A 114,289-nucleotide genomic window follows, 5' to 3' on the forward strand; every position below is an offset into this window, starting at 1 on the left:
ATATATATATATATTGAGGCATTAAGCAGAAGAAAGCAGCTTCCCTCTTAAGTTTCATGTATTTACTTTTCCATCATTGGACCTCATGTCCAATCTAAGTCATTGCGTTTATGTTTGCTAGCTATTGCATGTTTGGTAATATAGTAGTTTTTAAAAATATCTTATAATTAAAAATACATATAAATAATATTTTTTTAGGTTTTTTTATTTTTGATATCAATAAATTAAAATTATCTAAAAACACTTAAAAAACCATAAATTTAATATGCATTTAAGTAAAAAAAAGATTGAAGAACTGCTTCAACCATAAAAACAAATATATCCTCCAGGTTTTTTTAATGAAACGAAATAAATCTCTAATAAATAAAAAAGAAAATTATCTCCTATTTTTTTTTCTTTTATTATGAATGTACTTCAATTTTATTAAAATGTTGATAAAACATAGATTATAATTAAACTACAAACTCAATGATGTTAATCTCATGTCACAGAGTTTGGTTCAAAGCATTAAGATTAGTAAAAAAGATTAGGAAAGAAGATGATAACACAAACCTCTTTCCTAAAAGACAATTAACTTATCGGATGTCATAAAGTGCTCTTGATTCCTTCCCTTTTCTTCTTCTTTCACTGTTTTTTTTTAATTATTATTATTATTATTTCTTCTTTTTCAAGTGGTACATCCAAACGAATAGTAATTAGATGCCCATTAACAAACTACTTCTTTCTCTTCTTCTTTTTTTATTTTTTCTTATTTTTTTTTGTGTGAAAAAAAAACTATCAATCTGAGCCCTTTCTAGAAAAGTCAATTTTTTTTTGTTCGGTGTTGCACTAAACAAGATTTTTTTTTTTAAAAAAAAAAAAAAGGAACCCTTCAACTTGAATCTTATCAACGGAGCCACTTGCTTGCTTTTCTTTTCATGAAAATATAAATAAATGACCAATTAAATAGCACTTACTAGTAAAACCAATTTTGTTAGGTAACAAACAAGGATAAATCTTAGGATGATCAAGTTGAATACTTCAGAAAGGTTTTTTGGGTAGTTGAAGAGTAATTAATGATATTTTATTAGTTATTTTTAAAATTATTTAAAATAATTAAATAAATATAAATAAGAGAAATAAATCATACATTGATATATTCTTATTATTTTTAGGGAGTTATGTATTTTATTTTCTCTTCTTACATCCTTCTCTTATTTTCAAAGTGAATTTAAGAAATAATTAATAGAAAATCATTAGTTACTTCTTGATAACCACAAAATTTTTTATACTTGAGATATAGAAAATTGAACTTAGAAAAAAAAATTAAAAATATATTTTTTAATTAAAAAAAGAATCCTTATCACTTTTGATTAGGGATGTGGATGATATTCATAGGTCATGTTTTGTATTATTCATATTCAAACCCGAACATAAATTAATACTAAGCATATATCATATTTGTAATTGATATCAAAACAAGTTCCAACATACTAATAATGTAATATATATATATATATATATAGCATATATATAACAAATTTAAAAAATTTTATTTATTTGTCCATTGTTATCAATGATTTGATTGATTCTTTATCTTTAAAGATTTATTATTTTTTTAAAAAAATTTAATAAGTCTCCCAAGATTCCAATATTTTTTTCTTATTTAGATATATTCTTAAATAAGATCCAACAACTAAGAAAATAATATTTAATCATTCATCTACAATGATTGAACTTAAACTCTAAATTAAAATAGATTTTGAGAGGAAACAAGGGTATAAATCAAGAAAACTAATGCTGAAAAACAAGATGACACAAAAATGCCAACAAATAGAAAATATTTAATAACTAAAAAAAGGTTTACCGACTCATCCATAAATTAAGTCAATAATGACACAGCTTGTGTATATAATTAGCGAATGGACCTATGGCCTATATAACAATGTATGACCAAATTCATAGATTATATGTATTTATATTGACATAATGTGTAGATTAGTTGAATGAACACTCAACGTATGTAATCACACATGCTTTTTTTTTGGACTTTCTATCAGCAATGGTACGGCAGCATTGAATGTGGAAAAAAAAAGTACCAATAGTCTAATAATGATTGTCTAAATTAATGATTTTTGTTAATTGTTTATTACACCCTTTTACCCATCTACTTTGGATTATTTATATTGTAGATGTGTTTTTGTTATTAATATTATTACACACTTGGATTATTTATATTCTACATGTGTTTTTGTTATTAATATGGTATATGATGCATTTCAATTAAAAATATATTAAAAATATATTTTTATTCTTTATATTAGTGCATTAAAATTATAAAAAATACACTAAAAAAACTAATTTGATATTTAAAAAATTATATTTGAAAAACAGATTATAACTGAAAACAAACACACCCTTTTTAACTCCACATGATACAACTAAAATAGAGATGTAGTGAATGCTTTTTTTTTCCTTTTTTTTAATAATCTTCGAATCTTAAATGTAGAAGTTGCTTGCACCTTGCCATTTTTTTTTGCCCCTTGAAGGACGCCCTTTTTAAGAAATGTGTGGATGCTGAGATATGAACAAATTTTAATTTTTTTTTTTGGGTTGTATGTGCTTTTTATATAGTTAAAATATTTTTATGTCCTAGAATCAACTAAATTTATAAATGTTAACCAATAGTTTTTTTTATTTACTTTTCACACATTTTTTATTAGTAAAAATATTTATTTTCCTCTTAAATAAAAAATTTATTCAGCTACTAAATAAAGATGTTTATGGTTTTTTCATGATCCAGGTATAGTGAAAAACATGTTTTTAACGTTAATAAAGATTTTTTCAAAATTTTTTTGGGGTATTTTAATATTTTTATATAAGTATTTTGTGTAATTAGCATGTTGATAAAGATATATTTAGTATTTTCATGTTTTCTTTTTAATTTTTTATTCAAAAAATTATTGGCACGTATTTCAAAAACATCAATAAATAAATGGTGTTTATATCATTTAGGTGGTGCATGTGATACCATCCATTGACTAAATATGGCTATTAGCTATCTCATTCGATATGCAATCATCTCATTGAATCCTTGTAGATGTGTTGTAGTTGGATTATTACTTGTTGTTATTTGTTTTTGTTTTATTTTTTTGATAATTAAAGTATATTATTGTCTTCTTTGTTGTTTGATTTTTTTAATTTTTAATTTTAATTTTATTCCTTTATAAAAAAAATTTCAATTTAATTTTTCAATTACAATTTCTCAATAATATTAATAGTAGTGGTTTAGTTTTTAATTTTATACTTCAAATTAAATTTATAATTTTTTAATAATAATAATATTTATTTCAATTTGGTCCATTTTATTTTAATTTTTATTTATTTATTTATTTTTTATTTTATTTTAATTTTTTTTTTTCAGAGTTGTTATAATTTTTAATTTTGTCTATCAAAATAAATTTAAGGTTTTTGTTATAATAATCTTTAAAAAGATGTTTAAGACAAAATGAACTAGTCTGACGTAGTTCAAAGCAATACAGCAACCAAAACACAGGAGACAGGATAGACCATGTTCTTGTCTTTGGCTCTGTGAATTATAGTCTACGCGGATTCCAAGGGTAGACGAGACTTAGATTGTCCATGCCGACTTTGTTGACTGCCAGCTAGCCATAAATGATTCAACCCTACCAGGCACAGACAACTGAAGAAAAGTTGTTAACAAATTTGTATAAAAGTCACTACTCTATAAGCCACTTCTCAATTTGATCCCTAACGATTTCCTTTTCTCTCAATTAGGTTTCATCCTATCATAAATCATCAAGGAACTCCCTCCTATCCTCATAGTGAATTTTCATGAACACACAAACTTTCTATCTATCAAAGTTATAAAATTCATCCCAAACTGGTAAAAAAAAAAAAAAAGTTATAAAATTCATCCCAAACTCGTAACTTGCTTTGGGATCCTTATTATGGATTAACCTTGGTTAATAAATAACTATATTATTTAAGATTTTTTTAAAATAAAAATGATGTATTTTTAATTTTTTTAAATAAAAATTAAATAAATTACGAGTTAACTTGTCAAGTCAATCAAATTTGACATGATCATTCTCTAACCCAATTTAAAATGAAACTTAGTCTAAATCAGATGCTAGAACAATAGATAACAGGTTGATCTGCTAGACTTAGCCAGGTTTTATAACAATGCTCTATATGGAAGACATAGCTAACCTGCTATGATAGGGGACCTAGTTGGAAAATAATTCTTAAGAGACCTTAATGAAAATTAGTGTAAAGGTTGGAGGACTTGGTGATCTTGTACCGATAGATTTTCTTTAAGACCAGATGTTGGGTGGCTAAATCACTTGGTTCAAAATAGATGGAGGTGTGTTCATGGTACACACTAGGAAACCTGTCCAAATCAATGGGTGGTGAAATTAAAGCAGCAATTCGAGAGGAAATGAAAAATCAAAAGCCAAAAAATAAGTTAAAGAGGAGAATTTTAAGGAGCTTTCCTTTCACTTTCTTCCGTCATTAATGTCACAAAAGGACAAAAATGTTGGGTCATACTCGTGTGTGGTGCCATGTGAAGCCATAGAGATAGATACCTTCAGAGCTTCATTTTCTAGGTGGGATATGGACTTTTACTCGTAAACCCTCCTTTCTTGACCTCTAAAGTCCTGTTCTTTAATACTACTTGAAACAATACGGTACCTTAAAAACATTAGTTCAAGTGTTAATAATCCTCCAAATCAAGTGTTAGGATTTATTTTGCGAAGTGATAAACAATACGGCTATTTGCCAGTGATTGTCTCACCTTGGTTATTTGCTAGTGCTTTTCTTCTTGTCCTGATAATTTTGTCAGGAGAGGAAGAAAGAAAGAATGGGGACTGTTTCACAGGATGCAATCAATCAGTTCAAGGCATTGATGGATCAAGGTTCAATTCTGATCTCCTTTTACTTGTTCACTTTTTTAAAAACAATGCTTAACTTTACTGTTTTCAATTGTGCTTATTCATTTCAAAATGTGATCGCAGTTGAGGAGCCATTGAAGAGAACTTATCAGGTTTGCAATTGTTTCTGCTCTTTATCTTTGTTTCTTCTTTGTGCGAGATCCGTCTCTTCAACTTGGAGTCAAGATTTTTCAAGTCTTTTCGATGTTGAAATTAGGTGAATTATGTAAATAACAGTGAATCATGTAATTCTGTTGTTATCAGCTGCAGAATGTGATGCTGATCCACTATCCCCCTATCCAGCCTTGATTTACTCTTCTTTCATAGATGTTCATCTTTCATTTTTTTTTTAATGCCACTGTGATGTTTGATCTTGGATGTTGTTATTAAGGTGACAGCTTCAAAAGAAATTAAGGAAAAAAATGTGGTGAGCAGTCCTAGTAAGGTTTGATCTAGGTAAAAAGGATGCTTATTGGGGTTCTGGGTGTGTTGAATTTGGCATTTCATTGCTTGATGTGATCTTGGATTGATGAGAAGCTCTGATTCGAGCCATTATCTGGGGGTGGTAGAAACAATCTTTCTTGACTGACAACTAATTGGTTTAAACTCATTTACTGGGTTTGTTTATAATTCCTTTCTTTTACCTAACTAGGTCTATAAATAGCATATGAATGTGAAAATTCTCTGTTGCCATTATGTTGTGTCAGCATAGATTTGTTTATGTTTTGGTTTCTTTGGATTGTCATGCACTTTCATTATCAAATCTCTGTAAATTACAGTTTCTTATTATCTAAATTATTGTTTCTTGATCTGGCAGACTGTCCATCAAGGATATCAAGCTGAAACGCTGGTGCGTTTTCTAAAAGCTAGAGAATGGAATGTTACCAAAGCCCATAAAATGGTTAGCAGCAACTCTGGTTGAAGTGACCTGTGGATCTCAATGTTAAGCTCTTTATATGTGATAAAAAATAGTTTAATCTCACTCACCTGAGATGATATGTGTATGATGCTGCAGTTACTGGATTGTTTGAACTGGAGGGTACACAATGAGATCGACAATATATTAACGGTAAGCTTTTGTTAAGATCAAGTCCCAAATTTATGTTTATGTCTTCCTACCTTTCTCAAGATGGAATAGAAGTTTGATGTTGGTGTACTAGTTAGAGGCTACTTCGTAATGTGTCTAAGACTTTTACGCATTACACTTCTAATCTGGATGCCGCTCCCAAATGCAGAAACCCATAGTTCCAACTGATTTGTACAGAGCAGTGCGTGATTCCCATCTCATAGGAATGTCGGGTTACTCCCGAGAGGTGCTCATTCTATGCTTATATTTGTCTTGTTTATGGTTTCTTAATCCTAGTTTATAACCTTTTAAAACCCTGCTGCATCTTGCGCAATGGAGAAAACAATATTGTTTGTATCACACAAGAATTTATCTCAAATGTTCTTGCAACCTTGGTCATCTTATTCAGGGGCTTCCTGTATTTGCTCATGGTGTTGGGCTCAGCACATATGACAAAGCATCTGTAAGTATTGCTATAAAATCCTTTAGCTATGCTTCACTGTATAAATCTTAATGTTTGGATTAGTAACCTTTTGACATTAAATCTTAATTCTGCGATTGTTCAAGAGTTCAGTATTTTACTCGTCTTGTTTCATTACAGGTCCACTACTATGTGCAGTCTCATATTCAAATCAACGAATATCGGGATCGCATTGTTTTGGTGAGTATTTGAGTCTGGCAACTTCCTACTTCCAAGTTCTTAAGGTGATTTTTCTCACTTGCATATTTTTTTCGTAGCCTACCGCATCAAAAAAGTATGGGCGACCAATAACAACCGGCGTGAAGGTTTTGGATATGTCTGGCCTAAAGCTTTCAGCACTGAACCAAATAAAGGTATAACTTTCTGGGCTAGATTATTTTGTTCATAGGGCCCGTTTATTCAGTCCAGTCTATATTATTTTATGTAGTTTTCTTATTCAGAGGATGATTCAACTTCAGCTATTATGTTAGGTGGGTTGCTTGAACCAGGACTTTCAGCCAACTCACTGATACTTTTTCTTACTTTAAACCTCTAACCAGTATATTGTGGTGAATCTTTATCACTATCACATTTCTGAAACGGTGGATAGAGTGCAAAAATACTTACGCTGACTGAGTCTGTTTTTAATGTTACTGCAGATGGTGACCCTCATTTCAACAATTGATGACTTGAACTACCCAGAGAAAACACATACATATTACATTGTAAATGCCCCATATGTATTTTCAGCTTGTTGGAAGGTAAGCCTCCTTTTTCTCTCATTGCAGTTGAATATCCTTGCCTTTTAACCTTTTCCATTAAGTATTCATGTGCTGCTGCAAATTAACATCTCAGATAAGATTTGAGTAGAAGAATGTTTTATCTGTGAAAATATTGAAAGGACCTTGTTATAAGCACCATTTCAACATTTGAATTTTTGCTAGGTTGTCAAGCCTCTGCTGCAGGAGAGGACAAGAAAAAAAATTCAGGTGTTGTCTGGAAACGGGCGAGATGAGCTGTTGAAGGTAACGATGGCTTCTCTGTGAACTGTGATTCTTGAAATATTGGAAACTTGACTGCTGGTTGTTCTTAATTCACTACAGTTGATTTAGTAAATTTCAACAACTTTATGGCCACGCTTTTTGATGATCATTACACAACAAATCTTATGGACTAAGCTGGATGAGCATGTTTAATGTAGATAATGGATTATGCATCTCTTCCACATTTCTGTAAAAGAGAAGGGTCTGGATCATCTCGACATTCAGGGTATGCAAATGACAACTGCTTTTCCTTGGATCATCCCTTTCATCAAAAGCTATACAACTACGTCAAGCAGAAATCTTTAGAGAGTGAACCTTCTCAACCAAGCAAACAAGGGTCTTTCCACGTGGATCTGCCTGAACCAGCTGTCGAAGGAATGGAGATAGCTAAAACAATTGAATCCCAAGCGCATAATTTTGAGAAAGGGAATGGGGTTTCTGGGTCCCTGAATGGCCTCAAAATCGATGACGATTCTGACCACAGAACTACACATTGCCCGTGATTTAAGCAGAGGATCTTAACGCTTGATGCCTGAGGACTTTGTTACAAGTATACAATAGAAATGCATGTAATAGTAGTCGACCATGTTACCTTTACATGGCAGGGGAAAGCTTAAAGCTATGCACGTAATCTGATATTCTGGCTGGGTGATGGGTATAAAGCTCGGCCCCAGCCTGACATGGTGTAGGAATGCAGTGGAGAATTGTAATTTTTAGCTTGTAAGTCTTACATTGATAATATTCATAGAGAGAAACACGTTGAATCTAAATATCTTTTTCCCCCCAGAAATGCTCGAATTGCATATGATGACAGGTACAAGGTTGCCCAAGAATGAATTTTTAGTTATTTATTTCCCTCCCAGAATTGGTTTCATATGATAGAGAATGCATCATGACAACAACTCATGTTGACAAGGTTTTCTGGTTGGTAAACACAACAGCTTGGGGAAATTATACCGAGGATTTACCAAACATGTACTCTTGAATCCCAATGACTAATCTGAATATTCTGCTAGATGATTCAGTTGCAGAATTAATGGCCCCGATGACTCATTTGAATGTTCTACCATCTTGAAGGCACTTTAAGCTACCACCATCGTTTGCGCTTCCTCACGCCACCGCTGGAGTTGAGTCTCGAGGGTCTTTTCTGCAGCCTCTGACATTTCTGCTGACCTCAAAGCCATGTCAGTTGCTTCTTTAATTTCTTCAATTGCTTTTAAATTTGCCTTCAATTTCTTTTCTGCCTCTTTATTTCTTGCCTTCACTAATTCTATCTGAGCCATGGCAGCAGCCACTTTCGTATCTGCTATATTTTCTGATTCCTCCTCTTTCTTTCTCAAACTCCCGAACTCTTCCGGTCCAAGTTTGATCTTGTTGTCGAAATCTTGATCTTGAATGCTCTCTCTTTCAGATAATGTCTTCATCTCTTCGTGAGCTTTCTTTTCTGCTGCCTTGGCTTCTTCGGCCTCTTTAAGAGCAAGTTCTAGCTTTCCCTCCCCATCTTGAGCCAGTAATCTGGCATTTTTTGTTTCTTCCTTCAGCTCTTCAGCATTCTTCTTCATCTCCACGGCTTTCTTCTTCAACTCTTCGGCTTCTCTTCTAGCACTTTCAGTTTCTTTTTCCATTGCAGCATATTCTTTCTCTATTTCTTTCTCCAACAATTCAATTTTCTCTGTCTTCACGTTCTCCAATTCTGCTGTAAGGGATGTCAACTTATGTCGAAGAGAAATCTCTTCGGTGGCAATTTCTTTCAGTGCCTTCGTTGCTTCATTGAACTCGATGGTTAAAACCTTCACCTTTTCCATTTCGAAGGCATGGGCCTTTTTCATCTCTTCTTGTAAAAGTTCAATCTCTGCAGATGTTTCAGCGAGCTTCGCCTCAAGATTCTTTGTGAGCTCAGGATCATATTCTTTCTTCAAAAGCTCCAAGTTCTTTTCTGCTTCTGCCGTGGCAGCCTTACAAAAATGTATGCGAGCATCTTTTTCTTCCGCTAAATTTTCCTGCTGTTCTTGGATTTGTGCAGAAGCAATCTTCAGTTGTTGAGCTGATTCCCGCATAGCTCCAATTTCCTTCAAAAGCTCACTAACCTTTTCTTTGTTCATATTTGCCGAACGCTGAGTTTCTGCTGCATGCTGGAACGAAGACGATTTTGACTCCAATGCTGCATCAAAATCCTGTCGGATCTTGTTGATTTGTTGCTTTGCAGCATTAAGTTCACGAGCAGCCATCTTGTACTGTTGTCTTGCCTCATCCAATTCCCGTTTTCGAGCTGCATTCCCCACGAGTTGTTGGGATTTTGCTTCTTCAAGTCGCCTAGCCTTTTCTTTTACCGCTTCTGCAGTTTCTATTGCTGATTTCCTGGACTCATCTACACCTTTGAGCTTGGTGGTTAAATCATTCAATGTTCTCTTCGCCTTCTGAAGTTCAGAATTCGCTCGAGCTTTTGTAGTTTCGGCACTCTGCAGCACCCTCTTGAACCTGCTTACTTCTCTTTGAGCCAGTAGAAGTTGTGTCTCCTTGTCAATCACATTCTAGAAAACCAAAGGTTTAGTTTTACATTCAATCACAAATTTGAACCTTTTCTTCACCACCTTTACCAAGCTCATACACACGCGCGCGTGCACGCGCGCCCTAAAGCTTAGAGATTTTCAAAAACATCCCAATATTATACCATGACATTATATGTTCTCCGTTGATCAAAACATACCCTAAACTAGTACAAAGAAAATACGAAAATTTTATCCATCAAGCTATCAATAAGGAATCATCATCAATTGCATTGCAAAACCTGGCATTGGATTTTACCTCTGAAGAAAGCCTTGATCTCCTGACAGCGGGTTTCCCTTTGAGAGCTACTTCTCCAAATAAACTAACCGCAGCTTTGACAGATTGAAATGGCTTCTTGGTGTCAATCTCTCCCACCTCTGCCCTTGGTGATGCTGAACCTTTTTGTTGATCTGCTCCCCTGATGTTTACCATCTTTTTGCTTCAAAATTTGTCCTTCAAAACTTATCTGCATGATCAACCAAAGCTCATCATACCATTTGCAAATCAAGACTTTAATGACATAATTAACACCCTTTAGGAAACTAATCCAACCCCAGCATGTCAATCGAAGGACATAGAACAATGTTCAATATTCCAAGCTAAAAACAATAATGCTAAATGAGAAGGACTAAAATGAGCACCAAAAAAAAAACAAGAGGTACCTTGAAATTGTTGTATCTTGAAGAAGAAAACACCCCCCTACCCAGTGCATTTTCAGGCTTCTCTTTCTTTCTTTTGAAAGGAATAATAATAAAAACAAAAACATAAAGGCTAAAAACAGGTATTTTGCATTGCAGACTCATCTACTATTTTGGTGGGAAAGACAACAAATTCTGCGCGGGATTTAACGGTCAAAGTTGATAGCCTAACAGAAATAGGATTTTATTTCAGATAGACAATTTTGGCCCAACTTTCACCTGTGTAAACCTTTCCTGATCCCCTGAGAAGAGGGCATCTTTAGAAAAATAAGAAATTGGAATAAAAAAGGAAATTGAAGGGTTGGGACATATTTTTAGTAGGTCAAGTATGCTGTTTGGAGGCTGTTAATTACATTTATTTGTTAATTAAGCATGAACAATAAAGATCAAGCTTCCATTTTAAATATTTTGACCATATGTTGAAACATTTTCCAGGTTGTTTATATGGATGTGGTTGTCTAACTAGAATTAATCTTTCCAACTACGATAAAAAAAATTTGCATTTAATTTTAATGTTTTAATGAGGTGAAATTACGATGTAGGTGGGAAGCTAAGCAATTAAGAAAATAATAATGCAAAAATCATAAAAAAAAAACATAAAAAATTTAATAAGCAAGAGAGTTTCAATATAAACACTGAATTCATAATTTTATTTTAATAAAAATAAAGTATATAATCACTGCTTTCTTTTCTTAAAAGGTTTATAAAATCTTTAAATAAGTTTAAAAACCCTGTATCTTCTAGACTAACAATTTAAAAAACATAAAAGAAATGTACAAATAAAAAAAAATCTGAATTAAAATATAGAATCCAAAAAAACACAAGAAAAATAATAAAATCAACCCAAACTAAAGCATCAATGCTCAAAATGAATTTTGAAATATTCAACAATATTTTTAGTGATGCAATAACTAATTTAAGAAAAATTGTTTTTAGAATCATTAATAAAAAAAATTAAGTTTGATCTAAATTTTTTATCATCGTAGTTTTAAGAAGCTAATTAGATGTAATTATTACGGATATTTTCTTTAACCTAAGCCTATTCTATTAGTTAATAAAAACATCTACGAACTAAACCATTCACATAATCTATTTATATTAGATAACTATTTATAAATGTCACATCCTTACCCAAATACTATTGTATATGTCTACAAGCCCGGTACATCAATTTGTCATCCTTCCCTCTAAAGGTGACTTTAATTTGCTTGTTTTACTGTGAGAGATGGGAAACAATCTTCCTCTCTTTGAAATTATTGTTCAAGATTACTTTATCTTCATGATTTCCAATTCCAGAATGAGTTTACTTTCTGAAAACAGTTTGTTCACAGAATTGACTGGTTTTGTATATACTAATCGATGGGAGAGACCCACGGGCCATGGATAATGGAGGACAAGGTTTGCCAACCTCGGTAATACATGTCACGAGGAAAGGGACCTCAATACCATCACAGCTTCAAAGCAGGAGCCATGAATGCACTGGTAAATTGATGATGTTTTCCATGAAGCGTGTGATTTAGTTGTGCTTGTTTCTGTTAATTTGCAGTCCTTGGTCAGAACAGTCTTTCACAATATCTGGTTGACTTGGTAAGGGTGTCTTCGAGGATAAGCAATGGTCATGTTATCATGAATGTCGACTGTGACATGTACTTGAGCAATTCAAATTCCTTAAGATATGCTCTGTGTTTTTTCATGGATGAGGAGAAGGGAGATGAGATCGGTTATATCCAGCATCTGCAGGCAATGGATAGCATTACATAAAATGACCTTCATGGACATTACTTGAACGTAATTACTATTAATTTGAGGTGTATGCACTATCCCATCGCTCCTGAATCCTGACAAGTTTAATTAGCACTTGAGTAAGAAATATATAGCTACTATCAGGAAGAGATTATAATGGACTCTGTGCTGATATCTGCTATGGCTATATATAGATGATCAAGATGGAGTTTCCAGGATTAATACATGCAAACGGAGGGCCTCTGTGTATATATATAGCAGGTACCGGGTGTTTCTGAGAGTGAACCTTTGTGAGAGGAAGAACAGCAATGAACAAAAGGTGGACCGGAAGAGATTGTCTTACATATGTGAAGATCGTAGGCAAAAGAGCTCTAAAAGAAGAAGGCAAAGTCCTTGCAAGATGCACATATGATCAAGGGAGCACTCAACAGGGAAAGGAGCTCTCTCTCTCTCTCATGCACACGCACGTACACGGACAAATTACACCATTAAACACAAGGGTTTCAAATTCACAGCAATTGATTGATGGGTGGTGCTTTTTGTTGTAGAACCTTGCATTATTATTGATGAAGAAGTTTATGCTTATTAGTGATATATTAACTAGAAATAATCATTGATTAAAAAAGAAAATGCTTGATTGTATAGAATCGTAAAAGCTTGTTTTTGCAAATAATCTGTCAATAAAAACACACAAAAAAAAAAAAAACACTTATTTGCAAGGATAGTGCGTTGTGACTACTTGTAACCTGGGAAATGTTCAAGCTTGTGCATATTAGAAAGTGTGAAGAGGAAAGAACCTAGTTGGGTCAGACTTGGTGTAGCCTTGTGGGCCATGGCCCAAACAGTATTGGCATCATCGCGTGGGCTTTGGACCCAATAACATGACGCCACTATGTGGGTTTTAGCCCAAATGATGTGGTGGACCATTAGCAAAAAAGCTTAAAGAATTAAAGAACCAGATGATTCATGGAACGTGTCCCAATAAGCCCAGATATCTCTGTGCTTTGTAAATAATCACTGACGGTTGGAGGACAATCGGTAAGCAGCAGAGAAGATGCCTTAGGCCACGAGTTTCTTTACATGTCATGGCCTTCCTCTTAGTTTTGCATCCTCATGTTTGTCTTTTTTCTCAAATCTTATATAAAATAATTAGCATTATTAAATGCATATACGTTGTCTTGGAGTATTTCTGAAAATCTATTTGTATTTAATCACATAAAGATTAAAATAGATATTCGTAAAAAATTATAATAATTAAAATTCCAGAGAGAAAATATAAGTTTGGATAAATATAAGTATAATAAATCTGAGAAAATTATAAAATAATTTGTAATAAAAAATAATAAAATATATGTTATATTCTTATTGAATATTAATAAAAAAAATATTTTAAAAAAGTTATTCGTATTAGGTTAACGTATAATTAATCATAAAATTATAATTATTAATATTATCATAAAAAGCTCTACTCTTTTTGAAAACTATGGTATAATTAGGTATTTTTAAAATATTATTTTAATAAATTTATTTAATGAAGATTTTATTCTAAGATTAAAAAAAAAAGAGCGTGTTAAGGATTATTTAACAAAAATACCACGTAATACGAACATGCATGCGTGACATTTTGTTCTACTTTTTTTTTTAAAAAAATAGAGAATAAATAATGTGTTATTTGTCTAAGTCAACACGCATTTTTAATTGTCAAAGCCTGAATTTTGGACTCCAATATCTCAAATCTCAACTTGTTTTAGTATAAAAACATTTTAGAAACCTCTTTAAATCTATATGAAAGCTTAAAACACCATTTAAATAATTTAAAAATTATAAATCAAACCAAATTAAAGCAAATTTAATGTGTTGTAATCTATTTTGTTTGACATGTTTTAAGTACAAAACTATTTTTATTAAATTTTTCTTAAATGAACCCACGGATACTTTTATGATAGAATGATCAATGATATCCTAATATATTCTTTTTTTATAGTTTTTTCGATAACATTCTCTCTCCTCTTTCAATATTAAAGGATTAAAACATGAAAAAAAATCAAAATTAGGATTAAAATGTATAAAGCTAAAATAAAAGAGACCAAATAAATACATAAATGCAAACTTTAGGGACTATATTGAAGTTTTTCATGATTTGTAAATATAAAAAATGGGTTCTTTTTATTATTAAATTTGATCTATGTTGTTTTAATTTTTGAACTACATCATAGATTCTATCTAATAACATTGATTTTTAATTTAACATCAAGAAGTGTTTTCTAACCATGACTAATCCTACGGGCACTAAAGTTAACGACCATGTAAGCCTCCAGTGGTCATCATATGAGCAACCAAAGATTTGAACGTGAGACCACAGAGGGAGTAATCCCCTTAGTTCCAAGTGCTTACCACTTGACCACCGCCTAAATGGTTGTGTTTTCTTGATAGCATGCAAAGTGGAAAAAAAAAATCTTAAAACATAAAATCATACTAATTAATATAACTATTATAACTTATTAGAATACTATGAAATTATAAAGAGATAAAGCTCGATAATCCAAATCAGTACACTAAAGAACAAACATTGCAGTAGCGAACCTAACTTTGAGTATTTGAGTCAGGGAAATAGCGTTTTTCATTATTCAAAAACCCGAATTCTTTAGCCCTTAAACTCACCAATCTTTTCCTCTTGATCTAGACATGCTTTCTCTTTCATAATCTGTGTGTGTGTGAGAGAGGGGGGAGGGGCGATGGGAAAAAAAAATTACCTTCCACTCTTTGAAATAAAGTCATCAAGAAGAATGTTTCTTTATACACTATATGTGCTTACAATATTTGTTGTTATCTGCATGATATTGGTGTACAGGGTGAGTTACTTGGCAAGAGAAGGAGCAGTTGAAAAATGGAGTTGGATTGGAATGTTCCTTGCAGAGCTATGGTTCAGTTTTTATTGGTTTATCACTAAACTTGTTCGATGGAATCCTATTTATTGTTACACTTTCAAGGACAGGCTCTCTCAGAGGTAATTATCTTTCCATTTTCACTATATGCTTAATTCAATTAAGTTAAAATAATTATAAGAAACATCTCTCGAAGAGAAAGGTGATATCTAAAATTTGCAAGCTTAATTCCTGGCTAGGTCCTCAACTCCTAGCCGGCGGTATATATATATTGATTTTATATTAGAAATTATTCTGAATTTAAACACCTTATTCTTGACAGGTATAAGAATATCAGGATTCTAGTCACAATTTCTTAAAATATTTGGGGCTATAATTTTATCTTTGGACAGCTCAAAACACATGTCAAGCAATACCTTAACAAAATTAAACATGAGGCAAGAAGGCTATGTAAAGGGTACTTTTAGAGCCAAATCACATAACAACAATAGTGGCAAAAACAAGAAAACAAAACAAAACATCACCAAGCCTAGAGGTTCTACAATTAACATTAAAAATAGTAAAAACAAAAACACTCAAGTCTTCCACCTTACCTTGCTGTAAAATAAAATAAAAATTCACATTGTCATAACTCATTTTTAAGTTTTTCTTTTAAAAATTTCTCTTTTTTTTATTTTAATAATAAAAAAATCAAAAAATAAAATCAAAAAACAAAAAAAAACAAAAACTTATAACTTTGCAAAAGTAGGCTGAGAAAAGTTTCAAATATATAGAAAAATCAAAATGAAGTTTTGGAAAAAATTTTGAGCATAATCGTACCTCATTATACTTAAAACTGAAAAAACAAAGTTGATTCAAAGTCAATTTAAATGATTATTGGATGAATCTGATTAAAAATTAAATTAAGGAACTTAATTGGATTTTTAATAGGTCAATTTAATTTAATCATAGGTCAAATTAAATATTTAATAATTTTTAAATATTAATTTGGATCAAATTAAAATATTTAATTTGGTGCAAGGACTTGATTATATTTTTAATTGGTCAAATTAATTTTATTAGGACTTAATATGTGAAAATTAAGTTTGAAAGCCCCATTCAGGCTTGATTAAAAAAAAAAAGATTAAAAAAAAAGATTAGAATTATAGAGGACCAAACTTAGTTTTTACAATGTCAGTTGATTGAAATCATGGATAAAATTATAAAAAAAATCAATGTTTATAATCAATTAAGGGTCATATTAAAGAAATTCACAACCAATAACCTTTTAAAAAAAAAAGCGTTAAACTTTAAGGGCTCAATTTGATTAAAAACATGGGTGAAATTGAAGCGAATTAAAAGTTAAATAGTCAATTGAGGATCAATTTACATAAATTTAAAATTAATAATTAAAATAAAAAGATATTTGAGTCTGAAAAAGATAAAATTAAATAAAATTAAAAGTTATATCATTTTCCTCGTGACTTGAACTTAGCTGGATTTGATGACTGTTACAATGTCAGGAGAGGCCTAACCAAAACATGTGAGAGCAACTATAACAAGCAAGTGGATCAAGTGCCTTCCTTAATGCCCCTTCCATAGGTTTGAGCAATGAGACAACAGAACAGTGTTGCTTGGTATAGGGATTTGAAGTATTTTAATAGTTTTCTTTCATCACTGCTCTGATTTTATTGTTTGTTAAAGAGTTGGTCTCCATTTATTGTTTGTTAAATATTTGAATGCAAAAGAAACACACTTAAACCCCTTAATTAGTCCAAAATTGGTCATTGTTCATCATTCTGTAATTCTTCGGAAGGATACACTGATTATACATGATTTAGGTCTACAGTGCATCATAGATTAGCAATGGCAGAGCTCTCCCCAGGATCCTGAGCTCAAGGAATCAAACGGGGAGTGCACATCACCTCAAGGCTAAATTACTAGAAAAATCCACTTCAGTCACAAACAGATGCCTTTCTGAACTGCTTTCATCACACTTGAAAACTACTTCAAAACACGCGGTCAAAACAACTAGTTTTTGCCTTCAGATGCACTTCCCCTATCCCCCGCGTCATTAAAGCCTACTCCTACAACAATCTTAGTTCTGCACTACTTCGACGAAGCAACAGAAGGATCAATTAACTTAATCTTTAGTTCTATCTCCCCCGACTTGACTGCACAGAGCCTCAACCAAACACTCTGCAACACTTCACCATTTATGCAACTAATTGAGCTTTCACGAGCAAGACAATTGTCGGTATCAGGAACAATCTTCCTTAAAATTGTCTCGGCTGAAGAAACCTTGGTAACAAACTGCTTCAATCTAGCAGAAGATGCAATTGGTTGAAGGTTGAGGTGAGCATGTCCCATCTTGTCATCTGCCTTAAAACGGTCTTTATCAAATACTTCCTGCAACACGAGCAAGGAAGTAACTAATCATATGCTATAGAAATCGAGATGTTTATTCACAATGTTACCAATTAGCATCTTAAGCTACTTCACCGGTTATAGATCAGCGATGAAATCCCAGAGAAAATGTTGCCCTCAGAATGAGTCCATCACTTTCACCGACTTCTAATAGTTCCATCTATTGGTTTGGCTTGACAAGAAGAAAACTCATCTATTATCGTTTGCCCTACTCCCCGTTTCCCCCACTCAATGACAAGAGTAAATGAAAATCAAGGAAGCCTATTTACAACACCAAATGATTATAATGACTTATGTTTGTTGCCGCTTGAAGTTAATGCTTAGTGATCAATATTCCTTCATCAAATTAAACCATTCCGAAGTTTGACAAAGACAAGGAAGAAACAGCCGAATTGTATTATAGCTTGAAACAACCTATTCGATTGAGATAACTCTTGCAAGTTGAACACAATGAAGGTATTAGCAGCATAAATATCTAAGAATTCAAGAAACTCACCAAACTTAGAACTCCAACGGGTTCTTCGAGTGAGAAACTTAGCTCTTCGTTCCATACTGGATTTAGACAACTATTGATAAACTTGGTCTTTGCTGTCTGATGCAGGAAGGAAATAGTCAGTAAGGTAGCATAGTTGAGTCTACAAATTGATAAAACGAAAAACAAAAACTGAAGAGGAGAAATAAGTTCAGTAAAGAAAAATCGGGCTGATAAAACTCCATTCAAAGACCAGAGAGGAGAGACAAAATGGGACTAGATCAACAGCATTTTAATGACAGGGGATACTATGACTACATCCATCTACTTGATAGGATATTAAATTCAGTTGACCCAAAAGGCAAAGCCATAAACTTTCTGTCTTTGAGGTTTCAGAAGTTTATCACATCAGCAAATTAGTGTCCCATAAAGCAACCAATATCAGTGCATTTATGATCATCAAACATAGAACAACCACTTACTGCATAGAAACAAGAATTATAGAGCCTAGAATCACCTGATTGCCCAGCTTGACGACTACATAAGGATCACTAGTCTTGAAATCCCTGATAACCAATTTTTTCCTTTGCACAACAGTAACTTTTAGCAATCCTAACTGCTCCCTCATTGCTTAGATGTAAGAAGATACAAAAATTTCAAAAAGATACTACACTGCAAAGCACAAAACAAAAGGAATCCAAATTAATTCAATGAGAAGACAATCTCTAAACCCTCAAAGTTATAAATGAAGGATTAAAATCCAAACAAACTCTTGCATTTACAAGAGTCAAAAGGAGAGGAAAAAACTGAAAAAAGAACCCATGCAACAACAATAAATTAGGAAAGACTAGAACTTTTCACCCAGTTTCTGGAAAAACGCATCTTTCTTATCTATATTCCAGAAAGAAAGCATACCCTCTCATAGAAAGAAAACCCAAATAGAAATCAAATAACGATTTTAAGACCGCTTCCAATGGCAGAAAAGTTCCCAAAAAAAAAAGATAATTGCATAAGCCCTGAACATGAGAACAAAGTCCAGAGAGAAAAGGGAGCTCTTGCCTCTGTTGAAGAAGGGTAAAGAGAAGCAGAAACAGCTTAGCCTGAGATCTCAAAGGAGATACAAAAGGTAAATAAGATAAAAGCAGCAGCAGCGTTTAGTTTGGTTTGGTGGGTTATTAAACTGGTTTAAACTCTAAACGGACTAACAAAATCCTACAAAGCAACAACTTATAAAGTAAAGCAAAGATAATCCTATTCCTCCATGCAATAACTGAAAGTGAAGTGCTACAACTCTATTTATGGAAACTACAGTGAATGCAAGCAAACTGAAAGCTCATGCTTCTTCATGTGTGCTGGGTTTCTGTTTCATTTTCAAGTGCATCAAAACAAACTTAAGAACAGAATTTAGGTCAAACACATGTTTTCCCCCTTTTTTTTATATTACTTGTTGCTTCAATTTATGGTCAAGTTTGAGGAACCATCATGTCTTGTCTTCTATGTACCTTTTTTGTGAGCATGCAGCGTGAGCCTTTTGACCAGTCTTCTCTTGCTCTTTCCTCTATTTTTCCTCCTTTATTTATTTGACCATCATTGGCGCCTACATGCATTTTCATTTTTGTTATTTACAGTAGCAAGTTCCTTTGTTTTCCTTTGTGGTTATATTTCTTGTTCATAGAGCTCGGAGAGATTGATGATTGATAATGTTAGAGTAGGGTCTGGCCTGATAGCTAAAAAGTTATGAATCTCTTCTTTGATTTTCTAAATTTGAACATTGGAGTCAACATATTTTTTTTATTACATCATACTAATTTTTTTCTGGCATGAAAAAAAGCGTATCCCGATAAATGACCCATATGAGATACAGAATGCAACATTACATTCTTAAAATCGAAATCTGGAGATAATATCTTAATTGAAGCTTTCATAAAGAATTGGTACAGAGATGGTAATACATATATTACAAGGCCGGTGCAAATTATTATGTAAAACGAGTTTCACATGGCTGTTGTAATTAAAGCTTGTAATGATTGAATCATAATGGGCTCACTGATAAAGGACCAATAATGAAATTGGAAAGGGAGACTAGCAGATATCGAAGCTTCAAAGCAGAAAACAAAGCTAAAGTTGGCCGCTAACATGCTTTGAATGACCCAGATAGAAGCATAAGCCAGATCACACAAATATTTCAGGCCTGTATGTCACAGACCAATGTCCATACAACTAATGCCCCACAAATGAGGAAATCCAAGAAGCGGATGCCAATGGGGTGATAAAACCACCTCCTTATGTGGATGAAATTCAAGACACAAGCTAAGCTTAATGTCCAACTACGGTGCCCACAAATAGTCCTTGACATTTCAACATTTCTATTTTTAGTAAAACTGCAACTCGCATCAGCTGTGCTCCTGCCTAACATTAGTCATCACAACACAAACTTCTGCTTGGCATAAGCAAAGTTTACTAGGAAAGCTAATGCAACGCAGCTGAGTGTTGTCACCACAAGAACTAGCATATCACCGAAGGAGAGGGGGAAGGAGAGAAGTATAGATTGATACAAAACCAAGCAACAAGATATGCAGTCAATTTATAATTCCATGGGTGCCCAGAATCAAAATAAATATCCTTCTGACATACAACAGTATCCCCAACTGTAACTATACAAGTGACCTATCAATTTACCAATCCAGGTGGTTAGAAAACATGCACTAGGACTACAACCCATGAACAAAAGACACCAACCTATCATCTACCACCGTCCTGGAAACTAACACTAACATTCCTACCTTAGCATTGGGAAGGCCTTAGGTTACTTTACAATCATCTGTGCAAAGGCAACCGCTTGAGATTTTATTAGTGTGTGTTTACATCGATGAATGGCTTTCAACTTCTTTGATTCTGCACCAGCTACACCAACTAAACAGAGGGCATGAAAACTAAAGCTTTGCAAATTTCCTGGAGATTGATCTACAGCCTAAATAGCTCACCTTGCTCGTCTTGATGCTGATTTCCCTACTTTATGCTTCCAGTTGCTCTGCATTTGACAAGAGTGAACTTAGAATCTTGATAACACACAATTTTGTAATGCATAAATAATCAGGGGTTTAGAGGCTAGTACAAGAGTTTCATCGTCAGAGATTTTAGCATCCTCTTCATTGACAGGATTTGATGATTTCTTACGGAGCTTCTTTGATTTTCTACTAGGTTTCCTGACATCGACATCTCGATTCCCTTCAGAATCTGATTTGTCTTCATTGACTTCCACTCCCAAGGCTTCACTTGATTCATCTACATCTTTCTCTTCTGAATGGGATTCCTCTCTGGGATCACCTTTTTTATCATCTTCTGGTATGCTTTCCATATCTTCAGAAACTTCTGCTTCATAATTGGATTTCACTTCTCCATCAGATTCCTCAGAATGATTTGATCTTTCCTCTATGTCGTCCAAGTGTTTACCTTTGGAAATTGACACTTCTTCCTTGTCAGATTCATCGACGTCCATCATGCCCTGGGACAACCTTTCAGCATGATCCCCTTCAGAGTCATCTGAAAGAGGATGAAATGAATATGGAGAATCAGTATGAAAACAAATGAACTCCCTATATACTGCCCATGCAAGATTGTACATCAACAGCATATATAACAAACAAAATCAAGTTGAAAAGTGTGAAAAAAGCTTCACCTGATTTCAGCTTATCTCCTCCAGATGCCATGGTATGTTCAGGGCTTGATATATCAGAATCAACTTTGTTCGTTGGCTCTTTATGCACAAGCTTTAAGTTTTTTGATGGAGTTCTTTTCTTTTTAATGCTAGAAAACAAAGATCAATCCATTTTACAGTGCTTGAATGAAAATGAAACATAAGTAAGCGACTACATCAATGATTAAAAATTTCCAACTCACATTGTCACCGACTTCTTATTCAGACTTAAACTACTGGATGTTCTATTTTTCTGAGCAGGTGAACTGCAAGACAGTTAAAATAAACATATTAGGCAAATGAGGGGCATGGATATTCCAAAGGGACAAGTTTTTTTGTAATTCAAACATGTAAGAAACATACAGGCATTGCATAATGCCATAATTGCAGCAAACTTATGAAGCACCACTAGTTTTTTTTTTTTTTTTTTCATGAGACCTTTAAATATGAGAAGAATATTCTAATTTTTCAATGGAAGATGAGACATTGATACTTACACGTCCTTTGAAGGGGTGCGCTTAAATGAATTTGACTTCTGAAATGGTGCAGAGGAAAAGGTAAGTCACTGCTGGTAGATTTTCTTGAAATAGAAGTACAGTGGTTTAGCTTAAAAAACAATGTTGGAGATTGAATAGAGTAAGACCTTTGTGCGCTTGGGCCCATTGTCAACAAGCTCCCACCGCTCTTTTTCTAAACGGAGTACTTCTATATCTCCATCATCATATAATATCTATAATCACCAAAATGATGCACAAAATGAGAAAAAAATTAATTCAGTCAAGCAGTCCTAAAATATGTGAAAGGAGAAGTGATACAACATACCACATGTTTCCTTTTCAAAGGATCATAAGATTTGATGGTGCCTTCATAAAACCTGTCAATTTAGCAAGTATAATGCATAAAAAATGTATATTCAAGTTTTCTACATTTAATTTGAAGAGAAGAAAAGCTGTAGTATTACATCATGAAAAGTTTTGAGCTTTAATATCTAGGCAAACCCTAATCCTCCCCTTACTATATGTAAAACAACAACCTCATCTTAAAGCTTAAGTTGTTACGTGAGACCCCCAAATATGATTTTATATTACTCTCTAACATACCATCTCAAGTTAAAACTCTTTGGGCTTGGAACCTGCACGGCCACACATTATCTTGTACTATTAATTCTATTTTAATTAGAAGAGAGAATGAGAGTGGAGAGATTCGAACTCATGACCATTTGATCATCAAGACTCTGATATCATATTAAAATTAAAGATCTAGCTCTGATATTATAGCAGATTCTTGGCAGAAACAGTGCTTGAAAATAGGGAAGTATGTACCCCATTTTTAGCTATAATAGAGAGGTTTAGAGAGAGCACAAGGTAGAGAAAGCACGGTCAACAAGTATTAGATGGAGCTGCCTTAAGTGGTAGCAGAGAAAGTGTTATGATGCAACAGCCTCTTGCTATTGTAAAATTCCTTCAACATCTTGTGTATTCTAACACTAGATACATAATGGTGCATCTGCACAATGAACAATGCCACCAAGAAAAAACATAGCAGAATGGAGTATCTTGAAATGAAGCAACAATAAGAGAATATAGAATACTCACTTCTTATCCATGGGCCACCAAACTTTTATTCTGTAACCCATAATCTCCTCGATATTAATGCCACTTTTCTTTGTTGTGCACTGAAAGGTAATAAAAGTTGAGGGAGGGCATACAATAATTTTCTAGCAGAGAAATTGTCCAGTTTAATAATGAGTGAAAAAGAACCGGAGAAAAATAAATTATAAGGTAACCGTATTAAGGAAAAAAAAAAGGCTCCACCTCTTGCAAATACACAAGAAAACTTTCAGCACATTCGTAGGTAAATTTTTAAGGAAGCTAGACGAATGTTTGATAAAAAGTGACAGGTCAAAACTACATGATTGGGAAAGGGTGGGTATAGTAAAAAAAAAAAGTTGAGAGAAAAGAGGTGATTACATTCGGTAATGAATGGCTTTTAGAGGATGCTAGTAAATTTAGGATTACATCCAATATCCCATTCAAAGTCTAGAATCTAGCATCACCATGTTATCCAGAAGCTGTAAAACATAAATCAGTTTCATGATAACACGATCATGTTTAATGATAAATCAAGATGGTATAAATTTGAAGGAGGTAAAGACCCTAACCTTGGCCAACCCTGCTACACTTCTTCTCCGCTTCTTCATAGAACCAGTCAAAGACTGGGGGCTATTAGTTGTATTGACCTTATCAGTCTCCATTAGCACACCAGGCTTACATGTCAGAAGTATATTCACAGAATTAATGACTACAAGAAAGTAATTATTGTGTGCCTTTAAAAGTTTGCTGACAAGGAGAAAAGCTTACCATCGGGCTATCTTCATCAGATTCTCCAACTTCATTTTCCTTGCCATTGTCACCCAACTCAGAGCTTTTGCCTTTAAGTTTGGATGAGACATTTTTCTTCTTTTGAATGCTTGATACCAACAATTCAGATCCAGCGCTCTTGGACTTGGACTTTTTTCCTTTCAAATCAGGGCTTGAATCATCCTCTGAAGCTCTCGAAGGATCCTTTAAAAGACTTCGGGGAAATCTAGAAGCATTATGAGCAGATGATGATCTTCGACGTTTAGGTACCGGCACAGGCGTCATATCACTAACATTTCCTTTTTTCACTTTTTGATGCTCTGATTCTGACTTTATCTTCCCACTTAGATCTTTGTGCCCATTGCTTGACTCAAACATATTAGATAGCCCCACATTATCCAAATTTATCTCACGGACCATCTTCAAGATATCAACATCGTTTTCAGCATCTTTCACTTTAGCTGCTGAAGACTTGTTCTTTTTTGTTTTTCCACCTTTATTTCCCTGAGATTTTAATTGCTTTATCATTTTCCCAAGAGTCACTTCATTACCTTCTCTTTCACTGTCATTTAGAACCTCATCCCCAGCAATATCTGAACTAGCCTGATGTGACAAAAAGGACTGTCATAAGATGCTAAAAGTCGCATATGCCACAAAAGACTATCACTAAATATTTACTGCATCTCTGAAGATGCTTGTAAGCAATAGAACTTACAGTTCCATTAGTTTCAAACTTAAGTGAGTCAAAGTGGGTCAAGACACTTTCTTCAGCCAACCATGTTTTCCCTTCATTTGCCTATGAAAAGGCACACAGCGTCATTAATAGAGCTGATAATTGACTATTGAGACAGATGATACTAAAATAAATAATATCCAAGTGAAGCGGATAAGGTTATACTAAGATGAGGCACCACCAATGTTTACCAATATTTACTACAACAAGGTAAATGATATTTTGGAAGAGCATACCACAGCATCTTCGCATTCTTTATATTCATATATTTTGTACAGCAGTGGAGGCAAAGAAACTGGTGAAGGCAAGGTTTGTAATTCATCCTCCTTAGGAACTAAGCGCTTGATGATTGACAGCCCAAGTTCAGAGATAGCATGTGAATTCTGTAAATGTTAAAATCAGCATGCATAAGATTAGCATTTTGCTTTCATTGAACTTCAAGTTGATTTTTATGAGTTCTTGATGGATAGTGTTTTTTTGTTTAACCTTCCCATGATTATAAAAGGTAACAATAAATACAAACTCAGACAATTTTCCCCAACCTTTGACTTCTCTCGATCAACTACATCTTCTGAGCACTTTATACTCTGAAAGATGGAAGCTATGAGAGAGTTGGTCTCTTTGTCTTTGTCATTGTCCTTCTCCTTCTCATTTTCTTTCTCCTTCTCCTTCTCCTTGTTAATAGCAGCTTCCAGCTTGACACCTTCATCTTTATGCACCAGCATGGAAAGGATCAAGTACAGTTGCCTGGAAAGAACGATAGAAATAAAGTTATTCCCTCTCAGTTTTCTGGCTTTCTCAATAAAATCTAGGCAGCCTTTATTTATAAAATAACATTGTATGAGATAACCTACAAAAAGCACATCTAATACAACAAAATGTGCAATTAGATGTACCGGTAAATTGGTTCAAATGCTTTAATATCCTTGCACTCATCTACATTAGGACATGATTGATGAGCAAGAGCATGGACCAAATATGGGAGAATATATTCAGGATAAACTGCCAAGGGATTTGCATCACTTTGCAAAGGGACATGTCGAGTTTTAGCTTGTTGGAGCATCTGAATAATATCAGCAAGGTTCTGCTTCTCCTGCCATTCCAAGTAAAATGCAAAAACAGACAACAAAACTTCAGAAATTTTACCATGGCAGCAAGCATGGTATCTGTTAATTTGACCATAGGTAGGTAACAATTGTTTGAAAAAATCAAGTGCAGTAGAAATACCTCCTCAAAATCAAGGGGTTTGGATCCTGTCATATTAAATAAGAAGGCACAAGCATACTTTGGATCCAGAACCCGGTCCTTGATGTATTGGTGAACTTTACTCAGAAATAATTTCCTAGCTTGCGGGAAAGCAATCTGCATGACCCAAAAGAAAGAAGAGAGGGAAAGGAAGGGGATTACTAACAGCAAAAATCATTTCATTACATAAAACCTGGAAATGAAATTGTATTGTTATGTTTTAAGAGAACACTTCAAAAGACTCCACCTCTGGTGTCCTCAAGGTTAAATGCAAGAGATCAACAGATATCTTATGATCCCAATGCTTTGACAAGCGAAGAACAGCCTTTGCAGAAGCAAGCCTCAAGTGGGCCTTATCAACTGAACTGTATGATAAAAAGAAAATACATATGAAATTGCAAACCTAACAAGCCCAAGGGAGAACAGCCAACAGTTTATACATAAACTAATAAAAAAGCAATAAACATAATACCTTGATTCAATATCTTTCGATATTTCTCCAAAAAGAAGTATGTTTCTAAGGATTTCCAGATGGCTGTCAATACCATGACGAAGTTGAACATCTTTAACCGGCAAGTAGCTGTTGACCAATGTCTTAATTCCATATATCTGCAAGCAATTTTTTAACAGAATCCAATTTGTAAAGTGGTCAGGGAATAATATATATTCTTAAAATTACATGAGAAAGAAGGCAATATGATCCGTGTCCAGACCAGATTATTAAGTAAAATACTGATATGAAGGCTATTGTTTTTAATCTTCAAAAGGATGGCAAAAAAAGGACAATTCCAACTACCTTCAGCAAACAAAGTTCACTCCTGTCGTCCCAGCAAGCTTTTGTATTATCTTCTGATTTCTGCAAAATAGAAGCAACTCTAATAATAAGACTAGTTATTATCAAGTCATCCCAAATCATTGCACAAGTTAGGGTTTTGCAAATGCATACACTACTGCATTCTAGAATTTTGTTCTTAATGAAGTTTTCAATTTCATTTTCTCTAGTTTCAAAAACCGGCATTGCAGCCTGTGCTATGCATCCCAGAGACTGTAGTACAGCAGGCAAATGTCTCTTCTCCTCCAGCATGTCAACGAGTCTCTGCAAATTGAGAAAGAAATAGCATGAATGCTGGTATTAACATACATATGGAGCATTCCAAAACTCTAATAATAATGGATGAAGACACCAACAAAGACAAAAATGGAACCTTGTATAAAACAGAGAGGGACTTGAGCCCATCATCCTTTGTGATTGTTGCTAGGGCATGCACAGCATACTTGGCCTGTCTTCGACTACCTTCTAAGCAAAGCCTCTCCAATATAAGGTCAATTGCACTGCAGGTGAGTAATAAGAAGAGTATAAACATTTATATGCAATTATCTGGCTCTAAATGTCAATAATTTCATGCAACACACCTTGATGACTCTGCAAGTTGTTCTCGGATTGTACCACCAGCCTTTGCCAAAACATGCAAAGCACCTTCTTTTATTATTTCATTGTCATCTTTCAGAAAATTTATTAGCTCTTCCCCTGAGCCACCAAGCAGCAATGGACTGAAGCGAGCAAGAATCTGAAAATTCATAAAAAAAATAAATCTATAGATGGCACTTGTTTGTTCACAGCAAAATAGTAAAATGTGCAAGTCAAAATGTGAACAAACAACAAATAAAAGAAGATTCAGATAAGATTGTCAAACAAATTGAAGGCTGAAGTGCTGCAGCTTCCTACTACAGCTCCAACAGTACAAGCAAACACATAGAAAAAGACCCTGTGTTTGATATAATTGTAAAAACAAAAAGGTTTGTGGGTGAAGGGAAGCAATTGCATCAAATAGCATTAAAGACCATAGAGTGAAAAAAATGTACGAGTGTGCAAACATAGATCACATGGTTGATAAAAAACTCATCATCAATAAGATGTATAATTTACATGTTCTTACCACCAGTAAATCCATACAAGATCGAGTAAAATGCATATTTCCAGCAGAGTTATGTGTGTTGACGTCTGAAAGAATTTCTTTCACATGCTCCTTGTTGAAAAGTAAATAAGAACACTTCATCGAAAGACTGCTCAAAAAATCATAGAGTCGGTGTTTCTCGCCAAGTATTTTAAGTAAATCATCCTGCAAGAAAGGGAAATTATTTATGGAGTAAATTCTCCAAAAAAAAAATGGGAAAAGAAAAATGCAAATGCAGCTTCATCAACTATTAATTAAAAATTGGCTTGACATATAAAAACTCCTAATTAAGAAAAGCAAGGCCACTCTCACTTTAGTCAACTCAATAGGTCACCCACAGATTGGACTACAGTTCATAACATTCACAGCTAACACCGAATTGTTTGATTACTTATCAGATATTGACCATGCTCATAAACTTTTCGCAACCATTTAATATAATATCACTTACCCGACCAGTGCAAGCTTGATGGAAGCTAGTGCTTGGATCGAGTAGATTTGTTAAAATCTTCCAGATATTGGCATCTTTCAATTGATCAACTATATGAAAATTTTCCTCAGCCTTGGCAGGCTCTGCAAAGGAGCGAGACATGATCCGAAAACAGAACAGAACCTTTTTTTGGACCTCCGGAGTATCTCTGTCCTGTATTTGAATGAGAACCAATTGTTGGATTTTCATTTTCTTAATTGAATCTCTTTGCTGAATATAAATAATCTAATCTCCAAAATTTACAAACCTGATGCGACTGCCTCAGTAATAGATACCTCTGCATCTCCTGCTGTAACCTGCAAATCAAGAGGAAATCCCCTGAAAATCAGAGCACAATTCATCAAATAAACACAGATTTAGCAATTTCAGCTTGAGTTGCCATGTCAAATCTAGCATTTTCAACATACCTTTGCTTCTGCTCCAGTATTTTTTCAAGAGCTTTGACCTCAACTTTGTCTATGACAGAGAAGATTCTTACCCAATACTTACATCTATCTTTTACTGCAAATTCAGTCTGAAACAGAGAGCCACAAAGAACAGATTCAATTGTATCTGATCTGCAGAACAGATTACTGTGTTAGAAACATGTTTAACAGATATTATGTTGAGAAGGAGGTACTAAGAAAGCGTCATGGCATCAGATAAGGAGCACATTTTTCTGTAAAAAGCAACTAAGTTATTTACATTAGTGTAGACAAGCAGTCCAAGATAATTGCAGCTCATGAAGACAGCAAAGGAGGGACCTGGCCTTCAATAGAGCAGATGAATGGGAAAAAAGATGATTCTGTGTGTGTGGGTGCATATATATTATATATTTTAATATATCCAGGTTAGCACACAAGCCAAGAAATCTTGCCTGAAATCTTTGTCATACAAACATCTCAAAATCCTTCCAGGAATCCAATCATATTCACCAGGATTGATTGAACCATCAGAAGACTTTACACAATAAACCCTGAATATCTCGGCCATTCTCTCCATAGTATATCTTTTAACAAGTTGCTGGGAATTCCAAACAAAAAGAAATGCACACGTCAGAACACTATACATACCAACTAGTATATAGTTAAGAAGTTATTTGGGAACAGGGAAAAGGAGGAAAGGTGTGACATACAGATTTGTCTCGAAGACGTTCTGCAACTAGCTTTATGGTTTCGACAGGGACAGAATTCAAGGCATGGCATGCTACATCACAGATTACATCAACAACCTGCTTTCGAACATTCTCATCATAGTCCAACAGTCGGTCACAAAGGGCAGCTGCAAACATTGAACCGGGTCAAAATCAACCGGGAATCGTATATATAAACTTGCAAAGCCTCTCCATCCAAGGACTTACAGATGATTTGAGCTGCCTCTGCTCGAAAAGGATTTGACAAAAGACAGCCTTTGACACATTCAAGGACACACATCCGGATGGTAACTACTCTATCACTCAATCTTTTCAAAAACTCTGAAAAGATTGGCTGAAATGCTTCTGTGATGGCAGAGCCAGGTAAAGAAAATAGATCCCCAACCAACCCCACTGCTTTTAAACGAGTGTCTAGCTGATCGGTCTGCAAATGTTGAACTTCATGTATTAAGAAACTACTCAGCAAATCTTGATAAGTTGTAAGCTTATACTGGATTAGTAATTACCAGCAGCTCTCCTGTGAGGTATGGAACGACTCCAGATAGGATCTGAGGAGCACAACGATAAACATCATATATAACTTCATGGTAGTCGATTTTACTATTTGCCAACCTGCTATCTCCTGACATTGATGATACAAGGAACTGCTTTATGCCAGCTTCAAGTTTTCCTGCACAAAGCTCTATAACTTTCATGGCAAGTTTCCTTGCTGACATAGAGATATCCTGGAAAAACAAGTTTTACAGACTGAGCTCCATCAAAAGCATGATAAGAAATACTAAGCAAGAGTAGATGTTGACAATAACTATAGAGCACACACCATACACCAGCAAAGAGTAGAGGTACTTACACTTCTGTTACGACCTAATACAGATAAGATAACAAGTAGAAGATCCTCTCTGAAATCCTCGCTTTCTTCTATGAGAACAACCATTATTGTTTGCATTGATGATAATACACTTTCTTGATGATCATCACTGCATTTGTCAAAGTTCTCTAATCAATATCCATTAAATCTGGTATAAGGAATCCTTTAATTCATGAAAACAATAATGAAGAAAAAAGGTTGGGCAAAGCCAAGAGAGGTGTAGGATAAACAGCCAATATTCATCCCCTCTCGTGTATTAGGACATAAGTACAGCTGTATCATTTGCAATGCAATGATCCAGGTGGTGATCATTTTATGCTATCAATAAACAGCCATGTGAAGGACTGGCAAAAAAAAAAAAATTAGAGAAACTATATAGTCATATAATGTGTCCCAACTATAAGAAAGACGAGACACAGAGATAATAGTGTATGGGCTTTCAACAAGAACCTTGTGTCACAAATACACACATGAAATCTAGTTAATATTTAAGTTCAATGGCACACTTCACTGAGTGATGAAACAACCACCACCCACCCAAGAATTTCAATAATAATGAAAAGGAATTATAAACTGGTTGTCTGTGATTTATACTGTTGCAATGAACAGTGATCTAAAGTTAATAACCCGGTGGTGTAACTTGTTATAAGTGCACGGAAGAGGTGAAAGTGCAAAATAAATGAACATGGCTTCAAAACTTCAGCGGCAAATATGAACCATCTTTGCAAGTCAACCAGAGAAGAATTTTCAAGATTAAGAAAAATCAGATGGAACCACTATAAATGTAAGCCCTTTATTCTGTCTCTGAAAATAAAATGAACAAAACACACCTGGCAACAGTAAAAAATGTACTGAACATCTTATTCACCAGATCATTACATTCAAGATCCAGCATCACAACACAAGACCTATATTTGGCAAGAGTCTCCAAAATAACAACTCTCCTTCCAAATGATGGACCGCCAGTATCACTTAACCCGCTAAATGTGCCTACGATCAAGTGGAATATATCCTGCACACCATTGAGATTGGATTAAAATTGCAAACTTTTATGATCAGTAATGAGGTATATTAACTAATTCTATTAATTAATTGTGCTAGTAAAGTAAATAAACCTTTAAAACATCATCACTGTAAGGAGCTTCGGGTGCAGTGATCCGGGTTATCTCACAAATACAGGTTGCAACTAGAAGCTTAACATCCCTATCTTGATGCTTCAACAATTCTGGCTTTACAATTGCATCAAGAAAAGGCTGCATTGACTCTGAAACTGAAGCCGGTGGTGACTGATCCATCTCAGAAAGACAAGTAGCAGCTTGCTGCAGGTAAATCCATAAAGGAAATATTTTCAGCACATTAAAATCCAAACAAGAACCCTAGGGTTGTACATCTGTTGCATTAGGGAATAGAAAAACCCAACACTATTGCCTAAAACTCAAAATCATTAATAGATCCCAAACACATCCCAAGGTCATCTCATTAATAGATTTCAAATACAAACCGAGGTTCAATACAGTAGAAAAAAACCCTTATAAACAGTAGCTTACAGGTCAAAACATTATGAAACAACACAAATTCAGCTCCTGATTCAGTTTCTCTTTCCTTTCTTTATTTGATGGTAAAAGAAAAGCAATATTAAGGCTCCCTAACTCTATCAGAATATTCAAAATCTTGCATCAAAGCCATAAATTTTAATCTCAAAAGATTCAACACACAAACAATTTGAAAGTTAGAACAACAATTCTTTGATATTTGACATGTTAATCTGAGTAGCCCGTAAGTTTCCACCCGTCTAAGCTTCATAAATCCAGTCAGATTCAGATTTTTCCTTGTCATCCTTTTCTGTTTCACTAAGCATCTACTTTCCTCAGCTGAGGACAGTAATTCAGTCCTAGAAACCAAAATTCTGAAGAGCTCAACAACAGGATACACTTTAGGACCAAAAGAGGCAAATTTAACAAGCGACCAAGCGAAATTTTTCACGAGTGGTGAACCCTTTTAAATGGTTGCGCTAAAAACCCTAATTCAACCAAGCTCCCTCGAATATAACCCTAGACAAACAAAAAAAAAGTTCACCTAAACAATCTGCTTTACTCAAAAAATTCAAACTTGACTAGCTTAACCTAAAAAAGCTCCAAACTTTAAGCCCTTCTTACAAGCAATTTTCCCATGCAACAAATCCCAACGAAACAATTCAGCTCCAACAAACCGACTTTCACTTCTTTTCATTCCCTTTCTAGGTTTTTCTCAGCAAACAAAGAGACAGTAAATTTTTACTCAAATTTAAAAATTGGGCTTACCTTTAAAAGTTTAACAACACCATCTTTAGTAGAAGGAAGTGTTTCCAGCTTGGATCCCACCTCCTTTAACTTCTCTTCGAGCTTCTTCCCCTCTCCCATTTTAAAAAGAAACGCTTGCTGGTTTTTTAATTTCCAAGATTCAACTTTTCAGACAAAACTAAACTGCTGCTCTCTCTCTCTCTCTCTCACTTACATGTCGATGGGGCTAGAGGGTTCGTCTTTTTTAAGTGTGTGTATAAAGCTTTCTTCTATTTTGGGGGGGTTTTGATTTTGTGTGTGATTTGCGGACAAGAAGGCGAAATGAACTCGAAATTTAAGTGAAATCACATAAATTTCTGCTTCGTTATTAACAAATCTAAGTATTTCGCAGATGCTCACGTGTGGATTTTCATTTTCTTCTATACTTTATCTTATTAGACTTATTTAACTATTTCTTTCCTTTTGCTAGTTGTGTTTTTCACCTTAAGCGCGGGGTGAAAATCTCGTATGGTCCTTCCACTTCAAGGCCAGACCGCCAGACCAAACCCTAATTCATGAATCAATTTTTTTAGACTATTATAAACCAAGACCCCGTGCTGCACGAGGCCTTGGGTTGAAGACTTTACAAATCTCCCCTTGTCATCATCACGACGTTAAAGATTTGTTTTTTTAGCATGTATATTTGGTAATTCGGTGTGAATTATTTTAAAATTAATCAATTAAAAATATATTTTTTATATATTTATATTTGCATACAAAATTGTTAAAAAAGTATTTAAAAAAAAATTGTTAATTTTTCAATTGAAAAATTCGAACATAAGAACAAAATCTCAAAGATCTTGTGGGATTCTGTACTTCAAAATTTGTGGTTTTCGGACATCTGTGTTAAAATGGACGAAATCTAACCAAGTTCACTGGTTATGAAAGAGTACGAGGGTTATTTCATCAAATATTAATGATGGCTAAAATAGCTTAAGGAATAAATGGACAAAAAACAATTATTTTAGAGAGTTGGCTTGATTCATGCATGCGAAAGAGATCACATACGATGATTAATTGGCTATATAATAATAATAATAATAATAATAAATGAAAATATTTTTTATGCCAATTTGAGAAAAAACAAATGTCCATAGTAAATTAAATTAAAAATACATATTTAAGTTTCTTGTCCTTTTAATATGTGCATTGATTAAAGTATGCAAGTAGTAACTCATCATAAACTTCTGTTCTTACCTCTTTAAAGAAGTGAGAGATTTTTACAAATAAAGTATTATATTCAAAACTATATCATAAAAACATATAGGATCGATTATTGAGTGATTTGATTTATTCAAGAATATAAATAGTAATTTTGAGGTATGTTGGGATGGAAAATAAAAGGATGATTTTGAGCGCATCTTTAATGAATAATGGAACATCATTAAGCAAATAATTATCTTAGTTTTACTCTTTTTTCTTTATTATGCATTTTAATTTATATATATATAGATAATCATACAATTATAGTAAAATTACATCCATGTTCTCTCTTACTCTTTGTCAAAAGATTTGAATTTAATTCCACCCATAAATCAAAAGATTTTAATATATGTAGATAAATCTTTTTTAATTTTGTTATCTATTTTAATTTTGTGAGTTAATGGCCAATATGTCCATAAATTACAATGGTTTCAATGACATTAATTTATAAACGTTTATATGTGTGTGTGTGTAACAATTGATTAATATGAACAAATAAAAGCTGGTTAATTAGTAATTATGATTAACCATGAAAATAAGAATTCTTGTGTTTTTAATGATTTGTACAAGCGACAAATGTATTTTCTATATGTAATAAATTAACTTTTTCTAAGCTAAAACATTTATGACAGATTTTGTTATCAAATTTTATCACTTGAAACAACATTCCATGAATAGGGTTAGTAAATATTTTTGCACTAATTTAGGGAATTAACAAACAACATCCTTGAGTGCTTGGATAACAATGAAGATTGCAATTGTATTTAAAATTAGGGTTTTCATATAGCTATGCTTTGCATCCATTACAAAATTCTACGAACAACCTATACATCTACATGTATTTTTCTTTTTACAATGTGAGTTGCTTTGCAATTTGTAAATGTTTTTATAGGATTGAGACATGCATGCTTTAGGTTTTTGAATAGCACAAAATAAAATAAAATAACATAAAAATTGAAAAAAATAATAGAATAACAAAAATCCCTCCATTAATTAGCAATGACAAACAAACCCTGAAACACAATTTAAAAAACAAAATATTGTGGGTAGTTTTCTTATTAATTAAACATGAAGCTCAGTGATCTTGTGTTATACAAGAGGAGATAACTCTCTTTTGACCGGTAGAGGTTTCTCTTGATCGTCACATACACATTCGTTATCTCTACAATATATTATTTTTGGCATGTCACAAGGGACTTTGCCAAAACAATCAATAAAATTCCTACATGGCAGCGCAGCCCTCACCACCACCGCTGAGACACCTGCAAAAACTCCACCGTAAAAATAAAAAAATAAATTCACATGTTAAATACCTGCATAAAAATATTAATTTTTAAAAACATAAATAAAAAAGAATTAAGAGACGGGGAAAAGAGAAATCAACTAACACGATGCGATGAGCAGGGAAGCGACAAGAACTTTGATCATTATCAAGTAATTAGAGATCCTAGCCATGCCTTTCAAATTTGATATAGAGTAATTAAATTGTTGGAGTGCATGTATCTGTGTATGATATTTGAACTTCAAGAGCTTGTATTTATAGGAGTTGCGTAGATATTAGGTTTCGGTAAAAATAAATCATTTGCATGTATGAATATTATATTTCTATGGAATTTAATTTAGTTTTCTTATTTTACAAACCAAGAGTAATTGTGATCATTACCTAATAAATGCAAAATATTAGACATTTATTGCAATCAAGAATATATTTTTTTGTTGTTTTAATTTGGATTCGATGATTTCTTGTGATCATATGGAGGATTTCTTGTTCTTTTTTTTTTTTTTTATCATTCTAATAGAGAAGGAATTAATTATTTATAAATTAAGATTATTGTTATGTGAAACTTTATTATTACTTGTCTATTTTTAAAAATTAAAAAAGAAAGAGAAAATTAAAAAAGAAAATATATCTCAAACAAATTATTTCCTTCCTTTTTTTTTTTTTACCTGATCCAATGGTGTCTTTTAGACAAATTGATTTTATTCCTTTTATGTGCTTTATCTCGTCACACCTAACATAAATGAAACATTTAAAATTAAATGTAACATTGGGAAATGAAATAGCCATCTACTTCTTCCAAGAGAACGAGGATACTAAAATATACATTAGTCATGAAGATTTGACTTGGAAGAGGTTACTTATGTTTTAAGAAAATATATTATTTATTTTTATTGCATGATTTATAATGAAAGGTTTGCTTAATTGTATGTTTTTTTTAAGTTTATTTTATACATGCCATTAATTATTCAAATTATTTTATAAATTTATTTATACGCTATTTTATTGTTAATGGATTAATACTCGTTTAATATCTGAATGTGAATTAAAAATCTTACAGCTCTATAATTTTTTAATTTTAGTTTTTTTATTTATTTTTCTTAATTTTTATTATTATTGTTATTTGTTTCTACTATACAAAGCTGAATAGAATGCTAAGCTTGACCCATGCGGGTCCTTATTTAAAAAAACTCTTATTATTGATCTTATTCCTACTTAAAAATATTAGGATAGGTATACGATCAATTTCTAAAACTATAAACTATATTAACTTGAATATTAAAATATAAATTTAATTAAGACATAACACTAACTTGACAAAACCTCATTAACTTATTTTTAAACTTATTTCAAGATTAAAAATATCATATTAGATTTATATTGATCTCTAAAAATAAAAAAAATACTATAACTAACTTTGGTGTATGATATTTTTTAACAAATTTTTTAATCAAACAACTTTTTTTTATTACTGGAATGAGTGTTTGGTGTATGGTGTATAGTGTTTTTTAACAAATTTTTATTATTTCAAGATTAAAAATATTATATTGAATTTACATTGATCTCTAAAAATAAAAAAAACACTATAACTAATTTTGGTGTATGGTGTTTTTTAACAAATTTTTTAATCAAACAACTTTTTTTTTATTATGGAATGAATGTTTGGTGTACTATATAAAAGTATTTTTTATTTATATTAAAATAATATTTTTTTATTTTTAATATTAATATATTAAAATCATAAAAAACACTAAAAATAATTATTAATTTGATATCTTTTTAAATAAAAAACATTTATAAAATGCATTAAAAAAACCATTACACTCCCAAATATATTATTACAAATAAAATATTTTATATAAATTTTTAAGTTGAAAACAACAATATCATACAAGAAGTTCAAATAAAATAGAAAGATTATAATTTTATTTTAATCTAAACTTCTAGTGTAAATATACTTCTAATATAAATATAATTTTTAAATATTGTATTACTTAATTTTAGCAGCAACAAAATTTTTTATAATTTAATTTTTAGTTAGTAACTCTTTTGAATTATGATATTTACCATGAAAATATTGCTTATAAATAAAAATATTTTGTGTATTGGATCTCATTTGACTGTTTATAGCTCTATTACATATACTTAGAGCAGAAGTTTTGTATAAATATATCCCCTTACTATTAAATATTTTGATTTAAGTTTTTTTTTCGAATAATATTTTTAATTAAATGAATTAATAGTAGCAAAATATTTTATATTTTTATGTTTTATTCTATAAAACATTTTACAAAAAAACAAATAAATAGAACTCTAAAAAATATTTTTTATAAAGTATTCTAGAAAAATAAACTTAAAAAATAGATATAAAAAATATTTCTCCATTAAAATTTTTAAAATGTATAAAAAAATAAATAATTTTATGCAAGATTTTATTTAAAATTAAACATCCAATTAATTAACTAATTTTTAATAATTAGATTATTTTTGCCATACATTAGCCATAAAACATCCTCTAGGCCTTGGGCCTTTGCCCACAACAAGCCAATAAGTCATCATGATCAATATATAATCCTCGTGGTGCCAAATACGACATCGTTCTACCATTTCCCCTTCAAAGCAACCTTAATTGAGAATTGAACCAAACCCTCAACCCTGTCCTTCTGCTTCAATGGAAGAAGAGAAAGAAACAAAGCAAGATGACCAAAACACCCTAGAGAACCAACCCAATTCACAGCCCACCATACTTTCCAAAAACGCAAAGAAGAAACTCCTGAAGCAGCAAAAATGGGAAGCAAAGAAAGCAGAGAAGAAGGCACAAATGAAGGAGCAAAAAAAGAAAGAAGGAGAGAGGAAGAGAAAAGAATGGGAAGAGAAACTATCAAGCTGTGCAAGTGAAGAAGAAAGGTTGAAGCTTATAGAGTCAAGGAGGGAGTTAAGGAAAGAGAGAATGGGGAAGAGGGCAGAGGAGAAAGAAGAGAAGACGCAGAGGCTTAGGAAAGCTAAAGAATCTGGTCAGAATATTGTGATTGATCTTGAGTTTGCTGATCTTATGACTACCAGTGAGATTCATAGTCTTGTTCAACAGGTGAGCTTTAATTTTATAGTGTTAAAGTTTAAAACTTTCTCGTTTTTAATAATGGTTTTATCTTTATAATGTTTGTGTTGGATTGGTTTTTGAGTAGGGATTGGTTTTGATAGTTGCTGGATTGAGTTTTTGGTTCAAATTATGATGACCCATTTGGAGAAATTATTGATTTCATATGTTGGTTCAATACGGGTTTGTATGGGAATAGAGCTGTGGTACATTGTTAAGAACTTTACTGTAATGCATAGAAATGGCGCTGGCGAATTTTTTCCCAAGGATGTGTTAGATTCATTTGAAGTGAGAATTGTTGCTAACAGTTCAGTTAAATTTAGTTGGCTGAATCATGAGGGTGGAGAAATGAGTGAATTTCTGTATTTTTGAGTTTCAACACAGCTCAGCTCGAAAGAGGTTGGTGATAACGTTGTTAAGACTTAAGAGGAATGAATTAACCCTGTAATATGGTCAGACTATTCGCACAATAGATAAGTCAGATTTATGGCATTTCAACAAAGTTTTTAATTTGCATATTTATACTAGAATTTTGGCTACAAGTTACTTGTGCCATTTGCAAGAAACTTTGTATTGAAGAGATTATTTGGTTAATTAATTGATTTTGTATTAATAGGCAAGAGTGTTGGCGGTTCAATTGGCATTGTTGGAGAACAATTGTGTAGTTGGTGGAAGGTATAGGGTTGTTTAACAAATGCAAGCTTATGCTTTTCAATGGCTGACTATTATACCATCACTATTTAAATTGGCAGATCATTTACTGTTATGCTGTGAATGGGAGATGTGCATCCCCTGGTCACCTCTGGTTGACTGGGTGCAGGGGGGAAATGGAGAACCAATTGCAAAGGCTCCCAGGATTTGATAAATGGATTATTGAGAAGGAAAGTCAATCATATATTGAAGCATTGCAAGATCAAAAGGAAAATTTGGTGTATCTTACAGCAGATTCTGAAACAGTGCTAGATGAACTTGATCTGAAGAAAATATATATTGTTGGTGGGTTAGTGGATCGGAATCGGTGGAAAGGCTTAACCATGAAGAAAGCAAATGACCAAGGAATCCAAACAGCAAAACTTCCTATAAGCAGTTACTTGAAGATGTCAAGTTCTCAGGTATGACTGATCTTTGTCTTGGCATGTGCTTGTTTTTCTTTCAAGACCTGAAATGTTGACTATGTAGATTTAATTCTGCTGTGCTCATTTTGTTTTCCTTTCCTTTTAGTTTTGTATCACTTGTGCATCAGAATCACCTTGATTGTAGAACATGTATTAGAGCAAACCGGGACTGGGAATGTGGCACTGCCATTACACAAAACTGCATGCAAAGAGGGCTAGTTTTAAATTTTCAAGGGGCGAGCTGTACTCTTTGCCATCCAATGTCTGGCAATGGTGCCCATAGAGTTTTGGACAGTGTCTCAATCCCTGAGAACAATGGGCTAGACTTAAATGATTATGGTTGATTGGTTTATCAAAGAGTGTTGGACAGGGTCTCGATTCCTGAGGACAATGGGCCAGACTTAAATGATCATGGGGTGACTGCTTTATCAAAGAGTGTAGGACAGGGTCTCAATATGTGAAGTTGTGCACAAAACACTTCTCTTTCCAGCCCATTGCTCCCAGGCATAGAGTTAAGATGATTTATTAGGAGAATTTTTCATTACAAAGGGCATTTTTCAATAAAAAAAGGAAAGTTCTTCACATCCGCAGAAATGCATTTGTTTCAAAAATTGATGTTTTCGTGGCTGAAGTAACCAAGACAACTCATTGATTCATTATCTGGCATCAAGGTGGGATAGGAGATTTTCCCCATGTTGCATTTCTTGTTGATTTGTACCCCAAGCCCACAAAATTCATGATCTTTCTCTGCTAACTCTTTGCTTCTTTGTTCATTCAAATGCAGGTACTCACTGTGAACCAGGTGGTAGAGATCCTGCTCAAGTTTGTGGAAACAAAAGATTGGAAAACTTCGTTCTTTCAAGTAATTCCTCAAAGGAAAAGAGGCGAAACTGATCCAGAAGAACTCGAAAGAGTAGATAGAGAAGAGTTGGAGGATGAAAATGAGCCATCCGAGAAGAAAAGGCAATGCGTTGAAGTTTCTTCTACATAGCAGAACTAACTTGAATAGTTGGGTTTTGATCTTTATAGACATCAACATTGTCAAAAGACAGCTCCCCGCCCCCCAAAAAAAAGGTTGCAGAAGACTAGTTATGTTTTTGTAAAACTCAAAATACCAGTTGATCTCTTCAATGAGAAAGCTTTTCCTTTAACTACATATGCTGCCATTAAAGTGTCAACTGGAATAGCCTTTTCCATCTTTTATTGGCCGCTAGCTTTCTGATGGACCAGCCTTCGCCAACCCTTACCTACGTCATCCTGTGGATGGGAAAAACAGTCAAAAGGTATCAAATGTTGATATAATAGTGTAAAAACATTTTTGGCATCTCGCTTCCATAGCATAGTGGTAGTGCGTTCGCTTCGTAAGCGAAAGGTCGCGAGTTCGATCCTCGCTGGGAGCTTTGCTTTTAAATTCATTTCCTCCCTTTGTTAATTAATGTCCAATCAGATGTTATTTTTTGTTCCTTTCAAAATTACCATTGTCTTTAATTTAAGATTTATGAATACTTACCATTTTCATTTTGTCATTAAGCTCTAATTAAGTCACAAATGAATATCATTGAAAATTGTGTTTATTATTGATTGCCCCTTCATTTCTTTGTATATTTCCAAGTAAAGTTGTTAAACCCAATTTATCCATGCCTAATTTATTTTATGATCAGGTCCAAAGTCCGAACTATGTGTTGTGTAAATTAAATGCTTTGTTTTATTTTTTTTAAAAATAATTAAAATAATGATATTTTACAAACTGAATTTTAACATTACGAAGTTAATTATGTAGTAGTTTAAGCAGTCAATTTCAACTTGAAATTTTTTCAAAACTCTATAAATGTTTTTGGTATTAATTAACCTCTCAGGCCGAGCTTGAAAGATAATATTTCATCTTTTTAGAATCGCTAAATCATAGCAATTAATATAATTGAAAATTAATATCATGAAGTTGCTCCAGAATTTGTACATGTACGAGGTCTGACCTCATGAGATCCAACTAATTAACTTAGGATTGATGAGATTAACTAAGCTTTGGCATTTCCCTTTGAAAGGGCTTATAATATAACGGAATTTAACAAAATCAAACACAACAACACATCAAATGTAAGAACAGAAATCAAGCACCTAATTAAGAATTGAAATATGCAAATAAGATGGTCCTAGCTAGCTAGAACTGTTCTATCAAAGCATCAAAGACACCCCATCGGCCTCAACAGAATTCAACTACCAATACATTAAACAACTTCTTCCAAACACTAACCTCTCTAGCAGCCTTCCCAGTTTTCTAGATCCATCTAAACAAGTAACAGCCTTACAATATTGTGGCATTGATCTCTTATTGATGCTGAGCAAATGCTTCAACGTTAGCCAATGCAGCAGAATGGGAGGAGCTAGCATTGGAATTAGCATCTCTCATAGTCATGTATCCAGCTCCTATAGCAGCCCCACCAAAGAATCCATGATGATGATGAAATGCTGGTGCATAAGCAGCACCAACCCCAGCCATTGTTCCATACTGATCATTATTATTATTATTACTATTCCTGGTCTTCATCAGTGGCTCACCTCTCATCGAGCCGCGCTCGCCCTCGAGCTCGCGGTATCGATGAAGATAGATGGTCAAGGGTTCGATGTAGTCATCAAAACCTAGTTTGCTCATTGCATAAAGCACATCCTCAGCTGTTATCGTCTTGCGTTGCTCGCGTTGGCAGCGTTCATTGGCTTCACTAGTGATGAAGCTAATGAACTCAGACACACATTCTTGGATTGTTTCTTTGGCATCATCAGAGATTTTCCCATGTGGGGGCAGCATCTTGCGCATGATCCTGATAACATTGGCTATTGGCATGAACCTGTCTTGCTCCCTTACAGTACATTCACTGATGTCATCAGTGGTTGTATGAAACTTGTTGGTGGTGCTGTGGTTGATCTCAGCTAGCCTCATGTTGATCTCTGATGATGATACCAGATCCAATTGTATTAATGATAGTTATTTCAAAGGGATATGAATGAATATAAATATTTCTTGGAAATCAATCAATCAATCAATGGCTAACCACAAACAATTCCATAATTAATGATTTGTGATTCCCAATTCGTTTTGCAACAAAACAAGAGAGAGACACGAAAGAAAATAAATATTTCTTGGAAATCAATCAATCAATGGCTAGCTAATGAATTTTATTACGTTTATAGGCACAGCTTCCCATAATCCCATTTGATCAGGTTTTAACCACTTTTTTTTTGGTGTGGCTATTTAATCTGCTATTTTTTTTGACAAATTAAATAAACCTTTTTTTTCTATAAATAATATATATTTTTAATACGTTATCACTTGATTGGTGGATTTCCTAACTCAAACAAGCCAAGAGACAAGAGAGTTAATTTATTGTCGAGATAAAAGTGGACAGAGACAAAGGCAGCAAGCGTTTTGAATCCTGAGACCGGATGCATGGAAGCCACTTGTTTCATATGTTGCATGACTAATGCGTGCCACTTGTGCATAAAGCTATGCGTTTACCATTGTTGCTATCATCACGAGCCTCATCAGATACCTTGACCATGACACTATCTAGCCATCTCACTTCAGAAGATATCGAAGATAATCAACATAGATGATTGAGAAAACATGATATCTATATGCACATGGATATACACACCTCAAATTAAGCCATTGAGAGATCGAGTTTGCATGCCATTTGATAAACCAATAATTTATGGAAAAGAAGAAGAAGCAGCAATCACATGAAAAACAAATTTTTGAAAAGAGAAGATACATAAACTAATCAAAGTTAACATGCGAAAATGAACGCGCGCAGTGCATGCATGTACATATTTATCTTCTTGCTTAGAGTGAAAGCAGAAACTGAAAAACACTTTCTTTGCATGCAAGATCGAAGATGATCGATGCGGACGAACAATATATATATATAGGTGTTACAACTTGTCTTCTTGAATGATAAGAACTTACCTGAGCTTGTGTTGGGGAGCTTGCGGTAGCCATGAAAGCCTCCACGGTCCATTTCTCTGTGGGAATTAAAATCTCTTGTTTTTTTTTTTAAGCTCTAACAGAATTTAGAAATTAGTGAAATTTGGATGAGATTGAAAAGAAAAACAAGGGCAAGTGTCAATATTTATAGAGCCAAAGAGTGGAACGACTTGGGAAAGGGGCGATGCACACGAAGGATCCTAGAGCTACAATTGCTATAAAAGCCTTGAATTTACTTGGACCAGACAGAGAGGAACAGGCTTTTAGCCTGTCAACAGCACAACGTTGGTATCCCACGATGACAGACCAGAAAAACAGGCACGCAAGCTTGCTTGCTTGGATATTAGTGTTGTTAATTAATTCACTCCCTCAACGCTTGCATTTCAGCCATTGGCCCTGTTCATTGATAATGCGCGCAAAGCATGGCTATAAACAGATCCGGTCCGCGCAGGGCTTCATGTCCATACAAGTTAAAAATCAACTCGATTATTGATAAGATTATAACAAGGTAGAATTTAAGTTGGAAAACCCATTTTAGAATCACCTGGATTCATCTCAATTTTGAATCGAGCCCAAGTGGGTTCATATGCTTGGATCTCAACCTGGGGGACTTGGCATTGGGTTTTATTAGTGTTAAAATTAGAAGCGAAAAAAAAAAAAAACTGAAAAATCAATTAAATAAAAAAAATAAAAAAATAAACCGTTTGATTTGATTTTATAAGTCTAAAATTACCATTAAAAAATAAGTTTGATTTGATTTTATAAGTCTAAAATTAAAAAACCTCAACTAAACCAAACCTAACCGATTTAGTTAAAAAATCAGATCAAATCAAAACCATGACCATTAGAAAGTAATATATATATATATATATATATTTAATATAAAATATCCGAATTGAAACCGAACTGAATAGAACCAAAACTAATTGGTTGAGTTTTTGTTTTTAATATAAAATAATAAAATTGTATCAAACCAAAATTGGTTGGTTGGAACTGTTTTGGTTCGATTTCAATTTTATTTTTTATATTTTATAAAATTTTAATTTGATTATTTTTATAAATAAAAACTGAATTTTCTCAGGTAAAACTAATAAATTGTTGCTTTAATTGGTTATGGAAAACAACCTTAATTATTTAAGCAATGACTTACATAAATGGCAACAAAAGAAATGAATAAGAAAATCCATCACGCTTGAATAAAATAATATCTAGTATATTAACAAGAAATCATCATTAATTACACAAACAATATTTTTCTATTTTTTAATGCATAAAATTAAAAAAGAAAAAACATAAAAATTGGTCCCCATACACTTACATGTACAAAAAAAAAATGGAGAAAAAAGAAGAAGCAAAAGGTGATTGAAATCTCTTGATCTTCACTTAATCAGAGGCTTCATGGAGGAAGTAAAGAACGGCCACCAGGATCACTGGAATAAGAAGTATCATCAAAGCAGAAGGAGGTCCCAAAGAATCCATTACCAATGGAGCAAACAAGAGAATAGCAGCAACCATCAAGAGAACCATTGTTGAACACGTTCCCCATCCATAATCTTCTTCCATCATGTTGTTGAACATGCATCAAGATTCACTAAACTTGTATCAGAATAACAAAACCAAGACTGTGTAGAGTGCAGAGTACTTTGTAGGAACAAGGAGCAGCAGCAGAAGTTTTGTGGGTGTAAATCCAATATATCATCGAATGATGAAAAGGGAGAGGAATATATAGAGTTGCATGGTGGCTCTTGGTGGAAGGAGGCAACGGTTGGCTTAAATGGTAGGGCACGTTGCCATGCATTTTGTATTTACAGTTAATTACAATTCTCTTTGTTTAAGGGATTAGATGAGCCTATAACTTTTCTGTGTATGGAACCACTTTTGAGCCCCTTGTAAATATAAGATTTTTTCGGTTCAATTTTGTGTTTTTTATTAATTAATTAATCAACATTTTTTTTACTATTTTTTCACCTTTTGATTTCAATATATTAACTGTTATTAACTTTTTTTATGGAATGTTCCTTGCGACACATTTTTGTTTTGTTTTTTATATTCTATGGTTAATGAATGATATCTTTTAACCAAACTTCTATTTTATAAGCTAAATTTATTCTTATAATCTTGCCAATGCAAGTTAAATCCACTAGTAAAAGAAGTAATGATATTTAAGTGTATGTATGATCTTATGATCTTTGTTAATTGGGTAAATTTAAAAGAAAAAAAATATCAAGTTCACTAATCTAATTATCCCACCAAATATATATGACTGGAGCTATAAACTTCATTGGATCGAATTATTTTTTTTTTTATTTTGTTATATAATAAAAAATACAAAAATTGATTCATTATTCACCCAATACTAAATAATAGAATTAAATAAAAATATTACATTTAAAGATGTATTGAAAAATAATCAAAAGATAAAAAAAAACTACGTGACTAAGAGAAAACAATTAAAAAGATATATATTGACATGGTTTAATCTTCATATAAATATTTGAATCAACCTATTATTTTATATTATTTTTAAAATATCAAATATTAATTATAAATAAACTTAAATTTTATTGTAATATAATGTAATGTTTGGTTACAATTTAGAGAGAATAAAATGGAGACAGGGGAGACCAAGAAAACATGTTTTTTTAATATATTTTTATTTTGAAAATACAGATTTCATCTCAAAATTATCTCAAATAATTTTATTTTATGTATCTATATCTGTTTTTTCAATTATATATGTACTTTATGTTATAGGACAACCAAATACAATCTTTGTTTTTTATTTTTTTCAATAAAAAATGCTTGGAAAATAGAATTGTCTTTTAATTTCCTAATTGATGATTTTTGATTTTTTTTTTCTCTGTTTTTCGAGCTCGTATTTTCTGGATCAGAAAAATAAATGAAGTTGTTTTTGTTTGGTCCCAAATGTTTATATGAGATTGAAATTTAGTCCTTTAACTACCCTATGGAAGGAGCCACAACCAACAATGAAAAGGAAGTTATTTCCCTCCACTGCTTCAATTTCCATTATCGCTCTCACTTACCCCACTACATCCAACAAGGTATGCCACTCAAAACATTTATTCTTAAAAAATTCTCTCTTTCTTGATTTAGTACTTCACTGAACTATTACCATGGCATCATTTTGATTTTCATCAACTTCTTTAGACTCATTTTATTCAAACAAGTCAAATTTCTCTGTAAACCCACTTCGTTTCCCTGGTAATTCTGCACTTTTTTCCATTTCTAGTTGCATCCATTTGATCACTTCTTGGAGTAGATTTAGTGTTGTTAAGGCGTCTAGAATCCAAACTGAATTTTCTGAAAAGGACCATTTTTTGTCACTTGCAGACGGTTTGGCTGATGAGAATGAGCAAAAGGACATAGATTTTAAACAGGTGAGGAAAATTAAGTATAGGGGTGATAAGAAAGGGACTAAAAGGGAAGAGGTTTTTAAGTTTGGTTATAAAAGGAATGGTAGAAGATTAGAAAGGGAGGATCTTTTTGTGCATGATGGTGATTTGGATGCTAGTTACTCTGTTATTGGGTCTAATTTGAGCTTAGAGAAATGTAATGATGTTTTGAAGCGGCTTGAGAAGTGTAGCAATGATGGAAAAACTTTGAGGTTCTTTGAGTGGATGTGGTTTACTGGGTAGCTTGAAAAGAATGTTAATGCTTACAACGTTGTTTTTCGAGTGGTGGGTAGGAGGGAAGATTGGGATACTCTGAGAGGATGATCAGGGAAATGAGTGAGAGTTTTGGTTCTGAGTTGGATTGCCGAGTTTTTAACGCTCTCATTTACTCGTGTTCGAAACGGGGGAATGTGGAGTGGAGTAGGAAATGGTTTCGTATGATGTTGGAACTTGGGGTTCAGCCAAATATTGCTCCTTTTGGTATGGTCATGGGGCTCTACCAAAAGGATTGGAATGTTGAGGAGGCAGAATGTGTTTTCTCTGAAATGAGGAGTTTTGGGATAATATGTCAGTCTGCATACTCTGCAATGATCTCTATTTATAGCCGTTTAAGTTTTTTTGACAAGGCAGAAGCGGTTATTGGCTTGATGAGAGAATACGGTGGTGTTAAATTTGGAGAATTGGTTGGTTTTGCTTAATGCTTATAGTCAGCAAGGAAAGTTAGAGAAGGCCGAGCAGGTGTTGGTTTCTATGCAAGAAGCCAAGTTTTCCCCTAATACTGTTGCATGCAATATATTGATTATTGGTCATGGAAAGGTATCCAATATGTTTGGTGCGCAATGGCTGTTCTTAGGCATCCAAAATACTGGATGAGAGCCTGTTGAAACAACCTACCGTTCTATGATTGAAGGTTGGGGTCGAGTTGGCAATTACAAGGAGGCAGAATGGTACTACAAGGAACTCAAGCGGTTAGGATTCAAGCCTAATTCGTCCAACTTGTACACTAATAAATTTGCAAGCTCAGCAGGGGGATGAAGAGGGTGCTTGCAGAACTCTTGATGACATGCTGGAGATGGGGTGTGCCAGTATTCCTCAATCCTTGGAACTCTTTTGAAAGCATGTGAGAAGGTCGGAAAGATTGATAAAATCCCTCTACTTTTGAAAGGTTCGTTCTATCAACATGTTATGATTAACCAGAATTCATTGCTTATGTAAAAAACCCATTGGCTGATGAGGTTATAAAAGTGCTGGAGGACAAAAGGTGGAATGATCCGGTTTTTGAGGATAACTTGTATCGTTTGCTAATTTGCTCGTGCAAGGAGTTGGGCCATCTTGAGAATGCTGTTAAGATATACACTTTGATGCCCAGATCTGATGGCAGGCCAAATTTGCACATCTCATGTACTATGATTGACACTTACTACTATGAGTCAATTTAAAGAGGGAGAAAAGCTTTATCAAAAGTTAAAATCTTCTGGAATTGCTTTAGATGTGATCGCTTTCAGCATTGTTGTAAGAATGTATGTCAAGGCTGGATCCTTGAAAGATGCTCTCTCTATTCTAGAAACAATGGAGAGGGAAAAGGATATTGTTCCACACATTATATGTTCTGGGACATGCTTTGCATTTACCAAAAGTGTGGAATGGTGGTTAAGTTAAAAGATCTGTGTTGCCAGATCTTGAAGAGTTGAGTTGTTTGGGATCAGGAGTTGTATAATTGTCTCATAAACTGCGGTGCTCGTGCTCTTCCAGTTAATGAACTTTCCAGACTTTTCAATGGGATGCTTCAGCGTGGTTTTAATCCTAGTACTATCACCTTCATTGACATGCTTGATGTTTATGCAAAGGCTGAGCTTTTCAATAAAGCTAGGGCATTGTTCATGATGGCTAGAAAACGAGGTTTGGTTGAAATACTCTCTTACATCAAGACTTCAAGAATGTGGCATAAACCATACACTCTATGCAATCTGATGGTTTTTCAAATTCCCTCGATGCCTACAACTGCACATTGGACGCCTATGGGAAAGAAGGTCATATGGAGAGTTTTAGAAGTGTCTGTCTTTCAGAGAATGAAGTAATCGGGCTGTGCTGCTGACCATTACACACACAACATTATGATGAATATCTACGGAGAGCACGGATCAATTGATGAAGTTGCAGGTGTGCTGACAGGACTCAGAGAATGTGGACTGAGACCTGATTTGTGTAGCTATAAACACTGATAAAGGCATATGGAATTGCTGGAACGGTTGAAGATGCTGTGTGTTTGGTCAAGGAAATGAGGCAAAATGGGACAGAACCTGATGAGATAACCCACATCAATCTGATTACTGCATTGCAGCAGAATGATAAATACTTGGAGGCTGTTAAATGGTCTTTGTGGATGAAGCAGAGGGGACTATGAAGTACACACAACTAAAGTACATATAGTTTTCCCTTTTCAATAATCTCTGCATCGATGACTCTCCACAGTCAGAAAGAGCCTGGGCATGGATCCTACTTGCTGTATCTGATGTTTTGCAACCCAAGGTGAGATATTACTCTCTACGTACTGCTACTACCACCTCTCCTGAAATAATCATCCACTTTGGTGATATATGAGAAAAGTGGCTCTAATTTTTTTCTGTCCATTTTATTCGTATCTACTGTTTGTGTACCAAAGAGACAGAACTGGATGCCCACCAAGGTTCTTTTAGACTGATTACCACTCTTTCATCTGATTTCAGTTGGGCATGGCTTGTGATAAATTCATTTAAATGATTGATGCAAATCAGAACAATGGCAGGAAGTCTTAGTTAACTGTCATTGCTGATGGTCACGCATATGTTAGTGTGCTGATTTCCTGTTTTTTATAGCTGCCACAAAACTTGTTTCCTTTCCAGAAAGATAAAACCTTTTCTTGTTCTTTCATACTGTATATCAGGTATTTTGCTTTCATCCTTGATCAAGGGAAGTACTTAGCTGATAATTATTTGTTCTACTACACAGTCTTAAGATTCTGGACAGTTTGGGTGAAACTGGCTCTTTCCCAAACTAATAGACGATGTTGTAAAAGGTGAAGAATCCTTGCCTGTCTTGCTCTCAGAAGATGGTTCTGCAGAAGTGAAAAGGCCAGTTGATAAATCAACATTGAAAACTCGAATGATGATGTGGATATCACAGAGTCAAGAAAGTCACTGCACCAATTATTTCTGCTTTTAGAGTTTCAATCTTGTGCATTCTCTCTGGGGAAGTAATGAGATTCAGTGAGATGTTTGCATTTCTAAATTATATAGTTTTTTTCCCTGTAAACCGAACTGAGTTAAATGAAACATCAATTCACGAAAGGGACAAGAGGAAATAAAATGTGTCCAAGAAAATGTCTTCTGTATCAGTAATTAATTTATATTCCTGCCCATGTTCATATCAGAAAATAGAGTTGTTCTTTATGCTTTGGCACGTCAATTACAAGAAACTATGATTTTGCAAGAGCCATGTCATTTCAGACTCAAATACTACTAGTTTAGCAACAGGCTGATACATGGATGGTTTTTACTTGCATGTGCTTCCCTCATTTTGTTCTATTTACCGTAATTACTATCATTAATGTTGATTAGGGTTAGATTTACATTCCCACATCATCCTATAACTGGTGCGCATGAGAGGATCCAAAGGGGATAATTTGCTTAGTTCTTGCCTGTGCATTAAATGGGTCATTGCTGTTTCTCAAAATATAACCGAAGTGTGAATTAAATGCTTGATCTGTAGCCCTCTCATCTGTATAACCAGACTTGTATGTCTCTTCTCTGGTGTGTTGTTGGCATGGCTAATGGTCCTAGAATCTTTTCTTTGTTTCTCATGGCCTTACTGATAACATCATCCATATTGGTATTTCCATATTACATTCAACCAGAACCACCTGAGATACTGATTTTTCTATTTTCAATTATTCCTCTCTTCACCCTCTTATATTCTTTTGTCCTTGCACTGTTTGTGTGGTGATGCTGGTTTGCCATGATGAATTCTGTCACATTCTAGTCTATCGAACTGCACGAGTTTTTCAAGATTCAAGCAGCCATGAAGAGTGAAGATCCATTATAGCATTTGATGAAATTAGTGCATCTTGTTGCGTAACTTTCTGCTGAATAAGGAAGGAAAGAACCCGTTTGACATGATGCGACTCCTTTTCTCTTGTTTTTTTCCTCCTTTCTTTATGGCTTTTTGCGATAGCAATTGAACAACACATTGATATCAGATAGTGAATTTTGTTTTGATGTGCTCATTCTCTTTTCTCTCATTATATTTTGTGCCCACTTCCTCTTATTCAGCGAAGAGTCAGGTTTTGATATCTTCATATCAATTGGAAGATAAAACACCTTTTCGGTTCTGGCTTGTAACATATGCAAAATCCAAAATTTTTATCACCCCTGAACGCTGAAAATATATAGCATGGAAGATCTATTGCCATGAATATCAAAACACAACCATATTCAGCAGAAAGAATCTCCCTGAAAGACAAAGAAATCACAGTACTCGTTGAATAAAGGATTTGAAACACAAGGAAGCAAATGGCTAGAATGCTCCTATGAATGTTATTGGAAGAACAATTCATACAGTCATAATTTTCCCTTGCAATGCCTAGCTAATGCAAGAACAGTCAATAACATCTCAATGAAGTTCTACTATAAGTTAATACAGATGCATAAATGGACCAGAAATCACATCAAGGTAAGATTTGAGAAATATAAATTTCGGGTCCCTGGTTGTTCTTTTGATGATGCTGGGAGACAGCCAAAGACTTGAAACAGTTTGAGATTTTCAACCTTTACCCAGGGCCAAATACTATAAGTTAGCTTGATTGTCTGTATTGGCAGAGCGCAGTTAGCTTGATTGTCTGTATTGGCAGAGCCATTTCCCAGATTAACAAAATCATCATTGTATAACATGTCCAATTCCGGAAAATAAGGGCTCACTGTACTATTTTGAAATGGTTTCTTTGGGGCAGTTCCCAGTGACATTTTGAAGTGCTTGTTGATGTTTTCCCATTTCTCTTTACACTTCTTCGCAGTGCGGTTGTAGCCCATATTGTACATTCCAGCAGATATTGCATCCCAAATATTAGTCCCTTTGGAGCCTGCAACTCGCAACTGTTGTTCCCAAGCAGTTCGAAGCATTATAAGTGCTTGCACCTCAGCTTCTGGCCATCTTCGATTACTTTGGTCACCCATAAAATCATTTTGAATGGGGGCATCAGCATTGCCTCCATCATTCACCATGTGTGAGATTGTCATTGATGGTTGAGGGACTTCGATAACATGACCCGGCATCATGTTCTGGATGAAGGAAATGAGAGCAAGGTTACGAGAAGTCTCTTGAGCCCTAGCCTCACTATCCCTTTTCATCCTTTCCATCTCTTGCTGTTTCCAAGCTTCTTCTCTTATCAATCTCTCCCTTTCTCTACTCTCTATCATCTCTACCAACTGTTTATGCATCTCCTCCTGCTTCTCCATCACTTTGATCACCAAACTCTCCAAAAACTTCTCAATCTTGGACTTCCTCTTTCTCTTCCGACCAACAGATTCACCCATACCAACCGATAAATCATCATCGTTTCCATCACTCGAAGATAAGCTGAAAACAAACAAAACCACATTAACTCAGTTTCCAAAAAACACTTGTTGGATCTAGACTACTACTACGACTACACAATCCCAGGTGGGTTTGGTTTACACTCTTGAATCAATCTGTCCCTCAACTTATCAAAGAGCCAATAATTTCTACCATCATAGCAATCCTCAACCCCATACGAACAGCATATGCATTTGGATCACGATGATCCGAAAACATCAACCTGATCACTATTGCACAAACATACACATTGCCCACTTCCCTACCTTAATAAGAAACGTCAAACTAATCACTATTACGTAAACATACAAATTGCCCACTTCCTTACCTTAATTAGAAACATCAAACTGTCTCAATGTACTGTTGCATTACCTAGCATTCTAAGCAAACTACACCTTAAAAATTACCATAACCCTTTTCTTAATATCTTCAAAAAAGGGTCAATCTTAAATATTAACAAAATGACTAAATAATAATAATAATAAATGAAAAAACACTTTGCAGAAAGCAAAATAAAAAAAAAATTAACTAACAAAAAAAAAAATCTAAACTTTACCTAAATTCATCTTCAAATAAACCTCCACCCGACCCACCACCACCATCAGCCGCCACTTCACTCGGCTGTCCACTAACCAAACCCCTCAGACTCTCTCCCCGGTCCTCCCTAGCACTCGACGGAACCCTGTCAGTTCTTCTAATCGGACGTAGCTTCTGCGGAGGCAAGCTGGCAACCTCACTCGACCCCGCCTCCGCCGCCGAAGGAGCTGCGGCTGAAGTGGGGATAGTAAAGTTGCCGGTGGGCGGGAATGGAGTTATCTGAAGAGGAAAGTCGTTAGGGTTTTGTATTTGCCGGTCACCGGTAATTAATAAATCCATTTTTTACTGTTGATTAAAAAAATTGGCGGCGTTTCAGTTTTTTTGGCTGCGGAGAAGGTGAAATGTGAGGTTTTTAGCAGTAGTAAAAAATAAAATAAAAGGAGAAGGTAAAAAAAAGAAAAAAAGAGGGGTTTTTGAATTTACATATTTGGCCTTCTTTTTTTTGCATATTTACACAAGTTTTGTCCCTGGTCTCTTTTCAAATAGATTATCGCCTGGAGGGTTGACTGAGAATTTTGACCGTTGAAGAAAAAATAAATTATGATATTAATTTGGTTTAATCCAATTAAAAATATATTTTAAACTCACAATTCAGTTATTAGAATAAAATTTAATTCGTAAGTTTTTAATTGTTTTTGAAAATTCAAAAAAATATTATTTACCCTAAATACTATAAAATTTAATATTTGATAATAAAATATATTTTTAAACAATACTTCATATTTTTAGTTTATCATATTTTTAAAAACAATGGGAGGTTAACATGGAAGAGTTTAATAGTGGGATAGCTGAGTTAAATCAAGTTATTTATTTTATTTTATAAAAAATAAAAATAATATTAATTTGAAAAGATAAAAAAATCAAAAGATTCTGAATGGTTTTTTTTATGTTGATTAGGTCATATATTAACTTTAGTTTTTAACTAGATTAAATTTTGTTAATTAAAACTCAACCCGGTTTATACTTAAGTCATTTTGTCAAGTCAAGTTTTTAAGAAATACTTTTAATTTATAAATAATAGCATTTCATATCTTTATAGTTTTTTTTTAAAAATAAAATTGTGACAAGAATATCTTACCGTTACAATCACTTTCTGGATTAAACAATCTTTCTAACGTAGTCAAATGCACATAAGATTTACTGATTCATGAAAATTTTACTTTTCACAACTTGAATATCTTATTTTATGTATTTCTGGTTTTTAAACAATATAATATAATTACTTTGAGACTCATATATAACACTATTTCCTGTAATTAGAGATGATTACAAAGTAATTTCTATGAACAAGTATAGATGAATCATCTGAAACTCGAATGAAATCATACAGTAGTTTACGCATAAGTTCGTCCAGGAAAACATTATTAAAAAAAATAGAAGTATGATGTAGTGAAAGCAAACAACTTGGTGAGGTAGCAATGCAGTTTTTTTAATTGAAATAAAGTTTGGAGTCATATTCAAAGTATGAAATATTCATAATCTTCTCCTTCAAACACTCAATATTTTCCATATAATACCCAACAAAGAAACAAAATTAAAGTCTAAGACCCTAAACCCACGATATTAATAATGTAAATGCAAAGGAAAAGGTCCTCCTTTTGTTTAAACACTTCGATTTTCGTTCCTCTCACTATAAAATTATGATCAAATGCTTCTCTCCTCATTCATTCCTCTCTTCAGCAGTCATTTTTCCTCTCTGAAGAAGTACCCTACAATCGTCAGCGGGTAAAATTATTAATCTTTCTCGTGTTTGGCTGTCCAAGCTTGTGTAAATGTTTGATTTTTTGAATTTTAATTACCGGGTTTTGCTTTGTTTTGTATTTTCTTTTGTTGTAGCGTGTAAAGTTCATTCCGTTTTAGTTTTTGGCATCTGGGTTAGAGCTACAATGGCTGTTGGTGCAAGTTCAATGGCAGGTTTGGTGTGTTCAAATTCTGGGATGGAGCATGTGTTGGTTGAGAATGAAGTGCAACAGGTTAAGTTGCTTGACTCAGTCAATGATGACTTTGGAGGTGTCATTGTGGAATTGAGCGAGGCTATGGATTTAAAGGTGTTTGCTTCAATGCTCAAAGCTTCAATTGCTTTATGGAGAAGTCAGGTATTCGTTGGTTTTATCAATTCTGTTGCGTTTTGTTAAAGTTGGGTTCTTTTTGATAAATGTTTTAGCATCAGTGTGCTGTTATTGATTCTGAATTTGGAGTTTTTGGGGGGTTGTTTCTTCTCTGTTCTGGCTTTTTATTACTGAGTGTACAGAACGCATCTGGGATATTTCGGGATTGTAAAATGAATCCCCAAGGTTTTTTTTGGGGCGGGGCGGGGGGTGGCATACTAGTGTCAATTTAGCATTCATCTGACTAGAGTCGTCAAGTGTACGTGAAATTTAAGATTTCTTTAGAATTGGAGAAAGGCCAATTCGAAATTTGGGCTATAGGGCATATGCTGTTAGAAACCTCAAGAATGCACTGCATGGACATCTGAAGTCTGTTTTCGGTGTATGTTAGATGCATTTCTGTCTAACGCTGTTTTGGTTTTAATGTTTAATGCACTTGAACATGTTTTGCAGGGTAAGAGGGGTGTTTGGATCAAAGTACCTATTCAACTGGTCAATCTTGTAGAAGCTGCTGTCAAGGTAACTTTTCTGCCTGTATAAATTGCTGTCATGAGCTCACGATGCTCTAAAGTTGCTCAAGTAAGATTAAAAAAAGAAGAAGAAAAACTGGTATCGCTAGCCTGTCTTGTCAATTAACCTCCATTTTTTTTTACTGTTCAGGAAGGGTTCTGGTTCCACCACGCAGAGCCAAAATACTTAATGCTTGCTTTCTGGATCCCTGAAGGTTCTCATACTCTTCCGGCGAATGCCTCTCACCGTGTGAGTATTGGTGCATTTGTCATGAACAAAAAGAGAGAGGTATTTCTCCATATCTATTTTTCTTGATGACTTGTTGCAATAAAGTTAAGGGGTTTGCATGGGAAGTGCTCTTTGTGTGGATGTGATCAAAGTTTCATTTGCTTCTTGCTAAAGCCTGAAAGTCCACATATGGATGACCTTAACTAATAGCTACAGCTACTGGTGCTGCTGCTATTTTGGAAACATAGGGATACTTGTATTATAAGAAATCTTGATCCTTCATCAGAAGTGTGCTTGAGGGAGTGGGAACCACTACTAAGTTTGATAGATTTCATTTCCTGCATTTGCTTCATACTTTTATTATTCAGACCTTTTGCTTTGTCTAGTTCTTCCAATCTAAGTTCTGATGCTACAGTAGGTGTGAAACGATTATTTGATCTCTCATTTGAAAAGAATACAGTACAGTTGATACTTTGGGGGTCTCTGAATGTTGTTTTCTCAAAATATAATTGCAATTTTCGTTCCCAGGTGCTTGTGGTCCAAGAGAAATGTGGCATATTTCGAGGGACAGGTATATGGAAGCTCCCTACTGGAGCTGTGGACGAGGTAGGTTCATGATTTAATTTTTTTCCATCACAGATATAACAGTGTCGTGTGGGGTCACGACTAAAGAACTTTCTATTTCTCCAGGGAGAAGACATACGTGCAGGTGCAATGAGAGAAGTCAAAGAAGAGACAGCAGTAAGTCACTGTTGTCTAACCTGTATGCTCAAGTGAAATGAGTTGCACATTTATCGCTACTATGAATGAAGCATATATTTCCCTGACATGATGTAACGACATTCCATGTTTCTTTTTGTCTTGACAGATTGATACGGAATTTGTGAAAGTACTAGCATTCTGGTATGCGATTTACTAGAATATTATTTATCATCTGCATCCAAACCACATCTATCCATTCCTTCAATTTATGGTGCTCCTTATATTTGCTTCTCCATGCCTTGGTTCCATGGTTTTGTGATGTGGCTTGTGTGAGCATGTATTAGCTAGTTTTATTACCAGTGATAGTTGTTTAACTTGCAAAAGGAAACAACTTGTCTTCATGTGGCACAACAAACTCCTTTAACGAGTATTTTGGCCTGAACATGCATCTGAAAGCAACATTTGATCAGAGAATAAAAATATTTTTGCTTTTCGCTTTGAAAGCTTGTCTTTTGGAATTGGAACTGGTCTTTTTCTGAAATTTACTTCTTTTCTCTTCATGTAACTTGCAGGCAAAGCCACAAATCATTCTTTGGGAAGTCAGATTTAATCTTTGTATGCATGTTACGACCCCTCTCCTTTGACATCCAGAAGCAGGAGACAGAAATAGAGGATGCTCAGGTGACTTTTTGTCAAAGAAGTTTTTCCAATACAAAAGTGTTGTCAAAGGGAGCAGAGGACTGTTTGTGGTGGCCAAAAGCTCCACAGAAACCCCACTCCTACCCCAATCAAGAAAAAAAAAAAAAAAAAACCCTGCAGATTCTGTTCCACTTAGCTGAATATATTCTATACTAATAGATATGATGCATTTTAATGTTTGAACAAACTGAATACCAGCTGCTTTGGCTAGAAACCCTCACATTAATTCTTGTAATTGCAGTGGATGCCGTGGGATGATTATGTAGCTCAGCCATTCGTCGAAAACCATGAACTTTCGAAGCAGTTACTTGACATATGCAAAGCAAAAGAAGATGAAACCTATTTCGGGTTTTCTCCGGTGCCCATCGCATCAAAACTTCAAGATCAGAAAAGTTATCTGTACTTGAATGATCGAGACCTGAAAGGCAGTGAAGTCTGAATGTCTCTCACAACTCAGAATTATGCTCACAACTCAGAATTATAGTAGGAAACAGCATGGCCTGAGTAACTCTCTCAACCATGATAATTATAGTATACTAAGTTTATGTTTTCTGGAAAATAGTATTTTTAGAAATGTAAATTCCAGAAAAATAAATTATTTTTTAATATTTTATAATGCAATAAAAAATAAGTTGGAAAGCACTTTTCAATATTTAGTTATGTCATATAAAAAATAAATTAGAAAATAACTTATTAATATTTTCAAAGAAGAAGATTTGACATCTGTAATTTCATTTATTTTTAGAACAAACGACAACGTTGTAAATGTCATGCATTCTTTATAAAAGAAAAGTAATTTAGTGATTTTATTGGTGCACTATTTGATCCATTACTTGTACACTGCTTCTCTACGGGCTGCCATTATCAATTAGTAAAATCCTTGTTCATCATCTCTCTTTCTGAGATTTGAACAATGAGAGCTGCTTGTTGCCTGGGCTGGCCTGGCGTTTATCTTCTGGTCTTGGTCATGGACAATCCTCTATTAGGCATCAAAAGCAACTACTGCTGTCACTATGAGTTGTAGATTTCAAAAGCTACAAGCCATTCATTTTGAGGCTGCTTTATAAAACTAAAATCTCTGGTTGCTTTAGCCATGGCCGTGCTCGAAGTCCCAAATCCTTTTGTGAGTAAATAAGGCATGCAAAGAGGTGGTGAGGCTTTGACAAGATGCGAACTTAGACACCAAGAAAAAGGAGGAGGAAGATGCAAAAATTGGCCCATGCAGGTTTCGAACCTGCGACCTTCGCGTTATTAGCATGACGCTCTAACCAACTGAGCTAATAGGCCAGCTGGTTTCCTGTATATTTAAAATGATTTAAAGCATAAAATTTGTTATTTTGTTGGCTGTAGAATACAGTCACAAAGTGCACTTAGTTTCATATGAATGAAGTAAACTCTTGCCGATGCACGTATGGATATTGTTACAGCGTGTGCGTATATATAATACAACGTATAGAAGGATATTGTTTACGCTCTTAAAAGAACTAGGATAAAAACCCTACCTTCTTCACTTTTTTCATGAACAATAATTTTTTTTAAAAAAAAGTTTTATTTTTTATTTTTTTAAAGTTAAATTAGTCTACATAATTTATTTTGATTTATTTTCTATAAGATTATCGTCAATTTATATAAACTTTCCAATATTTTATAAATGTTCAATTTTTAATAAGCTATAATTTAAATTCATATATGATTAATCTAATATGTCACCGTTTCAATATTAAAAACATATATCATCTTGAGAGAGGTTTCCTATATATTTAAAATAATTTAAAAGATAAAATTTGTTGGTACGCATTATTTATTTTGTTGGCTGTAGAGTCACAAAGTGCACTTAGTTTCGTATGAATGAAGTAAACTCTTGCCGATGCACGTATGGATATTGTTTACGCTCTTAAAAGAACTAGGATAAAAACCTTACCTTCTTCGCTTTTTTCATGAACAATAATTTTTTTTTAAAAAAGTTTTATTTTTTATTTTTTTAATTAATTTATTTTTAATTTTATTATTTAATATTTTTTTAAAGTTAAATTAGTCTACATAATTTATTTTGATTTATTTTATATAAAATTATCGTCAATTTATATAAACTTTCCAATATTTTATAAATGTTCAATTTTTAATAAGCTATAATTTAAATTCATACATGATTAATCTAATATGTTACCATTTCAATATTAAAAACATATATCATCTTGAGATTTTTTCTAAAGTCAATCCTTGTTTTTTATTGATCTTCTGAGTTGTATCTAGACCTATCCAAGTCCACTAGGTTATGTCAAAGCAATTTTTATATGGGTTGACTTTAAACCTTAATTAGACAATGAGTCGAGTTGAGAGTTTTCATAATTAACCCATCGAGTTAGGTCTTTTTTTTTTAATTCATCTTTTTTTTCTTTGATTGGATCATTTTTATCTTTATCTTTTTTCAATTTTAATTTTTAATGTTTAGTTAATTTGAATATCTTCATATATTTTTTTAGTTTTCTTTTTATAAAGTTATCACACTCTTAAACAAATATCCTCCTAATATTTGATTGGTGCTTAATTTTACAAGTATTTATTTTTGTTATTATATTATTAAATAAAAAAATAAAAAAATGAAGTTGTTAAACCAGTGGAGTCCATGATTTAAGTCATGAGTTTGGTATGTTAAGTCTCGAAACCCATTTCAATCTAATATATCATTAGTTCAAAATTAAAATAAAAAAAGACATTAGCTTGATTTTATTTAAAGTAAAACCATTTATTTTACCTATCATCTAGGCTTTTTTGGACTCACGGTGTTGATTGAATTATTTTATGGCAACTCATACATGAATTAATTTTAATTCTAGGTTGATAGATTTTAAGATTAACTATTAGATTATGTTTGATAACTATATCAACTAATTTCATATGACCATAATATTTTTTCATGTTCTAAAAATCTTTGATCAAATGCAAAATTTAGCATAGCCAGAACTCTGAAAAGTAACTTAACTAGTTAAATTTTAGATTTTTTTTTTTAATAGTTAAGAGTTTGAGTGCTTTCAAGACCACTAAAGATTTATACAATTATTAATTTTAAAATTCATAAAATTAATTAAAATACATGCAAAATAATTCTACCACTCACGTTAATTAAAAAAAACCTAGCATAGCCAACAAAACAGTACATTCTGTAATTTTATTTTATTGAAAAGGAAGGGAAGAAAAATAAGTATCTGGAGAAAAAAAGTTGAATAATTCTGTGATAAAGCAGCCAAATTGGAAAGGAGACAAATGAGAAAGGAATGGGTGGTTTGGCTCTTTCTATTAATCAGATAAATTGTGGATAAAGAAAAAGAATTCATAGAAAAACAAAGAATAAAAAAAGCATTTTCCTTTCAAAATTCAATCCACAATATTTTATTTATATCTCCACATATCCTGCTATACCCATTTCACTTCACCATCGATCCTTGTTAATTTCACAAAATGGAACATCAAACCAACCACTAATACCTAATTATTAAGGAAAATTACAACACCATGGAAAGCATCATCAAGCATTATCCTTGCCCGTACTATTGACATGATAATTAGAAGAGAAAAATATAAAAAAGTAGTGAAAACAACTGTAACCCTAGCAAATTACTAGCTTGGCCTACCAGAAGAAGCTCCACTACCAGGACCATACATATTCCCTGGATGACGGTGCTGATAATGGTGATGTCCCATCATCGCCATACTTGACTGCATCCCAACATACATATTGCCCCCACCTCCACCAAACCCACCCCCAGGATTTCCACTATTCACAACCCCACCATCTCCGGCAGCACCATCTCTTTGATCGCCTTGCCTAACTATTCCCATGGCAGCAGTCTTCTCTCCTTCCATCTCTCTAAATTTTTGCAAGTAAATCTTCAGAGGCTCAACATAATCTTCAAACCCTAGAGTTGTCATGGCCCACAAAAGATCATCACCATTGACTGTCTTCCTCTTCTCTCTTTGACACTTATCTGATGCCTCTCCAGTGATGAAGCTAATGAACTCGGACACACACTCTTGCACAGTCTCCTTAGCATCCTTTGAAATCTTTGCATTAGCTGGTAAAGCTTTCTTCATGATCCTGCTGACATTGGCTATAGGCAAGAGCCTGTCTTGCTCTCTTGGTGAAGTCTCAGTACTGTAGTTTGTATTGCTGTTGTTTTGCTCTCCAGACTCATTGTCTGAATCAGCCATGAACCCTAATTAAACTTACCTAGAGATTCTCGGATTTGGCTTTATTTTATGAATTATATAAATAAATATTACAAAAAAAAAACTTAGGGTTAGAATTTGAAGAATATATATAGAAGAGAGAAAAGCTAGCTAGCTAGGTAGGGTTCGAAGAAGAAGATGAGAGTAACAAGGAAATTTGGAAAGTTTGCTTGGCTAAAGGGAAGGGTAAGTTTGAGCTTAATTTTAATTTTCATACTATATATTATAAACAAATTATTATTATTATTATTTGTTTTGTTAGGCTATATTGTGTGGGACGGATGGTTTTGGACCGACATTTATTGATAAGTTTCTCACAGGTGGATGTTTGATTGGCCGTTGGATCTGGAAATTGAAGGATTGTAAAGGTTGACTTACTGTTTTTGGAGCTGTCCACTTGTAACGGCAGCCTTGTGTGCCTCTTGGATTAATGGTGGGGTTCATCCAACATGTTTAACACTATGATAAATTTACTTGTTAATTTATATTAAAATACCATATTTTATGTTACTATAAATACTTTAGGTCATAAAAATAATAGATGTTTTACTCCTTTTCGGCCAGCTATATATTTAATATAATGCCATCAATTCATGTTGATAATATAAAAAAATACTTTTGATAATAATAATTTTTATTTTTGTGTTGATTGGGTTAATCAGGTTGACTTTTAATTTATGATCCAAACCCTAACCTAGGTTGATCTCTAAGTTGAATTTTAAAATTATAATAATAACTACTTTTATTTTTATAATGCCCCTCACAACCTGTGACTCGGGTCTTGTCCTGGGATTAATCTTAAATCAGATTTTAAAATTATAATAATAAAAATCTTTATTCTTATGTTGTCTCAGATCAACCCGAGTTGACTATCTAGACTTGTGACCTGGGCCTTGTCTTGGTTCGACCCTCTAGTTGGATTTAAAAACTATAATAATAACTATTTTTTATCTTTATGTTGACTCGGGTCAATGATCAATCCAACTTATAATTCGAGCCTGACTTAGGGTCGATCTCTGGATCAAGTTTTAAAATTATTATAATAACTATTTTACATTGACTGAAGTCAATGATCAACTCGATCCATAGTCCAAACTTGACCTCGAATCGATTCCTGAGTTGAGTTTTAAAACTATGATAGTAACCACTTTTATCGTTATATTGACCAAGTCAATGATAAAGTTGACTCATGACTCAGGCTTGACATCGGGTTAACCTTCGAGTTGAATTTTAAAACTATGATAATAACCACTTTTAACATAATATTGACCCAACTCAATGATCAACTTTATATGTGACTTGAACCTTGCTCGAGATCGATTCTCAAATCGGGTTTTAAAACTTTGATAAGATATTGAGATCATAGCGTGTAGCCAAATCATTAGTGATCATAAAAAAAATTTCCAGATCGATGATGTGGAAACTCTAAGATATAGGAGAGAAATTGATGGTCTTTTCATCGTTGATTCATTATTGATTTATCAAATTTTTTATTAGGTAAAAATTCTCAACAATCTTGTAACCATTTAACAATAGTTTTGCACCTTTACACTCTTTTAACAAGAAATATAACAAACAACTCTATTTTATGCGTCACTAGATAAACATAAACAACTATAGTTCCCTTAAAAAACATGGTGGAATAACATGCAAACTAGTAGTTGAAAGCAATCTTTTTATTTCAACTTTCCAAATGAGGCACTCCTGTTATAAAGTCCACTCCTCTACTATTAAGCTTTAGCCTTAAGAATGGCTATCGCTATTAATTTTTTTTTAAAATATCACTCATGTGCTCTTTAAAAAATAAATAGATACGAGACAATATCAACAAATTAAGCAGGTTGTTGTGGGTTGAACTAGATCAATATTTAATTTTTTAAAATTAATTGGTCAATACGATCATGAAATGACTTTTCAGCTTTTTAGGTTAACTAATGTTAAATCATGTCAATAAATCATGTCAACTCTATGATAATTTATTATGAAACTTAACTTGAATAAGGGTTGGTTAGCTGGGTTTTTAGTTAATCTATCAAATTAGATTGAGTTTAATGATAATGTACTAAACTCATGCTTAGTTAATTTCGCTAGGTTAGTGATATATATAGATTGATAGAGATTACTGCCTAACCTAAACAAATTAAGGGAATGCAATGGAAAAACATTGTTTCAATAATCTCAACAAGGGAGATTGGATATCGTGGATGGGAATAGATAGGGCAGGCTTGAAAATGTAGAGACAGAGAGAGAGAGAGAGAGAGAGTTAATTGTGTTCTGCTGCCCACTTTCTAAGACGTGTCTATGGCTCTACATATGCCTAAAGATTGGTAAACGGGCTTTTCCCTTAGGGTGATCGATTAATTAGTTAATTAAGGTTTAACCTAGCTATAAAAGAGAATACGTAGAGGACAAGAGTAGGCAACCAACCTCCATTCAACGTCCCTTCCAACTTCCAACTTCTGCCATTGTACAATTGGTGAAGCCATGCATGCTTGCTGGTACGTATGACCCACTTGCCCTTCCATTTCATTTCATCTTCAAGCTTGTTTTCTTCTCCTTTTCTTTGACGGTCAAGTGTCAACGTTCAACTTCTTCAATTCAATTAGTTAACCAACCAAGGCATATATATATATATTAAGGAATGAAATCTATATATCTAGTGTGAAAATTATTCACTGGATAATTTGTCAGTCGTCAAGTGAATTATGAAATATAATAATTATCATAACTAATAATTTCTCAGTTATTTTAATTATTTTGAAAAAAAACAATTATTATACTTATATATAATTAGAAATCAACATATATAGTGCGAATTTTATAGTACTTTTATCTATATATTTTATTTTTTATACGCTGATTTGAATCACAACTTGAAACACATAAAATAAAATCACAAATAAAAAAGTTTTAAATTAATTTTGATATATGAAAACTAAGTTTAGGATAATTCTTCTAATGATTTAAAAAAATGCCTTGTCTCATCATCATTATTGTTATATCAACTTCTGAAACCTGTATATATATATATCTCTCTCTCATTGTTATTCTCAATTACATGGGCCATATATAAAGGAATTTGATTCATGGATATTGAGTAGAGAAATTGGTTGACCATCCAAGTCAACTCCTGAAGGGCAAAATTGTAATAAGAGAAAAATCCAAGGCGGGGTGAACACCAAAGCCCCTTATAAAACCAAAAGAGGATCCTCCTTTTATAATTGTTCCTCCATGCCACATCTTATGAAAACAAGTAGAAAATCTTGCAACAACCAAAAAGAAGATGAGCTACTTTAGCGGCTGCAACAATCTTACGATGATCACCAACTTCATTTCCACCATCTTTATCATCTTCATCATCACCTTTCAAGCATCAATGGCCAAAGCAGAGAACCCATTGCAAGAGTTCTCAAATAGAGAAGAGTTGGTGCAATTGGCTGGTTATGGGGAGGACAAGCTATCAACCGTGCTAGTCACAGGCACGATTCTTTGTGAGGCTTGCTTGAATGGTGGAACTCAACTCCATGCATGGCCAGTATCAGGTTCTTTTTTTCATGTTCCTCATTAATTACGTATTGATATTGTGATAACCAATCTAGTTTAATATCCTGATTACATGCATTTAGTGTTTCTTTTCAAGTTTGAACACAAATCATCATAGAAACTGGTCATGAACATATTGATGTGGTAACTCCTTTAGCCCATGTTATCTATTTCTTTTCAGCTTTCCTCTCGTGGAAATTAATTTCCATGCTTCGTCGAGTTACACCCTCTTCAATTTTGGAGCTGTTAATTGACCCTCCCCCTACAATTTTTGAACCTTTCTTTCCTTGTAATTACTTGTGTACAAGTAGTATTTTATCTAGGCTTATGATCTTAGCCTTAATTCTTAGCTAGTTTTGCATAAGGTTTGGTACAGTATCAGGGTTTCTTGTTAATCTTGCACGTACTTAGTTTTTGAATAATGATCGTTAATTGTTTGAGAGGTCACTAGCTTTCAACCTATCATGGGTAGAAATAACATTGTTTTCAGCCAAACTTGTCATCAAAGGAAAAATTAATTAAGCATGAAGCTACAATTAGGGAGTGTGTGATCATGGGTTATATATATAGGTGAAGAGTCATCATATATGGCTATATATGTCAAGGCAACTGCAAAATGAAGCAATATACGAAGACATTATTATCAAAATACAGCTCCTTTTCTATTTATTTCCACTACAAATTTAACATGATTTCTGGCTTATTTCATCTCTAGCCCATATATAGAAAAAAATTGAATGCTAAAATTTGAAAAAAATTCTGGCTTGATTGTGCCTCCTTAGGCACTTCCAAATCTTTACTTTTCGTATAAGAAAACTGTTCTTCTCTGAAGCCTTCAGTTTGGAATTAATGTAATTTGCCCTGATACAAATTAATTAAATCCAACCAATCCAAAATTTAATTAATTTATCTTTTAACCCGAGCTTAATGTAATTTGACCCGATTAACCCCACAAGTTTAATAAATGAATGCCTGGAAACAAAGCGAAGATCCACCGACCTTGACTACTATGATCCAAACCACCCATATTTTACACGCTACTTTGGATAAGAGTAGATAGAAGCCCTGGATTAAAACACACACTACTTGCTGTCAGCCTGTCACCACAGTCAAGGCCCAAGTGATTAGGATGTGCTAATCATTTTAATTAAACATTGACGAGGAAGATGCTATTGAAGAGAGATGGAGAAGCCCACATAAACAGCAACATCTCACCATAAATTGTGATTGAAAATGCATTTCAGAATTTATTTTGGCAATTTAGGAATAAATAAAAAAAATCCCATTTGATTGAAGTGCAAGATCATTTCATCTAAATAATTCAATCCTGATTGAGAAGAGATTTATTTTTGATGTTCACAAAATTCGAAAGGGAGAATATGAATTGTTAAAATTATGTTGAAATTCTTGAAGGTGCTTCGGTATACGTGGAATGCCACACTGGTGGGAAGTGGAGCAAAACAAGTTCTTCACAAGCCATGACAGATGAATATGGAGATTTCCTAATTGATCTACCTTCCCCCCTCCATGGAATTCCGAACCTGGAAAGAACATGTTCAGTTAAGGTTCTACGATTGCCACAGAACTCGGTATGCAGACTAGCTCATGCCAGGAAACAGAAGGCACTGGAATTATCATCACTTGGGAATGGCATCCGTTATTACAGTGCCGGGGAGATCAAATTTCTTCAAGTAACATCTAAACCTTTTCAAGCATGCACCCAGAGAGGAAGCAACGATAAGCAGATTGCGTACTAGATAACAGGTTTATAAGAAGACTGGAATACAAGAACAAGGCTCACTTAGATGGCGCTTTAGTCACAGCATTGAGTAACAAGGTTCAATTCCTTTCTACCAGTCGTAAAATACATGAGTGGCAACTATATAGCATGTAGATAAATAATGATATCTTTTAATATAGCAAGCTTGCAGTGTTTGTAATTGTAGAAACAAGATTGTATAACAGAAATTTTCACAGGCTGCAATGAAAAAGTATGATATAAACGGTTTGGAAACCATTATATGTAGTTATTGATTCACAAAAATGAACAAGCATGAAGAACAGACAAGACTACTGTCCAAGAGCACCCTTTCACCTTTAGGAAATCCTAAAATTGACTACTAGTCAGGATTTACAATTTTCTGTTCACCTCCAGAAACTATATATTTCGCAACATCAGCGCAACAGGTAAGTTTATCTGCTTTCTCCTCAGGGATTTCAAAGGAAAATTCTTCCTCAAAAGCCATGACGAGCTCAACCCTGTCTAAACTATCCAGGGACAAATCTTTTTGGAAATCAGCTGCTGCAGTAACCTGTTTCAGAGGTCAAATGAAATCAACATTACTCTTTTGACCTATGTGCAACGGACAAAGTGATTGTTTGTTGAAATTAAGTAAAAAGCCTCTTTGTTTTGACATAAAGTGTCACCTAACAATCAGGTTAATAGTACATGTAAATTTAATCAAATGAAGAGTAAAGGTCAGACGTCCAATTGAAAAGAATCATAAAATGGACAGGAAACAGAAAAAACAAAGAAAATTACAAGGGAGCCGTCAATTAGTTACCTTATTGGCATCGATTTTATCAAACTTCTTAACCAGTCCAATGACTCGATCCATAATTTAATCAGGGCTGTTTCCTGCTGATGTACACATCTGCCAACGAAGTTGCTTGAACACATTTCCCTCCTGAGCAAACAGCAATTGTTCTGCAGAACCCCTCAGCCCCATGTGGCTCAACATGGAGTTTCTTACGCTTTGCATTTTTAGACAAGCCGGAAATCAACATAAGTCACTCAAATCAGAATGTGCAAATCAAATCACGTAAAAGCAGTGCCAAGACAGCACATATGCATGATTGACAGCTGAACCATAATCAAAATTCAAGAACACACTCGTATAACCAACAGGGAAGCATTACATCAACAAACCAGAATTGCAGGTAGCGTCCTGGCTAGCAGGAGTTAATTTTAATCAATAAAATGTAAACCAGGACCATTTCTAGAGTGAAAAGAAAGCACTAAGGCCTGAATGTACAAACAAATACAAGCATCCACAATTCAAAAGAAACCCCATTTTTTTTTTTAAATTTTACTGCTTGCTTCTCATAATTCATCATCTTGCACTGCTAGCCAGATTAAAGAAATCGAGTAGCTATAAAACACACAATTTTTACAAAAGGGAAGTCTACCTTGGCATTGTGGCTAAAAACTGAACAGGAAAAGACCCTCAAGAGCAAAATCTGTCAAATCATTCAAATTTTACAGCTTTCAGAAAAGACATTATTCATAGGTAAATGCATGATATCAAATTCAAAATTGACAAGGAAACCACAGTGGAAAGTAACACAAGAACCAATCTCATGCAAACATGATTCCTACATATATTAATTCACACGCTTTCCAGGCCCTTTTCTTTTTTCAAATCTAATGTTTAACAACACTAACGTCAAAGCAACAAATTCTGACAGAAAAAGCTATCATGCACCAAGATTCAAGTAAAAGACATGGCTAATGAAATTAAAAAAAAAAACAGAGAGAGAGAGAGAGCAAGGTTAAAAGGGACATAAAACGAAGCAGGAACTGCTTACTCACGAGATTTTGTGTCTGTGGGTATTGACTTTCGAGTTAAAAGAATAGTCGTTCAGGTGTTTTGCCGCAGTGAAGTCTCCCTGTTGAATGAAAGAAGTCGTCTTGTCAATTTTAAGCTTGGTCTCATGGGCGGTCCTTGTATGATGTGGACGGAGAGAGTGCTAAATGAGGATGAACCAAACGATGTCGTTGTGCTAATATATTGGTTTTTGCTGCTTTTCAATGGTTTTATGGGTAATATTTCCGTTTTCATGGATCGAAACTCAGCCCATCTCTTGAATCCATTTGCTATTAAACCTCGAACAAGGATAGATGCTGTCTAGGCTTAGGGTTGCCAGTTAAATGATTTAATTTCAATTTAAAAATAAAATTATAACAATTATTTTGTCACAAAAAAAAAACAAATGAATTTTGACAAGGTTTTACCACAAGTCAACCATGGTTTTTAATCTGGTTTTTCTTTTATTTTTTTATAAAATTAAAATCAATTATGATTTTTAATCGATTTGTTAGTCCAAATTTAATAATAATTTTTTAATTCAATTTAAAATAGATTGTTTGTACTAGAACTAAAAAATTGATGAAAATCTTATTTTTGCTATATGATTTGAGAATTAAATCCTATTAATTAAGAAAAAAAATATAACTCCATAACATAAAATCATCTTAAGATTTACTTTTTTTATTTTTATTTTTATTTTTTCGTTACATTGCGAGTGTTTTTTTAGTTATTGTTATCGTCATTTCTTTTAGTGGGAAAAGATTAATAGAACATAATATTTTGTGAGGGTGGTATAATTTTAGTAGAGAAAATAGCTAGTATAAAAGTGCAATTTATTTATTTATTAATAGCAGCAAAGCTCAATTTTTCTAAGGAATGATGAAACTTTTTTTTTATTAAAATATATTTTATATTACAAATTTAGTATTCAACTGAGAAAGAAATTTGATATATGAATTATATTAAATTATTTTTTGTATTTGATAAATAAAACTTCTAGTTTTTTTATTGATCTACCTTTTTTTTATTTTACAATTGAATAAAATTTCAGTTTTACTTTCATTTTTAGATGTATCAATTCGATTATGTATCTTTAAAATTTTATTTAATTTACATTTAAACACGTTGTCATGAAAAAAAAAATCCTACTTTTTTTATGACTGGACTAATGCAGGAAGTTGATTTGTTATCCATGCAATCATTTAAAATTAAATATAAAAAGAAAATTGAGAAAAGTAGGGGAAAAAAAGAAAAAATTATTACGATAAATAAGTCTAGATATCAACACATTATCTAAAATTAGATGGAAAAGAATTTAGTTTAAGTAGTCTAAATTTTACTAGTAAATTCTCTCTCTCTCTCTGAGATTATTAACTTAAGTTTTTTAAAATAATTAAAATAATATTATTTTAATTTTTTAAAATAAAAAAAATTAAACAATATTTTATTAAATTGAAGAATTAATCCAGATTTTTGATGCAATCGAATTATATTAATTATTTTTATTTTTATTTTTATCTAAACTTATTTAAATCTTATATTAATTATATTTTGGTTTAATTTTGCCAACTAGTATAAGTTTTATATATACGAACATAATTACTTCATTATTTACCCCCCAGAAAAAGGAATCCTATATCAGGAGCCAAAAATCTCATAAAAAAGAAGAAGTAAATTCTATTTAAAGAAAATAAAGAGAGCAATAATTTAAAGGAAAAAGACTTTGTCAAATAATGACGTGCACATCATCGCATACACACTCAAGAAAAACAACACTAGATTCGATACATTTACATCACCCATTTGCCCCACCACCACCACTATTTCCACCTCTTCCTCCCACCACCACCACCACTCTCTCCTTTTACTTCAACCCATTTTCCCAACTCACTGGAGATCACTCTCCTTTTATCTTTTCCAAAATTTCCCTTCCTTCCTTCCTTCCTCCCCCTTTTCCCCCCAAAAAAGCACACTCCTTAGTTACCTGACACAAAAATAACGAAGTTATAAACTTTATTCAATTTTGGCATCTGGGTCTATCCCAAAATTGCTTCCTTTTGGATTGTTCTTAATTTAATTCATGTATATAGTTGGCGGGTTTTAATAAAGTTTCAATTTTTATACAATCCAATCTGTAATAAACAACAGCTAAAACATTAATAAAGATCATTAATTTGTAAGTGAGTTGAAGTTATTAATAAATGGGGAATGTGAATGGAAGAGAAGAAGAAGGAGCAATCAGTCCATCGAGTGGTTGTGGTGGTGGTGAAGGAGAAAGTCATAACAGCAGTGAGGTTATGGTTGCATCAGATGAGTCCCATGTTACTTATCCTGCACCTCCTCCTGAAATGATGGGTCACTCACCTCCGCATAGCCCAAGAGCTACTCACTCACCTCTTATGTTCACTCCTCAGGTTTGTTTTTTACTGTCTTTCTGTTTCTGTTTTCGGTTGCTGTTGTTTGTTATTCTCTCTAAGGTTTTATGAAGGAGTCAACTAAATTGTGTAGAATTGTTGTGTTTTGGAATGTGGTTGTGGCTTCGAAGGATGCAAATTTTTTGAGACTTTGATCGGTTTGGTAGATTTTGAAGATTTTTTAGATGATACTGGATTGATATCACATTATCTTTATTGTGGGATTCTTTTAGATGCTGGAGAATTTGATATTTGCTTGGAAAGTCTTGACTTGGCTGTATTGGTGTGGGAATCAGCGGAAAGGGAATTGCTTTACCTACTTTGAATGTGTTAAAAGATGTGTATAGCATTAGCCATCGGGTTCTTTCCTATGAGATTCTACTTGGGAGTGGACATTTTAGTGGGTTCTAATTTGGTGGCAAGTAGGTTGTGCTGTCAATGCGGAACAAAGTATGTCTTTTGTTTTGATGTAAATAGGGAGCGAACTGTTAGTTTCAATCTGACAAGATCAAGGTTGTTATGAACTGAACTTTGTTGGATCCTTGTGATATTCATTGCTTGGAAGTCATTTTAATATTTTGTGCTATGTTCATGTAACATGCTTTGCTTCATGTCCTAGAAAGTATTTTCGTTAAACTGAGTCATGTGCTTTTTTTTCTTTTTTCTTTTTTTCTATTCTGGTGTGTGCTTCCATCTACAACCCTATTTGATATCTTTTCATTGCATGTTTTTCTTTGTCAGGTCCCAGTGGTTCCATTGCAAAGACCCGATGAGATTCAAGTTCCAAGTCACTCATGGATGCAAAATTCTTTAGGGTATGAAGAAATGTGTAATGAGCAAGGAATTCCAACAATGATTACATGGACTTATGGTGGCAAGGAAGTAGCTGTTGAGGGATCATGGGATGACTGGAAAACAAGGTTGAAATTCAATGCTTTAGATTTTCCCCATCTGTTTTATAACAACTTCAGGATCCACTTTCTGACTGTCTAATATAATCCCATTTACATTGTTGATCAGAATGCCTTTGCAAAGATCAGGAAAAGACTACACTATAATGAAAGTTCTGCCATCAGGTGTTTATCAATACAGGTTTATTGTTGATGGACAATGGAGGTATGCCCCTGACTTGCCCTGGGCCAAAGATGATTCTGGCAATGCTTACAATGCTTTGGATTTGCAGGTAATCCTTTAATCCCGTCCCTTTGGTATTGCAGCATAATTTCTTAATAATTCCACTAAATTAAGGGGATGCTGGTAAAATTTTTCCTTTTTAATTATTCAATTGTATCTATATGGACACCTTTGCTTCTTTTTGTCCTTTTTCTTATCTGATAATTAGTGCAGAGTTGGTCTCAAAAAGTCAAAATTTTCTTTTTCACTAAGACAGTGATACCATCTGCAATTAAAGGTCCAAAAATGTAAGAAGAAAGAATTTGACTTCAGATATTTATCCCCATCTTTAGAGCTGCTACATTTTTTGGTTTATTTGTTTGCTTGGAATAGAATTATAATAGCATGCAGGTAAAGTATGTATATGAATTTATGGGTCTCAAACTAACATATCTCTGAGCGTGCAACCATTTCTGAGACTCAAGTGAAAGGTTTATATGAAGTTCCCCTTGACATATTCACATGAATCAGACTTGCTTCCATTCTATTTCCTTAGGAGAAGATTGATTTAAATGTAATCCTGTAGTCATTTAAGCTAGTAAATCTGCATGAAGATCAAAACCGAGAATGAAACAAATAAAATATAATTAGGTTTCCAACAGTTTGTGGGTTGTATTTCAAACATTAGATACCTTACTTAATATTGCCACCTTTTTGTGACCTCGTGCTTTTTATGTGCTTCCAGCATATGCTCTCTTGGTGTCATTGTGAATGCATAAGGTGAAACTATCTGTAACATAATTTTGGGTTATGTTCCTGCATTGTCGTAGCTATACAGTCATTTATTCCTGTCTATTTTTGGGTGCATCATACATGATCAACAAAGAGGATAGTATTTAGCTAATTTTCTTCCTTGAAAAGTTAAACAATATTTAGAGCTTGCCAAAATTGTATCTATACAGATTATACCCTTAGTTTCAGTTTTCTTTCACTGAAGAAACGAAACAGTTTATTCTAATAATTGGGTGGTATAGTGTCATTGCAACACTTGCCTACTTTCAGTTCTCTTAGTGTTATCATGAATGCATAAGGTGAAACTATCTCCAACTTAATTTTGGGTTATCTTCCTGTGTTGCTGCCTCAATAAAGTTAGTTTTATTTGTGCCTATTTTTGAGAGCTTCATAAATGACAGAAAAATAAAGATAGTATTTAGTTAAAACTTAAATAACATTTGGAGCTTCCCAAAATTGTAGTAGTACAGATTATACTCGTAGTTTCAGTTCTCTTGCACTGAAGAAAGGAACAAGTTTATTCTCATAAAAGGTGGTATATGTCATTGCTGCTCGTGCCTACTTTTAGGTTTAATGATCTGTTCTTCAAAACAGTGTACATTGTGTTTGTAATATTTTACTAGGATAGATATACCTAAACAGCATATTTGCTTTTGCATAATGGCAAGAGTATGAAATTCTTAAACTTAGGACCTTCTGTCTCACAATTCTGATTTGTGGTATCTCTCTCTCTTCTAGGATGAAATGATGAAATTTAATACTGCTTATCCACTATCTCTTTTTTGACGTTGTTTATGTGCCTCCTTTTGTTTTTGAGACTTGGAAGTAGAATATGAATATTCTGAATCATGGCTTCCTTTCTTTGGAGATGCATTATTAAGTAAAAGAAAGAAACTGGCATGTGCAATGGTGATTGCTTGAACAATTGTTTACAAAAAATTATGTTTTTAAAGTCTTTTCTGAAGTCAAAGCTAAAGTTTTTTTTCTTTCTTTTTGTCCTGCTAATATTATGATTTGGTTAAGCATGTTCTGCTTTGATTTTAACACACATGCTTGTATGCATGCATATATATATATCTATGCAAGAGATTTTTCTCTAATGCATTGGTTTATGTTATTAAGCATAATTTTTTATTCGAATGTTGAATTGGGTTGAAATTTCGCTAGTAGATTCTAGAAGCCTTGTTTTATATAGGGTTAAAATTTCACAGCTATCGGAGATTGAAAAGGTCTTCTATTAATGTTTATAAGTTACCATTCAAGATTTCCTATATCTTCCTAGTTGTTTTATGATTTTTTTTCCTATTTGGTTTAGAACTCTTCTATTATTATTATTTTTAAAATTTAAATAGGATGTTTTTTCCTAGTTTGTTTAGGATTTTTATTACTTTTCCTTTATTTTTTGGTTTTCTTAGTTTAGGTAAGTTTTTAAGTTTATTTAAAGACTTGTAAATCTCAGAGAGAAAAACTACTTGAAGAGAAAACATCTAGTAATAAAATTTTGAATAAGAGTTTCTGTGTGATCTCTATTTAGTATAATTTTATATTCTTATGCTTGCTATTTTTCTTGTGTTGCTTGTATCTTTGTTGATATTAGAGCCCAACAATCTAGGTTATTGTTTGTTGTGCACTACAATCTCAAGTTATTTTATTTGATGTGTGCTATTAAATAACCATGGTTGGAAGAGATTGCAGAGCAAACTGTGTTCATGTTAAGGGGGGAAGAGGAGTTTCTTTCTCACAAGAGAAAGGTTCAAAAAGCTGGTGATATAAAACATGCAAAGACATTATAGAATTGAAAAGAGGTGTTGAGGAATTGGTGACAGAAAATATGCGAAGACAAATTGCAAAAGTAACCTGTCAATTAACAGAGTTGAGGAGTCAGGGGGGGATTGTGAGAGGAGAGATCACATGTCCATGACTAGTTTTGAAAACCCGTTTCTGAAACATGAGCGAAGGAGACATCTTCTTGATTGGGATGAGTATTGTGAAGATTTTGGTGATCCCGTTTATGGTGAGATAAATATAAATTGATATTTTCCATCAATTTATGATGTTTATTTTGATGATGATAATGTTAATAATGATATCATAAATAATAACTATAATAGTAATGATGTCATTGATGATGCCTTTGTTGATAAGTTAGAAGTTGAATGCAAAGAAAACATGGAAGATCAATAAAAGAAAATTATTGATTCAAACTATGATCTTTTTTATTACAAGTTTATTGTTATTATAAAGATAGATATATTCTAGGGTTATATGGATACAACACATGTTCATGAAGAAGTTTGAGGTTTGTAAGTTATTACTTTAAAAGCAAATGGAAGAGAAATAATTTGTCAATTGTTGTTTCTTGTATAAGTTTTAAGATGAAGAGATTAAAGTTAATGTCTAAAATTATTATATACTTGAAGAAGAAAGAAAAGGGGTTGGAGATTCTTGACTCGATATCTATGACATCGAGGCAAGAGTAATTTGAACTTGAGGACAGGTTTTTTTTAACCTAGAGAGACCGATGAATAAGATTTTTTTTAATGCATAGTTTTATGTTATTAAGCATATTTTTTTATCAATTGTTGAATCGAGCAAAAAATTTACTAGGAGATTCTAGATGTTTTGTTTCATATAGGATTAAAATTTTATAGCAATCAGAGATTGATGTCTTTTGCTAATGCCTAGAAGTTACTATTCGAGATTTGCTATATTTTACAAATTGGTTTAGGATTTTTTTTTCTATTTAGTTTAAAATTCTTTTATTATTTTTCCAGATTTATTTAGGATATTTTTCTATTTTGTTGAGGAATTTTATTAATTTTCCTTTAATTTTGGGTTTCTTATTGATTTATATAAGTTTTAAAGTTTATTTAGGGGGTCGTAAACCTTTCAGAGAGGCAAACTAATTGAAGAGATAATATCTAGTAATAAAATTTTAAATTAAGGTTTCTATTTGATCCTTATTCAGTATAATTTAGTATAATTTTGTGGTGTTGTGCTTGCCATCTTTCTTGTGTTGCTTCCTTCTAAGTCACACATGCATATTAATTTTTCTATTTTATTTTATCATCAACTTCTAAAAGCATAGCTCTCTTATCATGGTATTCTTGTAAAGTGTCATATGAACATAGTTCCATTACTAAGAGTATGCAGGAAAATATAGATAGCTACTTGGTGATGGGTATTTTCTGATAGCTTTTGGTATTGTCGATTTGATGTTTTGGTCAGGACTTTGTTCCAGAAGACCTTGAAAGTATATCTGGTTTTGAACCCCCTCATTCTCCAGTGTCAAGCTACAGCAACTTGCAACTTAGTAACGAGGATTTTGCGAAGGAGCCACCAATGGTTCCTCCGCACTTACAAATGACACTGCTCAATGTGCCATCATCCTGCATGGAGATACCGCCTCCTTTGTCAAGACCTCAACATGTCGTGCTTAATCATCTCTACATGCAGAAGGGAAAGAGCGGGCCTGCTGTGGTGGCACTTGGTTCAACACATAGGTTCTTAGCCAGGTATGTGACTGTGGTGCTTTACAAGTCTTTGCAGAGGTAATAATTTACTGCATCTGTGTGGGAGTTGTAGTTTACCATCCTTAAAATGTAGTTAAGATATGCCAATGGCTCAAGTAAGCTCAGGAAGGAGTCACTTCAAGCATTAAAAAGATTGTATTTTACAAAATACAAATGCTTGATCACCATTGTTAGTCAATTTAGCTGTTTGTTTTTATCACATTATGTAGTTGTTCTCTGCAATCATATGGGGAAAAGAAGAGCTCATAACTCTCTTGCGTAGGTTCATCTAATGCTTTCACCACATTATCGCAGTCTTCGATTGATTTAAGTGGATTGGGAACTACCTTAAACTGGCCTTATTCTCCTCTCTTTTTTTCCGAGAAGAAAATGGGTAGACACTTCAAATCTTGGTGCAGTTGTATTTTTTTTATTTATCTAGCAGAAGAGACTCTCTTGATTGCCCCCTCGTGGGAGATTTGTCTTGAATTTCTTCCACATGTTCATTTCTCATAGGTACTTCATCTTGGAAGCCTGGCGAGATTTACATTTAGATCCCATACAAATGCATGTGTTGAAGTCTAGCCATTATGCATGGGCTGCAAATCGAATGCCCTATAGATCTCAGTCCTTTTCACATAAATTTCTATAAGCTTCAATAGTTCAATTGCAAAAACGAGAAAGTATTCTAGAAATGCATGCATGTGTTTGGTTATCAAGGTAAAACTACTAGAGCAGCACATTCCCCTGGTGCCAAGACAAACCATTTCATAATTGAGGATAAATGGATGCCTCATCTTCTTATGTTTGCTAGCAAAATTGAAGAATAGAACTTCAACAAACATGTTATATATCACCACAAGATGGCATGATTGCGTACTACTGTGAATCGGCGCTGGACAAGTAATAGAAATTAAAAATATGATAATGCTAATATTTTATATTGGAAAAAAAATTAAAGATACGGTAAAGCTAATATTTTATGTTGAAAAAAAAAGTTGTGTGGGTGATAAAAAAAACTTAGAGACTGAACAAAATGATATATAGCAATTCATAGTGTTTTGGAGGAAATATATAGTGTTTTTGCTACATAATTTAACTTTTTTGTTAATAAAAAGAAAAAAATTATAAGATTAAATTCTCTACCAACTTAATAATAAAATAAAAACAATAAAAATAATTCTGAAGAAAAAAAACCTATGGAAAAAAATGTTGTAGCAATTAATAGTGTTTTGTGAGAAAAACTATGCTTTTTCAATATGATTTAATTTTATTATAATTATAATTCTTAACCAACTCAATATTCCAAAAAAAAAAATCAACATAGATAATTTTTAAAAAAATCATTAAAACATCATATGGGAAAACAATATAACAATTCATAATGTTAAAAAAAATTACAAAACTTAATTTTTAATCAACCCAATATTAAAAAAATCAAATTAATAGAGACAATTTTAGAAAAAAATAACAAAAAAAACATAAAAAAAAAATCATGTTGGAAACATTGTAGCAAACATAAAAAAAAATCATGTTGGAAACATTGTAGATTTACAGTGTTTTATAATGAAAGTTACAATATTTTCCCATATGATTTAGTTTTATTTGTAATGACTTGTAATTGTAATTCTCAATAATGTTTTATGATGAAAGTTATAATGCTTTCTCTATATGATTAAGTTTTATTATAAAGTTAAATTTTAACCAACTGAATATTAAAAAAATATAAAATCTATGAAGATAATTTTGAAAAAACATATTACAAAAAAAAACAAAAGAAACTAAAAAAATCATGTGAGGAAAAAATATATTAATCCATAGTGTTTTGTGAAAATAACTTGTATTTTCTTGTAATTGCAATTATTAACCAGCTTAATATTTAGAAAATAAAACTGAATAAGATAATTTTAGGGAAAAACATAACAAAAAAAAATCATGTGGAAGAAAATACTATCAATCTATAGTAATTTGCGAGGAAAGTTACAGTGCTTTCTTTACATATTGTAACTGTAATTTTTAACCAACTCAATATTAAAAAATAAAATAAAATAATAAATTTTTGAAGAAAATCATAAAAAAAACAAAAAAACCATGCAGAGAAATACTGTAGTAATCAATAATTTTTTAAAAAAAAATTACAAAACTAAATTCTCAAAAAAAACCATGCAGAGAAATACTATAGTAATCAATAATTTTTTTAAAAAAAATTACAAAACTAAATTCTTAATTAGCTCAATATAAAGAAAAATGACAAATATAATTTTGAAGAAAAATAAAATAGAAAAACTATGTGGAAAAACACCATAGCAATCTATAGTATTTTAAATAAAAAAAATACAAAGTAAAATTTTTAACCAGCTCAGTATTTAAAAAGTAAAATTAATAAAGATAATTTAAAAAAATAAATGGAAAAAATGGAAAAATGGTAAAAAAAATGCAAAAAAAAAAAACATTAAAAAAAAGAAGAAATGCAATATGGATTATTGTTGTAAAATTGTAATTCATAGTGCATTATTTCCCCACACCTTTCAATTTTATGTATAATGAGATTGGTTTGGTGGAGGTTTTAAATATTACTGTCTTTCATAATTTAAATAATGTATCTTGTCTTTTATAGTGATTTATCATTCAAAAAACAATTTAATTAGAATTTTGTTATAACAAAACAAACTAAAGCGAAAAGGTGCAAGGGTTTATGCTGTGATAAATATTATTTGCATACTCACGATGCATTATGGGTAGAACAGTACTATTTTTATTTTGATCTCTTAATTTATTTTTTTTATTGTGTTTTATAATTGCAAGATTAACATCCAAATGCTTTAAATTTATTGACCAGGGATAAAATTAAAAGATAGAGGTCTAACTTAGAAAAAATATTGAAAATGGGTGGTGTGTTTGACATATAAAATACACTTTAATCCTTTAATTTATAAACTTAGATCCTTTTGGTTCCTTATATTTTTTCTAAATTCAATTTTGATATACAATTTTATTTTTATGTCCCTTGTTTTTTAAAAAGAGAGAAATTTTCGTCGAATTTGACATATAGAGAGAAAGTTATTATTTTCACATATTTTGGCCATCAAATTAGTTGATATTGGTGTCCAAGAGTTCTATTTGATGAAAGGAGTTGGATAATAATGGTTTCAAACTTTGATATTATCTAAAAAGTATATTAAAATTGAAAAATAAAAATCTAAGCTTCTTTAATTTCATGTTTTGGTGTTGATCTTGAAGTTTTTTGAGTTGATAAATTAATTTTTAAGTGTTGTGATGATGTTTATGAGGTGTGTTTTTTGATTAAAATGAACTTTAAATAAAAAAGAAATTTTTGAGTAAAAATAACTCTAGCTAATTTTTTAACTATAATTATGGTAGTCAGATTCTAGACAAACAAGAAACATATCTTTTACTTTAGCAAGCAACTAATCATCTTATTTATTAAATTTAATTAAAAAAAGGTTGGCCCTTTTAAATATATAAAAAAATCCAAATATGCAGGTCTAAGTCACTAAACCCAGACACCTAAGCTTTTTTCATATAGGCCTAGATGCACTAAGTCATTAGGCTCAGGCGCTTAGGCTCTTCTATGAGGATTGTTTTTTTGAAATTCTATTTATTTTTTATTTAGGTGTAACATAAATTTAATTAAAAAAATTATTAGACCTAGTTGAGTTCTTAGAACAAATTGATGATTCAACAATTTATGACACAACATTTTGACACGTGTTCTAATATTTTTTTAATTAAAATTGACTAAAATCATGATATATTTTTAAAATTTTAGCTTAAATTTTTTTATAACTCTTTTATTTACTTATAAATTTAATATGATTTGTGGTCAATAACTCAATGAAAGCCTTAACGAGAAAAGAATAAACTGAGAAAAAAGAAATGCAAATTATCCAATTAGGTTAATTGATTATGGTAATGTTCATTACTTAGGTTGTAAAGTTTGCATGTTAACCCGGGATGATATAATTTATCTTCGTCTTTTCATTTCACTCTCTTAGTATTTTTTTTTTCTAATTTAATCTTTTGATAATTCTTTGGTTTAACATTCAAGAGCTAGATAAGACTAAAATGATAGAGATTTTTTTTTTAATTAGATTATTATTTGAGTGAGGCAACCAATTTCTTGCTTGACCGCTTTATTGATCAAGTTATACCAATATTTATTTTTTATTTATTAATATTTATGATATTCAATTAATTTATTTTAATTTATTTTAATATACTTGAATTTTTAATTATAATTTAAAATATTTCATCACATGTAAGTTATTTGTATTTTTAAATGCAGTTATATATTTTTTATCCAATGTAAAGCAACCGCAACGAATCACAGCCTAAAACCTAGTTTTATCTAATAAATAAACTGAAACATTCAATATCTTTGTGTATGGAAATGTGTTTGAACATTTTGCTAGCGATCACAAGGTACAAAATATTCTCTCAAAATATAAACAAACAAGAAAAGGTTAATCATCATGTCATGAGCTTAATAGTAACCACCTAACCTAGAAATGGCCAAGGATGAATCAGACCGTTGATACTACTACCGTGATCCCTGGATGAGCTAAATAAGTGGATCATCTCTTAAATTCTGACATGAACTATTGACTATTGAGGTGGTTGGTAATTAATGATTGGCAGTTAAGTTTTAAAAAAACACCTCAAACTAAGATCATGGTACATTACATTATTTCTGACACGATATCATAGTACATTACACTTACAGCACAGAAGAAATGACAACAACAGCAGCTTTTCTTTCTTCCTTTGCAGTCTTCTAACGTTAATATCATCCAAAAATGGACAAACCACAAGTGCAAAACTAACATGTCCGAATTCGTCGAGCTTTCACTCCATTTGTTGATAAGGAAGTTGGTTATGCATTTTAAGCTTTTTTGTTAAGAACCAATGCTTGCTGTCTCTTTGATAGGCCAATGAAACAAAGAAAAGAAGGCCTATTGAAAGAGACTCTAGGGCTATAACCCCAAGAGATTAATTGACCAAGCTTAAGTTTCTTGTTTTCGATCCTTCACTGTGGCTGACATTCCCTTGGAACAGATAAAAAATGAGTGTGCTGGTCTTGTAAGCATTTATCATCAACACTTAACACATGTTTGTTTGTTTTCTCTAGTGTAGTACTGTGCTTTTCAGTTAGGTTGATGACTGATGAGACCTAATGACAAATGTTGTTGTTTTGTTTTTGTGCTTGTGCTGGAGAAAATCCCTGTTGAAGAAGTATTTGAAAAGCTAAAATGGACAAAAGAGGGGTTGAATACAACAGAAGGTGAGGAGAGGCTTGAGATCTTTGGCCCTAACAGGCTTGAGGAGAAAAAAAGAGTAAAGTCCTCCAGTTCTTGGGTTTCATGTGGAATCCTTTATCATGGGTCATGGAGGCAGCTGCCATTATGGCCAATGGAGGAGGCAAGCCACCAGATAGGAAAGATTTTGTTGGCATTGTTGTATTGCCGTCATCAACTCCACCATCAGCTTCATTGAAGGAAACAATGCTGGTAACGCTGCCGCTGCTTTGGTGGCTGGTCTTGCCCCTAAGACCAAGGTACATTTTGTCCATCCTTGAATGTACCTTTTTCTTTGCTCGTCATCACATATAGATTTGTTTTTATAAATCTTTTCTCTGGGTGCATTCTATTTGTCTGGTGTTGACAGCTATTGGTAACTTCTGTATCTGCTCAATTGCTATTGGTATGCTGATTGAGATCACTGTGATGTAACCAATCCAACACAGGAAGCACAGAGAGGGCATTGACAACCTCTTGATGCTTCTCATTGGAGGTATTCCTATCGCCCACAGTCTTGTCAGTGACAATGACTATTGGGTCTCATCGCCTATCACAGCAAGATGCCATCACCAAGAGGATGGCTGCCATTGAAGAAATGGCTGGAATGGATGTCTTGTGAAGTGACAAGACTGGAACTCTAACCCTTAACAAGCTTACTGTTGACAGGAATCTCATTGAGGTTCGTGGTCTTGGCCAAGTCACATAATGTTCAAGGGACTTTCACTTGCTTGATTTCCTAAGACTTACGTTCGGTACTTTCTTCATTGCTAATTGCAGGTGTTTGTGAAGGACATGGACAAGAACACCCTCGTATTACACGCTGCCAGGGCTTCTAGAACCGAGAACCAGGATGCAATTGATGGTTCAATTGTTGAGATGTTGGGAGATCCCACTGAGGTATGCAATTCAATCTCTTCTTATGCGCTTTTAGTTCTTGTCAGTTCATTTTCGTTACATTTCTTTTAGTAATTGAAATGGAAAATTATTTTTCCTTCTTGTGAGCTTTGTAGGCAAGATCAGGAATCACGGAGGTGCATTTCCTGCCCTTCAATTCCAAGCTGTTATCAATCCAAGCTCTAACTTAATACTTCTCCATGAAGGTGGCAACTATCATTGCTGTGTATGCAAACTGGGGATTTGCAAGAATCCAAGGCATTGTTTGGGGATGTGCAGGAATAATCTGGATTTTCAGCGTTATCACCTGCATCCCTCTTGATATCCTCAAGTTCATCACTCGCTATGCATTGACAGGGAAGGCTTAGGATAACCTGCTAGAAAACGTTTTTAAACTCAACAAAATCTGATTTCCTATTTCATTTCATAAACTTTTTGCTTATTGCATTACCTTTGTGCTTGTTTTTTAAAAAATAAATAAATTCAGACTGCTTTCAATATCAAGAAGGATTACGGAGAGAGTGAAAGGGAGGCTCAATGGGCTACAGCTCAGCGCACCCTTCGTGGTCTCCAGTCTCCAGAAACCATGAAAAATGACGAGGACAACTATAAGGAGTTGAGTGAACTCGCTGAGCGGGCAAAGAGGTACGCCGAAGTAGCAAGGTAAGTACTTAGCCTGCACATACAGTAGTGAACTAAAGGTCATTCCATGATGGAAACCCTAAAACTTAACCACCTGGAAGGTAAAGTTTAGCTGTACCGAGACGAGGGCAAGAGGGATAACTTATATCGCTTGTATCAGTATCTGATAAGTAGATTAAAGATGGACATACATGATGATTAGCCCTTTAAGACCTGTTTCGAGAACTAAAAATCAAGCTCATGATTTTACATTTATTCATTATCTGCAATTTCTTTTCTTGAAGGCACAAAGCTTGTGAACTTATGTTGATGTTGCAGGCTAAGAGAGCTTCACACATTGAAGGGCCATGTTGAGTCGGTGGTTAAGATGAAGGGGCTTGATATTGAGACCATCCAACAACACTACACAGTCTAAAGATATTAAAGGGTTTCCAATTAGAATCATATGAAAGTAACATAGAGAGACAGTTGAGAGAAAACAGACAGAACAAAGAAGCTAACTTGAAGCTGCTTTTTCTGTGTTGTAAACAATTTTTTTTTTTTGGCTTAAATAGGAATGTCCAAAAGGATGAAATCTTATAGCTGTTTATTGACATATTTATAGCTTCTGCCTCTTCATTGTAAATTTTTCCTCATTCCAGTGATCAAAATAAGGTTAATCCATGGTATTAATCAAATTATGTCAATTGTATAGAATATTTTTCTTATTCTCTATGCCAATGTGGTTAGCGATTTTCAATATAAAGATTGCACGAGGCATCTCTGCTACATAAAATATGCAATAAACATCTCACACCAAAGTTACCGAACGATAACAGAACTATTATGGTTGAAGCTTTGTAGGGATTGCCATGAATTCATTTCCAAGTTGTAGAAAAAGAGTTACTGTCGCCAGCTATATGCTAAGAACAGCAAGTTTTCAGTATGGAAAGAAAGCATGTACAAGCATGCAAAATGAAAATTGATACCTAAAAGTTCTCTATCACTGTTTCCAATTTCTTCTCCATCTCTTAAAACTACACTAAACCAGCTTTACCGTTAACTATAATGGCTGCATAGCTATTCAAAAGACAGGACATCCCTTAACCACAATTCCTGGCGCTGTTGGACATGTAGCTAAAGGACAGTGATCAAGTTCTGCACCCCACCAACTCAATTTTTTGTCTGTGTTCTGCACAGCAAAGAACAATAGAACACCCATGAAAGCTGTCCCAGCATCCAATGCCGCAGACAGAACATAATTATACTTCTGCCACCAGCGCTTGCGATATCGGAAGACAAAGTAGTTGAAGATGGTTCCAGTGATAAGCCAGCTTGCAATGTTGGTGGGAGTAGCAGGTGGCATTCCGGCAAAACCATAAGATATTACTGGTATGTTTATCAATGCAATCCATTTCTTTTCGGGGAACATTTTGCTCAGTACCCAAAAAGGCACTGGCAAGAAAGCTCCAATGAGGAACAGCCATACCAAGTTCCTGTAGAGGCCACCAGGTCCGAAGAGCCTTTTTGGTCCAATGAGGCCCCAGATTACAGAAGCATCGAAAGTAACTCGGTACTTGGGACAGGTCCAAGGACTGTTGGAATCTTGCGAATCAACATCACAGATATTTTCAATGTTCTCCAACATCCACCACGCAACTGCAAGATTGACTGTACCGGCAACTAAAGTTCCCACAAGCTGAGGAAAACACAATTTCTTTTTTTAATAATCCACACATCCAGGAAAAAAAACAAATTCAAATGCACAACTGCACAAGTTTCTGTATTACAATACCTGAGCTACATACATGCACCGTGGTGGAATTTTCATGTAGTGTCCGAGTTTAAGGTCAGATAAGAAAGAAAGAGCATGGACCGTGCTGATTCGTCCATAAATCTTGAAAAGCAGGTTTGCAATTGGTTGTCCTGGTAGGACATATCCAATCATGAACTGTGCTATTATGTCGTAGCCAGGTTGCTGCAATGCAAACACAACATTATGAGGTCAAAAGAAAAAACTTCAGAATGAATTTGCCTACACATCGAAAGCAAAGTTTGCTGTGTCTAACAGGCAGACAAGAAAAACAGAAAATTAATAAAATTGGCGATACCTGGTTGGTAGTTGCTTGAATAACCCCAATAGGAAGGGTAACAAGCCAAGCCAAGCCAAAGGCAAAGAGCATACCCCACCATGGCAGCTGCACAGTTTCTTTCCAAACAAAAGACATTAACAATGAGAGGAAAACACTCCCTGCTAACAGAATATAGAACCACCAGTCGGGGACTTCTTTGTAAGCTTTCATCAATTTTGCATGAACATCCAATTTCACATTCTGCATTGCTTTCCTACTTTGCTTCCAAATATCCCTGGACAATGGAAACCACATAATGCCATTTATTAAGATCCAGTAAAAAGGGCATCTACATTTATATTATCAGCGTGTGGAACTCCATGGTAGAAACCAGGCTACCTTCCATTAAACAGTGCCACATGGGTGAGAGTTGCCGTGAACCTTGCAAATCCTGATCCAATCGACAGGGCAAATAGAGGACTAAGATAAAGCTTGCTGTAGCTATCATAAGCAGGAATGTTAAGTTGAAATTCTGGGGTCAGGATCTTTGTAGTATCATATTTTTGCCCACTAGAAGTGAACAGCTGATTAGAAAATATTGGAAACTTCCGAGCATCAAAAGTGTTATACTTCCAATAACACACAGGGACTATAATGTAGATGAACATGATAAAGCCAACCGCAACATTGACAATAGAAGACCAAGGAGCGACAAGGGGGCTGCCATGGTAGGCCGAAATCCCAGCCCAATCAAGAGTGAAGGCACCAACACCAAGGCCATGGTATCCTGACCCTATTTGTTGAGCTGTCATGTTGTGAGGCCATGCCCAGCAGACCCACGAGAAGAATGTCAAGATTGGGAACAAGTAACCAGGGACTGCGTAATAGAAAAAGCTTGCTGTCATGGCAATGAGGAAGAATCGCATCCTAGTCATGCCTTTGCTTTTCGGCTCCTTTTCATGCAGTGCTCTGTAGACACAAAATGGTTAGCATATGACAACATTATTGCCAAAAACTAAGTGCAAGCTGATCAAATATGGAAGTTCTAGCTTCACCAATTACTGAGGAATATGATCCCAAGCAAACTCATGACAACCAATACAAATTAAGAAGGAATTTCACCCAGAAGTCATGAATTTTACCCACAAGTCATGACAACCAGCACAAACTAAGTTCAATGTTTATAGTATTACGTACGCACTCTGTCCCCTGTGGAATCACCCATAAGTCAAGGAAAGCTACAAAACAGATTCTTAACCGGTGAACATGCACTTGTAATCATATACCAACAAGATAAAGCTATTCAACTAGAATTATTGTCATGTTCGACTCTATTATGAAAAAAAAGAAGTAAATTGCTCGAGTTAATTTCACTTCACACATTACAACATGGAGAGAATTCTGCAATGTCCTTTTTCAGCCTCTGTTTGTTTATTTCTAGAAATATTCTCACTTGAGTTTTCAGTGATGAAATTTGAACCACAAAACAGTCTTTGAATCATATCTGTCAAACTCGACTAAAGATTTGGGTTATCAGATCAACAGGTCATCAAGTTAATCCGTGAGTTATCAGGTCATTTATTTTATTAAAATCACATAGTTTCGGTCTTTTTTTTAAAAAAAAAAAATTCTTGAAGTTGACACAACTATGTTTGTCCAAGCCAATCAAGTCACGACGAACTCAGAAGTAAACCCAGAAGTAAAAACTGAAGAGACTCGATTAAAATATGGGATTCCAATATTCTTTTCATCAACCAAACAGATCATTTAGAAAAATTGAAGGCAAAGTAGAGGCCTGCCTGGTAGTAGAAAACACAGACCTGAACAGAGAAACCTGAGCAAGATTGGAAGGCCACCACATCTCTACAGGATAAACCAGGTATCTCCTTAGCATCCCAGCCCATCCATATCCCAAAATCTGCAAATCAAGACCCAGAAACAAAGGAGAAAAAGGAAATCAAAACAACCAAACACACTGTTTCACTTCCTTAAAAAAACAGTACTGTTTAGCCAAAAAGAAGAAAGGAGAAATATTTCATCTTCACCTGAGTAGTCAAGACTATTAGCAGCCCACAAAGAAAACTCAAACTCTGCCTATAATAAGCCTTCATAACAGTAATGGCACCAATAGAATAAGCATCACCACCACCATAAGACACGCCACAGTTCGCAAAAATAGTGATAATCACATGTTCTTTCATATTAAAAGGCCCTGGATTCAAACTAAAACTCCACCCCAAAATCCTATAATCTTTCGTAGGCAAAGTCTTAGCCATGAACTTGCCAATAGGCAACACAGCAATTTGCATAAGAATGGCAGAGATAGTAAGTGGCTGTGTACGGTAAGTGAAAAAAGTGTTCAAGAAGATAAGTATTACGCATGAAGTTAAACCCAGAAACCATGCACGAAAAGTCAAGACAGGGAGTGTTGGATCGTCAGTTTCAGGCACAACTAAAGCCACTTCTTCAACAGGACATCTTTCATGATGCTCTGCTGCTGAATCTAACCGCAACCCATTTGTGTGTTTTGCATCAGTACTCTCTTGACTTGCCATTGCTGACGAATAAAGACACAAACTGTAATTAAAAAAAAAAATCCTTTCTTTTTGGCCCTTCTCTCTTACTTCAGAAGAAGTGAAGAGAAATGAAGGGAGTTTCTAACTCAAAGGTGAGTGCGTTGGTTCTCAGGCTGGTTGAAATATATAGCAACGAGTGAGTATTTTTGGGGGACAAGAATAGCCTTTGGAAAATAGGGTTTCTACCATTTTTAGAATGGTAAAAAAGATAATTTCTTGGGTCCTCTGGCTTGCTACAGCATTGAATGCTGAGTTGATCACTGAACTTATGTGATAACTGTATATTATCCTCTTGGAATTTTTGTCAATCAATAGGAGATTTATTTCAGTTAATTAGCGCTTGTTTATCATTCCAGAGAGCAGTAATCATCACTTGGACGCTCGCATTTATTAGAGAGTCAATGATTCATATAAAATATAGCCCATGATTAATTAATTCCATAAATATATAGATTTTACAAGATATTAATTCTCTTGACAGGAAAAAAAAAAAAATACTGATGGCCGATGCATGCGTGGAGACCACATGTCAAGAACGACAAGGCACGCTTTTGTCTTGGTCCTAGAGAGTGCCAGCGTGGTGGACCACGTGGAGTTGTTGTGGGTCCTACGTGGAATGTTACTGTGTTCGGTATGGGGGCCATTCCTTTGGTGACTGACGGTGCCACGGAGGAGAAGAGGTTGTGCTTTGCCCATGGTCTTTGGTGGCTTCCACGTGTCAAACATGCCAACGTTGGAAGTGGAAGCGATCAAAATTACTTACAATAGATAGCTTATCTTAAACCTTACTGCCGTATAAGAAACAAACACAAAAAAAAAAAGAAATTACTTCAAAAATCTGGCAAAATGGATGGTAGAGGAGATAGGAACGGTTGACAGCTGTTCTGAAAAAAGGTAAAGATTTATGTTCATCCCTTCAGTCAAATATATTTTAAATCATTTTTATTCTAGAAGACTACTTAACATTTTTTTTTAAAAAAAATAATAATATATATATATATATATATAAGAATAGCAGGCAACCGAACCATCCCAATGAGTGATCATTTTGCCTAGTTTTGCCGAGCATCAAGACTCGAGAGGTGGTCCTTTTGACACCATTGGAAGTGAACAAACCGAAAGGTGGTGCATCTTTGCAGCTGACGGGTCGAGAGCTATGGACCGATCAATTTTTCTCTAGTGGGGATCCAGGGACCCGTAGCTCCTATGGCGTTGACCCATGCACTGGATTCCACCCTCAAATTAACCAGCAGCCTGTTTAATTGCAAGCAGTGAACTTACTCCACTTTATCAGATATATTCTTATCGTTTTTTCTTTATTTATTTCTCCTTCATCATTCATCTCTCTGTTCATATCGAATTCATAAAATAAGCATCGATACTTACTCATGAAGCACTCTAAATTTTCCCCATAAAACTCTAATTCTGCACTTTTTTTGCAATGCAGTGACCTATGAATGTCATTGCAATATATCATTCAAAAACACACACACATGCACACGTTATGCTTTTATATATTTAGCTAAAATATTTTTGGTAACTTGGGATTAGCTAGCAATAAGCTTTTTTTTGCCTGCGATGTTTGTTTAATTGGAGAGTCGCCCAAAAACTATCATAATTAAATTGGCTTTAATTCCTAATAATATCTAAGGTCTTTTAAGAACTTAATTAGAACTATAGTAGAGACCCAGTAATTCCTAGACTTTCTCCTAATCCATCAATATAAGAAGCTTTTACGAAACCCTATTTTATTTCCCATTTTGTGATTACAAATTTGTAATTCCTTTTTTGTTTTTAGATTAAGATTGCAGTTCAATTAAATAGAAAAATACATGTTCCTAATTTCTTTTCACGAGACTCCCTAACTTAATTTGATTATAAAAAAAAACCTATGATGAGAATAACAAGAAAGTTAAGCAAAGAGAACGGGGAACATCGTGATTATAAATGTCTTAGGTTGCCTCTCCTTTTACCAAGAAAGAAAAATGTCTTGGCTTGGTTTTATCGGTGCATAAAAAGAAGTGTAATTTCTAAATTGCATGTAGGTTTACTTCCATCCACAGGTCCCATGATTGGGGCATCCACTAAAGCTTCTCTCATTTTCACATCCCTAGCTAGGACTAAAAAAATGAACTCGGGGTCCATAATTGTACATTTATGAGTAGCGGATATATAATATAGTTTATCTAATATATGTTTAAAAGTGTTTAGTTAATTACTATAATTTTTAATTTTATATGTATCAATTTTCTCTTGAAGCCCTCGTAAAAAAAAATGTGAAATTTATAAATTTATTTTTTCAAACTATATATAAACACACAAAAGATCACTATGTTAATGGGAGATCACATTGAAACATAGTCCTACGTGCCACAAGATTTTCACCATGTGCTAAACTCTCTCAACTTTTTGATTATTCACTCGTAGCCATCGCATCAATATCCCATGCCATGCCCACAGCGAGAGTGACTAACATGTCCCATTATAACCTGTCGTGTGCTCTGCCTAAGTCTCCCTTCTTTAAGCTCCTAGCTAGTCAAAAGTGAAATCCAGTGGCTTTGTGGTCCGATGGATGGTACTGTTTCCCTCATGGATGTTATATTGGAAACCCCCCACCTCTGAGAGTGTGTCATCCTCAGCTATGTAATTATTTGACACCAAATCCCTTTCTCTCGGAAAAAGATAAATACACGCCAATATTTCATGTGCATTTGAGTGCTAAATTGATCGCTTTGCTTGCATTTTTTTTTAGTTGTTATCATATTCTTGGATTAATTTTCACATATTATGAACTGGGTTACTTGTATGTATGGTGTGCATTCATAAGAAATTGTGTTGTTGCGATCCTTTCCTTTTCTTGAGTTCGGAATCAAGATACCTTGAGGAACAAACCCATTTTCCACATGTTAGTGTATTTTCTAATAAAACCATGTGTTGGAGTGGCTGCTTGCTGTTTGTGCACTGTGGATGCAGATGAAGGCATTCGAATGGGAACGCCGCCCCTTCACATCAAGAACAAGGCATTCATAAGAAATTGTGTTGTTGCAATCCTTTCCTTTCCTTTCTTGAGTTCAGAATCAAGATACCTTGAGGAACAAACCCATTTTCCACATGTTAGTGTATTTTCTAATAAAACCATGTGTTGGAGTGGCTGCTTGCTGTTTGTGCACTGTGGATGCAGATGAAGGCACCACATGTTAGTGTCTTTTCTAATAAAGTCATGTGTTGGAGTGGCTGCTTGCAGTTTGTGCACTGTGGATGGAGATGAAGGCATTCGAATGGGAACGCCGCCCCTTCACATCAAGAACAAATGCAAGCAAATAGTGTCCTCGTTCATAAGAATTTCCAAATTTCTTAAGTAAAATTTCAAGGACCACCGACTTGGTCACATTTTTTCATATGATTACAAATCTCATAATACTGAGTTCTGCTTTACAAGGAACAAAGCTGGTCCTTGCTGAAACTGGGCAAACAAAACTTCGTGGATTCAAGGTATGCAGACACATAGACAGCTAGTGCCCTATCCAAATTTTCCCTCTTCGCCACGAGTAATGATCAGATTGGCATGAAATGATGCGCGAAATTTTGAAAAGAACAAGGATAATGCCCTATTATAATTATTTTTATCGATATATTTTTAATTCGATGAACACCAACATAACAATTCCTTATTGAATAAATACAAGGTTATTAAAGAAATATGGCACCCAAAAGTTTTAAAGATTTTGAAAGATTAAACCAAAATGGGGTCAGAATAATTAATAGAGAGGAAATATGAATTAATTGCATATGACATCAAGTATTGTGCTTGAATATCTTATTACCATACCATATTATACATGGCAAAACTGCTTACATTATGATTAACATTAGCTAAACTAATTTAAAGGTTCACGAAAAGGGCAACCTTAATTATTAGCTACATAATAGAACAAGCATTAGGGTTTTCTTCGCTGAAAAATTCAGGAGCATAAGCATACTGATCAGAGTAATACTTTGATGGCCAATATTCATTTTTCTTGATATCTGGTTTCTTATCATCCCCTTCCTTCTCTTCTTCTCCTTCTTTCTTTTCTCCTTCCTTTTCTTCCTTCTTCTCTTCCTTTTTCTCTTCCTTCTTCTCTTCTTCCTTCTTCTCTTCATTTTTCACTATGGAAGCTTGCTTTCTAGTCTTCTTGTACACATCATCCACCAGCTTCGATTGATCAACCACCCCTTTTACTATTACTTGACCATTGGCTAGGTCTGTTTCTACTGACTCTACACCTGCATGAATATTGCGAAGTGATTACTCAATGCTCAACTTGCTCTAGGATACATGAATATTTGCTGGGAACATTTAAAAATTAAATATGCACACACCTAATTAAGAAATACAGAAAAATGTAATTTAAGAAAATAAAATAAAATACACATATAATTAGTTGTGTATTCTATAATTTTTTTTAATAAAACAGGTTCTAGGCTCAACGATTCTAGTTTAATTTGTTTGGTTATTATTATATTATAACGAGGAAATATATTCTTCTGCAATATACAAAATAAATTTTGTAATTGTGTACAAACGTTCTTTTCCCTCCCACAGAGATAAAAGTAGATAAACTAGAATTAGTTCTAACTCCCATATTATGGAGGAAAAAAAAGATTTTGAGAAGAAAATAATCCTATTATATCATTATACGTTGATAATGTCAAAAAATAAAATAATCAGGAGTTCTGAGTAATTAGTCGAGCTGTTCAAAGTAGCTAAAATGATGTTAAATTACGTCAGATCGATACTCTTGTGATGTAATCTCAAGCTCAATGAACATTCGGATGGAGAAATTAATATCCATTAAGAAAATTTGTGAAAAATATCAACATATGTTCCGAAAAAATCATAGAAATTGATGGTAAATTGCTAGATGATTGAAGGTGAAATACCTTGGATCTTTCGAATGCTCTTTCGCAGCGATTGAGCACATGCTTCGCAATGCATTGATCTAACGTTCAAGACCACTGTTACAACAGGAGGAGGCTGCAGCCACCACATTGCAGTTAAAAATATAGCCAAGATATACAGATATAAATAATTATTCGCTTAAGGTAGTGCTAGCTCATCTAAAAGCAGGAATTAAACCAGTTTTTGAGAAAAGTTGGAAACCTTTTTTTAGCCTTTTCGAACATTTTCTTTTTTCTTAAATTAACAATATTTAATAACTTTGGTGGAACTTAAATAGCATTTAGCTGTTTTTTTTTTTAAATAAGCTCATAATCTATCTTTAAGTATGGATCAATTCTGGCTCTTGTCTTGTTTTTATTTTCAAGAGGGGGTGAATGCCATGGTGGCCATAAGAAGCCAAGAGGCTCAATACCCAATAAGAGTGAGACAGAAACCACCAAATTCCATTAAACCCATCCCCGAGACACCTGCTTATGCCGCCCAAACAGTTGAATTATACGATCCATTAATCTTTGTTAACATGTTGATGATTTTGCTAACAATAACAAAAGGTAATCATAAGGAAATGGGCTCTTCTCCTCCCTCGGATGCTCTTGCTCTTACAAATCCTTAAGACAAGCTGGAGAGATTATCACTTTCAGCAAGAAAACAAAACAAAAAAAACTCTGAGCATTAGGCCCATAACAATAAATTTGAGGACTTGTGGGGTCAAATCCCTAAACGGTCCTTCTCTTTCCTTGCAAAATGTGCCCCATATTGCTGACTTGTTTTGTTACTTTCATGTCAGCATTGAAAGGGCAGTCACAAGATTCACTGTATCCAAGTGGGTAAAGTTTAGAAAGGGCCACAGTAACTTCTTGCTTTACAGCACTATCAAGTTGAAGCCAACCTATGGTCGGAGGCTTAAGACGGGATTATCAACCCTAACCTTGGTTGGTCATAAATAGAGAGTTAGGGCTTACTTTTTAGTTGTGTGGAAGAATGCGGTAAGCATAATTATAGTATCTTTTGAAATTTTACCTCATCCTTTTTCTCTTCTTCCTTGGGTGGATCTTTGTTTCCTTCTTTGTTCTCTTCGGGTGGTTTGGGCACGGGTGAAATCAGCTCCACTTTCCTCCCATTTTTCTTTTTCAACCTCTCACATACCTTCATGGGGTCTGCTTTTTTGCCTTTCACCACCACCTTGCTTGCTTTGCTATCTGTGATTACTTCCTCCACTCCTGTGACCCAACATTCACTTACGAAACGTTAGAAACTCCATGCTTTTAGACCGGGAAATACGGGTTACACTGCAGGTGAAACCGGTTTCCAAACAGGCATGCGGTGAAACCCGCGTTTCTAAATGGATTGAATATGAAAGTATATATTAAGAACACAATATGCACTGATTTTTTAAAGAAAACTCACTAATTACATTGTAGATTTTCTTTAATTAAGATAGAGATACTCGTAAAGGGATTAGTTAACATGAATTTACTCCTTTTTCCCCTCTTCAAAGCTCTTTTTTATAAAAACAAACAAAGAAAATCAGTACTTGATGTCATGACAGGAAAGAAAACAATTGTACTGCATCAATTAATTAATTTATAATATTCAATTTAACCTTAATTAGATGTATAAATTTGTTTTAAGAAAATCCCTCTATGTCTCTCTCCTAATTAAGAAAAATTTCTAAATCTTGAGGGAGGAGCATTCAATAATATGGTTGATCAGTTAAAGGTGGTAAAGAAAAAACACCTTCAAATCCTTTCAAAGCTCTTGCAACTTTCCTGGCACAAGCTTCACAATGCATATCAACCTTGAGCACAATCTCTGGAGGCTCTTCTTCTTTCTTTTCTTCCTTCTTCTCTTCTTCCTTAGCCTCTTCCTTCTTTTCGTCCTCTTTTTTCTCCTAACAAAGAAAATCATCACCCCAAAATCATCATACGAGAAACCTGGCATATTAATTTGCACTTGTTCTATATATCAAATAAAGAAATCTTTGTACAAACATAAAGATTAAGAAAAGGGAAAACAAAGAAACTTACTTCACCCATTTCTGAGATGATTCTCAAGAACTCTCCACTTCAGAAGCTACTGACAAGTGGAGTTACTTATGCATACACACACTCAGTGTATATATTCAGTAACAATGAGCAATGATTTCTAGCTTTTTTGCCTCTCTCCCTCCCCCCCTCTCTAAGTGGCCGTGGTGGAGGACCTCACATTTATGGAAGGTGGGGGATTCTGCAAATCTGATGTGGATTTGTTTAATGCAGAGTAGGTTATGTCCTTTAGCTGACTCAGCCTCTCATAGACTGCCCTTCATTTCCTCCTAGATGTCCTTCATGAGGGTAACATTGTAGGACATAGAGGTCATCAATGCTCTTGAATGTACAATTGAATTCCAAAGATGGGGGGGCATCTACATGTCCTGTGGTTAGTGTATTTATTTAATCAAAAAAGGTTCATGCACGCCCTAAGATTAAGATGAAGTCATGAGATAAAAGGAGCTTTCTTTCATTAAAGTAGCTTGAGATGATAATAATATATATATTAGTGTATTTTACATGAAATGCTGGCCTTTTATCATATCGATCATGAACTTTATACTTTTTCTTTAGGATGATAAAAGTCCAAAAAGATATCGATAAGGTTTTCTTTAATTTGGAATATCCCCAAGAAAACCTTTTCATTACATTAGAATAAGGTAGCATTTAAGATTATAATAAAGATTGTTTTTCTAAATAATTTTTATTTAAAAATATATTAAAATAATATTTTTTAATATTTATTTTGTAGCGCGTTGAATAACATGACAAACATTAAAATTTGTTTTTAGCCTATTAATATGACTAACAGCAGCGCTATTGAACAAGATTTTAGTATCATTTATTTTATTTATTTATTGTTAATAATTCATGATATAATAACATAGTAATATAAATTTAATCATTAAATTTTAATTAATAAATATTAAAATAGTGATAATTATTTTTAAAATACTGATAAAAACAAACTCCATTTCTGTGGTGCATGACTGCCAAAGGATAAAAAGGTGTGAACAATCACACGAGAAACGGAGCCCACGATTCACTTCAGGATTGCAAGCCCCAAGCTATGATGAACACTAAAACCCAATTTGATGGTCGGTGTGGTATGGCCATCAGCATCTTGGAAAGACAAGAATGGAGATGGGGCGTATACAGAGATAATTGGGCCCTTAATTATGTGATCTTGCAGCCATTCAATGAATGACACGTGTGATGATAAGCATTATCCTGAATTTATTTTTTAGAGGTCACTAATTCAAGTATCAAAAATTTCAGGATAATTAAAAACTTATATAATTATTAATTTTAGAATTTTAATAAATTAAAATATATATAAGCCGGTCCAAACACATACTTAAAAAAAAAAAAAACAGGACATGTGAAAACAAAGTTGGAGCACAAACAAAGAATCTCCAAAGGACAGAAATGCAGGTTCCTTGTACAAATTGGAAGGTAAATGGTCAGCCATGGAGGATGATGCACAGAGGAAAATGAAAGACTATGATGGTCAATTGAGTGCTTAGTCTTGCAGGTTGCAAGTTTTCCTCAATTGAAGGCACTTCTATGAATTTTAATGAATATCGAGATTATGCTTTGTTTAATTCCTTGATCATAGATTATAATAACCCTAATATACATCCATTATTGATGAAATTGTGGCTCTGCTCGTCAATTTTAAGACCATGAAATCAGAAATCAAAGGCCGCTGTGCATGTGTGTGTAGCTTCAAGCTATAGGTTTCTTCAAAAAATCGATTTTTAATTGATGAATTTTTGGTGCTTGCCCTCAAGATTGTCGAGAGAAGTAAAAGAATATCTTGAAGGTAACAATTTTTTATGAAATTTGAAAATTTATTTTCAGAATTTTTATAAACTAAGCGATAAAAAAGATGAAAAGCAAGGCCATTATTACCAGCATAAAGATAAATATAATTGATTAAGAGTCATAATTTTATACTATGAAATAATTTTATACTATGAAATAAATGACCTGCAAGTTCAAAAAATATAAAACTTTGCTGGTGTAAATTCTTTTATATATGAATTTTAATGGTTACATAAATACATATTACTTCATACTTTTTAAAGATGTTTTTTTTTTACTATTAGTATTTTTTACTATTAATATTGCCTCTTCACCTCTCTTTTTTCTTTTATTTTCATTGTTCTTTTCTCTATTTATTTTCTATGATTTTGAATTTATTTTCATAAATTATCTTAATTTGTTTGGTATGAGGTATTTATAACATCAAATAAATATTTTGATATTTAGTTTATATTTTATTTATGAACATTTATTTTTATTATTATATAATTAAATAAGAACTAGTTCAGAAACATACTTAAACCCAGTTGAGTTCATCACCACAATCACAAATATGGCAAGTTAAGTAGCAAATCCCGAGTCAATTTAATATATCATCGTCTTATTAATATTAAAAAAAATCTTCTTGATTTTTTTTTAAAAGTTAAATCACTATTTTTATTAATCATCCTAACATTTTTAGGTCGTTGATAAGTTTAATTTTAAATTTATATTACACAAAAAGTAGGATAAAAAGTTTTAATATCAATTCATTAAACAATATTTAACAATAATGTCAAATAATTCCCTGTGATCCGGTTGTTGTTTTGACATTTAATTTTTTTTTAATTGAAGCTACAGCATGGTGCAAAGCTATGAACTGGCTACTATAACTGTACACAACAATCCAATCGCCATGCATTTATCTCAATCACAACAAGAACCACTGTTCTATCTATAACAAGACGGTGTTATGGACATTCAAAAGCAACTTTAAAAGGAAAGAAAAAGAAGTCCAACCCACGAAGCTGTAATGGCCCAACTTTAAGAAACAAGATTCATGTCCCCTCCTTGATTGACCGACCTGCTTCATCATACCACCATTGAACCCTTCCATTTGCACCACCATGTTAGAATTCTCATCCAGGCAATAATATCTTTAATCAAATCAGAGAAATAAATATCTCCTCGCACTGCCCATCATTGTGCTTGATCCGTGTGGAGTGTTCTTACATCACAAGAGATGCATGGTTCATTAATTGACTAAATGGCTTAATTACATGATATCTTTACTACCCTTTCAACTTCGTTAAGACAATACATTTTAAAGATGATTAAAAAATAAAATAAAAACATGTTTTTGTATTTTTTTAATTTAAAATGATAAAAATCCATTTTAAAATTATCTTAAAAATAAATTTTTATTTATTTATTTCCTTTTAATGAAATATATTTTTCTATATTTTATATCTTGTTTTACTGCCTTGAGTCAAAGAGACAAAGTGGGGAAGCTTTTTGTATTTATGGACTATTCAGTTTAGGCATTGTTTGATATTATGATGCAACGATGCTTTTGGAAATTCTTGAATCTTTTTAATTTTAAATTATTTTTTATATTTTAAATATCGAGAATAAATTTTAAAAAAATAAAAAAAAAATATTTTAATATATTTCAAAATAAAAAATAATAACCAATATTTCCAACGTATATTACGGTAATCCACCACACCCCCACCAACTCTTCAACTGCTAAACCATTTCTACAATGTGATGAGGATCGTCTTACTTACGGTCTTGCCCCACTTGAGTGTGCCACGTGCCATGTAATTGGCCTGTAAAGGCATACATCGATTGTGCTCCGAAATCATTCACTCATAGGCAAAATATCTATGCAGACAGATTGAATGATTAAAAGCATACAAAGAGAATGCAATCATATTAATCTTCTTCTTCTTGAATAAATGGTTAAAATTATTTAAAGTGACATTTATTTATTTATTTATTTATTATATTACTAAATTCAGGATTTTGTAAATTGAGTACTTAATACGATGGCTAGCCTGAATTATATTAATCCAATTCAGAAGGTTAGATTATTAATTAGGGTTCAGATCATAACTCTAATATTTAACGAATTCTAATTAAACTGTTCGTTGAGTTCGCAATATCTATCACTTGTACGTGTGTGGCTTATAAGTGAAGAATATGGTAATTAAGTTTGCAAATCTAATTTAATAGGATAAATTAAATGGAAAGAAATTAAAAAACAATCAAAAGTTTAATCATTGACATATCTCCCTGGTGACGGTACCTACATCTCCTATTCTAATTGCTTTCTTTAATCATCGATGGTAAGTGATCGACTGCTTTTGTGGGTAAACGTAATATATAATGCTTTGCTAATAATTATATATATATAAAAAAACAAAACTAGTTGAGGGAATTATTTGGACCATCATCATCCTGTTCTTTCGAAAACATTTTGAACCTATCTTGCTCTTCTCTTTTAGAGTTTTGAAGACCATGTCATGCATGGATTTGCAGACCAAGAGCTTCACCAAACATTCCTAAAGCCTCATCATATATCGTTTCTCTTACTAATAATATTAATGCATGCTTCATGTTGTTCATTCAAGTGTGGTTAAGTCTTACATAAGCATGAGATTTTATGCATAACTTGGTTAATTATTTGTACATTTCATGGCCCCAATAATCTTTTGAATGCCCAGATGACAAATACGAATACATTGATTAAGCTCATTAGATCATTATACGACTGCATGCCTCTTTTGGTTGAAATGTACCGTGTGGGCTTCAAATTCTTGTAAAAATCTCGGATTTTAACTTTTAATCTTTCTATAGATTATGTTATCTCATTGCCTGTAATGCACAAAACATAACCTTTGCCTACGACAACTTATAAAAGAAATGCTAAAGAATAAAAGATATATTTAAAAGGGGAAAGAAAAGAAGTAAAATCATTCTTTTCAGATATTAAGAGAGATGAGAGTGATAATATATTCTTAATTTGTTTGAACAAATGAAAAATAAAATAATTTTAGATGATATAATGTGTAAAAGGCTTACACTTTTTTAACCTTCCACGTGTACACACGCATGGCAATCTTTTATATACGTCGCAGCACCGCTGTAGCGCACTGGGGATGATGATGGTGCACGTGAACATAGCAGTGTTTGTATTTTAAAATATTTTTTATTTTTTAAAAATTATTTCTAATATTAATATATTAAAATTATTGAATAATTAAAATACCCTGTGAAACACGGGCTCAGAGAAATCCAGCTCGTCATTGAAAAAACAAAAAAAAACAAAAAAGGCAAAAAAAAGAAGAAGAGAGAAATCTCTGTGTAGCTCCATTCTAGGAACTTAGGGTAGGAGAGTTCGGCCGTTTAGTTAGGTTTGACTTCAGCTTCCAGAAGAAGGCACCCACGGACAACCTCTGGGGCCCACCATTTATGGTTTTTTTTTTTACTTCTTGACTTTCTCCTTCGTGTCCATACATATCGATAAGCAGAAAGACATCCCTTGTGTCTCCTGGCACTGGGATACATACGTAGTTGTTTGAGATGTGTCTGCAGGCTGCTGAGTGCGGTATTTTGTTTTTTAAAATATTTTTATTATTATATTATATTTTAATTAAAAAATATTTTAAAAATCAAAGCTACGACTAATCCTCGGAGAGTATAATACCGTGTGCTAGCAAGTTGCTCAACCACTTTGGTCTCTTTCTCATTCTCGTATGTTTAAATCATACAGAAAAATCCATTCCATAAGAAGATAACCCAATGATGGCTCGAGGATATGGAAAATTAATCTATGATGGATGAACAAACAAATCTAGTTTCATGAGGGGAAAGAGGTGTTGGGACACGTGTATGGTTGGCAGTACAACCTACCCTGGGAGCGAGGCGCCAGAAGAGTACCACAACTGTGAATTGAATAGTATCTATCAAAACAGAAGGTGAGGAGTGCCCATCGAAGGCAGCACATGGAGATGAAGGATTGGAGGTAAGGTCAGCACTTGGAAATGGCACCAACAACAATTTTGATGACGACAGCACCACCTTCAACGCCCCAATTTCACTTCTCCTCTTATTATTGGTCTCTAGATATACGGACAATTTGATTATTCTCTCACATTTCACTACCTGATGAGATGTGATAAATCTTCATTTATACGGCTCTCTCTCGGATATCTCCTTTCCCCATCCAGTCTGTTCATTCACAGTACTACTCTCTATTCCATCAAGCCCATCAGGTTCAGCTCAAAGCAAAGACCAAACCATGGCAGAAAAGGTAAGTGCATGGATGGATATGGAACTTGATTGATTATGAATTAGCCCTTTTGGTTTCTTCTTCTTTTTGTGTGGTGCTGGTCATTGTTTTTGTCCCCATGTACCTCACCATCCATCTTCTAGACCAATATCGATCATCTCTGTATCCTATTCTTCCTTGTCAGATAATGTTTCTGTTCTTCAGATTTTCTTGTCTCTGAATCATGACAGTTGTCGTGTGTGTGTGCTGTTATTACTGCAGGTCACAACAATGGTGATCAGGGTCGATCTTGAATGTAAGAAATGCCGCAAGAAGATCAAGAAAGTGCTGTGTAAAATCCCTGGTGAGTCTCTCTCTCTCTCTCTCTCTCTATCCATGTAACTTAGTTTGAGTTGTATAATGAAAGAAAAGTGAATTAGTTTTGTGGATTGTCAACAAGAAATTCACAACCAGATATATGACACGAAGGCATGCACAGTGACAATCACTGTGGTTAGCTGCTGTCCTGAAGAGATCAAGAAAAAGATCTGGTGCAAAGGAGGTAAGGCTGTCAAGGGCATTGAGATCAAGGTGCCAGAAAAGCCTAAAGCACCAGAGAAGCCTAAAGAACCAGAAAAACCTAAGCAACCAGAGAAGCCTAAGCAACCAGAGAAGCCTAAAGAACCTCCACCGGCCCCGAAACCAGCTCCGAAACCCCCTCCACCACACCCGGTTCCAGGGCACCCGCCACCGGTCTACCCAAGGACATGTTGTAGTGAATGCTATCAAGGGTTTGGTGGAGGCCCGTGTTACCATGGTTATGGCGGGCCAGCTCCCCATTATGAACCTTATGGAAGGCCAGTGTATGATAGTTGGGGTGGTGGTGGATGTAGCTGCCAAAGAAGTGGTTATTATGAGTGTAGATGTAATTATGTTTATGATCATTACCCCTCTTCATGCAGAATCATGTGAAGGGAAAATCCTGTCCAAAACACCGATGCCCATTGAAGATTATTGGATTCAAAGTACCATCCATTGGATTCAAATCCAAAGATATACTGATGGACATAGTGTTGTGCCAGTGATTAAAGCGTTCACATTTCATCGTTATACATGATCATTACTCACGATCATGTCGTAGCCTCCTCTAGCTAGCTGTCTTGTGTTGAAATGTTGGGTCAGTTTCCGTATTTGGATTTTTTTTTTTTGAGGTACAGGGATTTTATGCAAGACAAGGATGAATGAGGTGTATGTGATATGGGTATAACAATATTTTGTTATAAGGTTACAAAAGTCGTTAAAAATTTTAATAAATTAATAAAAGGAAAAGTTTCCATTTTGTAAATCATCGCTATTTTTTTATGCTGACAGTGCATCCCTTTTCTTAAACTTTCTTATTGCCTTCTTCTTAAAAATTAATAAAAAAAATAGACAATTTATAATTTACCGCCGCATGAACAATAAAAGAAACAAAACATTTCATTATATTTGCATCAGCTTAAATGACCAGAGATAAACTTCTCTTATGATTTAGATCAACCCAACAACAAGAAATCAACATCCCTTTTCCTATTTGAACCGACCCAAACAATAAAAAATCAAAACCTTTATTATTGTTTGGGAGCCTAAAAAACAAGATGAATTTAAAATAGCTTATTCATACCTGGACTCTAGACACTCAACAAATTAGGCCTTATTCTAAATAGTATTGGATTGAATCTCATGTAAATTCTCCTACATACCTAACTTGCACTATAAGATAGAGTTACTATCTTCAAGGAAATCAATATGGCATCACACTAAAGTGTACCAATTATCGATCAGTGTAACACCTATTTTTCTTGTTAATGACTATTTTTTATCTACATGTATTTTTAAAGGATACCTACCTTCTCACCAATGACTTTTTTCATCAATTTATCTTCTTAAAGAATGCTAACATTTTATGTCAATCATCCTCGAGTGCCAATATTTTTACCAATGACACAACAAAGTACAACAATCAACGATTTTATTTTTTAGATCACCTGTAATGAAAATGAGTTATTATTCATTATTAGTGCACCCTCCAGGAGATAAAATCAAGTGATTGAGGTGTATAAATATCTCGAGTCATTAAGTAGATAATCCCAATAAAAAACATTAAACAAAACACAAATTCACTCAAGAAGAACAGCATATGTCACTCTTTTTTCATTTATAGTATAATATTTTTCTTCTACAATTTATAAATTTAAACATTGGAGGATCCTTAACTGGGATCTTGTTTTATAGAGAAAATCAAATCTAAAAACAAAATTTATATTCAAGCTCAAACATTTAAGCTCAAAGTATAATCATCGAATGTTCAAATTCAATCTAAAATTTTTATGAATCAAATCTAAAAACAAAGTTTATATTCAAACCCAAACATTTAAGCTCAAAGTGTAATCATTGAATGTTCAAATTCAATCTAAAATTTTCATGATTTCATTAGCTATAGAGTCTAAATGAACAATTTACTTAAATTTGATAAAAATTAACTATAAGAGATTAAATTCATGTAATTTTGGTATACACACTAAAATAATATCAAACCTAAAATTAGAAATTCATGTAACTTTGATATACAAACTAAAATAATATCAAACCTAAAATTAGATTCAATAAATATAACAAATATTAAAAAAAATGTGTGGAAATGATTGAAATATGTAAGAAAAAAGAGAGAATTTTAACACAATTCTCAACCGTTATCTGCTTTCTAACTAACAAAGGGAAAGGGGCATGGCAAGGGATGCCCTTATGTCATTTCACCAAAAAAAAAAAAAAAACAAGGATGTTTGTTAGCTTATCCAATCAGTCTCGACAGAGAAATTGAGGTTTAAACTCATTAATGGACCCAGCAAACTCTATGAGTGATATTGATTTTGACTTAATCTATCACTAAGCACTTCATTTACTTTAATTAATTACATGAACATATAGTCATGTTAGCTTGCAATGTAATAATAAAAAAAAAGGAGTTAGATGCTTGATCATTAATTACACATTAATTATGAGGGCACAAGGCAGTTGGCTATCACATATATATATATATATATATAAAATAAAAGCACTAAAAATTAAATCCATGCTCATGAACTTGCCCACTAGTAGCTTTAAATTCAAGGGAGCCTCACCCACCTAAACCTCCAATTCTTCATTTTCAACCTTACATAAGCATGGAATATTATGCATGGTTTCAACATATTTAGTTAATTATTTGTATATTTCATTGCCCAGATAATCCTTTCTAAAATAAATCTTTTGTGGTTTTTGGGTGCTACGCAGCCATAATACTTTAAATTAATTGTGTGTTGGATCTTATGTTTCAATTTGAAAAAAATAGATTTAATAAAAACTATAAATTATAATTTTTCTATAATCAACATTTTAAAAAAGAGTTTTTGGTAAAATCTGATACAAAATAAATTGTAATGTATATTAATTATTAAATATCTTCAAAACTATAATTATAACAAAATATAATTTTATAATTTCAACCTATCCTAAACCATGACCTCCTCGTACTTGCCAAACTTGATGGTAAAAATAATATTTGTTTGCATTTTAAAAATATATTTCCTTGCAAAAAATATTAAATTAATATATTTTTTATAATCCTAATATTAAAAAATAAAAAAAATATTAATCTTCGTACGGATACATCAAATCGGGAAACGAGTTTTTTATTACATGTATTATGAAGTAAAAAAACCCGACCCGGACTTGTCAATATCTATTTTTTTTATTCTACTGATCAAAATAAAAGAATTTTTTTTTATTTTTTTTATGAAAAATAAAAACAAAATTAAATCTACACATACTTATATTCAATTCAAAACTTTTTTTTTATGTCTTTGAAAAACAAATAAGCAAATGATACGGAGAACTTAAATCCACAACCTACATCTGATACATTACAAATTAATTACCTAAGTTAGAAAATAAATATGTTGATAAAATATTTAGATAATATATTAACTTGTTTATTATTTATATTTATATAAATAATGAAATCAACCCTAGTTTTTTTTTTGTTACTAAAGACATACATATTTATTTAAAAAGAAGAACACATAAAGAGAGAGAGAGAGAGGCATAAAGCTCATCAATCGAATAAGCAATATGAGAGCTAAGCTCATATGATTGAAAAGAAATCCAATCTATTTTTTCAAATAAAATATCCAATATTTATTTTAATAAAATAAAATAATTTTTTTTAATATATTTATATTTTTTGTTTCTTCCATGTAAAAAAAATATTATTTTTTTTGTGGATTATAAAAAAATAATAACATGAAGTATTGTTAAAATCTAACCCAGCCTGACATACCAATTCAATGAATTGTTAAACTAGATTTAACTGGGATAAAGTTTTAAGTCTTATTAAGTTAGGAATTGATTTGGTTAAATTTTTAATCTATGATTTGGCTCACCTTTTAAAATTTAAGTGATATCTAATTTAATTTTTTTTATTTTTTTATATAAAGCATTGTTTTAATTTAAGAAAAAAAATCTTAAGAAAAATCAATTTGAATTAAGTAGGATCAATTTAAGTTGATTCAACTTAAATATTGAAAATGGTGAAGAAATAGGTTAAATTTTATAAGTATATTATAAGTTATTTTACACACACCTGCGGACTTTAGAGATACATGCTCACTAATTTTTTGACATTGATTGTTTACAAATTTTTTTTATAATTTAAAGCGAACTCTTATGATCAAACGATTAGCATAAAAAATCATAGCAGTTGGTACGATAAAATAAGTGAAATTGTTATAATTTCTAGCATTATTCAAAAGGTCAATTAGTCTTTATTCACGGTGAAGATAAATTATTAGCCTTATTTCAAATCAAGAAATGATAAAAATGAAAATTTACTCTAGCCAAAGCCTTTTTAAACTCTTTATTTTTTTAATTTGAGTTATAATTTTATTTTTTTAATATAATGATGAGTTTTTATCATACAAGGATTTTTATGATTTTATACTTGGATTTAAAATTTATACTCTATTTTACTAATTTGTCTATTTTACTAATTTTTCATTTAAGTTGGTATTTTAATTTTGTAAAATTGACTTAAATTTTTTTTTAAAAAATCATATCAATCAAGCACTGGGAACTTGCTAGATGTGGAGAAAGTCCTCCACCTGAATCAATTCAACTAGGTTAGAGACGATGATAGGTGATGAGTTTAGAGACGAGTTGAAGAAAAACCTAAATAATAACTTCTAGTTTACTAAAATCCCAAAAAAAATAACTTAAGGGACCAAATTGTATTGTTATCAAAATATCTTTCACTGTGTATGCTGTTATTCAAGTTGATAAGGTCCCTCCTTTCCCTCTCCATAACCAAAACACAGACCCCCAAAAATGGCATACAACCTCTGCTCTTCATCTTCTTCTCTCTACCAACCTCTCTGCAACACTCTCTCATCTTCTTCAAGAGACTCAAAACCAAGAACCTTAAACAACAACTTCTACTATTATTTGAAGCTCAGCACTCCCTCACCTCAATCAAGAACAACCTCTCTTCAAATCACAAATGTCTCATTACAAGACCAAAAAATCCCACAGCAAGAAACCTCAAAAGATTCAGACTTTAATGAAAAAAATGGGTCCTCATCAAAATCCTACATCTGGGTCAACCCCAAAAGCTCTAAAGCTTCAACTCTCAGAAAAAGTTCCTATGATGCTAGGTATGCTTCTCTTATTAAAGCTGCTAAGTCTTTGAATTCATGTAGCCCAAATAAAGATGATGTCTTTAATTTCTTGGGTGAGTTTGGAAACAAATTGTTTGAGCATGATGCTGTTGTTATTCTTAATAACATGTCGAATCCAGACACTGCTTTGTTAGCATTGAAGTTTTTCCAAGAGAGGTTGGAGTTTAATAGAGAGGTTGTTGTTTATAATGTGACTATGAAGGTTTTGAGAAAGTGTAGGGATTTGAATAAGGCAGAGAAGCTGTTTGATGAAATGATTGAGAGGGCTGTTAAGCCTGATAATGTTACGTTTTCGACGATAATTAGTTGCGCTAGGTTGTGTAATTTGGCTGATAAGGCGGTCGAGTGGTTTGAGAAAATGCCAAGTTTTGGACTTGATCCTGATGATATTACTTTTTCGACTATGATTGATTCGTATGGGCGGGTTGGTAATGTTGAGAAGGCATTGAGCTTGTATGACCGTGCTAGAACCGATAAGTGGCGTCTAGATACAACCACATTCTCAACGTTGATTAGGATTTATAAGGATTCTGGGAATTTTGATGGTTGTTTGAACGTTTATGAAGAAATGAAGGCTTTAGGTGTTAAACCAAATTTGGTCATATATAACACCTTGTTGGATGCCATGGGAAGAGCTAGGAGGCCTTGGCAGGCGAAGAAATTTTATCAGGATATAATTGACAGTGGGTTGTCACCTAGTTATGCGACATATGCAGCTCTTTTACGTGCATATGGTAGAGCACGTTATGGAGAAGATACAATTAAGATTTACAAGGAAATGAAGGAAAAGGAGTTGAGTTTGAATGTAGTTCTTTATAATACCATATTGGCTATGTGTGCTGATCTTGGCTTTGTTGATGAAGCTATTGAGATTTTTGAGGACATGAAGAATTCTGGGATCAGTCCTGATAGTTGGACCTTCTCGTCTATGATTACCATGTCCTCATGCTGTGGGAAAGTGTCTGAGGCAGAGAATATGCTGAATGAGATGTTTGAAGCAGGCTTTCAGCCTAATATCTTTGTCTTGACTTCACTTATCCAGTGCTATGGCAAAGCCCAACGCATTGATGATGTTGTGAAGACATTTAACAGACTTTCTGAATTGCTTATAACTCCAGATGATCGGTTCTGTGGCTGTCTTTTGAACGTGATGACTCAAACACCAAATGAAGAACTTGGCAAACTTGTTGAATGTGTTGAGAGGGCTAATCCAAAGCTTGGTCATGTGGTAAAACTTTTGGTAGAGGAGCAAGGCAATGAAGGGAATTTTAAGAAGGAAGCTGCCGATCTGTTTGATAATATTAGCACTGAAGTAAAGAAAGCGTACTGCAATTGCTTAATTGACCTCTGTGTCAAACTCAATATGTTGGAGAGAGCTTGTGAATTGCTAGACCATGGATTAACACTTGGAATTTACACAGATATACAGTCCAAAACGTCAACCCAGTGGTCTTTAAATCTAAAAAGTCTCTCTTCCGGGGCAGCACTGACAGCATTGCATGTTTGGATAAATGACTTGTCTAAGGCATTGGAAGCGGGGGAGCAGCTTCCTCCGTTGCTTGGAATCAATACGGGGCATGGGAAACACAAGTATTCAGAGAAAGGTTTAGCCAATGTGTTCGAGTCACATTTGAAGGAAATAAACGCTCCATTCCACGAGGCTCCTGATAAGGTTGGCTGGTTCTTAACTACAAAGGTTGCAGCTGAGTCATGGTTAGAATCTAGAAAATTAGCTGATGCAGTAGCTGCATAGGTGCCCTGCTAATGTAGATTTTCCGTTCTTAATGCCTATAAATATTCCAGTTCCCTCCGCTGTTGACATTCCCTCTCTTGATAGGGAATTTTTGTATTGTTAAGATAAATCACTATATTCAGCCATTAAAGCGTTATATAGCTGATCAGATTCTTAATTCTAAACCGTGTTGCAGTTTCTTGAATAGTCTGCTTGAATGAGAGAATTACCGAATGAGGGAATATCAAGTACAATGCATTTTCGGGACTGAAATTTAAGGCTATTTAAGATAGGATCAAAATCCATATGCTTGTGATCTAACAGAAAATGGATTGTTTGCTTTCTGTAGCCCCGGCACTGAACCAAATAAATGGTTAAGTGACTGCATTTTCAAATCAGTAGACTTATCTTCAAATACTTTATGCATTAAGCTCAATGAGACGTTTGGCTTTGAGTGTTTGCTTGCAATGCACCAATCGCCATGGCTGCTGAAGTCTGAACATCATAAATGATATGGTCGACCGCTTCAGTATAGTTTAAAATTCTTGACATAAGCATGTAATCCGCACTCTCGTGTCAATGCGATGCCAGGGAAGACTTGTTACCTGTTTTGATTTGATACTGTACAATGGCTACCAGCCAGTCTCTTGAGTTGGCTATAAGCAAAGGGATGCAAAGTCAACTGCCATGACGACTGAAAGGTTCGCACAACTGTTTATAGAAGACTTTTGGCCCTAGGCAAAAGAAAAACAGATTCGTTTTTCTTTAAATAGTTCTTTGGTTGCTCAAGGTCAGACGTCAGCAGATAAAAAAGCACAGATATTAAAGAAGAAAACACATCCATAGCATTAAGCATGAAAAAAAAATTTATTATAACATCTGAAAATTTGTACATCAAATAAAAAATAAGGGCAAACCTCAAAAACTACCCCCCAACCATACTAGTAGTTTCAGTTTTATCCGCAGACAAATTTTTGTATCAGTTTTATCCCAATCTAGAAATCTCAATCAAGCCTTTCCATGCATGGATTCCGTCCATATTATACTTTACTTTTATAAGAAACAACATTTTTCTGTAGGGAGATTAACGTTTTCGGTTAAGGAGCTGTACTGAAAGGACCCAAATGAGAAATCAAAAGGTTGTTTGGGGACAGAATTGATAATAAAATTTGTTTTTGGGAAAATGATACTGACCCAATAGTAGGAGGAATTTTTTAAACTTCCAAAAAATAAAGGAGGAGCTACATAATTGCAAGCCAAAAATATTAATAAAATGATTAATGGTAGAGAAATCAACCTGTATTTTTTTTTTGGATCAAACTGTTTCCTTGTTTACAAATCGTCATCAAGTTTGTACACTTCAAGTTACCATATACACAAACCAAAAGCATATTGAAAATCTTTCAAGTAATCTCAAACAGCAATCCACACAACTTTCAGCTTTGTCCTAGTTGTTACAAGTTCAGAACTTCTGTCCATTGATTCAGAACTTTATTTCAACTAGCTAGAATCAGTAAAACAGTTCGTATTTACATTGAAAAATCATCAGACATGGTGGGAGAGTAAATTGAATTTCCGGTAGGTAGCCTTCAGCTATACCCAATCCAAGCAATCTTCAAGCGACTTGGTATCCCTGTTGCAATCCAAATAGCTGAAGGATTGTCATTGCAATATCGAATACTCTTTCTTCAAAAAGAACAATTACTACTGGTTATACATGAACAATTAAAAAGACAGACTACAGATATATTTTCAACAGGTTTTACTGACCATATCGAATAGGTTATACTCCAAATCCTTTTGGTTTGTTCAGTTTTGCAGATGCAGCTTCTTTTTCTCTAGCTGCTGCTTCTCTCTTCACTTTCTTGGACTCTACTTCAATGGATTTTGTTAGTGCATTAACCTTCTTCATGAGCATCTGAAAATAATTTTAATTGACATGGTCAATACATAATGGAATATGGATTGCTTACTCTTGAAAGATAAATTATGCCAGAGAGAGTGGTTGCAGTTACTTCACCTGAATTTCTTGATCTTTAGCATTCAAACTCCTCTCTTTAGTCTCACAAGATTTTTGTAGATTTATGACCGCCTTTTGAAGCCTATCATATAGAAATCCTGAAACAACATCTTGACTATCAGAATTGGCACTTCCCTTGTTTGGCAAGTCTTCATTTCCACCAACTTTGTTCTTTGTTTCTTCTGAATTTGTCGTACCATCAATCCCGTGTTTATCGATACAGGAATCGTCTTTTGCCTTAACTTCTTCATTTTCCTTTCCGCTGATATCAATAACTTTGTTTCTAGATACCCATATACCTTTTGCCACCATGTTTTCTCCAGAACCATACTTCTTTTTGAAGCTATCAGCTCCATTTAGTTTCCCAGAAGCATTTGCATTTTCAGTTTCTATATCTGGCTGCTGGAGAGGGAAGTTTCTACTGATGTTGGATCCCCTTGGTTGTGATGTAGATCTCCTTCTCATTCCTGCATTGCTTTTTAGAAATCCTAGTATCTTATTGGTGCTTCCTGGTTTGGGGGATCCACAGGATGCATTAGGGTTTGCAGAGAAACTTGATGTGTATTTTAAGCCCTCTTCCAATGTCTTCAGCCTCAGCTTCAATTTTTCCTGAAGTGACAGAAACATTAATTGATAAGCAAGATGCATCATAAAATTTGGGCAAAAAAATGGAAGAGATGTCAATATTTACCTTCAGTTGTGCTTCTGCGTTAGCTGTTCTCTCTGATATAGCTAGCTTCTCTTTTAGTCTTTGCATCTCCGCCTGCATGCCAAGGGATGGAATTAGAAATAATGCAAAAGCAAATGAATTTAGTATATTCGAGATGTCATCTTTCTCTGTCAAAGCCGATGAAAATGAATCGATACGTATTCTTGTCTATCACAGGCGATCACTCGCGAAAACTGAAAAAGAAACCATGTTCCTCGATGAAACACAGCGGAAGTACTTAAGAGGGAGGAGCTGAAAGAAACTGGATTCAAATAATTTGTTGGTAATGAAATACCTGCAGCAGCCTTCTCTCTTCAAGCCATTGCTTGACAGGCATGACCTTGTCATTTTCATCCTTCCACTCGTTAGCCACCACCGTTGCAACTCGGTTTGCTGAAACTCTGGCTCTGGCTAGCTCCCTCTCCAGCATCCTCTTCTCCTCCTGAAAAGTTGAGCAAGTCAAGGTCAGATGCCTAAATTAGGACTATAATCAACGCAGTACAAATCAATAAACTGAAGAATATTACAAAAATGAACTCATGTAAGACTGAAACATAACTGAAACATACTTTTGGTTCAGAAATCTGTCTTCGATAGTCACGAATAGTATTGGCTGCAGCTCCAGCAGCGAGAATAGCTTCCTCAAGCTCACAAATGGTTTGGCTAAGCTTTTCAACCTCTATAACTTTTTGGCGATTTGTCTTCTCTAGAATTCTGTTCTCCTCCTGCGTGCAGTACACTTCCAAATCATCACCAACACAAAATTCTCATAGCATGCTCAAAATATTAACCAAATCTCTTACAGAATGTTACCTGGCAGATTTCAATCTGTCTCTTCAACTCATAGTTTTGGTTCTGAACCTCCTCAACCATTAAAGCCCTTTCTAGAGCACTCTGCAAGATCCTCTCTGCTTCAAGCAGAGCCGCCTCTTTTGACTTGGTGAGACGTTCCATCGCCTTCTTATCCACCTGCAGCGATGCAATCTGAAAAGGCAATTACATAAGAGAACTGTTCTCTGCGTAAGAGAACGGATGACATTCTCTTACTCTCATTAGTTTGCTGAAAGTAATTTCACTTCATTAGCATACCTCATTTTTATACATTTTAATATCAGCCTCAAGTGGAGCAATGACTGACTCAATAGGAGGAGAATCATCATCCTTCTGATTTGCATGGACCCTTCTAAGAATTGCTTCTGCAGCGTAATGTGCTGCTAATGCATCTTTCTTTTCACTTGTAAGCTTCTTGATTTCAAGATTCTGCATTGAATCAGGTTCAGAAAAAATTGGATCATATGAGTCCCAAAGCTCAGGCACCTTTTCATATTGATAGCTCTACGAAATTTCAGTCGGAACCTAACATACCTTGTGTTCTACAAGATTTTCTGTGAAAACAAGTTTCTGATCCAGTTTACCAACTTCATTCCTGAGCTGGAACCATAAAACAGCAGAATTGTCAATTCTAAATTGCATGAATTACAGAAAAATTGTTTTTTTTCCCCCTGATTTTCTCAGTACCTCTTCTATAGCCTTATCCTTCAAAGCTTCAGTTGCCCTCAAAGCCTTAATTTCTCCTTGTGCAAATCCTAGCTCTCTCTCCCTATCTGAAATAATATCGAAAAACAAGCATCATAAGACATTCTAAGCGGAAATATACTGTCCTATTCCAGTTTGTATGCTCCTAGCCTCTTAATTTCTTACACAGGAAAAACAGCAATGGTCTATCCAGACCATGGATTCAGGACCAAAACAAATTGCATTACCTCAATTTCTTCAGTCAATTAGAGGAATCTCTTCCAATGTCAACATTCAAATTTTCACTTCATTATATAACAAAATGTCACGGATCAATACATTGTTACTCAAAGAATTGCTGTCCGTCGACACACAACATCATAAAGCAGAACTCAAGAAGACTCCAGGAATTCACCCAGATTGAACTCAAAATATGCAGAAACAAACATGCACTAACAAGCAAAATGTACCCAGCACTCACTCATTGTGCATGTCAATGCATGTTCACTTGGTGTACTTTAGGGCAAAAGATGGCAAACCTTTGAGAAGGTTCTGCAAACGGTTGTGCTCTAGGACAATAGGGTCAGGGTGAGAAAGGGAGAGCTCCTCTTTTCCTAGAACTTGTTCCTCATTACAATACCCGACCATCTTTTCTCTTTCTTATTACCTCCTTAAAGTTTGAAACAAAATGCAAAAGTTTAACGACAATAAAGCGCACAAGCTCCAATAACAACAAGGTGCGGGGTTTTATTAGACAACATAAGAGGGTTTCGTCAGAGATTAACATAAGATAGAGAAAAATATGTCACTCCAAAAGAGTCCATCCCTTTAAGGAATTGACATCAAAGAGACGACTTGGAGCTTTCCTTTGTGTGAAGCAAAGTATGAAAACCACATTTTCCATCACAAGCCAGCCTAGTCGGCTTTCATTATCTCTTCATTCATATTGTGATGGTAACCATTACTTCCTTTTATTTTCAGAATTCAAATTCTCTTGGACTAGATGATAATCCAAAACAACATTTTTGTTTCTGATTTGAGTATATCTCTTATTTATTATTAAAGGAGTATTATTTTCCCCCCCTTCAAAGTAGATTTGATTAGTGATGTTGAATCCAAATTTTTAGAATTTTCCTTACTGGGATAACAGTTTGGAGTTTATAGTACCACCTAATCTATGAAAAGTATTGTTGTGATCGGTGATATATATATATATATATATATATATATATATATATATATAGAAGA

At 33.6% G+C, this 114,289-nt stretch overlaps 15 protein-coding genes, 2 non-coding genes and 3 pseudogenes across 23 annotated transcripts; 10 read left to right on the forward strand and 10 right to left on the reverse strand.

Moving 5' to 3' along the window:
- The first annotated feature begins 4,574 nt into the window (after positions 1-4,574).
- On the forward strand, positions 4,575-8,320 carry LOC105136476 (phosphatidylinositol/phosphatidylcholine transfer protein SFH9-like). The gene is made up of 11 exons (XM_011041849.1): positions 4,575-4,919; positions 5,019-5,047; positions 5,752-5,835; positions 5,950-6,003; positions 6,170-6,247; positions 6,410-6,463; positions 6,602-6,661; positions 6,739-6,834; positions 7,120-7,221; positions 7,405-7,485; positions 7,662-8,320. The coding sequence occupies exons 1-11, from the start codon at positions 4,865-4,867 to the stop codon at positions 8,004-8,006; spliced, it is 1,038 nt and encodes a 345-aa protein (XP_011040151.1). The 5' UTR covers positions 4,575-4,864; the 3' UTR covers positions 8,007-8,320.
- A 261-nt stretch (positions 8,321-8,581) lies between these two features.
- On the reverse strand, positions 8,582-10,762 carry LOC105136545 (weak chloroplast movement under blue light protein (DUF827)). Its single transcript, XM_011041940.1, has 2 exons — positions 10,309-10,762; positions 8,582-10,034 (listed from the first exon to the last, which is right to left on the reverse strand). The coding sequence occupies exons 1-2, from the start codon at positions 10,480-10,482 to the stop codon at positions 8,586-8,588; spliced, it is 1,623 nt and encodes a 540-aa protein (XP_011040242.1). The 5' UTR covers positions 10,483-10,762; the 3' UTR covers positions 8,582-8,585.
- A 6,342-nt stretch (positions 10,763-17,104) lies between these two features.
- On the reverse strand, positions 17,105-19,726 carry LOC105136479 (probable ADP-ribosylation factor GTPase-activating protein AGD13). 2 transcript variants are annotated; one of them, XM_011041853.1, is made up of 4 exons: positions 19,314-19,726; positions 18,772-18,926; positions 18,279-18,374; positions 17,105-17,764 (listed from the first exon to the last, which is right to left on the reverse strand). In XM_011041853.1, the coding sequence occupies exons 2-4, from the start codon at positions 18,880-18,882 to the stop codon at positions 17,465-17,467; spliced, it is 507 nt and encodes a 168-aa protein (XP_011040155.1). In that variant the 5' UTR covers positions 18,883-18,926; positions 19,314-19,726; the 3' UTR covers positions 17,105-17,464. The 2 variants fall into 2 exon arrangements, with proteins under 2 accessions (XP_011040155.1, XP_011040154.1); XM_011041852.1 differs by having other exon boundaries at positions 19,307-19,726.
- A 1,080-nt stretch (positions 19,727-20,806) lies between these two features.
- LOC105136481 (sister chromatid cohesion protein PDS5 homolog A-like) lies at positions 20,807-33,429 on the reverse strand. Of its 3 annotated transcripts, none has more exons than XM_011041859.1 (33): positions 33,035-33,429; positions 31,850-32,053; positions 31,565-31,746; positions 30,717-30,843; positions 30,373-30,591; positions 30,074-30,290; positions 29,849-29,994; positions 29,591-29,736; positions 29,142-29,291; positions 28,982-29,030; positions 28,696-28,887; positions 28,227-28,409; positions 27,703-27,857; positions 27,495-27,621; positions 27,236-27,385; positions 27,086-27,145; positions 26,762-26,898; positions 26,537-26,654; positions 26,272-26,406; positions 25,941-26,137; positions 25,587-25,791; positions 25,281-25,427; positions 25,027-25,107; positions 24,312-24,932; positions 24,113-24,199; positions 23,547-23,626; positions 22,774-22,825; positions 22,595-22,681; positions 22,449-22,486; positions 22,155-22,217; positions 21,934-22,061; positions 21,370-21,797; positions 20,807-21,285 (listed from the first exon to the last, which is right to left on the reverse strand). In XM_011041859.1, the coding sequence occupies exons 1-33, from the start codon at positions 33,131-33,133 to the stop codon at positions 21,235-21,237; spliced, it is 5,061 nt and encodes a 1,686-aa protein (XP_011040161.1). In that variant the 5' UTR covers positions 33,134-33,429; the 3' UTR covers positions 20,807-21,234. The 3 variants fall into 3 exon arrangements, with proteins under 3 accessions (XP_011040161.1, XP_011040159.1, XP_011040160.1); XM_011041857.1 differs by having other exon boundaries at positions 24,113-24,217; positions 33,035-33,428; XM_011041858.1 differs by having other exon boundaries at positions 24,113-24,217; positions 24,312-24,914; positions 33,035-33,426.
- Positions 33,430-38,121: 4,692 nt separating this feature from the next.
- LOC105136480 (tRNA (guanine(9)-N1)-methyltransferase-like) lies at positions 38,122-40,900 on the forward strand. 2 transcript variants are annotated; one of them, XM_011041855.1, is made up of 3 exons: positions 38,122-38,622; positions 39,384-39,743; positions 40,531-40,900. In XM_011041855.1, exons 1-3 carry the CDS (start codon positions 38,206-38,208, stop codon positions 40,735-40,737), a joined length of 984 nt encoding a protein of 327 aa, XP_011040157.1. In that variant the 5' UTR covers positions 38,122-38,205; the 3' UTR covers positions 40,738-40,900. The 2 variants fall into 2 exon arrangements, with proteins under 2 accessions (XP_011040157.1, XP_011040158.1); XM_011041856.1 differs by having other exon boundaries at positions 40,526-40,609.
- Positions 40,901-41,074: 174 nt separating this feature from the next.
- On the forward strand, positions 41,075-41,146 carry TRNAT-CGU (transfer RNA threonine (anticodon CGU)). The gene has a single exon. It is a non-coding gene; the product is annotated as a tRNA-Thr (tRNA).
- Positions 41,147-46,690: 5,544 nt separating this feature from the next.
- Positions 46,691-50,527, forward strand: LOC105136546 (pentatricopeptide repeat-containing protein At4g30825, chloroplastic-like; annotated as a pseudogene).
- Positions 50,528-51,634: 1,107 nt separating this feature from the next.
- LOC105136482 (trihelix transcription factor GT-2-like) lies at positions 51,635-53,696 on the reverse strand. Its single transcript, XM_011041860.1, has 3 exons — positions 53,302-53,696; positions 51,993-52,748; positions 51,635-51,951 (listed from the first exon to the last, which is right to left on the reverse strand). Exons 1-3 carry the CDS (start codon positions 53,619-53,621, stop codon positions 51,936-51,938), a joined length of 1,092 nt encoding a protein of 363 aa, XP_011040162.1. The 5' UTR covers positions 53,622-53,696; the 3' UTR covers positions 51,635-51,935.
- Positions 53,697-54,793: 1,097 nt separating this feature from the next.
- On the forward strand, positions 54,794-58,125 carry LOC105136483 (nudix hydrolase 2-like). Its single transcript, XM_011041861.1, has 9 exons — positions 54,794-55,067; positions 55,179-55,438; positions 55,904-55,969; positions 56,111-56,248; positions 56,717-56,794; positions 56,879-56,929; positions 57,057-57,091; positions 57,463-57,571; positions 57,831-58,125. The coding sequence occupies exons 2-9, from the start codon at positions 55,229-55,231 to the stop codon at positions 58,026-58,028; spliced, it is 885 nt and encodes a 294-aa protein (XP_011040163.1). The 5' UTR covers positions 54,794-55,067; positions 55,179-55,228; the 3' UTR covers positions 58,029-58,125.
- A 677-nt stretch (positions 58,126-58,802) lies between these two features.
- Positions 58,803-58,876, reverse strand: TRNAI-AAU (transfer RNA isoleucine (anticodon AAU)). The gene has a single exon. It is a non-coding gene; the product is annotated as a tRNA-Ile (tRNA).
- A 2,073-nt stretch (positions 58,877-60,949) lies between these two features.
- LOC105136484 (nuclear transcription factor Y subunit B-3-like) lies at positions 60,950-62,040 on the reverse strand. Its single transcript, XM_011041862.1, has one exon. It carries the CDS (start codon positions 61,796-61,798, stop codon positions 61,208-61,210), a length of 591 nt encoding a protein of 196 aa, XP_011040164.1. The 5' UTR covers positions 61,799-62,040; the 3' UTR covers positions 60,950-61,207.
- A 3,011-nt stretch (positions 62,041-65,051) lies between these two features.
- LOC105136486 (uncharacterized) lies at positions 65,052-67,373 on the forward strand. Its single transcript, XM_011041864.1, has 2 exons — positions 65,052-65,358; positions 66,773-67,373. The coding sequence occupies exons 1-2, from the start codon at positions 65,100-65,102 to the stop codon at positions 67,114-67,116; spliced, it is 603 nt and encodes a 200-aa protein (XP_011040166.1). The 5' UTR covers positions 65,052-65,099; the 3' UTR covers positions 67,117-67,373.
- LOC105136485 (acyl carrier protein 3, mitochondrial-like) lies at positions 67,319-69,207 on the reverse strand (annotated as a pseudogene).
- Positions 69,208-70,722: 1,515 nt separating this feature from the next.
- On the forward strand, positions 70,723-77,246 carry LOC105136487 (SNF1-related protein kinase regulatory subunit beta-2-like). Of its 2 annotated transcripts, XM_011041866.1 has the most exons (5): positions 70,723-71,363; positions 72,105-72,283; positions 72,384-72,546; positions 73,222-73,256; positions 76,497-76,729. In XM_011041866.1, the coding sequence occupies exons 1-5, from the start codon at positions 71,151-71,153 to the stop codon at positions 76,633-76,635; spliced, it is 729 nt and encodes a 242-aa protein (XP_011040168.1). In that variant the 5' UTR covers positions 70,723-71,150; the 3' UTR covers positions 76,636-76,729. The 2 variants fall into 2 exon arrangements, with proteins under 2 accessions (XP_011040168.1, XP_011040167.1); XM_011041865.1 differs by lacking the exon at positions 73,222-73,256 and having other exon boundaries at positions 70,729-71,363; positions 76,497-77,246.
- A 4,718-nt stretch (positions 77,247-81,964) lies between these two features.
- On the forward strand, positions 81,965-84,546 carry LOC105136547 (ATPase 9, plasma membrane-type-like; annotated as a pseudogene).
- On the reverse strand, positions 84,425-88,367 carry LOC105136488 (oligopeptide transporter 3). The gene is made up of 6 exons (XM_011041867.1): positions 87,731-88,367; positions 87,506-87,603; positions 86,085-86,654; positions 85,725-85,980; positions 85,409-85,591; positions 84,425-85,312 (listed from the first exon to the last, which is right to left on the reverse strand). The coding sequence occupies exons 1-6, from the start codon at positions 88,238-88,240 to the stop codon at positions 84,698-84,700; spliced, it is 2,232 nt and encodes a 743-aa protein (XP_011040169.1). The 5' UTR covers positions 88,241-88,367; the 3' UTR covers positions 84,425-84,697.
- Positions 88,368-92,049: 3,682 nt separating this feature from the next.
- On the reverse strand, positions 92,050-95,526 carry LOC105136489 (neurofilament medium polypeptide-like). The gene is made up of 5 exons (XM_011041868.1): positions 95,231-95,526; positions 94,941-95,094; positions 94,224-94,423; positions 93,185-93,278; positions 92,050-92,527 (listed from the first exon to the last, which is right to left on the reverse strand). The coding sequence occupies exons 1-5, from the start codon at positions 95,237-95,239 to the stop codon at positions 92,181-92,183; spliced, it is 804 nt and encodes a 267-aa protein (XP_011040170.1). The 5' UTR covers positions 95,240-95,526; the 3' UTR covers positions 92,050-92,180.
- A 5,318-nt stretch (positions 95,527-100,844) lies between these two features.
- On the forward strand, positions 100,845-102,603 carry LOC105136490 (sulfated surface glycoprotein 185-like). Its single transcript, XM_011041869.1, has 3 exons — positions 100,845-101,357; positions 101,598-101,679; positions 101,776-102,603. Exons 1-3 carry the CDS (start codon positions 101,346-101,348, stop codon positions 102,285-102,287), a joined length of 606 nt encoding a protein of 201 aa, XP_011040171.1. The 5' UTR covers positions 100,845-101,345; the 3' UTR covers positions 102,288-102,603.
- Positions 102,604-106,655: 4,052 nt separating this feature from the next.
- On the forward strand, positions 106,656-108,982 carry LOC105136492 (pentatricopeptide repeat-containing protein At4g16390, chloroplastic-like). The gene has a single exon (XM_011041870.1). The coding sequence runs from the start codon at positions 106,716-106,718 to the stop codon at positions 108,816-108,818; it is 2,103 nt and encodes a 700-aa protein (XP_011040172.1). The 5' UTR covers positions 106,656-106,715; the 3' UTR covers positions 108,819-108,982.
- A 1,099-nt stretch (positions 108,983-110,081) lies between these two features.
- Positions 110,082-113,789, reverse strand: LOC105136493 (microtubule-associated protein 70-5-like). Of its 2 annotated transcripts, none has more exons than XM_011041872.1 (11): positions 113,581-113,789; positions 113,045-113,130; positions 112,892-112,957; positions 112,616-112,786; positions 112,340-112,510; positions 112,096-112,251; positions 111,822-111,968; positions 111,509-111,580; positions 110,818-111,426; positions 110,568-110,715; positions 110,082-110,448 (listed from the first exon to the last, which is right to left on the reverse strand). In XM_011041872.1, exons 1-10 carry the CDS (start codon positions 113,687-113,689, stop codon positions 110,581-110,583), a joined length of 1,722 nt encoding a protein of 573 aa, XP_011040174.1. In that variant the 5' UTR covers positions 113,690-113,789; the 3' UTR covers positions 110,082-110,448; positions 110,568-110,580. The 2 variants fall into 2 exon arrangements, with proteins under 2 accessions (XP_011040174.1, XP_011040173.1); XM_011041871.1 differs by having other exon boundaries at positions 110,082-110,430; positions 113,581-113,788.
- Between the last annotated feature and the right edge of the window lie 500 nt (positions 113,790-114,289).

Source organism: Populus euphratica, unplaced genomic scaffold, assembly GCF_000495115.2.
Source record: "Populus euphratica unplaced genomic scaffold, PopEup_1.0 scaffold142.1, whole genome shotgun sequence".
NCBI lineage: Eukaryota > Viridiplantae > Streptophyta > Magnoliopsida > Malpighiales > Salicaceae > Populus > Populus euphratica.

Excerpts from the sequence above, each read along its gene's own strand:
- LOC105136476 (XM_011041849.1), top strand. The coding sequence starts at position 4,865 with ATGGGGACTGTTTCACAGGATGCAATCAATCAGTTCAAGGCATTGATG. Across the intron at positions 7,222-7,404 it reads TATTTTCAGCTTGTTGGAAG|GTTGTCAAGCCTCTGCTGCA; the intron begins GTAAGCCTCCTT and ends AATTTTTGCTAG. Across the intron at positions 7,486-7,661 it reads GGCGAGATGAGCTGTTGAAG|ATAATGGATTATGCATCTCT; the intron begins GTAACGATGGCT and ends TGTTTAATGTAG.
- LOC105136545 (XM_011041940.1), bottom strand. The coding sequence starts at position 10,482 with ATGGTAAACATCAGGGGAGCAGATCAACAAAAAGGTTCAGCATCACCA. Across the intron at positions 10,035-10,308 it reads GATCAAGGCTTTCTTCAGAG|AATGTGATTGACAAGGAGAC; the intron begins GTAAAATCCAAT and ends TTGGTTTTCTAG.
- LOC105136479 (XM_011041853.1), bottom strand. The coding sequence starts at position 18,882 with ATGAGGGAGCAGTTAGGATTGCTAAAAGTTACTGTTGTGCAAAGGAAA. Across the intron at positions 18,375-18,771 it reads TCGTCAAGCTGGGCAATCAG|ACAGCAAAGACCAAGTTTAT; the intron begins GTGATTCTAGGC and ends TTCCTGCATCAG. Across the intron at positions 17,765-18,278 it reads CCGTTGGAGTTCTAAGTTTG|GAAGTATTTGATAAAGACCG; the intron begins GTGAGTTTCTTG and ends CTCGTGTTGCAG.
- LOC105136481 (XM_011041857.1), bottom strand. The coding sequence starts at position 33,133 with ATGGGAGAGGGGAAGAAGCTCGAAGAGAAGTTAAAGGAGGTGGGATCC. Across the intron at positions 22,826-23,546 it reads TGGTGGCCCATGGATAAGAA|GTTTTATGAAGGCACCATCA; the intron begins GTGAGTATTCTA and ends CTAAATTGACAG. Across the intron at positions 21,798-21,933 it reads AGGAGATAAGCTGAAATCAG|ATGACTCTGAAGGGGATCAT; the intron begins GTGAAGCTTTTT and ends ATCCTCTTTCAG.
- LOC105136480 (XM_011041855.1), top strand. The coding sequence starts at position 38,206 with ATGGAAGAAGAGAAAGAAACAAAGCAAGATGACCAAAACACCCTAGAG. Across the intron at positions 38,623-39,383 it reads TTCATAGTCTTGTTCAACAG|ATCATTTACTGTTATGCTGT; the intron begins GTGAGCTTTAAT and ends TTAAATTGGCAG. Across the intron at positions 39,744-40,530 it reads TGAAGATGTCAAGTTCTCAG|GTACTCACTGTGAACCAGGT; the intron begins GTATGACTGATC and ends ATTCAAATGCAG.
- LOC105136482 (XM_011041860.1), bottom strand. The coding sequence starts at position 53,621 with ATGGATTTATTAATTACCGGTGACCGGCAAATACAAAACCCTAACGAC. Across the intron at positions 52,749-53,301 it reads TTATTTGAAGATGAATTTAG|CTTATCTTCGAGTGATGGAA; the intron begins GTAAAGTTTAGA and ends GTTTGTTTTCAG.
- LOC105136483 (XM_011041861.1), top strand. The coding sequence starts at position 55,229 with ATGGCTGTTGGTGCAAGTTCAATGGCAGGTTTGGTGTGTTCAAATTCT. Across the intron at positions 57,092-57,462 it reads GTGAAAGTACTAGCATTCTG|GCAAAGCCACAAATCATTCT; the intron begins GTATGCGATTTA and ends TGTAACTTGCAG. Across the intron at positions 57,572-57,830 it reads CAGAAATAGAGGATGCTCAG|TGGATGCCGTGGGATGATTA; the intron begins GTGACTTTTTGT and ends TTGTAATTGCAG.
- LOC105136484 (XM_011041862.1), bottom strand. The coding sequence starts at position 61,798 with ATGGCTGATTCAGACAATGAGTCTGGAGAGCAAAACAACAGCAATACA.
- LOC105136486 (XM_011041864.1), top strand. The coding sequence starts at position 65,100 with ATGAGCTACTTTAGCGGCTGCAACAATCTTACGATGATCACCAACTTC. Across the intron at positions 65,359-66,772 it reads CCATGCATGGCCAGTATCAG|GTGCTTCGGTATACGTGGAA; the intron begins GTTCTTTTTTTC and ends AAATTCTTGAAG.
- LOC105136487 (XM_011041865.1), top strand. The coding sequence starts at position 71,151 with ATGGGGAATGTGAATGGAAGAGAAGAAGAAGGAGCAATCAGTCCATCG. Across the intron at positions 72,284-72,383 it reads TGGGATGACTGGAAAACAAG|AATGCCTTTGCAAAGATCAG; the intron begins GTTGAAATTCAA and ends ATTGTTGATCAG. Across the intron at positions 72,547-76,496 it reads ACAATGCTTTGGATTTGCAG|GACTTTGTTCCAGAAGACCT; the intron begins GTAATCCTTTAA and ends TGTTTTGGTCAG.
- LOC105136488 (XM_011041867.1), bottom strand. The coding sequence starts at position 88,240 with ATGGCAAGTCAAGAGAGTACTGATGCAAAACACACAAATGGGTTGCGG. Across the intron at positions 87,604-87,730 it reads TAATAGTCTTGACTACTCAG|ATTTTGGGATATGGATGGGC; the intron begins GTGAAGATGAAA and ends CTTGATTTGCAG. Across the intron at positions 85,313-85,408 it reads GGTGCATGTATGTAGCTCAG|CTTGTGGGAACTTTAGTTGC; the intron begins GTATTGTAATAC and ends TGTTTTCCTCAG.
- LOC105136489 (XM_011041868.1), bottom strand. Across the intron at positions 94,424-94,940 it reads AGCTTTGAAAGGATTTGAAG|GAGTGGAGGAAGTAATCACA; the intron begins GTGTTTTTTCTT and ends GTTGGGTCACAG. Across the intron at positions 92,528-93,184 it reads GAGCATTCGAAAGATCCAAG|GTGTAGAGTCAGTAGAAACA; the intron begins GTATTTCACCTT and ends ATATTCATGCAG.
- LOC105136490 (XM_011041869.1), top strand. Across the intron at positions 101,680-101,775 it reads AGTGCTGTGTAAAATCCCTG|AAATTCACAACCAGATATAT; the intron begins GTGAGTCTCTCT and ends ATTGTCAACAAG.
- LOC105136492 (XM_011041870.1), top strand. The coding sequence starts at position 106,716 with ATGGCATACAACCTCTGCTCTTCATCTTCTTCTCTCTACCAACCTCTC.
- LOC105136493 (XM_011041872.1), bottom strand. The coding sequence starts at position 113,689 with ATGGTCGGGTATTGTAATGAGGAACAAGTTCTAGGAAAAGAGGAGCTC. Across the intron at positions 111,581-111,821 it reads AAGAGAGAAGGCTGCTGCAG|GCGGAGATGCAAAGACTAAA; the intron begins GTATTTCATTAC and ends CTTGGCATGCAG. Across the intron at positions 110,716-110,817 it reads CTAAAGATCAAGAAATTCAG|ATGCTCATGAAGAAGGTTAA; the intron begins GTGAAGTAACTG and ends AATTATTTTCAG.